Source organism: Magnolia sinica, chromosome 2 (genome assembly GCF_029962835.1).
Source record: "Magnolia sinica isolate HGM2019 chromosome 2, MsV1, whole genome shotgun sequence".
Taxonomy (NCBI): Eukaryota; Viridiplantae; Streptophyta; class Magnoliopsida; order Magnoliales; family Magnoliaceae; genus Magnolia; species Magnolia sinica.
The window spans coordinates 5,425,658-5,541,719 of NC_080574.1; the positions used below are offsets into that span (position 1 = coordinate 5,425,658).

At 40.6% G+C, this 116,062-nt stretch overlaps 4 protein-coding genes across 8 annotated transcripts; 3 read left to right on the forward strand and 1 right to left on the reverse strand.

The window, feature by feature from the left end:
* The first annotated feature begins 8,398 nt into the window (after positions 1-8,398).
* LOC131232672 (protein CELLULOSE SYNTHASE INTERACTIVE 1-like) lies at positions 8,399-32,109 on the forward strand. Of its 2 annotated transcripts, none has more exons than XM_058229084.1 (8): positions 8,399-8,691; positions 9,222-9,346; positions 12,253-12,326; positions 17,984-21,038; positions 21,279-23,823; positions 24,307-24,761; positions 31,491-31,607; positions 31,700-32,109. In XM_058229084.1, exons 3-8 carry the CDS (start codon positions 12,310-12,312, stop codon positions 31,856-31,858), a joined length of 6,348 nt encoding a protein of 2,115 aa, XP_058085067.1. In that variant the 5' UTR covers positions 8,399-8,691; positions 9,222-9,346; positions 12,253-12,309; the 3' UTR covers positions 31,859-32,109. The 2 variants fall into 2 exon arrangements, with proteins under 2 accessions (XP_058085067.1, XP_058085058.1); XM_058229075.1 differs by having other exon boundaries at positions 8,399-8,580.
* A 19,399-nt stretch (positions 32,110-51,508) lies between these two features.
* On the forward strand, positions 51,509-76,591 carry LOC131232684 (aspartic proteinase-like protein 1). 2 transcript variants are annotated; one of them, XM_058229095.1, is made up of 10 exons: positions 51,512-52,246; positions 59,220-59,355; positions 63,696-63,937; positions 64,078-64,311; positions 65,660-65,798; positions 65,891-65,961; positions 66,057-66,156; positions 69,827-69,893; positions 69,988-70,059; positions 76,204-76,591. In XM_058229095.1, the coding sequence occupies exons 1-10, from the start codon at positions 51,948-51,950 to the stop codon at positions 76,440-76,442; spliced, it is 1,599 nt and encodes a 532-aa protein (XP_058085078.1). In that variant the 5' UTR covers positions 51,512-51,947; the 3' UTR covers positions 76,443-76,591. The 2 variants fall into 2 exon arrangements, with proteins under 2 accessions (XP_058085087.1, XP_058085078.1); XM_058229104.1 differs by lacking the exon at positions 59,220-59,355 and having other exon boundaries at positions 51,509-52,246; positions 63,662-63,937.
* Positions 76,592-92,280: 15,689 nt separating this feature from the next.
* On the forward strand, positions 92,281-93,642 carry LOC131232710 (heavy metal-associated isoprenylated plant protein 23-like). Its single transcript, XM_058229138.1, has 2 exons — positions 92,281-92,746; positions 92,891-93,642. Exons 1-2 carry the CDS (start codon positions 92,578-92,580, stop codon positions 93,187-93,189), a joined length of 468 nt encoding a protein of 155 aa, XP_058085121.1. The 5' UTR covers positions 92,281-92,577; the 3' UTR covers positions 93,190-93,642.
* Positions 93,643-95,430: 1,788 nt separating this feature from the next.
* Positions 95,431-104,323, reverse strand: LOC131232694 (photosynthetic NDH subunit of lumenal location 4, chloroplastic). 3 transcript variants are annotated; one of them, XR_009164915.1, is made up of 6 exons: positions 103,873-104,320; positions 99,852-99,946; positions 99,493-99,551; positions 99,303-99,371; positions 95,901-96,034; positions 95,431-95,781 (listed from the first exon to the last, which is right to left on the reverse strand). XR_009164915.1 is itself a non-coding variant. In XM_058229117.1 (5 exons), the coding sequence occupies exons 1-5, from the start codon at positions 104,236-104,238 to the stop codon at positions 95,967-95,969; spliced, it is 657 nt and encodes a 218-aa protein (XP_058085100.1). In that variant the 5' UTR covers positions 104,239-104,320; the 3' UTR covers positions 95,431-95,966. The 3 variants fall into 3 exon arrangements, 2 of the variants coding, with proteins under 2 accessions (XP_058085100.1, XP_058085110.1); XM_058229117.1 differs by having other exon boundaries at positions 95,431-96,034; XM_058229127.1 differs by lacking the exons at positions 95,431-95,781; positions 95,901-96,034 and adding an exon at positions 98,709-98,944 and having other exon boundaries at positions 103,873-104,323.
* Between the last annotated feature and the right edge of the window lie 11,739 nt (positions 104,324-116,062).

Here is a 116,062-nt window from a genome sequence, read left to right on the forward strand (position 1 = left end):
AATGCCTCGAAACGACCGTGAATCAACACGAAATAGTTTGGGATGACCGTGAAATGCATGGAATTGTCCGTGAAGTGGAGGGAATTGACGGTGAAATGCATGGAAATGACCACGAACTGATTGAAATTGACCAAAAAGTGAATGAAATGGATTTTCAACCATCGACCTGATGGAATCTTAGAAAATAACTAGGTTAGTTGGCTAAAGTATCTTCTCCTACCCCAAAATCATATAGGGTACATCAAGTAACTAATTTTGGTTTATAAGATATTCTTGTTGAATGAATAGAGAAATAAATGAAAAAAAGAGAGAATTTTTTTTTTATATGCTTATATATACATATTTATATAAATATGTATTAGAGAAAATTGTAGGTAGAATAAAGTTCTCCATGTAAAAAATTAAAAATTAAAAATTAAAATATTAAAAAAATTTGCATAGACTTTTACGGACTACGGTTATGGCTACAGCTATAATCTGTAGCTATATCTTCGATACATATCGAATACACTTCGATTAATCAAAAATTGCAGGATTTTTTATGCAAAGTTGCTGGACAGTTTTGGACCTTTTCCGATTAATCGAAAGACATTCGATATATCGAAGTATATATCGAAAGACCTTCGATGTATAGTAGAGGACATATTGAAAAAGCATTGGCTGCGGTTATCGCTACGGTTATAATCCGTAGCCAAAGATACCAGCTCTTTTTTTTCCCTGTTGTAATCCCCACCGCCTTTGTGGGTCCTTTTATGAGGTATGTGTTATATCCAAACCGTCCATCCATTTGGCGAACTCGTACTAACGCTTGGGAAGAAAAATAAGACAGATTTAGCTATCAAGTGGACCACACTGTAAAAGGCAGTGGAAGATTGAACGTCTACCATTGAAACCCTTTTAGGGTCCGAGAAGTTTTGGACCATTACAAAATTTGTTTTTCCTCTTCATCCAGGTCTTTGTGACATTATGAATATATTGGATGGAAAATAAATATTATGGTGGGCCCTACAAAATTTTTAACGGTTAAAATCAATTTTCCCGTTGCTCTTCGTGGTGTGGTCCAGTTGATCTTTGGATAGGATTTTTTTTTTATATAATGCTCCAAAATGATCTCGAACTATGGATGAACGTTGTGGATATAATAAATACGTAACTGTGGGGCCCATGTAACTCTGATATCTTTTGAACAGGAATGGATTGGCTACTCCCCCTGACACCAGCCCCGTGGCTGGTGGTCGGTGCTCTGTGGGCCCCACCATGATGTATGTGTTTCATCCTTTCCGTTCATCCATTTTTGCAGATCATTTTATGGCTTGATCCCAAAAATGAGAGGTGTATAAATCTCAGGTGGACCACACCACATGAAAACAATATTGATTGGACATCCATTATTAAAATCCTCCTAAGGCCCACTGTATTGTTTATTTGACATCCAATTGGTTGATTAGGTCATACAGCCCCAGATGAAGTGAAAAAACAAAAATCAGCTTGATCCAAAACTTTTATGGCCCCAAAATATTTTTTATAGGTGGACGCTCATTCAACACTGTTTCCTGTAATGTGGTCTACTTAAGATTGGGATATAACTCATTTTTGTTCTCAGATCGTAAAATGATCTGTTAAAATAGATGGACGGCATGGATGAAGCACATACAACATGGTGGGTCCCACGGAGCACCGACCACCAGCCAATGGCTGGTGTCAGGGGGAGTAGCCAATCCGTTTCCCTTTTGGACCGTTCGTACAACTCGGAGTTCGAGGAGTGTCAGCGCTTGTCTTCGAGCGCCACGTATCCGCTTGAAGGAACAAGCAGGGGCATTTTCGACCTTTGGCAAGCCTTCTGTATAGCTCGGGCGTATTCTTGCAAAGGAAAATGAGGTGGGCGTAGTTCCCTAAATGGGCTATAAATGGGTCGTACAGTCGCAAATTTCTCATTTATTTTTCCTCTTCATCCATGTTTTTATGACATTATCAACAGGTTGGATGGCAAATAAACGTTATCTAAACATTACGGTGGGCCTTAGGAAGTTTTTAATGGTGGAACATTCAATAACTACTGTTTCCTATAATATGATCCATCTGAGATTTGGATATTGTTTATTTTTGTACTAATTACCTAAAATTATCTGAAAAAACGAATGAACGGCGTAGATTTTGAATAAATATACAAGGTAGGCCCCACGATAAGGGCTGCACCGTCTTGGGTAAGGCCGGGGCCGCACCTAATCCGCTCTCTTCATACATGCGCACAGGGTTTTGGGATTTATTTGCAAGCGCCTTTTATAGCCGTGAGATCTTGACATTGGGACCATCACCTTAAACTGATCAAGGTGGACACACAACATGGGATGTTGTATTCCCGGGAGTTTGAACAGTCCTTTCATAGAGGCCGTTTCCCCTACAAAGTTGGAGAACAAGCTTATTCTACAACTGCGTGTCTGTGGCCCACCCCAACCATCATGTGCGCCCCATCGTATTGTCCATGGAGTCCAAAGAAGAGGCTAATACAAAACTCAGATGGGCCGCAGCATATAAAAGGAGGCTTAAAATCATGCCGTATGACCCACCCGTGTTTTCAAATGACCTGTTTTTCTGAGTGCCCATCAATCCTGTTGGGGCGCATCTCATGAATGGATTGGATGGCATGTACACGGTGGCCCCACAAAATTTTGAAAATTTTAGATTGTGTGCATCGCCGACCGATCACTATTTTTCATCTCAACCGTTAAATATCCACTAATTCGATTGTTTAATTGGTATTTTTTTGTTTTATGGTTCATCTAAAGTGGGGTTCACCACTTGGACCACGTTACAAATTCTCCTGTATATCAACCATCACACTGTGCCGGAGTACTGAAAATTCTCGTTTATTAGATCGGGGGATTGATACTCTGATGGAGCGTGGTTTGTAGGAAGAGGGAGCGGATAGATGTTGCCCGTCACCCTGACATTGTGGATCTCACTTTGATAAATTGTTTGTATATCCATGCCGTTGACACGTTTTTGAAGCTCATTTTAGGACTTCAACCAAAAAATTAAGAATATCCGAATCTCAGGTAACCACACCATTGGAAATAGTAATGAATGGCCGTTAAAAGCTTTTGGAGGGCCACAAAAGTTTTGGATCAAGATGATATTTATATTTTTCCTTCATCCAGTTCTTTTTTACCTTATCAATGGGTTGCATGAAAAAGAAACATTAAGATGGGCATTATTGTGAGCCATAGGAATTTTTTAAGAATGTTTTAACTGTGAGTGTTCAATCACCAGTGTTTCTCATACTGTGATCCACCTAAGATTTATGTCTACTTAATTTTTCGGACCATACACTAAAATGGACTGAAAAACCGGATGGACGGAGTAGATATGCAACACATAATTGAGGTGAGCCCAACGGTAGGATGGTACCCGGATAACGCAAATCCGTCCCCCTTGGTAGGAAGATATGGCAGGGCGTCTATCAGTGGATGCAGTGCGCGAGGTTCCTATGATAGTTTTTACCACCGTATTAAAATTACTGGTGGCATCTTTTCACACGTGTCATTTACGTACGGCTGTCCAGACCACCTAAAGCGTTCATGATGAACCATGTCTCTAAGATCACAGTGATAAAGCAGTCTAACCATCGAATCGATGGCCATCATAGGTATGATTACTAGTAAAATGGTGTGCGGTCCTAATACCACGAGCAAAATTAGAGTGTCACTATCATCGCGTGATTTTAGCTTATGCTGCATGCACAACTAGGTCTTTGATTTGAGCCGTCTGGATGGCTGTAGAACTACACCATGTGTAAATTTTAAAATGGTGGTGAACAATTAAAATGTCTAATACAAAGGATGTCATATTACCGTAGGATTAAGTGCGCCCTGGCCTCACCCAAGACGGTGCGGGCCTGACCGTTGGCCCACCTTGATGTATGTGTTGTATACCCGATGTATGTGTTGTATACCCACCGTTCATCCATTTTGCCCGCTCATTTTCCGTGAGCTAAAAAATAAAGCAAATCCATATCTCAGGTGAAAATAGCCTTGAACTATAAAAGTTTTGGATAAAACTGATATTTGATTATTATTTTTTCCTTTGTCTATCTAGGTTGAGTGGACCTTATCAACAGGTTGGATGTCAAATAGACATTAGGCCGGATCTTAGGAAGTATTTGACGGGCGATTGTTCAATCACCACTGTTTCCTGTAGTGTGGTCTATCTGATAATTGGATCAGCTTCATTTTTTGGACTCAATAAGATGGACGGCGTGGATATACTATACATACATCAAGGAGGGCCTCACGGTCAGGACTGTACTCTGTGGGGTGATGTCGGGTCGCACCTAATCTTCTGCCCTGTATTGTACGCGAGCGTGCTAGATTTCGTAGTGAAACGGACAGCACCGACGCAAGATTTTCGAAATACCATGGACGGTTAAAAAGAAAACTAGAGAGCAACTGAACTGAACACACAAATTCAGATTAATCGGAAGTAAGAATAAGTTAAAAAATTTATTTTTGAGATCATAAACTATCTACACTAGGTCCCACTAATTGGACGGTTGAATCTTAGTTACATATATGCTAAGTGTAAAAATTTTAACTGCAAGTGTACAGTTTCAATTGTCTACCAGCGAAGCAAATACTCCTACTCAGAGAGAGTATCAAATTAGCAAAGCTCAGCTAAAGCCTAAAGGCTCGTAACTTCCCGGGGAAGGGAAATCTAATGTGAGTGTGCACCTTTTAATTCCCTGGTTCACTGCGCTGCACTTTAATTGGGTACATGGCATAACTGTCCGTGATCGTTCGTTAGGTGTGTCCCACCCTCTATGGATTCGTATCCACAAATATCAATGTTAGGATGCCGTAGGTAGATTTCTCTTTCAATCCTGACAGTTGTCAATATTCTTTCCTACGCTCCATGCACAGGTCGCTGTTTAGATGGTTAAGATCTTCCTGTCTGTGTGATTTTTCCATCGTAGCTCATCAGTAGAAGGATTTACTGATGAACGGCCGGGATCGTGGATCTCTATTCCACGTGTCAATTAGAATGGAACACCCCACCTAAGGTATCAACTCATACTCAAGATGTTCTCCACACGGTTAGATCTCAGTGGCCCATCCTCACCACACGTGTCAGTGCGTAGAGCCATCCAGACCTTCCAATCTGTGGGGAACATTGTGGATGGAACATAACTCTGAAATCACACTGATCAAGAAATCCTAGCCATCCAACTGCTGGCTGTGAAAAAATGGATGTTTAGAAGTAAAGTGGCGGGCCATCCAAAATCCTAGGGCAAAATCGGGTGGTCACTATAATATTCTTATGTGTAATTTTTGGATTAGGTCCGTCAACAACAGGGTCACCTAATTACTTTCGTAGGTCCATTGCGACGGATCATCCTCACGCGGCCCCCCTTCAGAGTATATCCGGCACGTGTGCTTCATGGTGCGCGTGCCTGAGCCATTGAATGGGAAAAGGCTCCTTGCTCCAGCCGCAAAGGTGTCTCGACTCCCAATCCAGTTCGACAGCTCAACGGAAGACTGGTTTAGTATCACCGTCACCTCAAATGGGATCTCGTCCGTTGCCACCATACACGTGACCTCACGATCTAATGATCTGAGCCGTCTGGAGCGATGGTGCAAGAATCGGTAGCTCGTTGGGCCCAGTAAGCGTTCCTCGGCCCAAAAATTCAGGCTAGCCTACCTATCACAACGGCCGTACGAGCATCATAAAATCAGGCAGCTGGAAGAAAAGGACTCCTGGCCAACGTTCAGCGTACCCATGTGACTCAGCTGATGAGTAGACCGTCTAACTTTTGGGCCAGGCATGTTCATTAGTGGACCCAACCTCGTGAATGACCCTGATCTTGCACGTGTGTACTGAGTTGGCACAAGTGCCGCATTAACAGTGGACCGCTAGTCCACAACTGGCCATGATCTCGCCACGACTGCCACGTCAACAGCTAGCCGCAGCCTGCGCTTGTGTTGGGTGCTTCAAGATGTACTGGGGTCGGGTAGTGACCCCTCCTGTGCTGGAAAAGCTTGCGGACACACCATGGTGCATGTGTTTTATCCATGCGGTCCATCCATTTTGTCAACTCATTTCACGTATGAGCCAAATTAAAGGGATCCAAATCTCACGTGGATCATACTACAGGAAACAATAGTGATTGGATGCTTGGCATCCAAAACTTCTTGGAGTCCATGAAATTTCTTAATCAAGTTGATATTTGTGTTTTCCCATCAACAAGTTGGGATGGCAAATAAACATTACAGTGAGCTTTTAGAAAGTTTTTAATGGCAGAACATATGTGTGATAACCCTGTTTTCTATGTTGTTAATCTACCTTAACTTTGGGTTCAAGCAGTAAAATAAACTTAGGAAAAAGAAGGCACGGATAAAATACATACATTATTGTGATTCTTTAGAGTTTTCCAGCACCCACAACGTCCTGGAAGGGTACATTACCGAAAGATGGCAGCGGATTGCCTATGAAACCGGGCACAGAGAGTGCGGATTAGCTGTTACCTAGCAAACAGTTTAGTTGGTGTTATCCTTATCATATGGGGCTCATCTCCGTGAAGTCTTTTTTAATTTTTTTAATTTTTAATTTTATTTTTTATTTTGTTTTTCAGCTCATGTAAGGCGCTGTCCAAACAAATTTAAAAAGATCCAAATCTCCGTTGGATTACACCGAATGACTATTAAAAGATTTATTTTAGGCTATGAAAGTTTTGAATCAAGCTAATCTTAGCATTTTGGCCTTTCCTTTTCTGTAGACTTTATCAACTATGCCAAATAAACATTATGGATTTACTTATGGTGGGCCTATGCCAAATAAACATTATGGATTTACTTATGGTAGGCCATGGGAAGTTTTTGATGGTGAGCATTCAACCATCACTTCTTGTGGTGTGGTTCACCTGAGATTTGGATATGATTAATAAAATGGGCTGTAAAAACGGATGGACGGAGTGAATATACAACGTATGATCAAGGTGGGCCCTTCGGTAAGGATAACACTCGCTAAGCCTACGCTGTCACCCGGGCAACACCTAATTTACTCCCGGGCTGTGTGGAGCCCGCAGAGATGTGTTAACAAATCCAATCTATCCATCTAAAGATCAGCAAGATCCAATACTCATGTGGGCCACACCACACGAAAGTGTGGGGATTGAATGCCTAGGGTGACAGAAGTTTTATATCAAGGTGATATTTGTGCCCAGAGTTTATCTAAGTAGTAATAACCGTGAGAACGGTTTAGATGGCATATAAACATCATGGTCAGCTCCAGGAAGGTTTCAATGGTGGACACTTCTCTTCCCACTGTTTCGCTTGGTGTGGCCCACCTAAGTTTTGGATCTTTCTGATTCTTTAACTCTTATCCAATTGCAATATTTCAAAACAGATGGACGGAGATTGCAGGCGCTGCCAACCCCAGCATCACAGCCAATCCGCTCCCCTTGAAGACGGGAGATAATACAGTAGAGCCGCAAGGGCACGGTAGAGCCATCTCTTTACAGTGCACTTGTAAGACAGGTATACAGATCGGGACTGTCCATCCAGTGGGCTCCATCAAGGATGACATGGCAGTGCATTTCACCCAAATAGATGACCAACTATGGATTGGGCATCACCAAAAAGTCACGCCGACGAGATGATATCACCATTTATTTTTCCCCTTCGAATCAAACATTTTACTTTGAACCATCCATTTCATAGTTATTAATTGGATGGTTAGAATTGATTGATTAGTGTGATTTTAGTGACATCACCCATCTACAGTGCTACCTAAAATTCAGATGGTCTGGATAGCTGTAAATCGAGGAGGATGCACACAAAATTCCATGGCATGCCTCATCCCATTTTGCACACAACATTCCATGCCAACTTTCATGCAACTCTCTTATCTTCCAACGTATCACTTTTGTGGAACATCCGACCCGTGCAGAAGGTGGGCCGCACCATGGAAACCACATGAGGCGAAAATAAGGGCCATCCACTCGTTATCTTGGCCGACCATCAGCTGTCCATTAATTTTGACCATGTCGCCCACCTGATAAGTGGACCATCCTGCTTCTCATCGCAGATGAGCTTTGAGAAGTGACCCAAAATTTTCACTTCCCGGTTGTTCTAAGAAGAGATACATGGACGGGACGAGAAAATCTTCCATGTTTGTGTTTTTTTTTTTTTGTTAAATTTTAATTTAAAATTTTTTTTTTGTGTAAGTAAATAAACGTCCACTTAACATGATACAACGATTGCATGTGATTACCGTGCATCTCTCTTCTTTGTGGAATGTGGCTTCGACTCGCTGCTGCCCAGCCGAAGCCGAGCCGTAAGCCGCCCATTTAATTGTCGGCGAGCAGCTGATAAAAAGTGCCAAGAGAGCTCCGATCAGTGGTGGTAGATTCCAGAGTATAAATTGAAGACAAGAAACTCGAAACTCTACAGAGAGAGAGAGAGAGAGAGAGAGAGATATCAGGCATTTGCAGTCCCTGTCCGAGAAATCTCCGCATCGCAACTTCTATCTCTCATCGCCTCACAAATCCCTCCTCTGCAAAATCTCAGATCAAATCTAGCTTTGAAGGTTAAAAAAAACATACTCCAATGCTTCTGGCATTTTCCCTCTGCCTGCATTGATTACAGCGAGAATTTCTTGGATTTCGCTCTGTTCTCTGAAATCTCTGAAAGATGTCGCGTATGGATCGGATGATCTGGTTTTTACGACGTTTCTGTCTCAAATGCGCTTGATTTTCTCTGAATTTTTTTTCCAGTTGGTTTTCAGTTGAAATGTTGAGATATTTGAGTTGAACTTGCGAAGTTCATCAGATTTGACGGAATTCGGTTGAAGAATCTGTCTTTGATGGCTCAGATTTGGTTTCGTTTCTGAGAATTATGAATCGAGCAATTGTTCAGTAAATTGGAGGAAATGCTGGCATTAACAGCTCTAGATCTGAGTTTTCTCCCGATGACTTCTTGTTTCAATTCCAAAATGCATTTTCTTTTGGGCGTAGTTTAGAGATTCTTCATCTTTGTTAATCTTTAATATACGAGATTTGTCTGAGATTTGGTTCGTTGGTTTTCATTTAGGTTAGTGTTAACATTTCTAGCTAGATTCTTGTCACGTTAACGCATGCATCTGCAATTGCATGTTTGTTTTGAGTTCCGAATCTTGCTCTCTTGGTGGTTTGTGATGTTCTTTCTTGTTCAATGATTTTGATGGAGCAGATCTGGGTAGGACAGGCGATCTAGATCGGTATTATTACAGGAAGTGAAATTCAGAAAAGCTGGCGGCGACACTATCTTGGAGATATTCGAGCGGCAATGGCAGCAGCCATGGAACTAATGATCTGGTATAGTTTCATTTGATTATTTTCATCCTCCAGTAGATTTAGAGCCTGCATGAATTTCACCAAGCAGCGCGGAATGGATGCTTTTACATCCAAGTAAATATCCAATGCATTTCAGGAGTGACCTGAAAACATATTTCTTTGGGGCATAAAAATGAAGGATATGAATTCCTTCATACTGCAGTTCCGTTTTGGCAAATGGCTCCTTCCAGATCCAGATTTACACTTCTCTGAACACTACAGCAGAGTATATTTGCTTATTGTTGTTTAATATGCTGTTGTTGTTGATTGAATTTGTTGGTTAAGAAAATATGTGGAATTTATATTAGCGCTATGAAGCCTTTGTTAAATATAATTCAGTATGATTTTGAGAAAATCCGAATTTGTAATTTCTCTTATGATGCTTGCTGCCGTTATGCTTTGATCTCTACTTATTGCTTCTCCGGTGTCTGATCTTTGGTTGCTGGTTCTTTAGGGGGGTTGTTTGATAATTTGGCTGCGTATGATGCTTGAATCTTGATACACAGGCAGTCAGAAATGGGACACACGTTATATATTAACTCAAATTAAACCAACCAAATTGCGGAAGCCACTCTTGCTAAGTTACAGTCTAAAAATCACATTGGTTTAACAATGTTAACCTCTGATTCACGGATACTTGATTTTTGAAATATGGACGTCGGATAATTTCCATTTTAACCATCCAATAAATGTCCTGAAATCTAATATTTGGATAATCAAATAAGAGTGATTTTGGTTATGATGCATCTAAAATGGTACACATAATTTAGATGCTCCATTTTGAAGGACTTGCATGCCGTGTATGCAATTTCTCAATAATTTCTAACTGCCTGCAAATCATCCATCACACTCCGCCAGCTGTCATAGTATTTCTCTAAGAAGGTGCTGTTCTTACATGTGATTGCCCTTAAAGAGTTCAAAATCATCAGTAGATGTTCATTAGAGACGGCTGTTTTGACTGAAATGTGCTTTATCCCACTATTCGACATTTTCATTACTGAACTTTTGTCTTCAAAGAAGAAATCAGCAGCATGTAGCAATTCTTTTATCCAGCCCATTGTTTTGACTTTTAACTCACTACTATAAGCTGTTTCATCAGTATTGTTTTGGCGGAAACCATTGTGGCTTCTACCCTGTCAAAATCCATTGCTTTTATCTTGTTGAGAATGGACCATTTAATTGTTACCAAACGGGATACTCCATGTGTCCCCACTGTCAATGTTGACCCGTCACACTCCCTCATCTTACTATTTTGCAATATTCTCTTTTCTACTTCAGGCACTCTTGTTAGCATTTCAAAGAAGGGTAGCTTTTTAATCCACATTTGATGAATTCTAGCATTTCAAAAGTTTTTGCAATGTGGAATTAATTTATGCATCTTTACAAAACAAACCTGCTTGTGTTTGACCTATGCTAATATCCAAGTCATCATGGACTGTACAAAAATCATTAAGTGCACAAATCAAATGTCTTGAAGGCTTGCGATGACGACTTAGATGCAATAGTCGTAGGTTTTCCCTGTCAAGCTGGAATTTGTAAATTCAATGTTGGGCTTTGTTATAGTCCTAGCCCTTGAAATTCATCAACCTTTGTTGAATGTCATCATAGACTTAAAGCTTGCTTTGTATGATTACCTCTGCTTTCTATAATCTTCAGAGATAAAACAACTCACTGATAGAAACAACAACAAACACCCACAGCCCTTGATTGTTGTTTCTTTTCTTTTCTTTTTCTGTTCTGTTTGTTTCCTTTCGGCTGTTTAGCCCTTAATAAGATGCATTATCTTTCAAGAAAGAAAAAAAAACAATTCACTGATAGATTCATGTCCTATCTCTTTCAACACCAATAACACATGCGTCCGTGCACATTTGCACATGCTGATGCCCCGCCTTTGGGGGGATGTTGGCAAATTTCCCAAAGCTTTCAATTGTCATGTGGGAAGGCCAATCATTGATCTAGACTACATTCATTTGTGCCACTAGAGCAAGCCAGTGAAAAAGTTCACACCAATCAAGTGATCCTGACCCTTTGAATGTGGGCCATAAGATATTTGAGGTAGCATTTCAGTGGGCGGCGACCGGAAGAGAACTTTGATTTCGAGCTGCCTTCATCAGCCGATCAGACATAATTGAATGCCTCTAAGCAGACCTCCCTAAATACTTCATACCTGGGTCAATAATCGTTCCGGAGAAAGCAAGAAATCCTCCATTTCTGGCATAAGATCCGGGAAGTTTTGTTACAACAGTCCATTTTTTTAATCTAGACTGGATGGTTAGCATCATCCAACCGAAGTGGTTTTTTTTCTTTTCATAAGCACTCCATGATGGGGCCCATTGCATAGATTCTTAAAGATGTTGATTGGATCTATTCTGTTTCTGTTTGAGCTTGTCTGTCCATTTTTCATGCTCCCAGTTGGATGGTTAGGATCATCTGATCAGAGTGATGTGCGTGCATGGCTTGCCGCTAGTAGCATGAATGAATGGACTGTCCAAGTCAATTATTGGCCATGCCACGTGTCATTTAAAAGCTTTGGGGACGTTGATAACCTCCACATGAAGGTGGGAAAGGGATTAGAATTTTCATATTGGGTAAATAATCTATTTTCCAATATACTGAAGCATTCATGGGGCACTTTTCACATATTACCAGAATGCCACTATTAAGCGAGATAAGTGGTCAAGAGTATTACAGATTCGCAGAATACAAAAATACAAAAGGAGTATGGTATACTCATTAAAAAAAAAGAAGAAGAAAAAGAAAAAGATGTAAGGTGTTTCTTCCCTTAATAATATCTTCCTGTCCATTATAGGATGTGAAATGAATTTTTATTGCTATTTGTATCCTCTTTTTTTGTGTCCAATGCTATTTCCATTTTTTAATTATCACAGGAAAGAAATGTGGAGTCAAAACTTCAAGATCTCGAGCCTCCAACTCCGCACTCTGTCATGAAGATGAGTTTGAGGTGAGCTTAAAACATTACCTCTTTGAAAACTAACATTAATTTTTTGTCAGTGCTTGCTTTATTTGATAACCAGCAAGGACAAAGGAGGGTATATTAGTCACTTGCATTATATATTTGGAGTGTGTGCATGTATATGGTTTGGGTGGATGAGATGACATTCTTGTATATTTGGAGTGTGTGCATGTGTGGTTTGGGTGAATCAGATGACATTCTTGTATCTTTGGGGTGTGTGCATGTGTGGTTTGGGTGGACCAGATGACATTCTTGCAACAGTGTGCGCGCGCGCATGTGTGCGTGTCTGTTGGGTGGATCAGATCACATATTCTTGCATCCAACCCATCTCTTTCTGTCAATTCCCCATCAGATTCAAATTTGGGGAGATCTTTCCTATTCATTTAGGCGAGTCCGTCTACCTCTTATATCCACAACCCTCTTCATTCAGGCATCTTTCTGTACTAGCCACCCTGTGGAGTCCAGTGGAGAAGGCATAACTGGACAGCCCTCAATACATGAAACCTGATGGCTTGTTGGCAATCTGGTTTCATGATTTGTTTGAGGTTGGAGACATTCAATCTAGGTTTTACTAATTTTGATGGTTCCGAAGCATTGGATATTCAAACCTCCTTTGTAAGTGCAAAAGTTTCACCACTGCTTTCTCTAACTGCCTCTCGAATCATATCTATTGGACAGTTGAAGGGCAATTCTTTCCGAATGAAGTGGTTAGGTACCCTATGAGAAAGCGGAGATAGGTGTGAAAAGAGCTAGATAATACACACACACACACACACACACATATCTGGAAATGGTACTATGAGATCGACCTCATGGGAGCTTCCCATGAGGTCAACCTCTGTGAGCCCCACCGTGATGTGTGATGAACATCCACACCATGCATTTGGTAGCCCCCCTACAGTTTATGGGATGAGCCAAAAATCAGCCGTATCCGAACTCAAGTGGGCCACACCATCTGAAACCATGGGAAATTATACCTAAAACATCTAAAAGCACTTGGTGGGGCCCACCTGATATTTGGAATGGCCTGAATTTTCTGTGACCCCTCATCTGAAACCATATCTCACTGAGCCCTATGTACAATCAGGAAGGTTTTAATGAGTGGGCATCCATTCTCAACTGTTGCCTGTGGTGTGGCCCACCTAGTCATGGATTGGCCTGATTTTTAGGCCCATGGCTCACCATTTAAGGGTGCATCTGATTGCTGGGATGGATGCCTGTCACGCATCACGGTGGGGCTCATAGAGCTTGGCCTCATTATATGTATACAGTACAATGTGACGCGCGCTCGCACATATCTACGGGCATATTGAATGGCATAATTGGCATTATTATTATTATTTTTTTAAACATGCACTCACACCATAGTGGAATTTCACCACAATGGGTAAACCACAATGGCATTATTCATTGTACATCTATCTCACAATAGTTTCCTGCTTCACATGGTACTAGAGTGCAAAAAATAAAGAGATTTACATCCATAGACCTTAACAAATCAATTGCGGTGCCCTTGTTGATACAATATCTTCACTCCCATGGAAGAAAGAAAATCCTTTGCATGGACCTGAAACTTTTCCTTCACAGATCATAAAACCCTGAGTTCTGCCATCCCTTGTTATCGTACTCCTCATGTTAGTCCAAACTCCTCTTGATGCAGATCCCAAAACCTTAAACCCATTACAACTCCACCGCTTCACACGCGCATGTGCACACAATGAAAGCTTCAATCTGCATGAGTCCATGAGCCTAAGCACCATAACCTCCTAAAGCAGCCACAATCCTAAAAAATTCTATCCAGAAAACAAGTTATAGATCTCACTCCACATAAAACATCTACTCTTAAGCCTTAGAAAACCATTTCTTCTCTAATATGAGCTAAGCCGTATACTTATCTAGTTCATCATGTAAACCTTTTCATTGATTTCTTCTATATCTGGTTACAGTCAAACCACTTAAAAGATGCTCTATGAGTTTTTTAACTCTCTAAAGGGGAATTTTTCCCGATTATGGGTATTACATAACAGTATTGGCCGGCAATGGCTGATACGGAATGGGTCATATTAGCCGATACGGCCCTGTAACAGCCGAAATTTTTTTTCTTTGCAAAGTATCTAAAAAAATATTGGTAAAATTCTTTTAAAAATGTGAGGATCCCAAATATGTATTCACTTTTGGTTTTTGACATGTATTTGATGGTGTAATAACCCATTCTTTGCTAAGAATATGTCTGTCAGGTAGTTTCAGCTTGACTTGCCGAAAGTCGACCAAATAGGCCCTTATCAAATGCAAATTAAGCATTATTTGGTGATTAGGACCCGCTACATATGAATGTAACAAAAAAGGGATGGAAAAATGAAAAAAGTGATGGTTCACCCCTTCTTCCGATATTTCCAAAAATGGTCTACTCCGCTTCAGTTCATCAAATCCCATTGAAAAAAAGAGAAATTTTTGAATAAAAACTTACATTAGAAAACGATAGTCTTATCAGCCAATAATGGTTGTATCGGTCCTGTAAAAGTGCTGATATGGGGTGTATCAGCCGACACTCCTGTATTGTGTAATAGGGGTGACTGTTTCCTTGACATAATGGCCGAGACTGCCATAATGTACCATGAATTGTAGCTAGAAAAGCACCTTGAAGGGATATCCATTCCTCTTATAGGATTTCTATATGGAGGAAACATGGCCTGTTGATCATTGCCAGGAAGTTCTCTTTGCTCCCATTTACACTTGACCAAGGCATTTATCTTCTAGTATCATGGGGACTGCATAACGCCCATGCTTATGAATCTCAAAGCTTATCTAATGAAACTTCACTAGACCTAACTACAAGCAAGAATATATTCCAGAGCTAGTTATTTACGTTGAAAGGTGACTGTCTGATTATACTGCAAAAATTTATCAACAATGTCCGACACTGTGGGTATGGGGTCAGTATGCCCCTGAGGGTCTTGGTTGCAAGTACAATATTTTCGTTGCCTCTTACACAACTGATGCCCAAAATTTTCCATCTTGAGTCTATTTTGTCCTTTGATATGACTTGATCTTTTGTCTCCCAATGAGTAATCATAACATAATGATGTGGTTAATGTTATGATCTCAACTATATTAAGGTACAGTTTGTGAATATAGTCCCAGACATAATGCTTGTAAGTACAATGTCAGCAGTTAATTGGTTAAACCTACTAGACAATAGCCAGGAAGAGGTCGAAGTTGTACTGAGCTAGCCACTCCTGCAATGCAAAATAGCCGACCTACATCAACAATTCTGAAGTTATCTGCTAGGTTTTTGGATGTACTAATCACATGGCTTTTGGCTATTACAACAAATTTGATCCCAATTATCAATGTGGGACCAACCCCAAAATGTGAATCTTGTGACCTCTGTTCTGGATATACTTTGTGATCTTGTTCCATGTACAAGTCACTGTATGATATTTACCGGAGTATACAATACTTGGTGTGTTCCAATACTTTTGTAATTTGTAAAAGTTTCCTAACTTGAAGATAAAGAACTTCTATAGTGGTGTGTCTTTTTTCATTGGAAGTAGTTCACAAATTTCTCAATGCCAATGGAATTCCATGGTAATTCATGTTGGATATACCAGCATATGTTATCCATCAACTTCACCCACGTAATTTGGAAATATCAGCAGACCAAAATGTTTGTTGTGATATACTTTATTTATTAAGTAATTACCTACAAAAAGGCTTCAAGTTGTATGTCCTTCTTGGACACTATTTTGGTGGTATGTCATTACTCCCATCATAATATTTTGGTTGTGCTAGTGTAGTACATATTCATAAACCCACTGAAAGAAGAATTCGTAACGTTCTTGGGGGACTATAGTGACAAAGATAAGACACATTGATGTTCCACTATTAACAGAACACACAATATCTTTGTATGACATTTGATGAAACCTCTTTTTCTTGACTTCCACCGGACCATCAGGGAAGAGTCAGCAATGGTAGTCCTTAGACTCTCTACATTGTCATTCTAGCCCACACCATTCTTGGTTTCAAATTCATCTATAAGAGAAAACTTTTTGTTGTAAATGAGGGATTACTGATGAAACTTTGGAAGAAATGGTGCCTCATCAAGGCCCATCCTAGACAAATGCATTTGAAGGAAGCCATATATTGGTCGAAGCAAGCACCTGTAGCCTAATTTGATAGCTCGTGCCATCATGCAGCTTGGCGAAGACTTATTCATAGTGTGGCCGATCACTCTCTTTGTAAAAGAGAAAATGTAGATCAATTGTCATACTTTTATATGTTAATGATGTTGTTATCTTGTGAAGTAATGACCAATTGATCAAAGAACCAAAGAAATGTTGAGAGGAAGAAAGAAAGAAAGATCTTGGTCCACTTAGATATTTACTTGAATTGGAAACCACGAATACTAAAGATGGGCTTGGATTAATGTATTCCAAAATTGTTACGTAATGGCGGTTACCAAAAAATGGCCCAAACATATTTTTTTTTCAAAGAAAAAAAAAAGAAAGAGAAAAAAGAATAAAGGTCGTAACAGCCATTAGTGGTGGCCGTTACATCCACAGTTGCCGTTATGGAATACCTTGGTTTGGATAGCAGTTTCATGCAAGGGATTTCATAATGGTAATGGTGGCCGTAACGGTGGTTACCTTTATGATATGGGTCGTAACAGCTGTTACGGCCCCTGTAACATTGAAAAAAAAAAACCTGAATAAACTGTATCTGCCCTGTAACAAACCATTATCGAGTTGTTATGGCCTTTACAGGGGGCGTAATGGGCTGTTAATGGCGGTTACAGGTCATATTTTTTATAACAGTTGTCACTGCCATTATAACCCGGTAACGTGTAGCGGTTGCCACCATTACGTTTACGTAACAGCCTTTACGGCACACCATGATTTCATGTCATATATATGCACTTGATCTTCTTATTGTGCAACATAGAAAACAAGCCCATCTTTACACCTGCAAAAATGATCAGTGAGTTGAATGGTGATGGAAGCAATTTGATCAAAAATGTCATTTGATATAATAGTAGGACCATATCATTAACTGTGACCTCACATGACATGTGAAGCAAATGTGGCTTTTCGGTTTAGAAAGAAAACATGAGAAATCCACAGCCGTAAAGAAAGTCCTTAGATAAACTAAGAGAGAAATTACCTTTCAAAAAAAGAAAAAAAAAAGAAAAAAAAAAAAACATTGAGAGAGAAATTAGGTGACTCTAGCTTTCAGGCACATGTAGAAACTATGCAATTTGAAATAAAGATCAAGTAACAAGAGTTCACACAAGTAGACACATAGCATGCAACAAGGTGTACATTATGTGTCATATTTTGCAGATTATTTTTTTATCTCGTATTTCATTATCAGCTTGTGAGCATTATGAACGCGTCATGTGCAACAAGGAAATGATTACTGAGGTTATCTAGCTCCTCCACATTATGGTATAAAATGATAAAGTCTAGTGCTTGTTGAGTATGGAATTGTTGCAGAAACAAAATAATCTGCCCATCCTTCTTATTGAGCTCTAATGTGACACTTCTTAAAAAAAAAATTCCTCGTAAGTTCTAAGACATTGCAAGCGTGAGTGCTCATGTATAACTGTAGCTTCATGATGCAACTCATACAAGTTCTTCCTGCAGGGACCGTGGTAATATGGAGGATGCAGATGGGACACTGGCAAGTGTCGCCCAATGCATTGAGCAGTTGCGTCGGAGTTCTTCATCAGTGCAAGAAAAAGAGAACTCTTTGAAGCAGTTGCTTGACCTTATTAACAGCCGTGATAATGCTTTCAGTGCGGTTGGATCTCACTCTCAAGCAGTTCCAATACTCGTTTCTCTTCTCAGATCAGGATCACTTGGAGTAAAGATACAGGCTGCAACTGTCTTAGGGTCTTTATGTAGGGAGGATGAACTAAGGGTAAAAGTATTGCTTGGGGGTTGCATCCCAACATTGCTTGCCCTCCTCAAGTCCAGCTCAACGGAAGCTCAAATTGCAGCTGCAAAGGCTATTTATGCTGTTTCTCAAGGTGGGGCAAAGGATCATGTTGGATCAAAGATCTTTTCAACTGAAAGAGTTGTTCCTGTGCTGTGGGAGCAACTACAAGATGGGCTCAAGGTTGAAAACTTGGTTGGTAACCTATTAACAGGAGCTTTGAGAAACCTGTCCAGCAGCACTGAGGGATTTTGGCCTGCAACAATAGAAGCAGGAGGAGTGGATATACTTGTGAAGTTGCTTGCATCTGGAGAGTCGAGCACCAAAGCAAATGTTTGCTTTCTTCTTGCATGTGTGATGATGGAAGATGCATTTGTTTGTTCTAAGGTCTTATCTGCAGGAGCTACCAAACAACTCCTCAAGTTACTGGTAACTGGTAATGAAGCTTCTGTTAGAGCAGAAGCTGCAGGAGCTCTAAGATCTCTTTCTGCTCAGTGTAAAGAAGCAAGGCGGGAGATAGCTAGTTCTAATGGGATCCCTGCTCTGATCAATGCTACTATAGCTCCATCAAAAGAATTCATGCAAGGTGAGCATGCTCAAGCACTTCAGGAAAATGCAATGTGTGCTCTGGCGAATATCTCAGGTGGTCTATCGTATGTCATCTCAAGCCTTGGTGAAAGCCTCAACTCGTGCACATCACATGCGCAGATTGCTGACACATTAGGGGCTTTAGCTTCAGCCCTTATGATATATGACAGCAAAGCAGAATCTATTAGACCATCAGACCCTTCCATTATTGAGCAGATTCTGGTTAAGCAGTTTAAACCAAGGTTACCGTTTCTTGTACAGGAGCGTACAATAGAAGCCCTAGCCAGCTTATATGGGAATGCTATACTCTCAAGGAAACTTACTAGTCCTGATGCAAAGCTCTTGCTTGTTGGGTTGATCACCATGGCCACTGATGAGGTTCAGGTGGAGCTGATGAGATCCCTGCTCATACTTTGCAACAGTGAAGGCAGTCTTTGGCGTGCACTTCAAGGTCGTGAAGGGGTTCAACTGCTAATCTCTCTTCTTGGCCTTTCATCAGAGCAGCAGCAGGAATGTGCAGTTGCACTGCTTTGCCTTTTATGTAATGAAAATGATGAAAGTAAATGGGCTATTACGGCAGCTGGGGGTATACCTCCACTCGTTCAAATTTTGGAAACAGGATCTGCAAAAGCAAAGGAAGATTCTGCAATAATTCTTGGAAATCTCTGTAACCACAGTGAAGATATACGAGCATGTGTTGAAAGTGCTGATGCTGTTCCTGCTTTATTATGGCTTCTTAAAAATGGAAGCGTGAACGGTAAAGAGATTGCAGCAAAGACACTGAATCATCTCATCCATAAGTCCGATACAGGGACCATCAGCCAACTCACTGCTTTGCTAACCAGTGATCTACCTGAGTCTAAAGTTTATATTTTGGATGCACTGAGAAGTCTGCTTGCTGTTGCTCCCATTAGTGATATATTGCATGAAGGAAGCGCCGCCAATGATGCCTTTGAAACAATGATAAAAATTTTGAGCTCTACAAAGGAAGAGACACAAGCTAAGTCAGCGTCAGCTCTTGCAGGACTGTTTGCTTGCCGGAAAGACTTACGAGAAAGCAGCATTTCTGCTAAAGCTCTTTTGCCAGCCATAAAGCTGCTGAATGTGGATTCTGAAATGATCTTAACTGAATCTTCACGCTGTCTTGCTGCTATTTTCCTTTCAATTAAGGAAAATCGGGAAGTAGCCTCTATTGCTGGTGATGCATATTCTGCATTAGTTGTTCTTTCCAACTCAGTTTTAGAAGTTGCAGAACAGGCAACACGGGCTTTGGCTAATCTTCTTTTGGATGGTGAAATCTCAGAGCGAGCTGTTCCTGAAGAGATCATTTTGCCTGTTACAAGGGTGCTGCGTGATGGTACAATTGATGGGAGGACCCATGCTGCAGCAGCAATTGCTCGCATTCTTCATTGTCGCTCTGTTGATCATGCACTCTCTGACACTGTAAATCATGCTGGAACTGTGCTTGCACTAATTTCTCTTCTAGAATCTGCTAGTGTTGAAACTGCTGCCACATCAGAAGCACTTGATGCGCTTGTTCAGTTGTCGAGATCAAAAGGAACTAATGGGCATGTCAAACCGGCATGGGCAGTCCTTGCTGAATACCCCCACACCATACTTCCATTAGTTTCATGTGTAGCTTCTGCAACACCCTTGCTGCAGGACAAAGCTATAGAAATTTTGTCAAGACTCTGCCAAGATCAGTCTGTTGCTCTCGGGAATACTATAGCTAGCACCTCTGGATGTATGTCATCAATCACAAGAAGAGTGATTAGCTCCAAGCATATGAAAGTCAAAGTTGGAGGTGCTGCACTTCTTATTTGTGCTGGGAAAGAGCATCACCAAAAAGTAGTAGAAGAGCTGAATGTATCTAACATGAGCTTCCATCTCATTCAATCTCTTGTTGAAATGCTTGCTTCGACACATTCTCATTTCCGTGGAGAGCATGGGGACAATGCTAACAAGGAAATAAGCATTTACAGGCACCCTGCTGAGAAAGATGAAAATGGTGAAACTGAAAGTGCTACATCAGTGATTCGAAGCAACACTGTGGCAATTTGGCTACTCTCTATGCTTGCACGTCACGATAGCAGAAGTAAAGTTGCTATCATGGAGGCTGGAGCAATTGAAGTTCTCACAGACAAGATTGCACAGTATACATCCCGAGCTACACAGGTATTTCACATCATATGTATAATAACTTCTATCAATGTAAGAGCATGGTAACTTTTTTTCTGGAAGACATGGCAAACTGTGATCCCCAGCAGATAAGCGCATCTACCATCATTTACATTTTTTTATGTGCCCTTCATGCTCTCCCTCCCTCCCTCCCTCTCTCTCTGGAGTAGATACTCCATGATGCAACAAGTGTTAGTAAAAGGCTTCTTTTCACTTGTGTGCATATAAATTTTGCAGGGTGATTCTGAAGAAGATAGCAGTATATGGGTTTATGCTCTACTTCTCGCTGTTATGTTTCAAGACAGAGATATCATTCGGGCACACGCAACCATGCGTACCATTCCTGTACTTGCAAACATGTTGAAGTCAGAGGAATCAGCGGCTAGATATTTTGCAGCACAAGCAGTAGCCAGTCTGGTCTGTAATGGTAGCCGAGGGACTCTGCTGGCTGTTGCCAATTCAGGGGCAGCCGGTGGGCTCATATCTTTACTTGGCTGTGCTGATGCTGATATATCTAATCTTCTGGAACTGTCAGAGGAGTTTGCATTGGCGCGTTATCCAGAGCAAGTCGCTTTGGAGAGGCTCTTCAGAGTTGAGGACATCAGAGCTGGTGCGACTGCTCGGAAAGCAATACCTGCCCTTGTAGATTTACTCAAACCAATTCCAGATCGACCTGGTGCACCTCTTCTGGCACTAGGGCTCCTGACTCAGCTTGCAAAAGATAGCTCCCCAAACAAGCTTGTAATGGTAGAAGCTGGGGCTCTAGAGGCACTAACCAAGTATCTCTCACTTGGACCGCAAGATACGACAGAAGAAGCAGCCACAGATTTATTAGGGATTCTGTTTAGCAGTGCTGAAATACGGCGACATGAGTCCGCATATGGTGCAGTGAATCAACTTGTGGCAGTTCTACGTCTAGGTGGAAGGAACTCGAGGTACAGCGCAGCTAAAGCATTGGAGAGCTTGTTTTCATCTGACCATATCAGGAATGGAGAAACAGCTCGGCAAGCTATTCAACCACTTGTGGAGATTCTTAACACCGGCTTGGAGAGAGAGCAACATGCTGCTATTGCTGCATTGGTTAGGTTATTGCATGAAAATCCATCAAGAGCCCTTTCTGTTGCAGATGTTGAGATGAATGCAGTGGATGTCCTCTGTCGCATTCTTTCCTCAAATTGTTCAATGGAGCTGAAGGGTGATGCGGCGGAGTTATGTTGTGTCCTTTTCGGGAATACAGGAATTCGCTCTACAATGGCTGCCGCTCATTGTGTGGAGCCTCTGGTGTCTCTACTTGTAAGCGAGTTCAGTCCTGCTCAGCATTCAGTGGTCCGGGCCCTGGATAAGCTATTGGATGATGAGCAATTAGCAGAACTAGTTGCTGCACATGGTGCTGTCATTCCTCTAGGCGGTCTTTTGTTTGATAGAAATTACACACTTCATGAATCTGTTACAAGAGCTCTGGTGAAGTTAGGAAAAGATCGGCCAGCTTGTAAGATGGACATGGTAAAAGCAGGAGTCATTGAAAGCATACTTGAAATTCTCCATGAAGCACCCAATTTTCTCTGTGCCGCGTTCGCAGAATTGCTTCGGATCTTGACCAACAATGCTAGCATAGCTAAGAGTTCGTCTGCAGCTAAAGTGGTAGATCCCCTTTTCCTGCTCTTAACAAGGCCAGAGTTTGGTCCCGACGGACAGCACAGTGCTTTACAAGTTCTTGTTAATATTTTTGAACTTCCACAGTGTCGTGCAGAACATAGCTTAACACCTCAACAGGCTATCGAACCACTTATTGCATTACTGGATTCACCAACTCAAGCAGTGCAGCAGTTGGCAGCTGAACTTCTTTCGCATCTGCTCATGGAAGATCATCTACAGAAGCATGCAATAACACAGCAAGCAATTGGTCCACTGATTCATGTAATTGGATCTGGCAACCACATTCTTCAGCAGAGAGCTATAAAAGCTATGGTGAGCATCGCATTAGCTTGGCCCAGTGCAATCGCAAAACAGGGCGGCGTCTATGAGCTGTCCAAAGTGATATTGCAAACAGACCCTCCATTGCCTCATGCCTTGTGGGAATCTGCTGCATCTGTTTTATCCAGTATTCTGCAGTTTAGTTCCGAATATCATTTGGAGGTTCCAGTTGCAGTACTGGTAAGGTTGCTTCGTTCTGGAACAGAAAGTACAGTTGTTGGTTCATTAAATGCCCTGCTTGTGTTGGAAAGTGATGATGCCACCAGTGCAGAAGCAATGGCTGAGAGTGGTGCTATAGAGGCTCTTTTGGAACTACTCAAGTGTCATCAGTGCGAGGAAACTGCAGCAAGATTGCTAGAAGCATTGCTAAACAATGTGAAGATCAGAGAAACAAAAGCTGCTAAATCTGTGATTTCACCACTATCCCAGTACCTTCTGGATCCTCAGACTCAAGCTCAGCAACCGAGGTTGCTAGCAACTCTTGCTCTTGGCGATCTATTCCAGAATGAGGGACTTGCTCGGTCTACTGATGCCGTTTCAGCATGTCGAGCGCTGGTCAATGTGCTTGAGGATCAACCGACGGAAGAAATGAAAGTTGTTGCAATTTGTGCCTTGCAAAACCTCGTGATGTATAGTCGGTCGAATAGAAGGGCAGTTGCGGAAGCTGGTGGTGTTCAGGTTGTACTGGACCTCATTGGTTCTAGCGATCCTGATACATCAATTCAGTCTACAATGTTTGTTAAGCTTCTCTTCTCTAACAATACCATTCAAGAGTACGCTTCTAGCGAAACAGTGAGAGCTATAACTGGTATGTTTTTCCTTCTCTTTTTTCATTTTGCCCTCTCAGTATATTACTTCTTATGGAGTGCCCAGCCTGCTTTAGTCTTTTTATTTGGGAGGCATTTCTATCCATTATTATTGTGATGGATACCTGGTATCTTCAAATGCAACTAGTCTTTCTACTTTTGTTGCTTGGTCAACTTTCTTGCCTGTGCGCTGGATGGACAGGGCCCCAAAATCTCCCCAATCAGGCATCCTAACTTTCTGATTGGTTGATGGTTAAAACCAATGGCCCACATTTAATGGGACAATAAATTGGAGATCTGGATTGTCTGATGGAGAGATAATGGGCGGGAGGGCCCCACCGTACAGTTTCTGGGCCAAGTGAAATAATGCTGTGTTCTATTCGATATGTCAGTGTTTTGGTCTATAACACGTGATAGTTTTTTTTCCTGCATGTTTATTTTTTTCATGCATGCAAATCTAATCTGTTTATATCTTGATTTTGCAGCTGCTATTGAGAAGGATTTATGGGCCACAGGAACTGTGAATGAAGAGTACCTGAAAGCTCTAAATGCATTATTTAGCAATTTCCCGCGTTTGAGAGCTGCGGAGCCAGCCACACTCAGTATTCCCCATCTGGTCACGTCACTTAAAACTGGCACCGAGGCAACACAAGAAGCTGCATTAGATTCACTTTACCTTCTAAGGCAAGCATGGTCAGCATGCCCGGCTGAAGTCTCTAAAGCTCAGTCTGTTGCTGCAGCAGATGCAATCCCTTTGCTGCAGTACTTGATTCAATCTGGACCACCTCGCTTTCAGGAGAAGGCAGAACACCTTTTGCAGTGTTTGCCAGGGACACTGATGGTGATAATAAAGCGCGGCAACAATTTGAAGCAATCAGTAGGAAACCCAAGTGTCTACTGCAAGCTCACACTTGGCAGCACTCCACCCCGGCAGACTAAGGTAAGAGAAAGTGGCCAAGGTATTTGGTGATGGTAACGGCCGGCTTAACGGCTGGCTGTGTGATCATTATGACCATAATGTTCAGAAGAAAAAATAATAATGAAAAAATAATTAAAATTTAAAAATTCAGAAAATGTGAGGATTATAGCCCGTAATGTTCAATAATGAAAAATATAAAACAATAATAAAAAATTCAGAAAAATGTGAGGATTCTAGATATGTATTATTTTCTTGTTGTAAACATGTATTTGATGGTGTAATGGGCCATTCTTTGGTAAGAATATTGTCTCGGGCTGCTTGATACTTAACATGAGACCAACTCTAACAGAAAAAATCCTATATTTAGACTTCTAAATATCTACTATCAATAAATAATTAAGATAAATAGTCTACATTTGAGTAATGATGAGTTAATGACACAATTATAGGTTTTCGTGTAATCACTATTTTTAGGATTCGAACACAAGTCAAGCATGATTTGGTGGATTAGGACCTGTTACACATCATCATCATCATCATTATCTAAACCTTATCCCAATTAATTGTGGTCGACTATATGAATCCTTTTCTGCTATTTCATCATATCAAGATCCCGTTTTATACGAGTATAACAAAACAAAGATGGAAAAATGTGGTAGTTTACCCCTCTCAATATTTCTCAACATGGTCCACTCTGCGTTGATTCATTGAATCCCACTCAGTTTTGCGTTTTGATCCTCAAAATATCTTATATCTAATTTAAACTTAGTTTGTAAGCTTCCTTCATGGTTAAAATGAATAAAGAAGTGGAAAAATACGGAAAAAATAAAAATAAAAACAAAGATTTTCAAAATGGGCCTTTATGATCATATTGGCCTATGACTGTGTATCAGCCCTATAATTGTGTGATACAAGGTGTATTGGCCCGTATCAGCCATTACAGCCCCTCTTTTCAACAACGGACTGATTCGCCCCGACTTGTATTGCTTAACCGGTGGTGATTGTTTCCTTTACATAACGGTCTTTGTGGTTGTAACATAACCGTTTTTCAATACCATGATTATGACAGGCCATTTGCTTCCTTTTCTCAATATTGCCTGCCATTTTTGGAACAGGCTTGTACTATCATTTAGTCGTAGTCATGAAATCTAAAGAAACTAACAACCCTATTAAAGTATATCAGCTAGGGTTAATTTGGCCAGAGAGAATACAAAATATAGTAATGGAAAACCCCTAAGGAATCCTTAGGAATGGAGGACTACAGAAGCCAATAGTAATTCTTGTTGTGTAGGATGCCTTAGATTCTGCCAGTCTGAGAGTCGAAGCAGGGCTCTGTCGGTCTGACTGACAGAGTGTAGGTTCTCTTGGATGGAGCAGGAAGTAGGACATTGTCGGTCAGACCGACAGTCTGAAGAAAAACACCACGTTGACTTGTATTCTGCCAAGTCACCCTGAAAATCTTATGGGCAACCTTCACCTTGAGCGTAGACTGCTCCTTGCATTCTCCACCTGGAACAGCCTCATCCGCACCCTTGTGCAACGGTGCCCAATCTCATCAATGGCTAGTGAGATTAATAAAGCCCAAGCAATGCTTAAACATGTCCATGACATTCTTGTCTGTGTGAATCTTCTGAAAATGAATCTCTCCTAAAGAAATGAGTTCTTGTATCTTATGGAACCTCATGTCGATGTACTTGGTTCTCGCATGATACACCTAATTCAACGATAGATGAATGTTTCTCTAACTATCACAATGCAACCGAATTGCTTCCTACTTCAACCCAAGTTCTCCTATCAAACCCTTCAACCATAATGCATCATTTGACGCCTCTGTCGCAACCATGTATTCCGCCTCAATTGTAGACAACGCTATTGTAGATTGTAGTGTAGATCTTCATTATATTGATCGGCCTGCTAATGTGAAAACATATCCCGTAGTAGACATCATGTTGTCTAGATCTCCTGCATAATCTGAATCCACATAGCCTACAACTCCACCTGAAGCTCCATGTCCCCCGAACATAATCTCAATGTCGACTATGCCCTTAAGATACTTGAGAATCTACTTAACGGCATTCCAATGCTCATTTCCTGGATTCATCATATATCTATTGACCATGCTAACTGTTTGTGAGATATCCAACCTCGTGTAATTCATCGCATACATAAGACTCCCAACTGCACTCGTGTACGACACCTGTGATATGTCTGAAATCTCATCTTTTGTGCTTGGACACAACTTTGCTGACAACTTAAACCGACCTGCTAGAGGCGTGCTAACTAGCTTAGTACCTTTCATGTGGAACCTCTCTAGCATCTTTTGTACATATCCCCTCTAAGAAAGCCATAGCTTCCTAGTCTGTCTCTGTGAATCTCCATGCTTGGGATATTCTTAGCAATGCCCAGATTCTTCATGTCAAACTCCTTGCTTAAAAGAGACTTAAGCAAGGGTATCTCCTTCTTGTCCTTTACATCAATCAGCATATTATCAATAGAACATAGGACCTGTCCTCAAGCACCTTGTAATATACGCAGCAATCATACTCACACCTGATATGCCCAATCTCCATCATGCAGGAATCGAACCACTGCCTCGGAGACTACTTAAACCCATGCAGTAACTTCTTCAGCCTACACACGTGATGTTCCTCACCAAGCTCCTTGAATCCTTGTGGCTGGTTCATGTAAATAACTTCCTCCAAGTTCCTATGAAGGAATGCCGTCTTCACATCAAGTTGCTATAATTCTAAATTGGATTCCACTACCATAGTCAGTAGCACTTTGATTGACGTATGTTTCACAACTTGAGAGAAAACTTCATTGTAGTCTACTCCTTCCCTCTTTGAGTACTCATTTGCTACAAGTTGTGCCTTGAATTTTTCGTCATCTTTCTCTGTTAATGCTTCCTTCTAAACACTCATTTACACCATATAACCCTTTGACCTTTTAGGAGTTTCACCAACTCCCATGTTTGATTCCTGCATATCGATTTCATCTCTTCCATCATGGCTGACATCCACTTGTCGCCATCCTTTCTAAACTTAGCCTCTTGAAAGGTGAAGGGATCTTCACTCCCTGTGAACAATGCGAAAGAAACCATGTCCTCAAACCCGTATCAAATCGGGGCCTAAGGTTCTTCTCTCCTTATTCCTGGCTATACTTTCCTGAGTCTCCTACTAATTGTTTTGACTGGTATCTTGCTCTTGTGGAATTTTACCTTCAGTAACCGGCTCAACTGGCTCCACCTGCACCGACAATCTCTCTGCATCACCATGTGTTTCTGACTTCCCTACAGTGTGCTTGTTGGTCTTCAACATCAATACCTCATCGAAGATAACATCTCTGCTAATGACCACCTTCTGAGAAACTGTATCTCAAAGCTTTTAACCCTTAACACCTTTCTCATATCCGATAAAGATGTACTTTCTAGATTTGAGATCCAACTTCGTCCTTTGTCTACTCTGCACGTGAACATATACTGGATACCCAAAGATCCTCAATCATGGGTAATCGACGTCCTTGCATGTCCAGACTTCTTCTGCAACCTTGAAGTCTAGTGTTGTAGATGGTGACCCATTTACAATATAACATGTCATGTTCACCGCTTCTACCCAAAAGCTTTTAGGCAATCCCGCATGCAACCGCGTATGTCTCGCCCTCTCCAATAGAGTTTTGTTCATATTTTCTAACACCTCGTTCTGCCGTGGGGTCTCTGGAGTTGAGAAATGCCTTGTGATGTTATGTTCCTGCAGAATTTTACGAATTCTACCTCTCTGTACCCTATATCTGACCCAAGACACTTAACCTATCTCCCAGTTTGCTTCTCTACTTCTGTCTTCCATTCCTTAAACTTGGTAAACACCTCAGACTTGTGCTTTAAAAAGTAGACTTGAACCTTCATTGAGTAATCGTCTATGAAGTTCACGAAGTACCATGCTCCTCCCTTAGATGGTACTCTCACTGGCCCTAGACATCAGAATGTAAGTAATCAAGCACCTCGCTGTTAGTATGTGTAGCAGTCTTGAACCTTACCCTGCACTGCTTCTCATAGATGCAATGCTCATAGAAATTCACCTTACATGCCTTAACTCCCTTCAACAGTTTCTGTTTATGGAGTTCCATCATACATATCTTGCTTGTATGCCCTAACCGCATATGTCACAGATTAGTGTCATTTGCATCGGATTCTACATGTGAGGTGGTAGCAGCCTCACCTATAATCGTGCTCCCAATGAACTTGTATAGGTTTCCCGTCTTATGCCCCTTCATTAATACCATTGCACCTCTAATGACCTTGATTATGCCACCAGATGCGGCGAACGTGCACCCGTATCTAAGACCCCAAGGATATCAAAATTGTCTTCAGATTTGGGACATGCCTGACATCACCTAGAGTTCGTATAACTCTATCAAACATCTTTACCTTGATGGCTCTTATTCCGTTGGCCTTGCATGTTTCATCATTCCTCATAAGAATATTTTCTCCATTATAGGACTTGTAGGAATCGAACCAACTCCTATCTGGGCACATATGACACGAACATCCTGAATCAAGTATCCGAGTATCTAAAAGATTTTTCGTACCTGAGAAGACCGAGAGGAGATCCCCTTCTAAGCTCCCTTCTGCTACGCTAGTCAATTCACTCGTGTTCCTTTTACCCTTGCTTTCTAGGCAATTCTTTCTTTTTTGGCACTCTCTTGAAGTGCCCATTTACGCCACAATAGAAGCATCCATCCTTAGCCTTTGATTTTGATTTAAACTTTTTCTTCATGTCAAACCGAGATCGCTCTACGAATTGCAGAGTAATAACGAGATGGTCGTATAATGTGGGAAGCAATGCTAAAAGTAGCACCACTTTATCTTCATCATCGATCGTCACTTCGAGCCTTAACAACTCGTTATATATCCCCGTAAACGAGTTCATGTACTCCAAGAGATCAAACACTTCCTTCTTTGGTAGCCCGAAAAGTTGTTTATTCACAAACAACTTATTTGTGAGGGACTTCACCATTTATAGATTTTCTAGTTTCTTTTGCATCTCCGGAGGCGATTCCTCATCCAGAACGTTGTACATGACTTCATCCAATAGGCATAAACAAATGGTGCTCATAGCCTTCTCCCCGAGTTCGCTCCAGTCATCATCCGACATCTTCTCCTATTTAGTCTCCAACAATGCCTCGCTAAACCCTTGTGATACTAGAATATCCTTAACCTTCCTCTGCCACAAACCAGAATTGTTCTTCCCGTCGAATTCTTCATTGAATTCATGAACGTCCTTAAACTCGACGCTCCGATACCACTTTGTTGTAATAAACCAAGCTCAACTCCGATACGACTTTGTTGTAATCCCGAAACCCAACAAACCCATATCAACCCTAAGTATTGGAAATTCGGATCTAATACCATCGACAATCCATGCACTTTGAGGAAACAGGTACAACGAAGATAGAACAATCACAATGAATAGAATGACCAAAACAATCAAGCAAACAAACACACAACATATCGATTTTACGTGAAAAACCCTTGCCTTTAGAGAGAAAACACTCGTAATTCCAAGCCCTAATCACAATTGGGCTTAAATACCCTGATTTCCACAAAATCGCGTAACTAAACCGAAGTCCATCGATCAGACCAACACACCCTTGTCGGTCGGACCGACTTGTACCGACACAACCCTGTTGCACGTTGTCAATTAGACCAACAATGTCCTACTTCCTGCTCCATTCGAGAGAACCGATAGAGCCCTGCTCTAACTCTCAGATTAGCATAATCCAAGGCATCCCGCACACCAATTCTATTATTTGGTTGTGAGTACTGTTATTCGTGGAAATGCTAAAAGGTAGAGATGACCAAATAGTGAGACTTGTCTCTCGTAACTATGGAAATCTACATTTAATAGGGGTGAATAGTTTTACTATTTTTTTGTTTTCGTTCTTTCTTTTTTTTTTCTAGGGTTGTTTGGATTGTAAGAAAAGAAAAGAAAATGGATGACTTTTCCCATGACGGGATGGTCACCATATTTGGATAGCAAAAGAAAATTTAGATATCAAAATACAATCATTAACCGAACACCACACTCAAATTCTTATGAACGAAATACAAGGTGACCTTTTTAAGGGGTTTTTTAAATTTTTTAATTTTTGGATTTCCACTTGTTATCCAAACAAGACCTGCAGAATGGGTTTTCTTTGCTTTGCTTTTCTTTTCTTTTCTTTTCTTTTTTCACCATCCAAACAGGCCGGAAAAGCTAGGAAAAGGAATTAGTGTTTCCCTCTTTTCTGGTTCCTCAACTAGGGGAATTCATTTTCTTTTGCACTGCTTTCCACGTAAACAAACAGGTCCAGATCATGGAGAAATTTGGGCTTTACCAAATTTCAATTTACAAGCTTTGTGAAGGAAAAAGTTAAATTTAGCTGCATTTTTAGTCATTGACCAAGGGCGGGGCACTTGTATCATTCTCTCGAGTATGCGGTTTCAAGGTGTTCACTCTTTAGCATGCACTTTATATGCCTGTAATGGGTCTCTAGATCATTACTGAGAGAGCCTATACGATCAGTTAGTCTGATCAGTAGACACAAGTCTGCTCTGTGGAGAAAACCAATCTCAAGCAAAATACAGTAGATGTTTTTTCCTCTTCTTTTCAACATGGGCACATAATTCTTTTAGTTAATGGTATTGCCCGTATCTCTGCAGTTCCACTTCCAACTGATGATATTTATACCAGTATCTATTGATTTATTCCTTAGATTGTGTCTACGGGTCCTACTCCTGAATGGGATGAAAGCTTTGCGTGGGAATTTGACAGCCCTCCAAAGGGCCAGAAGCTTCACATCTCCTGCAAGAACAAGAGCAAAATCGGAAAGGTGGTGAATATTCATGGCATCTTCATAGGCTCTTTGTGCCTTTGTTTTCTTTTATTGATAATTTACCTTTATTCCTTTTCACCTGACTACAGAGCAAGTTCGGTAAAGTGACAATTCAGATCGACCGTGTGGTTATGCTGGGAGCAGTTGCCGGAGAGTACACGCTGCTGCCCCAAAGCAAGAGCGGGCCACCTCGTAACCTGGAAATTGAATTCCAATGGTCGAAAAAAGCAAATAACAACCTCCAATGAGGTAAGCAGGTCGTCTCCCTCGTTGTAATTGTAACATTGAGAGAAAAAAAAATGCATTTCTTCCTCTCTTATTTGTATGTTGATGTATATAGTCTGCAGATGAGCTTGTTTTCTGCAGAGCATTGAGACTCTGATGTTGTGTCCCTTTTTTTTTCTGCTTGCTTGTTTTTGAAATATTCTTCATTGATTTGTTCTTTGAGAGTTGTGGGTGATCAGTATGGCAAAAGAAATGTAGCATGTTGTCATTTTGATTTTGTGGGGTTTGTGATTAGCAGGAAAAAAAAAAAGAAAAAGAAGGGCACTTCTAATTTAATGCTTCTGGTTTCTTTCAGAGCTTTTGTGTGCGCGCCCGCTAGCAATGTTACAAGCTAATACAACCAGGGTTTGAACCCTGGATCACTCACACACGCTATAGTGACTCTGCCAGCTCAATTAACGAGCTGGAGACTTTCAGAGCTTTTTCTTCCTACTGTTTTTATATTCGGCTTGGAAATTCACCATTATGGTGCATTGCTGTGAAATTACTACTGTTAGCTAGAGTGATTAGTACTTTATTTTTTTAATGCTCCTGATAGAATCCAGATCCTCTGCTGCTTGGGAACAGGGAGTTCCTATTTCCTGCATTCTCATTGGGCCATGTCACCACTGATGACATCATTGCATTGCAATGATGTCATCAGTGGTGACAGCGCCCAATGAAAATGCAGGGAATGGAAAATCCCTGATTCCCAGCAACAGAGGATCCGGACTCCGATATCCGTCTGCCCAATCATCCAACCCGACAAAATTAGATACGGGTATGGGGATCTTTTACCTGATTCAGAATTTTCTATCCAATTACCGGACGCCTAATCGCTTCGGATACGGATATTACCATATTTCTATCCAATCACCCGATTACCTGAGGGCATTTTGATAATTTACCCAACTGGTATTTTTGAAACATTAATTACTCATATGTGATAAGCCATAGGGAATTTTACTAAAAATTACCTAATAAATATGGAATTTACATTCTAGTACCTTGTTCAAAAAGGTTTTCAACAATCGTTTCTGTGGCTCGGGTGGGCCCAACTGTGATATTTATGAAAAATCCACCCCGACCATCAGCTGGGTCACCACTTCTTATGCCGAGGGGCCAAAAATCAGCTCTATCTTTGATTCAGGATGAGACCACATTATTGGAAACCGTGTACAGGGCAACGTTCGCCCCTAAACTGTTTTCATTGGTTTGGCCCACGTGAATTACAGATGGGTATGAATTTTGGGCCACATGCCTAAATTTATGTCTGGAGTCTAATGGTTGGAGTGGATTTAATATAATTATCATGGAAGATCCTGCAAAAAAACAAAGGTGGATGTCTCTATCCCAACTGTTGCCTTTGTTGTGGTCCACTAGAATTACAGGTCAGCCTATTGTTTTGCCCCTGGGCCTAATATGGGACTAAATATCTAATGGTCTGAGTGGATATTACATAAACATCACAGCTGGCCCATCAGCATCAAGAGGGGCGTCCATATAAATATGTTTTTGTTAAGTAATCATTTTATATTATACGGTTGGAGAGTGATACATGCACTTGATATTTTGAGAACTCATCATACGTGATGTAAGCCCCAAATCTGAACGGTCCACGTGATGGAGCACCCCATGAAACCCATGGGGCCCAACTTATTCTTTAATCCAAATCCTAGCGGGCCATGGAAAAAGAAAACGGTTTCCTCCCTTGATTTGCATCTCTCTTTGCTATTGCCCGCCAGAGTTTTAGATCAGTGTGAAAATTGGTCTTGTGGGGTTTCATGGGATGTCGCATCATATGGACCGTCCGGATTAGATGCACCATTCCATGGTGGGCCACGGGCTTAAAAATCAAGTTAATCCATGACTTGGGTGGGCCACACCACGTAAAACAGTTGAGAGAGGTTATCCTCCCATAAAAACTGATCATTTATTGGGTAGACTGAGATGTCGTTCATAAATCCAGCTCATCCATTGTTTGTCCCACTTAGATGAGGGGTCAGACCAAGTTTGAGCGGCATCCAAAACTTAGGTAGACCCCATCAAGTGCTTTTATATATTTTAGGCATGTCTTCGCATGGTTTTAGATGTTATAGCCCACCTGATTTCCATGTACAGCTGATTTTTAGGATATCACATAACCTAAAAGGGACCCATCAGATGCAACGGTGTTGATGTCTAACACACATCATGGTGGGGCCCACACAACTCGACCTCATGGGAAGTTCCCGTGAGGTCAACCTTATAGTATCATTTTGTGCGTGTGTGTATATGAAAAATAAAAATTGGGCGGACTTGTGATTGGCCAAAGAAAAAGAAAAAAAACTAAATTGTTGGAAGAAAGATGTGTACCCTTGACTTTTACAAGCTCACCGTAATGATGATGTGAAATCTACTCCAACTATTAGATGCTATACCAAACTTGGGCCTAGGGCCTTGAAATCACGCCCATCCTGATTCAAGTAGGCCATATCAAGTTAAACAGTTTGTAGGACTATTAATGCACTATTTCCAATCATGTAGTCCACCATTTAGGTGGGGTGATTTTTGGACCCTTGGACTAACATGAGTGACTCACCTATTGGTTGGGGTGGATTGTAAACAAACATCATGTTCGGCCCACCCAAGCATTCGGCCCATTTACTGTCACACCCACTTAACCGTTGGTTGACGGTGTGTAACAGAAGTCAGTGAAATGATAATTATATTAATTAATACGGAATGTAAATTTCATAAGATATTTTTCTATAAAATTCTCTATATTATGTTCTAGGGGTTGGTCAATGTTCACGTTCACATGGATGATGATATTGAAATGGGTCATGTATGGTCGCCATTGTTGTAAATTGCCTTTTTGTCAAAGCATAACAATTTTTGTTTAAACGCTTTAGACCTAAATTGGATGATGTCATAGTATATTCAAGTTTTCATTTGGTCCAAGTTGGGCTTTTAGTGATCTAGACCGTTGCTCTTTTGGTCTTTGCAATGAATGGACCATACAGAAGTATCTTCCCAAGAGGACAATCCAAAACTTCTAACTTGTGGCTTGCAGGTAGATGGTTAAAAGAAGATATTCAGCAACATTGCAAGTTCAACTTAAATAAAGGCCTTAAGATTGATGGCTGGGATCGTCCAATTAGAGATTTATTGGGAATGCCCCACCATGGATCGAGGGCCTATGTGAAAAGAATGAGCAAATTCTTTATGGGTTCCTTCCGAAAATATCAAAAGGGATGTTTTTGATGTTTATGTGAGCAGGAGATGTCCAAGCTCCTGCCGTTTTTTATCTGCAGCCGTAAAAAGTACTGGAGATTTCACATTGGGGCCAACTAACCAATAGTCTGCATCAAAGGACCAAGAATCCCAAAATTAGATTGGTTGGACAGTCCTGATCTATAATTCATAGACACTTGTTTGTTGAAATGGAACCATTGGATATTTTTCATTTTTAACTTTGCAAGAGATGTCCACTGGTTCTAGAGTAAGATGATGCAATAAGCGTAATTTTTCATTCATGATACATGTAAATTGGGACCATGATTTGAACGGTTTGATTTAAATAATTTCTTTTCGCAATTTATAAGTAATCCATAAGTGCCTGCACATCCATCATAACTCTGCTTGCGTACGAAAGATTCTCTCCCCGATGTCCATTATTTCTTTTAATAATGTTGGCTCATTCGTTGTCGGGAACGGATTGGCTACTCCCCCTGACACAGCTACTGGCTTGTGGTCGGTGCTATGTGGGCTCCAACATGTTGTATGTGTTTCATCCATGCCGTCCATATATTTTTACGGATAATTTTACCTTATGAGACCAAAAATGAGATATATTACAATCTCAAGTGGACCACATTACTGGAAACAGTGTTGAATGAGTGTTAACCATTAAAAACATTTTGGTGGCCATAAAAGTTTTGGATCAAGCTGATTTTTGTTTTTTACCTTCATCTGGGCCTGTATGACCAAATCAACAGATTAGATGTCAAAAAAACAGTACAGTAGACCTTAGGAGGATTTTAATAGTGGATATCCAATCACTATTGTTTTCATGTGGTGTGGACTAAATGAGATTTATATCCCTATAAGTTTTGGGATAAATCCCTAAAATGATATTTAAAAATGGATGAACGGAATGGATGAAATACATACATTATGGTAAGGCCCACGGAGCACCGACCACCAACCACGGGGCTGGTGGGTGGTGGCAGGGGGAGTAGCGAACCCGTTTCCTCCGTCGTACTATACACGTGGTATACATGTACCTGAATCCAGATTAATCGTGGTCCCATTGTGAATGAAGCATTGCCCAAGTTCAATTTAGACCGTTGATTATTTCCTATTTAAGCACCTAATTTATGCCATTGAATTTGGATGATTGGCCATTCCCTATTTAACCATCCATTTGATGGGCACCAATTGGATGGTTGGTAGCATTTGATAATCACCAACGAGCAAGGACCCATCATTTGGACGGTCATGATTGTGAAAACGGCTATGCCAGGATCCAGCACAGGTGTGCTTGCCTGTGGATGGCAGGGCTCCGGCGTGCGGACGGTGGTCTAAAAGCTCGCGGGCCTACCAGGACTGCGTATGAAATCAATCTGTCCATCATTTTCGCCTTAAAGTAAGGGACCCAAAAATCATATACAAAACCCAAGTGAGCCACATAACTGAGAAAATTGGGATGGGAAACTCACCATTGAAACCCTCGTGGGGCCTGCCGTGATGTTGACATGCCATCCAACCTCTTCATAAGGTGAGTCCACCCAGGACATGAGATGGTTCGAATGTGATGGAGTGGATGTCACAGGACTTTGGAATACCCTACAGCACCTGTTTTGCGCAGCTGCATGGCTGTCGCACCATGTTTTATATTTAAATCCATGTCGTCCATCAGGGGAGAACCCTCATTTGAACCGTATAAACAAAATGTCAGTTGGATAAAAAAGACTCCGAAGGTCAAATAGCTCCTAAAATCTATTGAGTTCACATGGTGTGGCCCGCTTTATTTTTGGTCAGGCTTATTTTGTTTTATTTACGTCATCCTGGTTGGTTACACCTGGTTGACGGGTTTGATGAAAGATGCATATCTTGGTGGCCACACAAACCTTTGTTTGGTATTTCATCCCCGCTATTCCCATGGTGTGTCCCAACTGAGCTGTGAATCTGGCGGATACTTTGCCTCAGTTTCTTGAATGGAGAATAAAACATTTGGACGGGTAGATTCTATATGTAAAATTGTTGGGTCCCACATAACTTATGTATCTTGGTCGGATGTAACATAGATGGGTAGAGATTTTTGTGGTGTGGGTGAGCATTGCTCGATATTTCGGTATAATCACATCCATTTACGGTTCCCAGAGTTGTGAATTTGTGGGATGAGGAAGAGTGAATTTATGCGCATGCGCTTCAAAATGATAAACGTGGCCAAAATATGGGGCCCATAGGGCATAAATCGTGAGCATTAAATCAAATTGATTGCACCATCTTATCATATGGTTAGTGGACACTTGATTGTTGAATCCCACTTGCTATTCTTTATCTTTACCTACTGTTATTAGGAAAATACGTCGACCTACCGTCAAGTAATTGGCCAAGTCAAGCACTCTAACAGCAAAAGGTTCGACCCAACAGTCTAACACTCACCTCGTGACCAACAAGGAAGAAAGCTCCATCTCTTGGCTTCAGGCTGAGCCTGACCTCAGCAAGTCAAAGCCTGACTGAGGAGCTCGATCCCTCAACATCGGGCTGAATTCGACTCCAACGTTTGGCCGAGGTCAACCTCAGTGTATAGGTCATATCCGACTCCAATGGATAAGCCATGCTCAACCCCAATGTTAGCCCGAGCTCGACCTAATTGATACCTAGTCGGCTTGCAATCCGTGTCGAAGATCACAGAAACTATCTCCTCCACGGATTTCCTTGCCGAAGATTTAGAAGGACCCCCACCGCACGTAAACTTAAAATCCTACTAGGATTCTGCCCCTGCCAAAAAAAAGGATGATTGCACCCTACTTCATCGCCTCTTCTCACCTATAAATAAGATAATTCCCAGGAAGAAGAGGTACACACAATCTCTAGCCTTAACCCTTTAACATTCAATTAAACTCATATTTCTGACTTTGACATTGGAAGGTTCCCAGCATTGAGCTAGAGTCTCCTTTCTTTATTATTCATGTAGGTTCATAAGCTAAGGAGGCTAGAATAGATTTCTGCACCAACACCTACCAAACGAAAGTGTATCGTGTACTATTTTATTTTTTTTTTAGGTGGGGGGGGGGGGGGGGTGTGGTTGGCTTGTTAGTACACACCCATATCAATACACACACTCCATGTTGGAAAGGGATTGGCTACTCCCCCTGACATTAGCCAATGGCTGGTGGTCAGTTATCTATGGGCCCCACCATGATGTATGTCTTTCATCCATGCTGTCCATTTATTTTCACAGATCATTTTATGGTATGAGACCAAAAATGAGATATATTCCAATCTCAAGTGGACCACATTACAGGAAACAGTGTTGAATGAGCGTCGACCATTAAAAACATTTTGGGGCCATAAAAGATTTGGAGCAAGTTGATTTTTGTTTTTTCTCTTTATCTGGGCCAGTATGACCTAATCACCAGATTGAATGTCAAATAAACTATACAGTGCGCCTTAGGAGGATTTTAATGGTGGATATCTAATCACTATTGTTTTCATGTGGTGTGGACCACCTAAGATTTAGGTACCTATAATTTTTAGTATCAAGCCCTAAAATGATCTTTAAAAATAGATGAACGGAAACACATGCATCATGGTAGGGGCCACAGAGCACTGGCCACCAGCCACGGGGCTGGTGGCAGGGGGAGTAGCCAATCCGTTTCCCTCCATGTTAGCCACCCCCACTAGGGATCGTTACCAAGACCTCAAGTGTTGAAACTGGGTATCTCCACTCAGTCTGCCAGTAAAGGCATTGTGCACTTAGTCACTCCTTTGTAGGCGTCACCTTAACATGTGTCTCCAACAGCGTCCAAACAGTTCACTTGATCATTGCAGGGCATGAGCTTAAAATTGAAGTATATCCAAAGTTCAATTGAAACACACCACGGAAAACGGTGGGGATTAACAAGCGTTCAGTGTCTACTGTTACGAGGGAAGCTCAGCTTTGGATATGCCTCAATTGTGTGGTCATGCAGTAAAATGTATGGAGGCGTGGATTGGACACAAATGGTGGGACCCAAATAATTTACTCAGCACGCAATTCCCTTCCCTCGCAAACGGACACCTCACGGTGGAGCCCACAACTCCGACGGTCTCGATCATCCGATGAAGTGGCACGTGGTGGTAGGCACGTCGAGATCAGTGCAGCCAGTCACGTGACTTTTTTCCTCGGGAGGGAATCTGAGAGGCGCCTAAAAAACAACCCTTCCTCATCCCAAAAAGCGAAACAAAGAGCCGAAAGTGCGCGCATTTCTGTCAGAGGCGACGTCTCACCAATCCAACCGACGTTATCACCTGACACGTTGACAGTATATCGTACACAAGGCAACGCCTATGAAGGCGTTATCATTGCATCTTTCCTGTAATCTCGATACCACTTGGGTACCTCGCGCTGGATACCTACGGGGTTTCTTTCACTTTCGTCCGAGAAACGAAGTAGTGTCTATGATATCCATGCCATCCATCACGTACACCACACCTTCTTTCGCATGAATCTCTCCTCTCCAGTGGGTCATTCTAAAGAATTATATCTGAAACCTCTAAATTCACATCGTATGGGTCCTTTTTTAAATGAATGGAATCAATGGCATATAAGCACCACGCTTGATCCTACACAAAACAAAATGTGCTCGTTCTATACAAAAGTATTGTATTATCATGAAATTTAACTTCAATGGTTAAAAAGGGGTTTTGTACCTGATGGACGGATTGGATCTCGTGAAAATTCTATCTTCATGGCTCTAGTTTTGTGAAAGAAACCTGGATAGTCATCTCACGCGAATTACCCTAGCGGCTCGGCATTAGATTATAGAGGCGACACGTTACCTTGCTTGTGATATAAGTGGATTGGCTGATGTACCACACACCACCAATCTAGCTGGTGTGTTGACGTCACTAAGTTCTCTGGGTCCCATCATAAGGTATGTGTTATATCCAAACCGTCCATCAATTTAAAAAGCTAGTCGTAAGGTTTAAACTGAAAAATGAGACAGATCCAAAATTAAGTAGACCACACCGTCAACCGTAGTGGGGGATTGAACGTCTACCAATGAAACCCTTTTGCGGTCAATATAAGTTTTGGATAATATGATATTTTTTTCCTCTTCGTACAGGTATGTGTGGCCTTATTAACATATTGGATGGAAAATAAACGTTATGGTGGGTCCTACGAATGTTTTAACGGTGAGAATCATTGTCCCACTTCTATTTGCAGTGTGGTACTTGGGATTTTTGGTATGATGCTCTAAAATAATCTTGGAAAATGGATGGACGGTGTGGATATGATAAATACCTCATTGTGGGGCCCGTGTTACATTGATCTCCTTTGTACCGTTCATACAACTGGGAGCGCGAGGAGCGTCAGCGCGAGTCTTCGCACGACGCGTAACCAATATCGAAAGTCATCGGTGCTGTGAGAACTGCAGACACCACGGTGAAGGTGACTTCGCGCAAAAATCAGGCTGGGTCTCATATCGGATGGGCCACAAAATTGGAATCGGTGGACAACCGACGATCTGATTCAATTTGCATGTGTGGCCCACCTATGATAGGATCGGCCTAAGTTTAAGAAAGATTGATCTTTATGATGGGATTAATCATTTTCACAGTGATGATTCACTGCGCAAGTAGCATGTTGGAAGAAAATTCCATACAATACGAGAAAATGGACACGAATTTCCTTGCGATACCCAACTAGCAGGACTCCCTGTATTGTAAGTGGAAAACCTGTGGGCCTGACCCGGATTGCCTACTGACACTGACAGTAGTAAGTCGCCGCTGGACGGTTATACGCGGGCATTGTATATGTTTTATGTTGTCCATCAATTTTCCCCGCTCAATTTAAAGAGGAGAATAAAAAAAAATGAGGTAGATACACATTGCAGGTGGATCACACCCTAGGAAGTAGTTTTCAATTACTATTGTTTTTCAGTGGTATGATCTACGTAAGATTTGGATCTGCTTCATTTTGAGGCTCCTGTCTTAAAATGAGCTATCATAACATACGGACGATGGGTAAAACGCGTACCTAATGATGGGGCCACCGAGTATGGTCGGGTAGCCACATCATTACTGACAGTATCAAGAGGCAATCGGCATCCCTGTGGGCCCATGTCAATGGTAGGTGCCACCATTACTGTGGGGCTCTCCCTGGTGTATGCATTTTTTACCCATCCAAAAGTGACACAAAAGTGACACAGGGAAGGACAATAGGTCGAGCACTGTACTCCTCAGGGAGGATAACTGATCCGAATCTACGAAACTTCTCCAGGCTCCTTACTAAGAAATCTTAAATTCACAAGTAAAAGAAAATAGAAATAATTTTAAAATATGTAAAAAAATTTTATTGATGATAAAAAATGAGTTTACAACTTTTTAAATAAGGCTACAAACTCTAGTGAAAAGTTTCAGAATCATATTATAACTAAAACTCTTAGAAATCGTGACTTACTATAAATAGTAAATTATTATTATTCGACGGTCATGATTTCCACACAACCTCATCATTTTCGGCCAAAAATTGTAAGCGTCTTATTTGGCTCAATAATGTTATTCCCTTAATTATTCTAAACATTTTTCATGTAGCGTAACGGATGAAGAGTTATACTCAAACTAAAACTTATTATAAATAGTAAAAATGAAATTAAAATAGGAATTCAATCATTGATCTGATGGTATTTCTCAAATTCCACATGGGCTAAAGCAGCTCGTCCTACCCCAAAATCATATATGGTACGTTTGATAACTCATTTCGGTTTGCGAGCTACGTTCGTTTTAAGTTCTGACGGTCTGAATCACTTTTGTCGTTGACCGGACCTTTTCTACTCCGTCTTGGCTATAAAAGTACTCGCAACCCACTCCACATCAAGAAATGAAATAGATCATACTATAGGAAAGTGTGGTGATTGAACTCCTCACTATCAAGAACTTCTTAAGATTCATCATAATGTTTATATGTAATGTTTATTTGTCATCCAGCTTGTTAATAATGTCACTGGAATCTACACACACACACACAATGCGCTCGACCTCACGAGTTCGTCCCATGAGGTCGAGCTGTGTGGGCCCCACCGCGATACGTTTCGAACATCTAACCCATCAGTCAGATGCACCATTCCATCGTGGGCCTAGTTCTCAAAAATCAAGTCATCCATGACTTTTGTGGGCCACACCACATACAGAAGTGGGGAGGGGCCGTACACCATTAAAACATTCATAATCAGTTTTTTGAGCCCACAAGGATGTGGTTTGAAAATCTAGCCCATCCATTATGTGTGTCCCACTTGCATGAGGGTTCAGACCAAGTTTCAGCAGCATTCAAAACTCAGGTGGGCCCCACCAAGTGCTTTTATATGTTTTAACAGTGTTTTACATGATTTTAGATGGTATGGCCCACCTAAGTTACGTATACGGCTGATTTTTGGGATATCCCATAATTTAGAGGGTACCCATCAAATACACGGTGTTGATGGTCGACACGCATCACGGTGGGGCCCACATAGCTCGACCTCACGGGAGCTAATCGTGAGGTCGAGCGCATAGTACCTTTTCCCATATCTTTATATATATATATCAATTTGATCCAAAACTTTTAGAACTACGGTAAGTTTTAATGGTCAATCACTATTGTTTTTTTTATAGTATAATCTACTTGAGATTTGGATATATTTCAGTTTTGACCTCATTCCCTAAAATAATCTAGCAAGATATATGGACAGTGTGGATATGAAAAACATATATCAATGCAGACCCCGTGCAAGGACTACACTGTCTTGGGTGAGGCTCACCTGGTGGGCTCTCCCATGTAACACTGATTATGTCAATCAGCTTTCCATGTGTGAGCTAAAAAATAAGATAGTTCCAATTATGAGTGGGATTGAATGTTTGCCACCTGAGATTTGGATAGGCTGATATTTGGTATTCGTGTCTCCATTTATCTGGTGCAAATAACATTCCAAAAGTTTTGGATAGCATATAAATATTATGTTTCTCAGGAAGGTTTCAACAATTGTCATATATGTTTCTATTGTTTTGTTTCATATGCCTCAATAAAGTTTTATTTATATCTCTCTCATTTTTTGGTTCACGTCTTAACATGAGCAAGTGTATCCAAAGGATAAAAAGGTCCCAATGGAAATCGCATTGGATCTTGCGGAGCTCCCACTAGAGTAAGGATATTCATAAAAAATCATATTTTTATTTTTTTTCTTGCCGTATTATTGGATAAACCTTGATGGAAATGAAATGTTGAAACATATTTATCCTAAATGAATAAATAATTTTAAAATATTAAATGTACAAGAATAAAATGGATTAATTTCATGTCTAGATAATTTTTAAATTAGAAAATAAAATAAAAAAATCAAAATGATCAATATTTTGAAAATCTCATAATAATATTGTTGGAATAATATTATTTGATAATCTTCTTCGAAAATATCACAAGATTTTATTCAAGCCTTTCGCAGGCTAAATTCATATTTTAGCAAATCCCACATGAGCTATTATGAATCCCTCCATGCTATTTGCCACGATGCTAGTAAGGGAGAGTTAAACACCTCTATCCTTGTTGTAACTTACTACCATGGTACCGAATTTTATGCCAACATGTCGCTTGGATATAACATTTGTCCCATGCGAAATGGAGATTGCATGGCACGAAATTTAAGTCATTTTTCACATGACAAAAAAATTAGGCCATTAATCGTATCATGTTGTGCCACATTTGGACTTAATATTCATCATATGCCTTAGTTTGGCTTAGATGGCACACATTTCACAAATGAAACTATTTTAAAGATATATATGACGAATGACTTGGATCTCACACATTGTGCCATAAATAGCACATGGGTGGTGTGTTGATGGGATCCTTTGCACACCACTTTGCATGAGTGAATACAACCAATGAAACCTTGCCTTTGTTGCGAGCATATAACCTTGATACGAAATATATACCATGCAGATGTTAGACCTATGTTGAAAATCACTTGTATTGTGAATGAGGTTGATCTAACCATCAAGTTGATTCCAAATGTTAGGGGGTAGTTTGGATGGTGGTAAAATCCTTTAGTCCTATGGGATTTACAAGTAAATGCATAATAGGGTTGTTTGGTAGCTACCTATAAGCATTTTGTAGCTTAAAGCTAAACAAAATGGATTGTAAACCTTTTACACAAGTATTTACAACATAATATTTTGCAGGCATTCGACTGACCTCTTAGTTTTTTCATTAGGTTCAAATGTGTAGATTGCTTGATGTGTTTATTAGCTTGATTTTATATAGTCTTGTTTGCATTGTAGGGCCTATGAATTCGACAGTATTGATGTCTTGGCAATGTGATATGATTTTATAGAAAATGGCATTATACGAAAAGTTAATATACAACTAAGTTGTTGGTTTTTAGGGGTTTTTTTTTCTCTTAAAATAAGATCCTATGCATGTTGCTTTCAACTAGTGAAAGTTAGCCTGTCAAGCCTTAAATCCAAATTCCGACACTCAATTGTCATAACCCGAATCTGGAGTTGATAGCCTCTGTAGTAGTACCCCAATTTCAATTCATAACTCTCATATGCCAAATTCTGAAAGTAGTATCTCACAAGAAGGAATTAGGAAAAACTAAGATGAGAACTCCACAAGCAACATATGTAATGACCATGAATTTTCAAACCATATGATAACCGGAATAATTAAATTTAATAATTTAATTGTATGGTTATTAACAAAACCAAGCACTTAACTTAAATGATAGAGGTACTCTCGGTGGAATGATAGGTTAATGGATTGATTTTTAACATTGTAGTAATTAACTTTTTAGAAAAATTTACAAAACCTGAAGGAATTTTCTATGTCCAAGGCTCTTCCTCCATTTAAACGTGGAAATTCTTGTAGAAACCCTAAAACCTAACAGCAGTTTGGGGGGTGGGGAAGGCTTGCGAAGGAGAAGCTTTTACCAGTAAGATTTCTATTACTTTCCTTTTTAATTTTTTGATTTTTCATCTAAAAACTTATATCTAAACAATGAACGAGGTGGATCAACCTTTTGTTTTGATTTATAGTGAGGTTTTGAAGATAGAAAAATGACTTTGTTTGAGATCTCATATTGAAGGAGGTCGGCTTTGAGAAAATCCAACTACATTAGTCTATAACAATTCGAATTAAAGGATCTTAAGGCTAAATCGTGTCAGGGCCTCAAATCCCATAGTGATTTGACTTGTAGATTTCGCACAATGATCCATGAATAGTATGGATAATGAGAGATGATGCTATAAAACAGTTTTTACCAATTGTAGACCCTAATAATATAGATCCTAGGCGATCCTTTGGTTTCTCTAGACTCTAAGAGGGAAATAGTCATTGGATAGTTTAGACCTAACCATTGGATTAATGGCATCCATGTAATTTAAAGAGAAAATGAAAAACTCTAAACTTTTGGGAAATTGAATTATGTAACAGAACTTAGCCAGCTTCGGTCCATAAATTGAAGTTAGTGTTCGATCGATCAAGGGTACCGATTGAGAATAGCAAAATATGTGTAACAGGCAAATTGAATTAAATTTGACATATTTCGATCGATCAATGGGTAATTTCAATCAATCGAAGGTGATCAAATTTGTTCGGAATCTTGAGACGTTAAAATTCAAATTTTATCGATCTATAGTCGATTAAACAGAAGATCGATCAAGGGTCCTTAAGTTGGCTCAATTGATTGACTGCAATGATCGATAATCCCCTGTTGATTTTCAAAATTGAGTGATGGATTAATAGGTCTAGTGGGACATATTGGGTTGATCAAAGGTGGACCACACTTAATGAAGTTGCTTAATTAAATTCATAATGCATTGAAACATCTTAATAGGGATTTAGATTCTAGATTCCAAAGCGGACGACTATTCGGTAGATTAGACTCTACTAAGAACATGTGAGTGAATCCCAATGTGTCTCATACTCATACAGTTAAAATATATTATATGGTTGTTATGGTTGCTATGATTGGCAGTTAACATGTTAAGAATATGATTCCTGATGTATTGATTCATGCTTTGCCAATTATTGATGTAAATTGAGCATGCGAACATGTAAATCATTACAGTAGTAAATCTATTGTTTCCTGTCACACCGAGAGATTAATTGTGTACGACGATGCATAGACATTGAGCATGCATTACATGTATCTATAGCGTTCCTGTGTTGATTCCTAAAGGCACGCTCTATATGACCGCGTGCACGCCTTATGCCTCAGTTCCCGGAGAAATCTCCTTGCATAATTTACCTAGTAGGTTTGTTACCAGATCCCCACATTAGTGGAAGCCTACTCAAGTAGATGTGGTACTTGCCTATGCCTACTTTCGGTGGAAGCCTGGCAAGTGCATATGCAGATTTACAAATATCTAACCCAAGCAAGTAGATGATCATCCCACTTGACATGCATTTCATGACATTTCAACATATATACCCATACCCGCACATATATATATATATATATATATATATATATATATATATATATATATATATATATATATATATATATATATATACACACACACACACTATGATACATACATGCATGAATAATCAATTTTATATCGGCTGTGTATGAACCCATGCTGGGTTCACTCACTAGCATGGCTAGTTAGCATTGTGGATTGACATCCACACGGAGGCGAATGAAATGGGAAACAAATCAAGTGACATAGAATGAGGTCGGATTGGCAGATGAAACACAATGCTAGTGGCTACATCTGGTGGAAGATGAACTCATTGCATTGGATGAATGATTTATTTATATAGCTGTTTGATTGAAAATTTACTTTCCATTTTTTATAACTAATGATGTTCTGGTTTACTTTGAAGTTTATTTATAACCATGACTCCGTTGGACGGTATCCAATATTCTAATTGAATAGAGTCCCAAATGGGTAGACATAGTTTAGTTTCATAATTTCATTATATAGTTGTGAATGTGATGAGATTGGTATGGAATAAACATGCGATTATGTGGATGTGTGGATGTTAACAGGGTGAAAACTTGGAATACATTGAATTTTACCTCATAGTAGTCATATGATGAGTAGAATCATGTGCACTTGATGTACGAGTCACGGACTGTAACTTGGGTCTGAGGGTACACACTATGTATCTGAATTAAAAAGCGTGACCAATGTTCGAAATATCAGTATCATGTTACGTATCTCATCCTTGGGATACAAATACGTATCAGTTATCACATGGGATATATCATTTGTATCAGAGAATTAATTACACTTTTTTGAAACACATAGGGATACATTGAGAAAATATTTGATTTTTCAATGAAACTTCAGAGATTATTAGAAAAAAGACCTTAATACATATTTTTAAATCATAACATCTAAAAAAATAAGTGCACATAATACGTTTTATTTGTATAGGGTCCTAAGCAACGTGTTGTGCTGGGTGAATGAATGCAACTATATTTAAATCAAATGTATAACATTTAGAGTATATGTGATGGTTACTTCATTAAACACTCATAAATACTTCAAAATTAGTCTCAATTGACCGTTGGTTAAATAAAATTTTCAAAAAATATATATACAATATTTTAATAATTTTTTAATTAAATTTTAATTTAAAATAAATTTTATTTTCTGAATATTGACAAGGACTTAATAAATTAGTGGATCAGTCATCATAATGCTTGATTGCATGTTTAGAGTGCAACATTATAAGCAATTTGTGAGAATTTAGGTAAATTTCGTATTTTTTCAAAATCGGACCACCTACACTTAAATTTCAAAATTAGAGTGTTTGTGATAATCGTTTCATCGAGTACTCTTAAATACTTCGAAATTAGTCTCAATTAACAACTAGTTGAAGAAAATTTTCAAAAAAATAAATAAAATGAAAAGTATGAAAAACAAATGAATATCAAGATTAAAGCTTCAACTCCATAATCATTCATGCGAAACATAAATAACCAATGGAATTGTGACCATTTGACACTAATTTAACACAAATTCAATAAAAAAGGGATCGTAAATTGAAAATAGTTACTAGATTGAGCATGTGGGATATTTCAGCACTACTTATGTGTTTCATATCGCACAGGTGTGATACAATATATATTGTGCGATATATAGGCTGATATCGTCGATATTTAAAATAATGGGGGTGACAACATACATTTCAACTAAATAACAGTCTAAGGTACAATGCTGACAAAGTAAATAAGAAAAAAAAGGACAACCAACGGCAATTTATTCATAGTAAGACAGTTGTCAGGAACGACTGCCTGTTCATGGCAAGAAGATCGTTAGGCATGAGAGCTGGATCACGTGCCTAGCTGGCTTTGTAGCTGAACGATCGTTTGAAATAATAATCCCGTCGTCACGAGCTAGACCTCGTTATATGAGACACTTGTAGTTTGTGGGAGGGGTGGATGTTCGTTTATCCATTGGCTTCATGTTGGATGTTCGTTAGAAAGAACAATCCATTTGTCATGCAATGCCGGATTTTGTAGCAAGATGATGATAGTGGGTGGATCTTTGACAGTTTGTTCGTCGTATGGTGAGGTTTCGTGACAAGACTTTCGTCAGAAACAATGGTCCCTTTGCTATTCCATGCGGCTAAGTTCGTGCGTGAGTTAGTCATTGGTTAGATGATCGATCATTTAACACCCAACCACATTATATTGTGGCGGGAAGGTTAACGGAGGTGACAACTTGTTGTCACTTTATCTTCACTTTGCGAGGAAACCGTCATGAGAACAATTATTTATTTGTTGTTTGGATCTAGACTCATAGGGCGAGGCTATCGCAGGATGATTACTTGTTCGTCACTTAACTGGGCTCCATAGTGAGGTAACTGTAATTAAATGACAACTTATTCGTGAGATGGTCGAGCAACATATCTAGGCATGTAGCAAGATGGGCCCGCTGGGCATTTGCTTGAGACATAGAGATCTTTCCAGGCCGAGCAACGTAGTCGTAGACATAAGGTGCTTAACTAACTTATTCTAACTTTTTTGATTCGGGCCGATTATGTAGCATAGTGTTGGCTTTGGTAGTGAATGCATTAAATTAAAGAATAGTAATAATAATTATAATAAATGTTCATGGCCGATGAAAGATAGGCTATAAATAACTAAAAAGTAGTATTGTGTTAAGTTGGAATAGCGTGGAGCCCTGAACACTCCATTCTCTACTAAATTAATAGATGTGTATAGTGGTCTTGTTGGAGACATATATTGGAATCGACCTCTTGAATATTCTCTTGATTGATTAGTCAATTAGTAAATGTGATCGATTATACTTATAAATTAATATGAGTATGTGAGATTTTCTTCCAATTGACTCGTCGTTAGGCAAATGTAGTTGGAGACCTTTATAACTAAAGAGATGCTATCGTGATTTTTGATAATAAACCTACTTTCAAATGTGCCCACTTAATCATATTGTGTCGTATGCCTTTGTTAATCACAACATTAGCAAATCATATCTATTATATCTCTCTGCTCGCGGTTTCACATATGTGGAACCACTCATCTTTTGCAATATATCATGAGAAACACTACCATCAGCTAAACGCAATAGCTACGACTTATGTTGTAAGCCACTACATAATGTATGACCTTTCTTGTGTTATTACGTGCTTTGAAACAATTTTATTTAAACTGCAGTGACATATGTCCAATGACAATACTTTCTTGTACTTCATGATCTCTTCTTCAATCAAATCAGTTGTGAGGATTTCGTCTTAATTTTTAAACGATGACATAATTATGTGTAAGCTTACTAGTTGTTGGATTATTATTATTATTATTATTTTACATAAACTAGGTCGTCTAATAAGACAAGCGAATTAATTGTTGTTGTTGTTGTTGCTCTCGTTGTTGTTATCATCATTTATCATTAAAATAAGCACATGAATCAATAGTAATAGTGATATACATTTTTACCCTATGATTTTTTATCTTCTCAACATCTACAATACTAGTTGTTCGATTTGACATAGTCTAATCAACTGTAAAACACATTATATTATGATTTTATCTTTAGAACATAAACTATCTGTCTTGATGCTAGTAAATGGGTGGATAATAACGATAGGAAGCAGATTGCGTGGTGTGCCACACACCGTCGTCTCGATGGTGTGTTAACATGACAAAGTTTTGTGGGCTCCTCCAAGATGCATGTGTTATATCTACACCGTCCATCTATTTGTAGTATTGTTTTAAGGCATGAATGAGGTAGACTCAAACCTCAAATGGACCAAAAAAGCAACGGGGACAATGACGCCCACCATGATGTTTATTTGCCATCCAACCTAGCATGATGAAGGGAAAACTCAAATATTAGCTCGATCCAAAACTTCTTCCGTGGCCCCTGAGAAGTTTTATATGGTAGATGCTAATTTAAACTTCTGTGGCCCCCAACAAATTTTAAATGGTAGATGTTGACCTCAATTGCTATGTGTGGTGTGGTCCATTGAGGCTTGGATTTGCATTATTTTTGTGCTCATGTCATAAAATGATATCGCAAAATGGATGGACAGTTTAGATATAATACATACGTGTAGGTAGGTTCACAGAACTTTGCCATGTCAACACACCACAAAGGTTGGTGGTGTATGGACACAATCCGTTTTCACCCTGCCACATGTCATGTTGAGAGATGGAGTGAATTAGGTGCTGCCTTGGCCTCGTCTAAGATGGTGTGACCCTTACCGTGGAGTGCATATATTCTATATTGAGGCTGTCCATCCATTCTTCAAAGATTGCTTTAGAGCACATGCCTAAAAATGAAGTATATCCCATTCTGAGGTGGACCATACCATATGCGTATGGCAATAGTGGTGATTGACCATTAGCGGGCCTATAGGTTTTGAATCAAAATGATATTTGTTTTTTTTTATTTCCTTTGTACGGGTTTATGTGCCCATATCAATAAGTTTAATGGCAAATAAACATGTCCAGGTTTATGAGGCTGTATCAATAAGTTTAATGGTAAATAAACATGACAAAAACATTACAATGAGCCATAAGAAGTTTCTAATAGTAGGGCATCCAATCACCAACGTTTCCTATAGAAAGTATACTTTAGAATTAGATATGCTTCATTTTTGAGCTTATATTCTTAAAAAAATTTGGAAAAACAGAGAGATTGGGTGGATATAGAATATATGAATTTGGATCCTGTCATTACAATTAAGTTTTTTCTGTTTTTTAGATTGTGCTTGGTCCACATTATTAATAACGTTGCCAGCACATCTGCATTAAATATAGTATATTTTGATCTGGCCCAATCACATCGCAACAAATAATTTTTTCTCAGGAGAATCCAGATTCAGAATATATATCCGTAAATGGGCCCATTGTAAGGGCCGCATCTAATCCGCCGGCCCCTGGTGAGGGCCGCACCCAATCCCGCTCTCATGGAGAGATGGCTCCCCCGCATCACGGTTCTTCCGGCTCCCCGTATCATCTCCCTTGCGCGCATTACCTGTCCAACGTGTGATGCTACGCGCGGGCTCAAAAGGAGGCGGTGCGTAGAGACACCTAGTGCGCAAGATAGGCATCCCAGTGTCACTCCCTCGGAACTGAGCTTTCAAAAACCCTGAGAAATTTCTCTTTTATATCCATTCCCTTTACACAGAGAGAGAGAGAGAGAGGGAGGGAGAAGAAATTTAATGAAAAACCAAATGAAACTCTAGATCTCTCTCCCTCTTGCAAAAACCCCAAATCTCTCTCTGTGATTCTATACAATTCCTGACGATCTCCCATACACTAGATTCCAGCTCCCTCCTGCCTTTTCCTCCATCCGAGAAACCCTAGATCCGTGCATTTTATCCGTTCAGGACCTCCCGAATCGTTCCGAGTCGCCATGGCAGCTCGCTCCATTGTTTCTCTCTTACTGACTTTCATCCTCATCGGAAATGCTCGTTCTCTCACCTTCTCTTCTAAACTCATCCACCGATTGTCCGACGAAGCAAAAGCCATAAGGGTTTCTAGGAATGGAGGGATTTTGGCCGGTTCTTGGCCGATGCGCAGGAGCATGGAATACTACCAGATTCTCGTTCGCAGCGATTTGGAAAGGACGAAGTTGAAGCTCAACCCCAAGTATCAGTCTCTCTTTCCTTCGGAGGGGAGTGAGACGGTCTCGTTCGGAAACGACTTCGGATGGTGAGATAAATCGAGCATTTTTTTTTTCTTCATCTCTCATTTATCCATTTATTTTAAGCTTGGATTTATGGAGTTATTGACAATGGCTAAGGTGAACTCTATCTAATAACCGAGATTTGACCGGAGGTTCGATTTGTACTTGGCAAAATCGGCACGTGTGTGGGATCCGGGTCACTCGGTGGATGGGTTCCACCTTACACATTCACTTGCCATGTTGGTTCATCTCATCATGTGGTCCACACGCATATGGTGAATGCAGTAGGGAACTCATCTGAGGGCTCATTCGGCAGCGTGGATTTTAGTTGGAAGTTCAAAAATAGCTCCTTTGGGGGTTTTGGATTCTTCTCAAATTTAAATCCCTCCAATGCCTTGCTACTGAACGACCAAAAAACAGCAAATCCCCATGAATCCCTCCGAATCCGCGCTGCCAAATGAGCCCTTAGGTTTTATAATCTTACATTTATGTCACACACTTGTGGTCCACCTGGGTAGTTGATCAGCCTGATTTTTCGAAAGCTCCTGTTTTTGGTGGGACCTGCCCCCACGTATGCACTGCACACGTGCAAAACCACCTCTTCAATCTTAATCTGCACTCTGAAACGCCTTGATCATCATCACCATAGCCAAATCACAGATATTTGGGGGTCAGCTTTCTGAATCCTTTTTTTTTTGGATTGGTCAGCTTTATGAATCCTGCTACGCCTAAAATTCCTATTTGAAAGGTCCCACGTTATGTAAGTGAAGAAATGTACATATCCATTCTCATGAGCAATGTCTAAGTCCATTTAGGTCTTCTTCTCATCTTCCTTTCGGGCCCTTCAACTCTAAGGGCCTGTTTGGATGCCTGTAACTTTTTTAAGTGGTAAGAAAGTTACATGTAACTTACTTATAGGTGAAAGAAAGTAACAGGTAATCTTGTTTGGATGTAAGTTGTAACTTACTTGCTGGTAACTTTGTTTTTGTGTTTGGATAATCTGTAACTTTGTTACACGTAATAAGTTGTATATTTACCCTAATCAGAGCTTGAAATATGGAATCGTTGAAAAATCAGATTGACACATAAAAAAACTTGGATAAAATTATTATATTTTATTAAGCCCATGTAAATGAATAGTTTAGTCGATTCTTAAGCTAAACTAATCAACAGGTGAGCCATTGGGCCCACATTTTCAAAATGATTGTAATGTGGGGAAAAAAAACTTTGAGGTAACACATAAATCATGGTATGGCCCACATAGCACCATCAGTAGTAGCCAATTTTAGCTGACTACGATGGTTTGGCTGCTGACATGTTATGTGGGCCCCACTATGTTGTATTTGTTTCATCCACACCATCTATCCATTATTTCAGATCATTTTAAGTCATCAGCCCAAAAATGAGGTACATCCAAATCTCAAGTGGAACACATCACTAAAAACAGTGTTGATTGAATGCCCACCATTAAAAACTTCTGGTGGGCCACCAATGTTTTGGATCAAACTGATATTTGTTTTTTTCTCTTCATCCAGGTCTTTATGACCTAATCAATAGGTTGGATGTCAAATAAACATTACAGTGGGCCCTGGGAGTTTTTTTAATGGTGGACTTTTAATTATTACCGTTTTCTGTGGTGTGGTCCATCTGAGATTTAGATATGCCTCATTTTAGAATCAAGCCCTAAAACGATCCAAAAGAATAGATGAACGGCATGGATAAAACAAATACAAGATGGTGGGCCTCATAGACCACCAACCATTACCCACACATCCTAGCCAAACCGCCTCTCTAAAACCTGACGCAAAAAGAAAGGGGAAAACAGAAAAAAAGAAGGAAAGGGTTTTCTAACCTTGCTGGAGCTCAACGGGAGAGGGAGAGGGAGACTAGGAGAGGGAAACGAAAACTGATAGAGAGGGAGAAGGAGACTGAGAGAGAGGGAGATGGAGACATTGGAGGGGGATAAGGTGTTTATATAACAAATGGGCTACCAACCGGCTTCAATACATAGATGCAAGTTGCAAGCTGCGATTCTCCTCATAAATTTTGTAGGTAGGCCTCTTTAATGCAAGCTGCGATTCTTCCCATAAATTTTTATTTCAAAAATTCCAGCGTTACCTGTATCCCTGTATCAAAGATACAGGTAACTTATCCTTCAAAAATAAAAAATAAAAAAATCAAAGATACAGGTAACTTGAAAAGTGTTTGTATCATTTTCACCTCTTTCTCCTGTAAGAAAGTCACAGGTTGAGAGGAAGTTACCTGTGACTTTCCTCCCCCAAATGCCAACTATAACAATCTCACCTGTAACTTTGTTTCATTTAAAAAATGTTATGGGCATCCAAACAGGCCCTAATTGAAGTTCCCTTCCTTACCTAAGTTGTCTCCAGTTTTCTTAGCACATAACCACACCATCTCAATTGGCTTTGAGTGACCTGCACTGACTTTTTGAATACGCAAATTAACTTAAAAAAATAAAATAAAATAAAATAGTGTAATTGCTCTGAAGAAAGAAGCAAGAAATGTGGATGGATGTTTCAGTTTTCTGAGGTGAAATGGGTACCCTGGCCTGGTTACCATGGTCTGGAGCCAAATTGATTGCCTTTTTGGGTGTAGAACGAAATGTGGGAAGCAGGATGCCTGCCGGGGCCATTTGGCTGGCCCTGCATGACACAGGTGGCAGGATGTGTTAATTCTTATATTAGAAACAATGGGCCCTAGCCTTTCCAAAAAAAAGAAAAAGAAAAAGAAGGCAAAGAAACAGAAAAAGAAAAAAGAAAAAAACAGAAGAGAAAAAGAAACAATGGGCCCTAGAATGAGGTGTGATGGAAATGTATCCAAGTAGTTTTCACTGCATTCCCATTTTGGTTGTTTTAGGGTACATCCAAACAGGCCACGAGCTTTCTATTCCACAGGAAAACCCCTTTTCATCAGCCACGAAGTTTGAACTAAAGTTAACTCATGAAATCTATTTGTCTAACTAGCCTTGGGAGCTTAGAGTCGATACATGTCCTCATCCCTACAGCTTTCGGTTCTTTGGTAGACAGATTCATCTTCGGTGTTAATTGATTCAGTAATCTGATTTTTCGAAGTCGCGGATAATTCTAGCATGGACAGCATCATGAATTCTTGTGTTAGATTTGCGGATCTCACTCATGAGCATTTTGGCAATGTGTTGAGTTTTAAATAATTCTTGGTGCTTGTTGGTTTTATGGACAATAGGTGAACATGCTAGCTACTAGGTCATTGTTAATGGCTTATTTCTTTTTGTGGTTTGATATAAAGGAGAAATGGGCAGTGGTTGAAATCCTAATGCATCATATGATAATTCCTGATTATGAAAACCATTCCAATGGTTAATACACCAAACTTCTGTACAATCAATTAACAAATACTCAGAAATAAGTCATTCTCAACTGTCTTGGCATTAATGTGGATATTAAAATTGATAGTGAAGCAAGAAGAACAAGTTGGGGTGGACTTATTGGGCCATTGATAGGGACTGTTAGGGCAGAAGATAGGGTTAAGAGATGCTGGTTTGTAGATCAGTTTAAGGCTGGAAGAGAGTGAGTTTAGCTTGTAGGCTAAGGGTTAATTGAGAGAGAAATAAATAAAAAATAGTATAACAGTAGTCAGAAAGGTCTAGAGAGGAGTTGGAGTGCAGACTAGTGTTTCAAAAGGTTAAAGTAAGGGCCAATGATAGGGACTGTTAGGGCGGAAGATAGGGTTTAAGAGCTTTGGGTTTATTGGTCTGGTTTGTCAATGTCAAAAAGAAGGGAATAAAAAAAAAAACTACCTACTTGTTATAGGATTTAGATTCATGTACCTTTTTCAAAAAGGTTTTAATAAGTTACCCCATTTATTTAGTTAATTATCATGAGTAGCTTCTATTAGATTTCTTAGGGGCGACTCAGGTTGGCTGTGCGAGCAAAGGGGTTGGCTACTTAGGTGGGCCCCACCATGATGTTTATGTGAAATCCTCCCTGAGCACTAGGTGCATCACCCCATGTTTGGCCCAGTGCTAAAAAATCAGCCCCATCTGTGATTCGAGTGGACCACATGATTGGAAAATGTATGGGAAAACACTCACCCTCTAAATTGTTTCCCTTGGTTTGGCCCACCTGAATCACAAATGGGCCTGAGTTTTGGGCCTTATGCCTAAGTTTTTGGCGTGTAATCTAATGGTTGGAGTGGATTTTATATAAGCATTGCAGTGGTCCTTGTGAAAATCAAGGGTGGACACCTCTCTCCTAACTTTCTCCTTCTCTCCCAACTATTTCCTTTGGTGCGGCCCACTTGAATCGCAAGTTGGCCTGATTTTTTGGCCCTGGGCCTAACATGGAATTACACATCTAATGCTAAGAATGGATCTCTCACATACGCGTCATGGTGGGCCTCAAAAGAAAATAAGGGGGGAGGGGGTGACACAAAATTTCCTTTTTCTAATATATCAGCAACAAATTTTTAGGGAACAGTTGGGAGAGGGTGCCTGCCCTTGATTTTTTATGGGGCTCATCATGATGTGTATGTGAAATCTACTATGACCATTAGATGTGTAATCCCATATATTCCCATATGTTAGGCCCAGGGCTAAAAAATTTAAGGTGACATCACAAGTGATTCAAGTGGGCTACACCAAAGGAATCAGTTGGGAGAGAGATGTTCGCCCTTGATTTTTACAAGGCCCACTGTGATGATTATATGAAATCCACTCCAAATTTTAGATGCCGTTCCAAAATATACGCTTGGGGCCTAGAAATTAGGCCATCCATGATTCATGTAGGTCACATGAACAGAAGCAATTTGGAGGGTGAGCGTTTCCCCATACATTGTTTCCAATTGTGTGGTCCACCAAAATTATGGATGGGGTTGATTTTGGGCCCTGGGCCTAATACGGGGTGACACACTTGGTGGTTGGGGTGGAATTCACATAAACATCACTGTAGGGCCCACTTGAGCCGCCGACCCATTTGCTTGCATGACCAACCTGAGCCGCTGTTAAGGTACTCTAATGATAATTACGTAAATTAATGGGTAGCTTATTGATAACGTTTTTGAAAAAAGTACCGGAATGTAAATTCTATAGTTGGTGGTTATTATTTTATTTTTTTAAATTTTTTTTTGTAAAATTCCCTAAAAAGACATTTGTCTAGAGAGGGGTTGGTGTAAGTACGGTTTCAAAAGGTTAAACTAGGGGCTATTGATAGGGACTGTTAGGGCAGAAGATAGGATTGAGAATTGCTGGTTGATGGACTGTTTTAAGGCTGGAAAGAGTGAGTTTAGGCCTGCAGGCTAAGGGTTAATTAGGGGAGATATCAGGCAAAAAAAAAAAAAACCATAATAAGTTAAGTCAAGGTGTCAAGGTAGGTCTAGAGAGTTGGAGTGTAAACTAGGGTTTCAAAAGGTTAAAATGAGGGCTATTGATGGGGATTGTTAGAGCAGAAGATAGGGTTAGGAGTTGCTGGTCTGTGGACTGGTTTAAGGCTGCAAGAGAGCAAGTTTAGGCATGTTGTCTAAGTTTTAACTAAGGGAGACATCAAGAATTTTTTTGCGTATAAGCCGCCAGGAAGATGGAGATATGGACTTCTATTAAGATACATGAAAGGAGTCACATCAATCGAGCACTGCCAATAATGGAGTTGCTTCAAGTGAACTTTTGCTTGCCTTTAAAAAGAGAGCATTAAATGATTTTTAGGACAAAAGAAGCTTGCTCAAGAAGTTAACTCGAAAAAGAAGCTGCAACTTGGTAAATGAGAAAGAGGTTATGGGCTCTAAGCATTTTGATTGTCAATCAAAATATGTGGGCATGGTGCTAATTTCTTGGGCCTGGCATTATAGACTCTGTGGGCCTCAGACTCATTGCCATTTTCTCCCCCTGGCTTATGCAACTCAGCTCTGTCAAGTTCAATGTTTACCCCTGTTAAAGGTCTGGGTTAAGTTGCTGGAAATCAACTGGTGGAATCCATATGGAGTTGGACAATTTCCTGCTCCCCCCCTTGACCAAGTATTGCCAATACTTACCTTGTCTTGTGAAAACCATCTGATTGTCAAGCACATTGTCATTTTCTTCTTCACTTTGCTTGGGCATTTAAGTTGTATGACATGCTCTCCTGTATTTCATTTGTATGACATCAATGTAAGAAGTGAGATCATCGACATTTAAGATGCACTAAAATGGGCCTCTGGCAGAAGCTTGAGCAAGTAGGCGTTATCCCCTAGATCTTCGACATTCAAAGCTCGATGTGGTCCAACATTCTTGCAATAGATCATGTTATCCCCTAGATCTTGTGATAGGTACCTTGTTCTTATGTTTTCTGCTTCTCATGAGAAGTGATAAAAAATCTATCATTGTACTGTAAGCTCTGTTATATAATGGTTAATTTATATAGGCTTCTATTCCTATAAATCTTAAAAGCTGCTTGCATAATCTAATATGCTTCTATTCCTCTAACATCTATCTGCACTATAACAGCTAAATTAGGATCCTGCCCATGGTGTTTTCTGATGCGTCTATGTTATGAGTTTTGGTTCAAAATTCCGAAGTGCAATTTTCTGCCTCTGATCTTCCTTAATTATTGCTTTTGGCAAGAATTATAGGTTCCTACAGTTGATTGTGACATGATAACACGATTGACTTGATAATTCGCCCTTTTCTAAAGATGTCTATGTAGTTAGTTACATGAAGCGTGTATAATGTTTCTATTTATGTGTAAATTGTTTTCTTTATGGTTGAAATATACTTCTCAAAATAAAAAAGGTAAAATATGTTCCCTTTATCATTAATCCTCACTCATGTTCTATTCTATACCTAGCGTTATTTTTCTTTATGGTTGAAATTATGCTTCTCAAAAAAAGAAAAAAAAGAGGCCAAAATCTTCCCTTCTGAGAAAAAAAACTTATGGCTAAAATCTTCCCTTTACGATAATTCTTACTTATGTTCTATTCTATACCAAGCATTTGAGAATTGTCAATTGAGATGCTCTACTGTTTGATGGGCAGGTTACATTACACGTGGGTTGATATTGGAACCCCTAATGTTTCGTTTCTGGTTGCATTGGATGCTGGAAGTGATTTATTTTGGGTTCCATGTGATTGCATACAATGTGCTCCCGTGTCTGCCAGTTACTATCGTCTGGTAGGCCAACAGCCCTAATTCAGCAATTGTCATTATTCAGACTGAAAATTACTAACAGCATGTTTCCCTTTTTTTTTTCTTTCAAATTTTTTATTATTTTAATCTTTGTTCCGAGTGACTTCGTTTTAATTTGTCTCAGATCCTTTTTGCATAACTCCGCGCTTCTTGCTTTGTTAATTCTGGTATATATGAAATCACCTATTAATATTGGAATTGTGTTATGGAGACAAAACTGAGTTACCACCTCTCTTGCTTGGTCTTGAGATTCTTTAAGCTTTTCAACACATTGTAGAAATCACCTCTTGATGGTATTCGTATAACAATAAATTGGGATTTAGAGGATCGGCAGCTATACCCAAGCCTTGCTGTACTCGGTGCTCATATCCATTTTTGAGTAGCCCAGCAACAGAATGGAGATTTCGATGATTACAATTATGTATGTTGCGTTGCCTGGATTAGTTAATGTGCTGTTGTGGAAACTGCCAGTGTATATAACGATTGTGGTAGTTTGTAATTAAAAGTTTGCCTGGTAGCTGCCGCTCCGCGACCCTGCTTTGCTTGTTCACCCTTTAGGACTGTGTGTGTAATAGTTTGGCTGGGGGTCAATACTGGATGGGACCATACTAGCATGTGATTGGTGTTGCCATGGCGGCTTCCAAGATCCTGGTTAAGAGAGAGGTTGATGTTTGGTGAACATCTGATTCTAAATCTTTATGCATCTACCGTTTAAAAGCCAGCCCCAAATTGATGATGATGAGTTATAATTAATTATTGATTGAAAAACGATGCTAACTTGTTGCTTGATGAGTAACCAATTGCTTCTTTTCAAGGTTGACAAACTTGGGACTTGGACTTGACTTGGTCTGCAGGTCATGGTTTGACAGAATTGGGGCCCATTTTCCTTTTCCAGTTACCCATACCGCTGATATGATTTGGCCATTGGCATTGATTTCGTCCAGATGATGGGCATCATTGCAACTTGCAATAGCCATACAAATACCCTAGGTTAAAACATCTTGTAGATCATAAATTTTTTATTTATTTATAAACATTAAAGGATTATATGTGAATCATTCAAATTAGGCTGTGCAAATCTTTGCTCCACATTCGATGAAATTAGCATTGACAGTGATCTATTTTTTAACAACTGATTGTGGATGTTAAATGGCCGATTGAAATGGCAAATAGTTGATAGCCCAAATTATGTCCATTAATAAAATATTAAAATGATTCAATAAATCTGACAAGAAATCCTAACCACTTAATTGATGGGATATCAAATGGATGGTTAGAAGTAAAGTGGTGAATGGTACAAATTACTAGGGAAAAATGAATTTCTTACTTTCATCTTCTCGTTCTTATTATTTTGTTGTGCTCCTCCATCCACAATTGGTTCCACAATTTGGGCGGTTTGGATTGCCTAGCAATTATGCCATGTGTAATATCGAAGAGTCACCATTATTTTAAATGGTGGTAGAGTCTAATCCACAAGTTAAAATCCTCCATATAAGAATTAGGAGTTAATAGATAGTCTAGTGGAGTATAATGGTTGATACTCAGGCTCTTAGAAATTGTACACGTGCCATACGTTGACTCAAAAGTAAACCATCCAAAATTTGGTGACCAATGATGTGTTGATCATCTTCCAAAAATCAGATTGGTTGAATAATCCTAATCTCTGATTAGTGGAGACTTGTTTGTTGTAATCAGGCCATTGGACATTGTTATTTTCAGCCACCCATTAAATTCCAACAATCTAGTAAAATCATAGCAAGTATTATTTTATAGTCTGAGTTGTGTATCACAATTCGGACTGTTTGATTTGAGTCACTTGTGTGCCATGTGCATGATTTCGTAGTGCATGCATATCAACCATTGTAGTCTGCCAAAGGATTGGCTTTTTTCCTCTCTTGTTTTTGGGGTTGAATGGGAACCATATGAAATGAGAGTAGTCGCCATAGCACTGAAGGTAGAAGAGAAGACGGAGAAAGATTGTAGTTGCCGCGGCACTGAAGGCAAAGGAGGAGAAGCAGAAGAAGGAAGAAGAGGAGGAGAAGCGTTTTTGATGCGCCTGAGTTTAGCGTGTTATCAGAGTGACTGAGTCATGTGAGAGCTCGCCCGCTTCATGTCTTATTTCGACTCCAACTGAGTTGGCCCCTTTTTTTTTTGACTCAGTGGGGAATACAAATCGGGTTGACTAGGGTGAGACCCAAGTCAACTCACCGAGTCGGCCAACCTTGCTTCTTTGTAGTGTTGTTTTCATAAGAGCTTTGATATTGCACGAAGTGTTGCAAAATCAGAAGGCATATTTTTGTCATTGGAGGACTTTTTCTTGCTGCAGGAAGACATGCAGTTGAGGCACTTGATGGGTGAATAAACATTCTGTGAAATAGTTTATGAGTTTGTAGATTTGCTCTGCCACAACCGAGCTGCTGTTACCACTATTGATGGGCCTGTAAATTTCTCTCGAGGAAGAGAAGCTACAGTTTCTTGTCTTTCACTGAACAAAAGATGGCCAATCCATTTCTCAAACAGATTGGGAAGGGAAAGGATGTAAACATAGCGACACTGGGATCTAGGTTACCAATAAAAAGCAAAAAGAATGGGATTTGTGTTCGTATGATGCTCCTGCCTTTAGGTTGTGTGGAGATGTTGGGAATTCTGATCGTACAAGCCATATCTCTTAGTAATAGTTACTCGTGCTCATAGCGTTAGGAAAATTATGAACTGCAACTAATGATTGTTGGGTATTCTTTTTTGCTATTTATATTGTTGTTGTTAGATTTTATATGTGGAGTAAAATTGAGGCTAACCTCTACCTGGGCAACAATGAAGCGGTTGATCTCTCTAGTAGGTAATAATGCAAAATAAAACTGTTTTTATATTCCTTTCTCATTTGAAAACTAATCAAGAAATTATTTTTACTTTTCATTCGTTGTATTTTCTTTCTTCTGTTATTGTTTTTGTTTTTTTCCAAAAGACAGAGACGCGGTGTATTAAGAAAGTTACAAATTGGGAAGTGATGTTGGCGAGGTGGCATTTTGATGTTGGACATCTAGCCCAAAGTTTTTCAATTGCATTCTGACTGTTTTTTCTTAAACGAGAATGCATAAGCTGAAGGAAATCAGCTGTGAAGTTGAGCTACAATCTTGGTGTGGAAGAGTTGCATCTAAGTTGGGAATATCATCATGCAAGGACTTGTGGCTCCAAGCATTTTCAGTGGAGGTAGTAGGTCAAGGAGAGTTTGAAGGAAATTTGGATGCCCACATTCTAAAAGTCTGCGTTCCATTGCCATCTTACAACGTATTTTCCTACTACATTGGGTTTTTATCTTCTTCTTCTTCTTCTTCTTCTCCTTTTTTTTTTTTTTTGTTTTTTTAATTTATAATTTTTTATTTGCTTTTGATAGGTGACAAAATTACCATCCAAGAAAAGATAAACAACAAATATTAATAAAGGTTAGGGAGAACTAAATCCATCAAGATAGGGGATAAGAGCCAACAATTAGAGATACATGATATTCCCTTACTTAGCTAGGGAATCCTTTCACTCATTGGCATCTTGTGATACATTTCAGAAAGAAACATTTAAGGATGACTTGGAGGATTTCTTTTATGATGGAAAACCCATGGTTTCGAAGATGCCATGAAGCTTTGATGATAGCATTTTAGGCATCCCGTTCTACTATTAATGACATGGAAAAAGATATTTTGAAGAGATTCTCAAATTTCCACATCTTTTTATACATATTGGGCTTTATGATTTATCTATCCTACCTAAGCACGGGTAATTCGTATACTGTTTTTCAGAATTTTTTGATGGATCATTGAGCCATCATGTCCAGTTCCAATCAGAAAGCTTTCTATATTTTCTCACTGAATTCTAAATAAAAAATCTTATAGTGTTTCCCATTGGTGAGGGATCGGTTATGAGGCTAGATTTGGAGTGGAGCTAAATCGTGTAGGGAGACGCAGTTGAAAGTTGCTTGATTATTCTGCACAAAGATAGCTCACATAACTGCATCACTGAATTTGCTTCTCATTTATGTGCGTTACAAGTTGATCTGTACACTGCCTGCATAAGTTGGTGGCTATTTACTCTCCTTTGTGTTTTCTGTGGAGTTTTCTTTCATTTTGTGGATCTTATTTTTAACGCAATGATGAAAGAATAGTCGTTAGTGCTTTCTAATAGATGCAGTGAAGCAGCATTTCTTCCACAGTTCTGTGAATGGAATTGTCAAGTTCTGAGAAGTATCGCTAATACTTGGTAACAGGTTTAGCACTTATTTCCAATGATTGATTGGCAGGTGCTCCCTGGTATTTGGGGCATCTATTATGCAGGATAGAGATCTAAGCGTGTATAGTCCATCTGGATCCAGCACCAGCAAACACCTATCTTGCAGCCACGAGCTTTGTTCTTTGGGACCTAAGTGCAAAAGCCCAAAGCAGCCCTGTCCGTACAATGTTGATTACTACTCAGAAAATACATCAAGTTCTGGATTGTTGGTTGAGGACACATTATATTTGGCTTCCAGCGGTGACCATGCATCTACAAGCACAGCGAAGACTCCAGTAATTATAGGGTGTGCTCAATTTGTTTGAATTTGCGTCTGTTCATTTTCTGACTCGTCACTTCTATCATTTTCCTACCTGCTGTTTGTCTCTGATGATGCCTGATTCTCGATAAACGTTCTGATTTTCTTTTGTCCTTTCCTCAATGCAGCTGTGGTATGACACAAAGTGGTGGGTATTTGGACGGTATTGCTCCTGATGGTCTTCTTGGTCTGGGATTTGGGGATGTCTCAGTTCCAAGTTTCCTTGCAAAAGCTGGATTAGTGAGGAATTCTTTCTCATTGTGTTTTGATGATGATGATGGTGATTCTGGGAGGATTTTCTTTGGGGACCAAGGATCATCTGCTCAACAATCGACTCCATTCTTGGAATGGGAAGGGAAATAGTAAGGCGCCTCAAAATTTCATGTCATTTTAGTTTCAAGTTTTTGGCTGAGCTTCTCTTGAAATTCTGGGGATGATTTTGACATTTAAAACGCACCCATTTGGAAAGCAAACAACAACAACAACAACAACAACAACAACAATAATACTAATATTATTATTAAATTTCCTTGTGTGTGTAGTCTGGCTATCAAGTCCAGTTCTTCATTTGTGGATCCCAGAATTGTAGTTGATCATTCTACAATGGTGTTCATCTGCGGGTTGTCTTGGAACTTCAAAATATTTTGGTACACATGTGATAGATCACTATGGGGCCATTTGGATGGGAGTAAATGGACGTAAATGGGGTATAGCGAGTGCATGGCATTTGAGGTGTGTTTGGATGGGAGTAAATGCATGGAAATGAAATGAAATGGGAGTAAATGGTCCTGAAAATGAACTCCTCCCTTTGAGAGAGGATTTGGAAGTAAATGGGGCGAAATGCCTTTTTGAGCTCCCTTGGAGAGTCGCACAAGTAAACAAAGGTCCCGCTACGCACATGTCTGCCATACACGTGGCACACTAATGATACTCCGAAACAATACAATTATCGGCTACATCACTAAAATCACACCAATAGAATGATCCCAAACTGTCCAAAGGTTGGCCATCTAAATGGATGGTTAAAAAACGTTGGCAAGTTGCTTGTTTGTGGGGTCTTGATGCATGGCTCAGTGGTAGATGCTCTGCATTTCAACACTGAAGTCCTGGGTTCAAGTGCCCATGTGGGGTGTGCGCGTGGGTGGGTGTGTAAAAAAAGAAGCTATGTTTAAATAAAAAAATTGCTTGTTTGTGATCATTACATTTGTGGCCCACCCGAGGCTCAAGATTTTCTCAATTTTGGCAAAAGTATATATTTCAATGGGCTTATTACAATCATTCTGTTAAATATCACATATGTATACTAATTTGGGATATTAAAGCTGATTTGGTATGTCACATGTGTTCCCGTGAATATATTGAAAAATTCCAATGCATTTCAATTCCTTGCATTTATTCCCATCCAAATAGAATATTTGCATTTCAAATGCATTTCATTTACTCCCTCTCAATTCATTTACCTCCAATTCTATTTCCCATTTAACCCCATTTACAAGCTTCCAAACAAGCCCTGTAGGAAGGTCTTCACCTTTTTCTTTGTTCATTACAAAATTTTAGGGAATGTAACTCCATGCTTTATATGCATAACTTTGATCACTATAGGAAGGCCTTTACCTGGTTTTTGTTTGTTCATTACAAATTAGGGTATGCAATGCTTTACACGCTTTCGTACTTGTGTGCATTTTATAATTAGTTTGGGATTTGGTTCAGCCTTCATTACATCATTGGAGTAGATGGCTTTTGCATCGGGCCTGCATGCCTGAAACAAACTGGCTTCCAGGCAATGGTTGATAGTGGGTCATCGTTCACGTTTCTTCCTGATGATGTGTATGATACAGTTGCTGTGGAGGTATTTCCTTTCTCCTGTGACTTCAACAAAAATTTTTTGTTTATATATATTTTTATTTTCTTGTTGCCTAAGATGGTACTTTTACATGATAGTTTGACAGACAAATGAACACTTCAAGGTTCCGCTATGAAGGATCTCCATGGGAGTATTGTTATAAGGCCAGGTATATTTGCAAGGTTTGATTGGGTGAAACTTCACAATTGTTTTGCAAGTTTGGTTGCATCTTTTGTTACTGATAGCTGCTGCTTTTGAGAACAGTTCACTGGATCTGCCCAAGATTCCTACTGTCACTCTAAGGTTTTCAGGGAACAACAGCTTTGAGGTTCATAATCCCATTTTTCCGTATTATGGAAAAGAGGTATGTAGCTTGATTATATGTTTGGACTTCTCGTTAACTACAAGTACCAAACAATACAAGAATTAGCTACTTCTGTTTTCCGCTGGTATCTGTTTTATGCTTTATAATGCATGCAGATAATTAGTGTCAGTATTGATTTAACTGATTTTTTTTTTTTGGAAATGCATGTATTGATTTAACTGATATTTGCAATCTTTATCTAGTAGCATTATATGAATATGGAATTAATGGTGTTTAGAAGTAATCATTTTGGGCAACAAAATAGGAGTTTTATTGAGACTATAAGGGAATCATTTCTAACATAATTACAGTGGTCCTTTATCATGCCATATCAGGGTGATTTTTTTATTTTTTTTGTACATGAGCATAACTACAAGTGTACCAAAACTTTTAAAAAAAAAACATCATCACATTTCCACTATAATATCTGTTCGAGTACAGTGCCGGAAGGGAAATACATAATATAACAGAGGTCCAAAAGACCAGGCACATGCTCCTACCTCAATGCTGCCGCGGTCTAGCATAACTTGCACGTAAACAGCATGCGTAAACTTACTACGAAGCTTAGAGTGCGTGTGTGCGCGCGCAATGCATGTGTCAAGCATATAAATGTCAGATTAAGCGGAAATGATGGATGGCTAAACTGACAGGTCCATAAATGCTATCAGCCATATCCAAGCTATGCAATGCAAGAGCCTACATGGCCAAATATCGTATGCTAGTGATCCAATTGAGAACTATTATGATATGTGGACCAGTGGAGGATTGACATTACTCGGGATTTTTTCTTTCCCTCGAGATAGCCCAATCAATCCATCCATCACATCCCATCCCCATCAATCCATCACACTCTCTCAACCCTCAAACTCAAAGGCTACACCCCTACTCTACCAAAACTAATCATTTCTCCCATTTTTTCTTCACATTTCTACCATTCTTCCTTTCTATTTCTAATGCAGGGGCATTTTCACACCGGCTCGAGTGGGGTTGCCTGTGAGATGCAGGGGCGCACGCTCGGGGTGGGCGGCCCGTGTGAGGCGGGTGGCTCGCGAGATGTGGGCCCCACCCGCGTGATTCGGGTGGCTCGTGTGAGGCGGTACCCATGTAATTTGGGGCTCACGAGGGAGGTTCGACCAAGGTTCTAACCCATGAGATGTGGGGCTTGGGCTATGAGATAAAAAGATTTATTCGCCATGCTCTAACAGTTCGAGCTTTTAGAGCAATTGGTTAATTGTCTTGCATCAATTACCCTCTCTACCCAAAATACCCAATAATAAAACCCCACCATGTACGGAATTCTTTTTTTTAGGAGAGACCTGAAGGACGATGAGACAGAGAGCTTAGCTATTCTTTTGTTGCAATTGCAGGTCATCTTCCTCTCTTGAGACCAAAATGACACGATGATCTAGATGATAAATGCCTATGGGCTTTTCTCGGCTCGATCCTTTTGTAGAACTCTTTCAGAGGCTGAATCCCAACACGCTAGTGGCTGCTTGACGAGTTCAATATGGTCCTACGTGGCCCCACCCAAAGTGGTGGCTTTTGCGTGGCTTGCAAGGAGGAGGATTCTAACAGTAGACAACATGTGAAAGAGGGGGTTGATTCTTCCCAATGTCTGCTTACTGTGCTATTTAGACGCTGAATCTGTGGACCATTTATTTCTGCATTATTCCTTCTCCATTGTCTGAGCTGGGATCCTTTCTTGTGCCATTGTCCTTTGAGTGATGTCCTCTTCGATTGGAGACCTCCTATCCTCGTGGCATGAGACGGATGGGGGAGAACGGGAAGGAAAAGATGGAGGTTGGCTTTGTTGGCTACGGTTTGGGAAATCTGGAGGGAAATAAATGAATTGCTTCTGAAACAAAAACATCAGAATGGCTGGGGTCTTGAATAGAGTCTTTCTTTTGTTTGGGGTCCGGGCACCTTAATTTTTCGCGGGTTTAGTGGGTATTCTTAGTTTCTCTTTAGGTCCTGTAGGTTCTATTTAGGTTTCTTTTGTTTTTTTTTTGTTTGTTTCCTTTTTTCCTTTTCTCTTTCGTGTTTTCGGTTCTTGTGGTTGTCTTTTTTGTTAAAAAAAGAACTCAGGTGGGCCCTGCTAAGTGGTCTTAGATGCTTTAGGCATAATTTCACATGGCATGCCCCACATGAATTCCGGATACGGCTGTTTTTAGGGATATACCATAACCTAGAGTGGACCCACCAAATGCATGGTGTGGATGTTTGACATAGATTGCGGTGGGGCCCACGGGGAGCTCGATCTCATGGAAAGCTCCCACGAGGTTGACCTCATAGTAAATGGTACCATGAAGTCGAGCTCCGTTGTCCCCACCATGATGTGTGACAGACATCCATCCCATTAATAAGATGCACCATTCCATGGTGAGCCATGGGCCTACAAATCAGGCCAATCCATGACTTAGGTGGGGCACACCACTGACAACAGTTGAGTGGGTGCCCACCCAACAAAACCTTCTTGATTGTATAAAGGGGGCCCAGTGAGATGTGGTTCAGACATCCAGCCCATCCGTTGTGTGTCTCACTTGGATTAGGGGCCACACCAAATTTTAGGCCATTCCAAAACGTAGGTGGGCCCCACCAAGTGCTTTAAGATGTTTTAGGCATGATTTCCTGTTTCTTTAGATGGTGTGGCGCACATGAGTTCCTGATACGGCTGATTTTTGGCACATCCCATGACCTAGAGGGGACCTACCAAATGCACGGCATGGATGTCCATCACACATCACATCTCATGGGAAGCTCCTATGAGGTCGACCTTATAGTACCATTTCCCTATATATATATATATATATATATATATATATATCCTTTTGTATAATATCCTTATGCTCTTAGAGGGGTCGTAATTTAGTAGGTTTTGGAAATAGCTTCTACACCATTCATTTAATCACATTGGCTTTAACCAATACACTTTGGTCATTGCTCTTAATGCATCCAACTAATAGTTCAGGAACCCGGAAACTTGACTCGACTTGATGTCCAACTGGGTCAAGTCAACTCTAAGACTTGAACGAGTCATTTCTTGACTCTACACGTTATATCAATAATTAAAATAAAATATATAGTTTGGTGGTTAATGTGAAACTTGCTGGATACATCAAATAAACAGTATCACCATTATAAAACGTGAGGGCCAGGCGCTTGGTTTGGTGGTAGCGGGCTTTTATCATCTGTAACTGGCCATAGGTTCTTGTTCACTCATGCACACTTTTCAATTTTACAAAGAAACTGGTTGATCCCGGGCGAGTGACTTGTTGAGTCAGGAAGAATCATACCGAGTCGACCGAGTTTATGAGTTGACTCATCGAGTCTTATCAAGACTCAATCAATTCAAACTCATCAGCAAGTTTCCAAGAGACTCAGCTCGAAATCTGGTTGAGTCGGATGTTGACTTGGTCTGAGTTTCGAGTCGAGCCACCGAGTTTCGGTATTTTGCATCTAAAAAAAACATGATCTAGGTCCCTATCCTTCTTGAATATCAATGGCCCCTTTTATTAAGTACTAGAAACACTGCTGATTAACAACATGGTGCATGGATGGAAACAAATTAGGGGCCTGGAAAATGTGTAGTCCAACTGCCTGAATCGCATGCAATTTAGTTTGTCTAATTAGAGAGGCACTCAGAAATAGTATTCCTGGTCATAAATTGCAGGGAGAGTTGGCCGGGTTTTGTTTAGCTCTACAGTCAGCAGGAGAAGATGCACTTGGGACAATTGGACGTGAGTATTCCCTTTCAGCTCTTTCCATGCATTTCCCCCCTTCTTTCATTTTTTCCTTTCTCTTGCTTTCTGAGCAAGGGATCTGATTATGCAGAGAATTTGATGATGGGATACCGCATAGTGTTTGATCGGGAGAAATTGAAGCTGGGATGGTCACGTTCTAAGTGTGAGTTATCATCCTTGCTTTCATAACTCCTATTATTGTTTTATGTTTCAGTTATTGCCCTTGCTTTCATAACTCCTCAGTATCGTTTATTTCCACGTTCCACTTTCCACTTGTTGAGCTGACCATGCTTAAGAAAATGTTACAAGCTTGCGCGCCTTTTCATTCAACTGGCTTTGCCACTTAGCTTGGGCATCACAAGTCTTTGGGTTTAAAGCTCCATTAGTGGGCCACATTGTACAACTATTAATGGGTTGGGTAGTGGTGCATCTGTATCTGGACCCAACTAAGGGAATCGGATTTGGCTTGTGTCAGGTTTGGATATGTGCACCATTTAATGCACTGGATCCAAATTGAATTGGATTTTCATGCCTTGTCTATTCTTGTTGGGTCTAGTTTCAAGCACAAATTAGAACTCCAAATGGGGTTTGGGTCCAGAATCAGGTCTAGATGCTTGATCCAGATCTGGATTTGGATTCGGGTTGATTCTGGAAACATGTGTTTTGTTTGGTTTTTAATTAATAACTATAAACAAGTAAAGGGTAAAACTTTAAAAAATATCATTTGTGGGTAACTCACTAGTCACTGAGTCAGGACCTAACCCAACCTATTTTCTAATCGGCTCCCATCCGTGGAATGAACCTGATCCGGTTATTAATTGGCCTGAGATTTGGATCCAGATCTGATTAAATCAGCTGTTGGAACATTGGATACCTTGGGTTCCCACGGATTCAGGTACCCCATCAACAGCCCCAGCCATACTTGTGTTTGTGTATGACGCATGGCACTGGCTTTAGGGGATATGGTCTTATTAAGTTGCGTGGGGAGCATATGTCAACATGAGGCTGCAAAGTCCATGTATAGATGTGGTCTTCCCCTCCCATGCTAGTAGTTGTGCAAACATAACATGTGAGGTCTGTGCCTTGCAATCAGGAGGGGCCATTAGGGGTGGCAACCCGAGCCCAATCTGTTTTTAAAATGGGCCAAACAATCTGTCTGAACCCAACCCGCAATCCACTGCCCTATGGCTTGACCCGACCCACTTGAAATTCGTCAAGCCCAAGCCCTACCCCACCCGACCCATCCCATTTAATTGTAATAATGTTGGGCTCAACTGAGGGTGACAATGGGCCAGGTAGCTCACCCGACCTCACTTTGGCCGGGCTAGGACCTACTACCTTGGTCTATGGGACGGGCTTCAGCGTCCTTGCATGATGGCCTGATCAATTTTTGGGTCTGGCTTGGGCTCAAGTCATTTTAGCGCAACCTGACCCAACTTTACATGTACATGTGTTATATCCTACAAATACACTATTCTAATCCTTACTTATGCAACCGTCTATCTTGAATGCGGAACATTGGTTTCAATCCTCTAAAATGTGTGTTTCTTTGTGTATGTGTGGCCCACGTGATAAATAGATAGATTAAGAGAATTCAAGGGGGAAAGTAAGGATTTTATTAATTTTAAGTCTGGGTCGGGCCTAGGGCCTTTTTTTTTTTTTTTGGGGTCAGTCTTGGGCTGGGCACAGTCCTTGGGTCTAGTGTTGGAAAGTAGGGATTTTATTAATTTCAGGTCTGGGTCGGGCTTGGGGCTTTTTTTTTTTTTTGGGGGGGTCAGTCTTGGGCTGGGCATGGGCCTTGGGTCTATTGTTGGGTTGGGCCTGGGCATGACATGGCTTGGTACGCCTAGCCCGTTGCCTCCCTTGGGCGGCAATGGGTTGGGTTTGGGCTAGGCTAGGCTAGGCCCGGCCTTGATCCGACACCTAAAACCCGAGGCTCGGGCACAATGCAACCCAAGCCTGACTCGAGGACATTTTTTTTTGGTTGGGCCTGGCAGAACCCAAAATTGACAAATCTCTATTTCACCCTTGAATTGAGGATTCGAGGAATTCGGCCATGAGCTCTTCTTACGACCCATCCCTTATCGCTGGATAGTTGATGGAATCGCTCATATGCTCATATTTGTTAACTCACAAAATGATGCAATGCACATTAATTAGGACATGTATTGAATATTCAAAAAACAGAAACAAACACCAAAACACCCTTAATGAATTAGAATAACGATAAGTTACTTGTAACGCATCCGCATATGCTGTATGAAGCGGGGTAGTCACCCTTTATTGCAGTATTAGCCCTGTCTTTCAACTGTTGATACCCCACGGTGTTTTAAATATCGACGATATCAGCCGATATATCTTGTTTCCCACCTATGCGATACGAAACACATAAGTAGTGCCGATATATCCCACCTATTCAATCCAGTGAGCATTTTCAATTTCCGATCCATGTTTTTGTTGTGAATCACGTTAAACCAGTGCCAAATTGTTACAAATCTATGATTCTTTATGTTTTCCATGAAAAATTATGGATTTGGAACTTCGATTTCAAGATTTGGGGGAGATGGGTCAAGTTGCGAAAAATTGAGAAAAAATAAAATTTCTCAATTTCTCACAAATTAGTTGCAATCTTTGTATCCAAACACAAAATTAAACATGTATGTAACCTGATCTAGTGATTCTTCTTTTGCTTTTAAATGTATTGCTTGTGTTTTCATACATGTTTTCTTCTTACGTTTATAAATTATATGAATAGACTATGAATATACTTCCATCAGTTCAGTTGGAATGCACGTTTATTAGGACCCCATACAAAGGAAGCCCCTATTATGTGCACTTTTTTTTTTTGGTAACGTTTTGATTTCTAAGTGTGTATTGATGTCCTTTTCAACAATCCTTGAAGTTTCATTAAAACATTCGTCCAATTTCCCAATGTCCCCATGTTTCCCAACAACAGTGATACATTACGCGATACAACCGATATATCCCATGCGATAACTGATATTAATCCGCATCCCAAGGGTGCGATACATTATGCGATAATGATATTTAAAACATTGGTACCCCATTGTGCCCTAGGGGTACCAATTCAATGTACTTATTTACACAACTATTCTTAGTTGGAGATGCAACTACCAGATTCTTGATGCAAATTAAAATCGATAACTTCACTGCATCCTCGTGTTTCTTTTTTCCGCGTAGTGAGAGAAAAGCTTCTTTCAAATGCTCCTTCACAGATGCTTTTCGCAAATAAGTCTCTCTAATTCCCTTTCTTTTCTCTCCTCCTGTTCCTTAATCTACTTGAGACTCCTTTGACCTATATGGTTCACGCCTCAGTCCCATAATGAGGGCAAAGTCGATCTCGGTGAATTTCATGATGGTGCCTTGAACATCGAAAGTCAGTTCACCAATATGCCTCTTCATAAGACAATGGATTATTTGACCGTGGGCCATCTACCGGGAAATCTAGCAGATATCCGAAGCAAGTCTTCCTAAACATCTCTTTTCTAATAGGATGTGGCAAAACATGTAACATGTAGTCCTTAAAAAAGTGAGAAAAACACTTCGGGGAAACTGCCGCGTTCTCAGGACCTACATTACATTGGTCCAAGCAATCATGGTTGTCAACTAGTTAGGATGGGTTGAGGTTGTCATCAATTATGGCTCGAGGTTGACAATCAGTTAGAATGGGTTGAGGTTATCATCCATTAAGGGTCGAGGTTGACAATCGGTCAATATGGGTCGAGGTTGACAATCAGTTAGTATGGGTCGAGGTTATCATCCATTAAGGGTCGAGGTTGTCAACTAGACAGATTGATAACCTCGACCTTTACACCTGCAACTATTGCTGTTTACAGTGCATGATAACCTTGGCCCTTAATGGATGAAGGTCGAGATTTCCACGTGTTAATGGTCGAGGTTGTCATGTATTATCGGTCGAGGTTGACAAAGCTCTTCAACATGACAACCACGACCGTCTATCTCCTTCACCCTTCAACGTGACAACCAAGCCAGTCCATTCAACAACCACAAATCTACCTCCTCCATCATTGTCTTCCACATGACATCCACGGTCGTCAAACTGAACTTCAAAACCCTTATCGAAATCACTTCTTCCCATGACAGCAACCTTGATCACCACCCACAACCATAACATTATCCTTTCGGAAAACAAAAAAAAAGAAATATAAGAAAACCATTTAAGAAATGATCCACTTGCAAGGCAATTGTCTGAAGAATGAGCCAGATCTGCTGATCAGGTGGACCCCACCATAACGAAACACGAATTGGATGGCCAACGTTCTGAGTTTTTGATTGTTGTGGGCCACATAGAGGTCATAACAGGGTGAAGTTAATGTCTTCTCAGAGAAATTGTGGGCCACAAACAACAACAACAACGGATTGGATCTGCTTTCCAATGGGCCCCATGATCATGCAATCCAATGTGATGCATTGGGATCCGCTTTGAACGAGGCTTCTCCCGGACGGAAGAGGATTGCATACTGAGATACTCAGTATGCTTAAGCATACTGAGTAAAGTCCGTGGGGCCCACCATAGATGTATGTCTGATCCACTTCATTAATCTGTTTTGAAGGATCATTTTAGGGTGTGATCCCAAAATTGAATCATATTGAAAGATCAAGTGGACCACACCACATGAAATGGTGGAAATAATGATGTTCATTGTCAAAACCTTACAAGGCCTACAATGATGTTTATATGTCATCCAACCTTTTCATAAGGTCACAAAGAGGTCAGATTATGGGAAAACACAAATATTAGCTTCATCCAAAACTTCTTTGGCCACCCAAGAAGTTTTCAATGTTAGGCACACAATTCACACTTTTTCCTGTGTTGTGGTCCACTTGAGCTCTGGATATGCTTCAATTTTCAGCTCATGCATTAAAATGAGCTATGGAAGTAGATGGACAGTGTGGATTGAAGACATCATTCATGGTGGGCCTCACATAGTTTACTCAGTATGCTTCACCGTAATAAGTATACTGTACGCAAAACAAATCCCTCCCATCATCATGCCTTGATGGGCGCTGGGCTCGACTTAAAGGGCAATTTTGTCCCTTTGAAAATTTGAAAAGGCTCTCACAGCCAAAGAAAGAAAAAATTTGAAAAAGATGGCTATTGACTACGTTTAACCATACCACGAGGCTATTTTGGTCAAAATCCCTGGAATTGAAGTAGGAGCATTTTCATCCCAAATTTTGCAACTTTTCTGTCAGAGGGCATAAAAAGTTATCTTTTGTAATGGGATTCCCTTTGCTGCGTTTGGCAATACCATGAGGCCATTTTGGTCAAAATCCCTTTTCCTAATCTATCCGTTTATCAAGTATGCCACAAATACAAATACAAAAAAAAAGAGAGAAAAAAAGAAGAAAACATATTAGATGAAGCCAACGGTCTGCATTCAAGATGGTGGTTGCCTAACTAAAGATTAGAATGACATATTTGTAGGATATTAGCATGTATGTATAAAGTCGGGTTGGGCTGATGAACTGGGTCAGATTGTGCTTACAATGACTTGAGCCCAAGCCCAACCTGAAAATTGATTGGGTCATGCATGCGAGGCCCAAGCCTAGCCCATGGACCAAGCTAGTAGGTCTAAGCCGGGCCTAAAGCTGGTTATGCCCAGCCAGACCCAATAAGTAAATGCATGCATGCATAAATGATCATATGCATGCATTCCCGCTTTTCCATGAATTTGTTTTGGGGCCCACTGGCCCAGCCTATTGATAACATTTATAGGTGGGTCGGGTTGGGTAGGGTTCAACCTATGCCCAATCCATTACTTCAATATATTTCTAGCCAAGCCCGACCTCCTCCCCATTCAGCTAGCATGGCCTGAACCTGCCTTGGAAGCGGGTCAAGCCAGTTGACCTGTGGGTCAACCCCCTTTGCTAAAAAATCAGGCTGGTTCATCAGGCGGGGCTGGCCATGCATGTTCTCTGATACAAAATCAGGCAGGCTTCTCAGTAGGTGGGCCAGATTGCAGAACATTTTAACTGGTAAAAAAGAGTTGATCGTCAGTCCATATTCAACATGCACATGACCTAGCTGAATGACTGGCCTGATTGTGTTGATGGCGCATTAGGATTGGGCTCACTTGGGCATGTTGGATCTTATGCATTTATGCCAGATTGGCATGTGTGGAGGATCTACACGAGTGGAACGAGCTATTTGCTTTTATATATTGTTTCATTACGAGCACATATTAGAATCCAGCAAACAAATAGCTATTTTTTTCTACACCAGGTGATTCACTGGAAATAAACTCAGATGTTTCATGGGCAGGTCGAGATCTTGATGACGGTACCAGAGTATCTTTAACTCCGCCCCCACATGATAGGCCAGAAAATCCACTACCAACGAATGAGCAGCAGAGCAACCCTGGGGGCCGTGCGGTATCTCCGGCTGTTGCTGGGAGGACTCCCCACAATCCCTCGGCTGCCACACCCCTGGTTTTGTCCTGGCAGACCCCTTTTTTGAGGTTACTACTACTGTTTCTTGCAATTCTCATCTTGTCTAATTAAGATGTAATAGTGTTTTTTCCCCCTCTTTAATCTAATAGATCTTTATATTAGCCATCATGAAAAAATGCAGTCTCTAGCAGGGGCCTTCTTTTTATCCAATGTTTTTTTCAGGTCATTGGATTGATCGAAGCTGTTGTTGGTAGGTAGAATCTCTCATCTTTTGTTTGTTTCTATTTATTCTCTGGTTCCCTTTCATATACAGCAAGGAGTTGCTGTTTTTCTTTTGTTCACATTGGCTGATTTCTAAGTAAAATTTTAAAAGTTACTACACTAGCCTAGTAGCCTTACCCTGGTACTGGCCAGTTGTAAGGTCCAAAGATGTGTTCTCAGAGTCCAACCTGTCCATCAGATTTGTCAACTAAAAGAACATCAGCACCCCAAAATCAGCCCGATCAAAAACTTAGGTGGGCCATAGCACATTGAACATATTGAAAGGGAATGCTCTCGGTTGATTAGGGTGGGGGGCCCTACCCTTTTGTTTATATAGAATCCAGTCTGGTCAGACCATTTAGGCTAGATGAAAGTTGAGGCAAAAAATTAGTCTGTTTTACAACTCAGATATGCCCATGTGAAAATTAAGGGTGGGCGTTCCTGCAGCGTTTTTCCTTTGCTACATCAATGGGCCCCACATCTGGCTGGGTACCGCAGTGAGGTTAGGGCAGTATCAGTGGTACACCCCATGTTCATCCCTTGTTATTTTAATTTCCGACCAAAGACAGTTGCATCTGTTTCAAGTTGGAAGTGTAATCGGAGAGCCAAGGGCTTTAAAATATTTGCAGATAAAAGACATGGAAGCCTCGTTCAATCAAATGATCGTCTTTGGCTGCCAGTCTGAGTGGTTGATGATTTTTTCCTCATCCACCTCTTTATATGCCGTGTGTTTTTGTTGGGATCCGAGGTGAGGCCCACCTGCATTGTTCTGTGGTCTGCTCATATAGTGTCAGCTTGTTTTTTTGATGGGGCCGCCAACTTTATAGTATGGTGCTGATGTGAGGGTGGTATGTTGTCCCGTATTTCATTGTCAATCCTGTACTGTCTCGTTTCGTTTTTTTTTTGTTAGATGCGGCCCAGCTGCATTTATTATTTTGCTTCTTCTATAGTTTGGTGAATGAGGGTGATGGTGGGCTATATAAGGATGGCCTCATGTTGGATCTGCACGGCGTTTTGCCATGGGGAATATAAGCGGTTGATGTCACACTAACGAAGCAGTGCCTGTCGTCTATATTTGTGGTCTCAATCTCTCTGCTGACAAGGTAAAGAAAAGAAAGAGAAGTAGCAGCTAACTATTCAGTTCTGCCATTTTCCTTTTCCTCCGGAAATAATTACCGAAGTTGATAGGTTATGTCGTTTGGGAAGGGCCATTAATAGATGGGCTCTACTTAGGATGGTCCATATTCAACGTTGGTTTAGATGGGCTCTACTTAGGATGGACCATATTCCAACATTGGTTGCCCTTTCCGAATAGGGTGTGGCTTCGGTGGATCCCTCACCGTGCAGCCCACAATCATGCGTCATCAGTTTTGACAGCTCATTTTAGGGCATTATCCCCATAATGAAGTAGATCCAAATTTCATGTGGACCACACCACAGGAAACAGTGGTGATTGAATACCCACCATTAAAAACTTATTGGGGACCACCGGATTGTTTATTTGCCATCCAACTTGTTAAGGTTACAAAGACCTGGATGAAGGGATCACACAACTATCAGCTTCATCCAAGACTCTTATTTGCCCTCCAACGGTTGATAAGGTCACAAATGGAGCAGTACATGAACTGAGTTAGCTTTGTTAACTCGCTTGACTCCACTTGAAAAAGCTTGATTCGACTTGGTTCGAAACTGAGTTCGAGCTGAGTTGAGCTGATTTTTTGAGCTCGAAACTTCGAGCTTGCCTGAGCTCGACTCGACTCAGATCGAGCTTCAACTCGAATCGACTTGGATTGAATGGGCTCGCTGACTCGGTTATTTTGATATTCATGTTGCTGGCCAAATGTTTGATGAAATGACTTAATAAGTGCCGTTTTGGGTGTATACATTCTCAGTGGGATCGGCTAGTGTCGAGAAAGGAATAGATATGAAGCGAATCACTAAAAAAAATCTTCACATTATAAAACTGCCTTCCATTCACGATTTTGATGTTGCCCATAGTGTTTGATGAAATACTTTGATGTTATTGTTTTGCATTTGTGAAATATTGAAGGTGTGCTCTGTGTTTGAGAAAATGTTGCATAGGCTTGGAGTCAGCTTGAACTTGGCTCGAACTGGCCCGAGCTGCTGACTGAACTGAGCCAAGCTGGCCAGTCAGGCTCGAGGACGGGCCCGAGTTCAAGTTGGGGTTAGATACTGGCTGAGTCAAGGTGAGCTGTGCCAAGCTCGACTTGGTTCAACTCGTGTACAGCTCTAGTCACAAAGATGCGGATGAGGGGACCACAAATATCAGCTTGATCCAAAACTCTTGCGGCCCACAAGAAGTTTTTAATGGTGGGTATTCAATCACCATTATTTCTTGTGGTATTGTCCACCTAAGATTTGGATCTGCTTCATTTTTGGGATCATAACCTAAACTGAGCTGTCCAAGCGGATGGAGGGTGTGGTTGTAAGGCAAATACATCAAGGTGGGCCCCTCAGTGAGGGATCCACCGAAGCCGTGCCCTTCCGACTACAGGCTTTTCTGAAAGTCCAGCATGAAAAGATGGAGGAGATGCAAGTTCCCCCATGGGCATACTATCCCTCGGCCAGCTCATACCAAATTTCCATAAAAAATGTGAGTCATCAGTTGGATGGGCCATGGTTGGAACATAAAATGGTCAAAATTTTAGCCACATGATGGTGCCTGCAAATGGTCTTCAAAATTTTTAAGAAGAGGGATGGTTAGGATTGAAATGGTAAAACTCACAATAAAAAAAGTAATGTCTCCCAATTACCAGGAGCTTTGGGCTACATGGCCTAGTCTGATGACCCATGGCATGCAGATACGATGTGGGCATCTCTTCGTTGACTTCCCTGATCCTTGCATCATATGTGTATATCCGTGCGCACACACAAAATATCCTTTGTCATGTCATATGTGCGACTGCACATTCACATGTGTGCATAGTGCAGGGAAAATTGCGTATGCAATTGTGGTACATGTGATCTTTGCACATATATGATCGCATATTGTAATGTGCGACCATATCTGATTGTACATATATGACCTGAATTTACTTGACCCGAACCCAAACGGATTTCAGATTGGGTTGGAGTTTTCCAACCCTAACCTAACCGGACCACCCTAACCTGACCCAACCCGGCTCCCATTTCCATCCAAACCAGGGTCCACTGTTCTAGATATTTCTACGGGAGTGGGAAGAAGAGTAAAAAAAAGAATAATTAGGTTGCTGCATGATTGGCGTGAGTGGGGCCCACCACGTCCCACACGTTGAAAAAAGCACATCTTTTTAGATTTAGTCTCTCTCTCTCTCTCTCTCTCTCTCTCTCTCTCTCTCTCTCTCTCTCTTCCTTTAATGCAAAGACGCAGTGGAGAAGTCCCTTTAATCTTATAGGGGAATGCAAGGCCATATGCTCTGAACTTTCGTCTCTCCCGCCATCATCTGAAATGGGAAAAGGTGGCAGGTTTCTAAAAGAAGTGGTGGGACCGCTCCTGCTTTCTGGTTAGAAGGAAACGGGGATTTGTTACATCGAATTTGAGGGGGGCCCACACCACCCCACCACTTTATTTCCCCGATCAGGGAGTCAGTGCATACATATCTTTTCTATATATAAACCACCCTTGCCTGCCAATGCACTCAATAATTATATATTGCCAATGTTGGGTGTATGTCCCTTGCTTGTTGCTACCACTTAGGTGCTTTCCTCTACTCATAGCCTGCCTTTCTTTTCCCTTCTTTTCTTTTCGTTGGTTATGTTAGATGTCAATACGGGCTAAGATAATCGTTTCATTCCTCTTTTCCGTTGGAGTGGGGCCCACTTAATGAACGGTCAGGCGTGCATTATGTGCGCTGAAACTGAAACTAGTGCAGGTCATATCTGGCCTCTTTAACTTGGCACCGTCCGTACTGACAATCTGACATGCTTCAGTACATGCTATTATTATTATTTTTTTAACACACGCACACACGTCACCACACACTCACGCCGTAGTGGGATTCACCACCCATGGTTACTCGAACCCTCAAGAGGTGTTGAAACTCGAGAGTCGACCACTGGAGTAAGAGCAAGACCCTGTAATGTCTGTGTGACATTCACTCCATCCATCATTTGCGCCGCGTCACCCTAGGCATCGACCAGGCCGATCCAGCACTCGAGTGGGCTGCACCACAGGAAAAATGGAGATGGAGGCGTCTACCATTGAAACCTTATCGGGCCCACCGAAATTTCGGAATCCCCCCGTGAATGGGTTGGATGGCATATGAACATCACAGTGCGCCCCAGGATGATTTCAATGGTGGCGTCTCCTTCAAAGCTGTTTCCTGTGGTGTGGCCCAATTGAGCTTCAGTTTAACCTGATTTTTGGTATCACAAGCTAACATGAACTTGCGAAAATGATGGACGGTGTAGATGTCATACAAACATATCTGTGGGCCCCACAGGGCTTATTGTTGCATGGGCTACCTAACCTGCTGTAGGAAATTCGGGCGCGCCTGATTTGGTGGTACGAAGAAACTTCCGGAAGTTCGTACCCACCACTCTTTCGGCATCTTCGGGACGGCCTGTGTTTAATTTTAATTTCAACCATCTATTTGTAGGACACTAATTGAATACATAGGGTTTTTCGTGGATCCCGCCTTGAGCAAGGGGACCTATAAAATCAACGGTCTGGATCATTGATCCATAGGCCCCACATAACAAATGGGCACACGGTTCGCATGCTGACGCTACAGGATCCGATGATGATCCTTTCGTACATACGTGCACGATGCATAACGTACGCGCATGTGGTTGTTGTGTTTTGATGATAATGGAATGACTGCATGTATGGTCATTCGAGATTTCGTTACGGTTGATGAGATACTGTCCGTTGACACGGCCGTACAGCTGGGATCGCCTTCGTGTGGAAAAAGCGCAGGACGCGGATTGCGTGGTGACCCTGCCACGACCGACCTCCGTGATGGCAGGATTTTTTGTGGCCCACCGTGATATATTTGTTTTATCCACTCCGTCCATCTGTTTTCCAGCTCATTTTAGGCCATGAGTTCAAAATCGAAGCATATCCAAAGCTCAAGTGGGCCCTAGGAACTTTTCAACGGTGAAAGGTATTATTTCCACTGTTTCCTGTGGCGTTAGTCTATTAGAGATTTGGATTACTTAAATTTTGGTCTCATGCTATAAAATGATCTAGAAAAACGGATGGACGGAGTAGATAGAACACATGCATCACGTTAGACCCCACATAGTCCTGCCACCAGGGTTACCATGCAATTCGCGTCCGAAAGGGTACACGCATCGTCCGCCCAACCGAAAGCTGTACACGACGGCTTCTTTTCTATACTCTGGTACAGTGTGATAGATGATACACATATAATTAGAAATAGCATCCGTGGCCTGTAAGTCATCAAATTAAAGCGCTCAAATTATAGTACTCAGTGTAGATATGTCATGAAAAAACAAATAGAACTTATTTTATCATCCGAGTATAAGATGGGTGGATATTTGTTAGACATGTAAAAATGAAAAATATCCAACCGTCCTATTTCCACGAGCAAGTGTCCACAAATAAGAGGCTTAGAATTGTTAAACTAATACGGTGTGGGGATTGTGAATTTTACGATAGTGGACTGTACAATTTAGTCGATTTAATTTGAATTAATATCTGAATCGTTTACAATTTCCGAGTGCCTGCGTATCAAGCGTCATATGCGGTCTGAGTACCATATAACTCCTCTGAATTCAATTCAAATATATAAAAGCAAAAGGCAAAAAGGCCAAGAGCTTACATGCATCCATGCATGTAGCTTCTCGTCGACCGGTTGTATATGTTGGGTGACCGTATTTTAATTTTTTACATATGACAACTCATCAACTAACAGGGTGGCATGAGGGTGACAACGTGGATGAGATCCACCCTCCATCAACTGCGGTGCCTCATGTTCACCTTGTAACCCAAAGATCAGGCAGGTCCAAAAAACAGGTGGACCACACCTTAGGGAAGAGGTGGGATGGTACGCACACGCTTTTTTAAGCGTGGTGTCACCGGGGTTTATATACGCCATCCAATCCATTCATCTGATTCGAATCACTAGGATCAAGGAACGTTCGAAAAATTATGATGTATTTTTTTGAACTCAGGTGGCCCACATCTGTTTTAGGCAGATTTAAATGTTTCTAATGTTGAAGACTACCTGAGTTTTGATCAGTGAGAAGTTCTGTATCAAACAAGAGTTTATTTTGGCGCACCTGATGGACGGTGTGGATGTCATTCAGATGAAGTCTGTTGTCCCACAGAAGCGGTAGACAGTATCGCCAATGTTTTCCTCACCAATCTGGATTATCCCAACACCCTTTGATATGTCATCTCGATTCTCGAGTGTATTATCCCAACCGTCTAATGAAACACCCTGTAATATCTACGACACTTTGATCTTTAACTCTTTCCCTTTGAATATGGACCGTTTGTTTCATGGGCCATTCATCGAAAGTTCACTATCTTCTGATCCTCAAGATTTTAGAGATGGGCACCTTCGTTTGTGTATCTCATCAAATCAACCGTTTGGATCACTGAACATGACGGTAGATCCATCCTGGCACATGTGCCTGACATCTAGCCGTCCATCATTCGATGTCACTACTCATAAGGGTGCACATTTAACCGGTAGAACCATGGAACTGGACTGAAACCGACCAAACGGTCCGGTTTGGTCCGGTTCTAAAGTGCACCGGTTACGGTTCCGGTTCCAAAAATTAAAGAACCGGTGACAACGGTTCGGTTCTCGGTTTGGGGGTATGTAGAACCGAACCGAACCGTGAACCGATCCGTAGAGCCAAACCGTGGATCCGATCCTTAGAACCGAACCGTGGAACCGAACCATGGAACCAAACCAATATATTTTAGCACACCCTATAATTATTTTCTTTAGAATAATTATTTTCGTAAATGTATTTTTGCACACCTTATACAATATCTAAACTATTCATCAAATGGACCACAACATGGATAGACATGGGCTTGCAATTGGGCTGGATTATAAAAAGTCCAGAACCGTGGAACTGATCCGAAACCGAACCGGTTTTAACGGTTCGGTTCCGGTTCGGTTCTAGGGTGCCAATGGTTCGGTTTCGGTTCCGAATTTCCTAGAACCGTTAGGAACGGTTCGGTTCCAGTTTCACCCCAGAACCGGACCAAACCGAACCGTGTGCACCCCTAACTACTCAGCCGTAAAAACATACGACTCAGGTAGGCCGCGCATAAATGGAAACATAATTGTTCAGAAAAGCCTGCTATATAAAAACATGGACAGCCTCATGGTCCCGGAGACGGATTGGCTACTCCCCTTGACACCAGCCCCGTGGCTGGTGGTCGGTGCTCTGTGGGCCCCACCGTGATGTATGTATTTCATCCATTCCGTTCATCCATTTTTACAGATCATTTCCAGGATTGATAGAAAAAATAATAGGGATATAAATCTTAGGTGGACCACACCACAGGAAAACAATAATAATTGGATATCCACCATTAAAATCTTCCTAAGGCCCATTGTAACTTTTATTTGACATCCAATCTGTTGATTAGGTCATAAAGACCCAGATGAAGGGAAAAAATAAATATCAGCATATCCAAAACTTTTATGGCCCCCAAAACATTTTTAATGGTCAATGTTCATTCAACACTGTTTCCTGTAATGTGGTCCATTCGAGGTTGAGATATACCTCGATTTTTCTTTCATACCATAAAATGATTTATAAAAATAGATGGACGGCATGGATGAGACACATACATCATGGTGGAGCCCAGAGAGCACCGACCATCAGCCAATGGCTGATGGCAGTGGGAGTAGCCAATCCGTTTCCCATGGTCCCACCTCCTTACTAGGGTAAGATTGTATGTCCTACCGAAATGCAGGTTGGCACATGTGGCAAGCCTTTTGCCACCTGTCAAAGCCGCGAACCCAAGTCAGTGGGCTGTCTTCTTTCTACACGCCTATCGCCTAGTCTCCTCTTATCCCTCAATCAGACAGCTATCAGTAGACGGCAACCACTTTCTACTTATATCCTGCAAGAGTATGGACTTTTATGCTCACCCACACACCAGCTATACAGGTGGCCTGCTTTTCTTCGATCCAAACCTCCCAAATGTGGCTTCCATTAAATCCCAATGAATGGATGTAACCATCTTTGGATGGCCCATCATTTAGATGGTCTAAAAGGGGATATTTAAATGTTTCAAACTATCAAAGTAAATATCCCGATTTAAATCTGACTTTTGGGTTCTGCAAAGTGCAACATGACCCATGATGATGAAAGTTGTAGGTTAGTCCACATGCACGTCACGTGTATGATAATACGTACTCACGCAGTGTAGGATTGCGGCTCCTGTGGCCCAAACCTCTGTGGGGCCACTGTTAGTATGTGTTATATCCACGCCGTCCATTTATTTCTCTATTTCATTTTTTATAACAGCCTAAATATGCCAGATGGGCCACACGAAAGTAGGGAGTGGAGATAAAAGATAACCACCGTTGAAAACTTTCCAGGCGGAAATTTCGGTTCAAGTTGATATTTGTGTTTCCCTTCATCTAAGATGGGAGTAAATTTATGAACGGCCCTGCAGCCTTATGCCCTGCAGGCCCACCGTTACGTATGTGTTATATTTACTCCGTCTATCCATTTAGCCATTTCATTTTGTGGACATCAACCCAAATATGAAACAAGGTCGAAGATCAAACGGGCCACACCACAGCAAACAAATGAGGAGAGAAACGACCACCGTTGAAAACTTTCCGTGGCCACAAAAATTTCAGTTCAAGTTGATATTTGTGTTTCACTTGTCCACGGTGGAGTCACTTCATGAGCAGGCCTGCAGTCCTAAATTTGTGTTTCCCTAAGTCTACGGTGGAGTCAGTTCATGAACAGGTCTGTAGCCCTAAAATCTGTAAGGCTCACCGTCATGTATGTGTTATATCTACTCCGTTCATCCGTTTCCTCATTTAACCTTTTGACGTCATTCCAAATATGAAACAAATCAGGAGTTCAGACATCTCAGTAAAAAGTGAGGATGAAGACTACCACCGTTGAAATCTTCACGCGGCGACGGAAGATTCGACTCAAGTTGATATTTGTGTTTAACGTCATTTACGTTAGGAGTCACTTTACGAACGGGTTAGATGGGATATAAACAGCCGGTGGGAAATACGGAGATACGAAGTGTGGGCACTGGGAAGGTTTCTTCAGGTATCGTTCACTTCAGATTTGGATCTGTTCATATCTTGGCTCATGTCCGAGCTGGTGAAACGGACGGTGAGAATAGATATAAAACATATATACTGTTTCCGGTGGTGTGGTCCACAGGAGGCTTGGATTTGTCTTATGTTTGGATATTTGTCCCAAAATGATCTGGCCAAACGAATGAACGGACTTAGATATAGAACATAAATTACAGTGTCCCCACAGAGCACGGGTTACACGCAGCCAAAAGCTGCGTGAATCCTCTGCAGGTGGCCATCCACGTTCCATAGGCCAGGGCCAGGTGAGCTTCATCGCAACTACTGCAGTCTTTTCTCGACGCGGATTGCGTGCAGCGACTTGCTGTATGAAGTCGGTGCAGCACATAAAACTCTGTGGGGCCTACCGTGACATCCCTAAAAATCCACTCCATCAATTTCTCCATTTCATGGTAGTGTGTAATGCCATAAAAAAAAGGATCCAACTCATGTAGGCTACAACTAAAGAAAAGGTGAGGATTGAACCCCACCACTGAAACGTTTTGGGGCCTACCTTGATGTTTATATACCATCCGACTCGCTCATAAGGTGATTCCCACCTCGATGAAGGGAAACGAAGCATATTAGCCAGATCGAAAACTCCTGGGGTCCCCAAGCGTTCAATACCCACAGTTTCTAGCCCAGCTGAGTTTTGGATCTACCTATTTTTAAGGATCACAACCGAGTACCATACAACTCCTCTAAATTCAATTCAAATATATAAAAGCAAAAGGCAAAAAGGCCAAAAGCTTACATGCATCCATGCATGTAGATACTCGTCTACTGGATGTACATGCTGGATGACCGTATTTTAATTTTTTAAATATGACAACTCATCAACTAACAGAGTGGCATGAGGGTGACAACGTGCATGAGATCCACCCCGTCCATCAACTGCAGTGCCTCATGTTCACCTTGGAACCCAAAGATCAGGCAGGTCCAAAACTCAGCTGGACCACACCTTAGGGAAGAGGTGGGATCGTACGCACATGATTCGTTGAGTGTGGGGTCACCGAGGTTTATATACGCCATCCAATCCATTCATCTGATTCGAATCACTAGGATTAAGGAACGTTCAAAAAATTATGATATATTTTTTTGAACTCAGGTGGCCCACACCTGGTTTTAAGCAGATTTAGATGTTTCTGATGATGAAGACTACCTGAGTTTTGTTCAGTGAGAAGTTCTGGATCAAAGAAGAGTTTATTTTGGCGCACCTGATGGACGGCGTGGATCGCATTCAGATGAAGTCTGTTGTCCCACAGAAGAGGTAGATAGTCTCGCCAGTATTTTCCTCACCAATCTGGATTATCCCAACGCCCTTTGATGTGTCATATCGATTCTCGAGAGTGTATATCCCAACCGTCTAATGAAACACCCTGTAATATCTAAGGCACTTTGACCTTTAACTCTTTCCCTTTGAATATGGACCGTTTGTTTCATGAGCCATTGATCGAAAGTTCACTATCTTCCGATCCTCAAGATTTTAGAGACGGGCACCTTCATTTGGGTATCTTATCAAATCAACCGTTTGGATCACCGAACATGACGGTAGATCCATCCTGGCACATGTGCCTGACATCTAGCCGTCCATCAGTCGATGTCACTACTCAGCCGGAAAAACATACGGCTCAGGTAGGCCACACACAAATGGAGACATGACTGTTGAGAAAAGCTTGCTTTGTAAAAACAGGAACAGCCTGTGGTTCCAATATCAGCACAAGGTGGGTCCCACCTGCTTATTAGGATAAGATTGCATGTCCTCCCGAAATGCCAGGTTGGCACATGTGGCCAGCCTTTTGCCACCTGTCAAAGCCGCAAACCCAAGTCAGTGGGTTCTCTTCGTTTCACACGCCGACTGCCTATTGAATTGCTGATGAGTCTCCTTATCCCTCAGTCAGACAGCTATCAACAGACGACAGCTACTTTCTACTTATATCCTGCGGGAGTATAAATTTTTATGCACAGGCACACACCGTCTGTACAGGTGCCCCGCACTTCTTCTATCCAAACCTCCCAAATGTGGCTTCCATATGGAGTGTGATGAGAAAATCCCAGTGAATGGATGGATTGACGGACGTAACCATCTTTGGGTGGCCCTCATTTAGATGGTTAAAAAGGAGATATTTAAATGTTTCAATCCACCAAAACAAATATCCCCATTTAAATCTGACTTTTGCATACTGCACAGTGCACCGTAGACCCGTGATAACGAAAGTTGTAGGTTGGTCCACATGCCTGCAACGTACATGGTAATACGTACTCACGCAGTGTCGGACGCATATTGCGGCTCCTGCAGCTCAAACCTCAGTGGGCCACTGTTACTTATATGTTATATCCACTCCGTTCATCTATTTCTCTATTTCATTTTTTTATAACAGCCCAAAAATGAGACATATATGAATCTCATATGGGCCACACCACGGTAAAAAGTAGGGATAAAAATATTTCGGTTCAAGTTGATATTTGTGTTTCCCTTCAACTACGATGGATGGAGTAACTTTATGAAGGGCCCTGTAGCCTTGTGCCCTGTGAGCCCATCATTACGTACGTGTTATATCTACTCCTTCCATTTATTTAGCTATTTTATTTTGTGGGCATCAACCCAAATATGAGACAAGGTAGAAGGTTAAACGGGCCACACCACAGCAAACAAATGGGGAGAAAGACTACCACCATCGAAAACTTTCTATGGCCGCGAAAGTTTCGGCTCAAGTTGATATTTGTGTTTCACTTCGTCTACGGTGGAGTCACTTCATAAACGGGCCTACAGCCCTATGCCCTGCGGGGCCCACTATTATTGATGTGTTATATCTACTCCGTCCATCTATTTTGCCATTTCATTTTGTGACATCAAACCAAATATAAGACAAGGTAAAGATCAAACGGGCGACACCACAGCAAACAAACGAGGTTAGAGACGACCACCGTTGAAAACTTTCTGCGGCTAAGAAAGTTTCGGTACAAGTTGATATTTGTGTTTGCCTCCGTGTACGTTGTAGTCACTTCATGAACAGGCCAGCAGCCCGTGTTTCCCTTTACGGTGGAGTCACTCCATGATCAGGCATGAAGCCCTAAAATCTGTGGGGTTCACCGTTATGCATGTGTTATATCTACTCCGTCCATCCATTTCGCCATTTCACTTTTTGACATTATGCAAAATATGAGACAAATCAGGAGATCAGATGGGCCACGTCACAGTAAAAAAAGGGGATAAAGACAACCATCGTTGAAATCTTCATGTGGCCACGGAAGATTCGATTCAAGTTGATATTTGTGTTTTCCTTCATTTACGTTAGGAGTCACTCTATTAACGGGTGGGATGGGATATAAACATCGTGGTGGGAAGTTCGAAGATATCAAGTGTGGGCGCTAGGAAGGTTTCTTCAGGTATGGTTCACTTGAGATTTGGATCTGATCCTATTTTGGGTCACGTACGAGCTGGCGAAACGGATGGTGGGAATAGATATAAAACATATATATTGTTTCCTGTAATGTGGTCCACTGGAGTCTTGGTTATATCTCATGTTTTGATATGTGTCCTAAAATGAGCTTGCCAAACGAATGGACGGAGTGGATATAGAATATACATTACAGTTTCTCGACAGAGAGCGGGTCCCACGCACCTTAGAGGCGCGCGAATCCTGCAGTTGGCAAAACGCGTTCCATAGGCCAGGGTCAGGTGAGCTTCATCTCACACCAGCCGTTTTTTCCGGAGGCGGATTGCGTGCAGCGACTTGCTGCATGAAGTGGGTGCAGCATATAAAACTCTGTGGGGCCTACTGTTACATCCCTAAAAATCCACTCCGTCCATCAATTTCTCCATTTCATGATAGTATGTAATCGAAAAATTGATAGAGACCTGAAACTCATGTATGCTACAACTTTAGAAAAGGTGAGGATTGAACCCACCACTGAAACGTTATTGGGCCTATCGTGTTGTTTATTTGCCATCCGACTCGTTCATAAGGTTATTACCACCTCGATAAAGGGAAACCAAGCATATTAGCCAGATCGAAAACTCCTGGGTCCCCAAGCGTTCAATACCCATGGTTTCTCGTGGTGTAGCCCACCTGAGTTTTGGATCTACCTATTTTTAGGATCAAAACCTAAAGTGAGCTGGAGAAACTGATGAACGGAGTTGATTTCACACGGACATATCGATGGACCCCACAAAGTTTTATGCTGCGTGGGCTCGTGCAGCAGGGCGCTGTGCGCAATCCGCGTCTTTTTTTTTTTTCTCCTCTATTTTAACCTACCGTGGCATCAAGTCGTGGGCGAAACCTTGCAGCTACGGATGCTGTCAAAATCCAGCACAACTCACCGCCTTCCTTCGTAGATATTTTAGAGGGACCACTTTCCGAGCTGCTTTTGCTCCTTTTCCTTGTCTTTTTCACAGCATGCTCAATTTCACTGTTTCAAAACAGCTTTCCTGCACTGTGTCCGGCGCATGGTATTATTAGGTGGGATGGGATTCAGCAAACATAATTATTACAGAGGACAGAAAAGTCTCTGTTCCCATGTGATAAACTTAATTCCCTTTGCAATACAATGGTATATTCAATGGATATACCTACCATCATTTGGAATGATTGAAAATGATAAGTATGTGTTACATTCAAACCTTTAATCTATTTTTAACCTCATTTTATGGCATGAGCCTAAAAATGATAGAGATTCAAAACTTATGTGGTATTAAAGAAGTTTTTAACAGTGGATATTTAATCCTTGCTGCTTTCTATGGTGGGTCCTATTGAGCTTTAGATCTACTAATTTTTTAACCCATGTTCTAAAATGATCTCAAAAAATGAGTGGATGGTGTGGATATAGCCCACACATCATGTTGAGACTTACACAACTTACAAGTATCGAGTGAATTGGCACGGGACTCAACGCAATTCCATCTAATCTAATTCCAAGCTTTTCCTGTCTTCCCAAACATTAAATAAAATTAACACGGACCAAATGCAATTCAATCCAATCTAATCCCATCTAATACCACGCGCCAAACGACCTCTCATCATCAAATGTAAAGGGGCGCGTTGAGGGGGATCGATGGACCGACAAGTGTGGGTTCCCGACTGTGGGGCCTACCTTCATGTATTTAACTTACATCAACACCATTCATCTGTTTTGAAAGCTAATTTTATACTATAATACCAAAAATGAATCATATCCGAATCTAAAATTAACTACATCATGGGAAACAGTGGTGATTGACCATTAAAAGCTTCTCGTGGGTTACGAAAGTTTGGATTAAGCTGATATCTGTATCGTCCCTTCATCCAGGTCTACGTGACATTATCAACAGGTTGGATGGCAAATAAACATTCAGGTAGCACCCAAATAAGTTTTTAATGGTGGGTATTCAATCATCACTATTTATTGTGGCGTGTATGAATCAAAGGATGAGATCGTTCAATCAATCTGACATTGGAGTCGATCTACGGTGGATACTATTATTTAGACGTCTATTAATTTGATTAGAATGGAGGACACGTTTACAATTGATGACGACTGCATGCAAATGGTTCGAATTTCTGCTATTATCAGAAAATTCCTTAACACACCAGAATTTATGAAAAAAAAAACCGCCTTGATAGTTTAAATATTCCAAAAAACCCAGTAACCTAGATGCATGGCACAATGACCAAAATACCTTCTGACCGACATGGTTTGTGAATGACATCCAAACCGTCCAAAAGGTGCACAACCCATCATAATGATCAAATGCCTTAATAATTTACTGATCTTATTATCAGGTCGGTCACACGTGGGTTGGAGATTTGTGGCAGATGTATATTGATTTCTATTATGTGGCCCACCTGATGATCGAATCTGCCCAATTTTTTTTTAAGGTTTAATTTTTTTTTGGAAGGTGGATTGGCCTGATTTTTCGGTTGTATGATAATCATGAAGGGGTCCACCTGTTTGAGGGTTGGATGTCGAAACACGTGTGCCCTGCTGCTTGGCTCTACGACTTTTCTTAAAAAAATAAAAATAAGCGAAGGACATTTTGGGGAATTTGCGATCCGTAGGTATGCGTTTGAAGATTCAAATGTGTCAAGGTCTATTTTATAAATTCAAGTTTTGAAGGGTTTTCTCATAAAGCCCTCTGATTAATGGAAAATGAGATTTGTCCCAATGTTTTTGTAGCATACACCCCTCATTTGTCTACTTTCGGTTTAAGAGCAGTACCACCTACTGTACCGAAGGTAGGAATGAGTGGTGCATGCGTCCATAAGAGAGGGTGTAAATGTCACTTTTTCATTGATGTTAAAACACAAACCACACCAACTTATCTTAATTAGTCTTGCAAGCCCTTTTTTGTATTTTCCCCTCTTTTGGCTGTTTCCAATACCTTTCCTTGAGTAATGGGAAAACCTTTTGTGGCTGCTGAAATGTCTATATAAGGAGGTTTAAGGCCTGACATTACAGAGCAGTGTAAGCCTTTTCCTTCTAGCCTTGTTTTCCTAGAGCTTCTAGGATCAACCCACAGCAGGATTTTTCTTTGAATTCCCTCATATTTCCACGAGCACTCTCCTCTTTCTTTCCCAAACTCTTCTACAATCCTCTCCTCCCGCCTTCCAACCCACAGCAGGATTTTTTTTTTAAACCTAAGATCTTCCTGTTATAGCCCAAGAATCAAAATCCATCAAGTTTCAAGCTTTTATTGAAGCAGCAAGTTGTTATATTTCTCCAAAACTTAAAACACAAAAATGGGTGTTGGAGGTACCTTGCAATACTTCTCTGGCTTGTTGGGCAATGGCAACAGGCACCACGGGCGAATCCATAAAAGGAAACAGCGGCAGACTGTGGAGCTCAAGGTCAGGATGGACTGTGAAGGCTGTGAGCTCAGAGTGAAAAAGGCTCTTTCTTCAATGAGTGGTATTTTCCTTCTCTATCTACCAATCTATCTTTATTTATGTACATGTATTTAATTGTGATATGTCTATAAGGGTTATGTGGGTGATGGGTGTTGTAGTTTTTGTGATGATATCTGATGTGATTGAGTCATGTTTGGATTTGCAGGAGTCGAATCTGTGGACATAAATATGAAACAACAGAAGGTGACTGTGATTGGCTATGTGGAGCCAAACAAGGTACTGAAGAAGGTCCAAGACACAGGCAAAAGGGCTGAGATTTGGCCTTATGTTGCTTACAACCTTGTGTCACAACCCTACGGTACGCAGGCCTATGACAAGAAGGCCCCTCCTGGTTTTGTTAGGATAGTGGAGACTTCTGCCCAGAACAGCGCTGTAGCAGCTAGGCGAGATGATCAGTACAACATGTTCAGTGATGATAACCCAAATGCATGTTCCATCATGTAGAAGTTTTTCGATGAGAGAAGATGGAAGCCATGGTCTACAACCCCTCCATCTTTTAATGCATGTCATCCCTTTTGGTTTTTCTACTTCTGGTACTAAAAATGGTTCTTGTACTATTCCAATACCAAAAAGTAGGTGGAAGGAGTTTATCTATAAAAAAAAATGGGGTCTAAATATCATTTTCTTAGGAAAAGAAAATCATGGGTTTTTCTCTTCAGCTACATCTGATCAGTTCCCCATCCCACCACTGTAAAAAAATCAAATGTACTTTTGTTGGTTTTTGATAATAGAAGCAGAGAGATTTGAATGAGTTGCTTTGATCACGAGTTCTGTTTTTTATTTTTAATTTTCTTATTGGAGAGCTGGTGGTTTATGATTCACAGATCTAGAAATGTATTGATGTACTGTTTGAAAATTAGTGTGGGTTGTTATGGGACAGCTACTTTTTTTTTTTTTTCTTACTTTATTCTGCTGTCTTTGGATGCCGTTGTTTCTGTTTATGATTGGTTATTCAATTGCTTGTCTTACTGTTCCTAGGTATCTGTACGCTTCTTGCATGCATGATTCTTCTTGTACAAGGCCACATGGAAAATCTATAAAGAAAAATTGGCCAAGGGACCTGATTCAAGCTTTCGGGTCATGGTCTTAAGAAGAAAAGATGCACACGAGAAAGTGCTTGATGGAAGAATATCTTTAGACCTTTTTCTTTTCTGATTCTGTGTGGCAGATGGTTGAAATTCAGAGGGAACTTCGCTCTTTTATACAATTATTTAGATGATACTGTAGTAACTTTAGGTAAAAAAAAATTGTAATTTCAGCAGTTGATTACAACCCAGAAGAGTTCCACTTGCACATCAACATGGAGCCAATGTAAATTGCGCTGAAGAGTCCTATTGCCGTACGCGTGGGGCCACATTCTCACTCAGACTGTTGATTTGATGGCTCCGCTTTGGGTGTGGGTGATGGCTTAAAAATATCCCTGATTGGAAGATCCTAAACCTTCAACCAGTGGCCAACTAATTAATAGGCAGTTACAAGAAAAAATTAGTGGTCCACATGAAGGGAAAGAATGAATATCAAAGCGTTAGATCTTCCAATCTGAGATGTTTACTGGGCAAACCTCCATCCCTTATGGGGCCCATCAAATTAATTAGCAACCTAAAATTGTTGCTTGTTTCACACAAGTGTGGATCTTGTACTGGGAAACATCAGGCTTGTTATACATAATGCTGGATTAAAGATGGAAATGCTTGGGTTAAATTAATCTTATTCACAAGACTCAGATCATGTTAGCAAAAGCAATCTCAATTCAAGTTCTTAGGGTTTGTTTGGCACCATGGATTTGGGGCGATTTCAAATCCCTTGTCTTGTGCGTCTATTTGGCACCATAAAGTAATTGGGGATTTCAAATCCCCTAGGTGGAAGCCAAGATTTCATCTAAAATCTACCCATGAGTCGCATGTGTAGCATGTGTGCCACTAGGCTACTAATCTATTGGACATGTGACCCACTGATGATATTCCAAAATAATCAGATTATCAACCACATCGCTAACATTACTTAGATGATTTGTGCAATCCAAACATTGTCCATGTAAATCAATGGTTAAAAATCTCAGCTGTGATCCTATGCTTGTAGCCCTTCTTAGACTTGGAATTTCATCATTTTCAGCCAAAGTATGTATTTCAATAGGCTTATTACAATCATTGTGTCAAACATTACACATGTACACTAATTAAAGAAAGTTAATTAGTAATTAAATTCAAACCCCATATACATGGGATTTTGAATCCATGGTGCCAAACACAACCAGAGGATTACAAATCCAAGGTATTTCAAATCCACGGTGCCAAACAAGGCCTTATGTTCTGGCCATGTTAACAAATTAGGATGTGTTTGGATGCGTTTGACTCAAAAGATGAGGTTTGCTTGGGTTCGGGATTGACAGTCTCTCACACACCTGTTCATACATGCCACATGTAAAAAATCTAAACTGTTCATCAAATCCAGCATTAAGGAAAACCTATGCTGCTGAAAATTCGGGCCTATTTTGGACACCTGAGTGAGGCCACAATCCTAAGCTCAAATCCAACTGTTGGAATGCACTAGGAAGAAAAAAATTGTTGAAACTCAATTCTCAGTGGCACCCAAACAATCCCTAAGCCTTGCATAAAAAACAATCTGCAGATTAGGAAGGTCAGGTGTTCCAATTTTAAATACACTACCTTGGCGTCTTTCGAGTAATTGTCAGAAACAGACCAAAAGAATTTTATACCAATAGCATTCTGCAATACATTTTATATGTGGTTTCAACACCTACATGGTGCATGAATTATGCAAAACAACAACCATCGTCGGATTTGAAGTGATCAGGATCGAGGTCTCTGAGATCGACACTGATCCAGACCGCAACCCACTGAGCTTGTTGGCACCTGATATCTCTCTATGCGTCGGTTGCACGGCTGTTCATCTAATTGAATTGAGCACAACATTGTGAAATTCCATACTACAAATTGATCCACCAATCTCAAGCACCAGATGTTCAACTGCTATTTCATAGGTCCATGATCAATCTTCATTCCTTCTACTCTAAACCTTTACCATTGGCATCATATATCAGGTCAGATTAATGCTTCTTAGTACCCCACACCGTTAACGAAATAGAGGGTAAAGTTGAATTTCAAGATAAAAGAACCACAGCAAAAGAAGCTTACCATCACACCTAAGTGGCCTTCTCATCTCACCCAATGCCGTAAATTCTCTCCCATCTTGTTGGATCTTCACTTGTAAATTCCAACGAAAAGAATGTCATAGAGGAGAGTTGCATTAGCGGGTATGTTGCAGTCACCTGCACAAAAGATGTTCTTGTGGTTAGTCTCTGATCATGCACAAAGAAAATCACATTTTATCTCCTCATCCAACACAGGCGAAAAAACAAGCAATCATTTCAGGTAATTTTCTAACAGCAGCAGATTACAAGCGCAATGTCAGAGCATCAACAATGATTTTGCTCCATACATCTTAACTTGACAAAAGTTCCATGGATTTCTGTAATTTGTTTTTTGGTTTTCCCAAAATTCCCTTAATCATGACTAGAAGTTTGCCAGCCCACACACAACATTGGTGGGGGATTGCACAAGGTGGCACTCTTCAGGTGGGCTGTCCCTATATGAAAAGATTGGACAGTTTAAAGAACTTGCCAACGGTCCACATTCGTTGTACACTTGTAGCCTGCCTGATGAGTGGACTGTTCTATTTTTGTGTATGGTGTTGGGGCCACCTTATGCACCACTTAGATGTCCCACAAACTTGCCAGGTTGGCATGTGTGCTGCATTTGGGGCTAGCAAACCTCATCATGGCTATTTTTCTTGCTGTATTTATTTATACTGAACTGGAGTTGTCACAATGTCGGTTACGTATGTACTTTTGTATGTGTTTTCAATGAAATTCGTACTGAGAAGGCACTTGAGCACGAGTATAGCTACATCAGTTCCCGTTGAAAATCTGATGGGAGCAGAAAAATAAAAAGAAATCTTCATAAAAAATGAGTGTATAGCGAAGTGAAGCCATTTTAACCCAACACCCATGTTTCCATCCAAAGAAATTCTTATGCAATACCAGTTACAGTGTGTAAAAACACACATCTTTAGATATAGTATTTCTGGGTATTATAAGAAGATAAAATCATCAATCCAGTTTCTTCATCCCACTACTTAACAGTTTTAACTCCATATTAAAAATCTGAACTTAGAATGAGTCCTCTTTACATTCTTCTGGTAGATAAGGTTCGGGGATTTGTTGAGATCGGGGCTGTCAATGGGCTAAAGCTGATTTTGTTGGGCTTTTAGGCCTGGACCGGTCCAGACCAAGATTGCGCTGGGTCCTGTTTAGGGTTCAAGGGCATTTTTGTCATATATCAAGCACAATGGTGCACAACTAATGAACAGCCCAGACTTGCACAAAAGTGGGTGGACAAGCTCAGGCTCAGGCTCGGGGCATGCATAATCATCAAAGGCTGGGATTAGGCCTAGGTTTACCATGGGGACCAGGCATGGACAGAACTCAGCTTGGCCTGTTGACAGTTGAGACACTCAGTTTAACACAACTGCAATAGAAGTAACATGCAGTGTCTAATGCAGTCCAATTCGAGGTTGCAAAGGCATATAATTGATCCATCTTTCCAGAAAAGAACGCACACAGGACCGTTAAAACTTGCAAGCCCTAGGATTTATGGGTTATTTAAGTTCAAGAAAGCACAAAATTCCCTCCATGGGGGACATGGTTCGGTGATCTAGACCGCGGGACTGATGAGCCCCATAGTGGATAGGGGATGCCCCCAAAACCCTTCAATCTTTCACCTATTTTCCATTGAATACAGGCCGTTGCCGCGTGTGGCTGTGTACACAGGTTTGAAGATCCTAACCTTCAATCTTTAGGTCATTTTCCATTGAATACAGGCTGTTGCCAATATACCAAAGAAAAAGAAACAATAAGATTCTGGGTGCTGAGAAGTACATAGTCACTATAGTGTTTTTTTCTCCTTGGACTGTGGACCTTGGGCCCTCCACTTTATTTATGGAATACCAAAAGTCACCATAAGATGGTGTGCACGTGCTAAAAGATACCACCGAAGGATGCCCGACGGAAAGAAAACCTTTCAACGCGAACTGGTCACCTATGGCTACAATGCATATAATGGCCTAAAGAAGCTCCATTTGACGCAACAGCTATGGATGACCAAAAGCTAAATATTTTCGTTTTAAAATTTTGAATACCTCACGAGATTCTCATGAGTCCAAACCATCATTTCTTTTCTTTTCTTTTTTTTCTTTCTCTTTCTTTTTCTCTACTACATATAACGTGATCTCAGCAAATTTTCGGTGAAACCGAATGTGTGCTAATGGCTTACGGCCGGATTTTGCCAGCTCCCCAAGAAAACAAAAGGGTGGGATTTTTCCTGCATCACTTAAAAAACTGAATGCTCTATTATAATAAAACTCGTAGAAAGTGGGAATACAACACCAAAGCTTTGTTGAGCTCACCATGTTGTTTATTTGAAATTCACTCCATCTATCAGATGCAGCTCCTCATCCTCACCGTACATCCCAAACTAAGACTAATCTAAAGCTCCTGAGTACAAAGAATAATGTCAAGTTACGACTAAAGCCTCTCAGTTCATGTATTGTTGCCCACTTGAGTTTTGGATCGATCTGATTTTTGGGATCTCTTCACCCAAACTATTAGCATAAGAAATGGGTTCATTGGAAAAAGACACAAGACTGTAGATCCTGCACACAAACCTATGGTTGGCGTCCCATGACCATTTTTCACTGTGGTGTGGCCCATCTGAGTTGTGAATGTGGCAGATACTTTTACACAAGGCCTAACATCGTGGGGTACACCTGATGGGTGGAGTGGATGTCACATGCATGCAAAAAAAATAATTGGCCCACATAGCTTGGGTGTTGTGCCCTTGTTGTACAACAGGTACATGAGAAAATCTCAGAGTTACAACTGTTCACCTTCCTTTTCTCGCACGTTATGCATGCCACTCCCTCTCTCTAGTGCGTTGAATATGCTATACCCTTATTATTATATAATATATATTATTATTTACATATTGGGTCTCAAAAAGAGTTTATATATTAGTATTTTCCCATTCTTTCTCTAGCCTATACCTCCATCAGCTTTTCTCAACACTAGCAATTTGGAACTCTCTTTTTCACTACCAAACATAGGTTTCAAATTTGCTTTTGCCTACAAAAAGCAACCTTTATAAAAGTTACTTATAAAATGAGTTTTATAGTTGTTAACAATTAAGAAAAATTTCCCCACATTGGACGGTGATATTCTTATGTGGGAGATATTTGAGGAGTCACATATTCGCTTTAGGATCCATCAGCTCAATTGTGTCAATATTTTTGAATGATGACCCCATGTGTGTAGAATTTTGTGCCTCAACAAGCTATACGTTTGTTTAGGCTCAGGACTCTCTAGTCCCCATCTGCACTTTAGGTGAAGTGTATGCCTAAGTGATGAGAAATTAAGTTTAGGATCTCAATTCTATTTTGAAATGTTCAAGAAAAGATCAGATCATGTCAGTTTCGAGCTTTACCTGAAAAGCATCCTGCTGGTTCAGGCCCGTATGCTAACTCTGGAGGTATATGAAGTTTACGTTTTCCACCTGCAAAAGATTTGAGGCATAAAGATAAAGGGCTGGGAGTGACGTACTGACCCAGGGAACAAAAAAAAAAGCCATAAAAAAATAATAATGAGAGGAAGTGTAAAATTCATCGGATTTTTACCAACGAGCATTGGTGGTACACCACCACCACCGAAAATCCCCTGATCCAGTCCTCTTATGACTTGCACTAAAATAAATAAAATGAGCAATGGATGTAAAGCAAGAATTCATGGCCTCACACTCCATAATACCAATAACTAAGGAAAAGGATAAAAATCTTAGTTTTCTCCTAATTGGTGATAGAAAAGAACCAACTAGAAGAGCATTTTAATGATTGGAAATATAAAATCCTACTGCCCACTTAACAAAATGTGGGTAACTAAGTCCCCGATGTCCTTTAAGGTATAAACGAGGACTTCGGGCATGATAGACGAGAGATGGAACTTATGTATTAGTTTTCCATCCAAAACCATCTTAGATACCTTGCCAACGCCAATACGCATAGTGAGTGGTCTTGCACGTTTATAGCTGCTGTCAAAGACTGTTCCATCAGCAAACCTTGCAGTGTAGTGAATCTGTTTCAAAAAAAAGAATGGACTTTATGAAGAATGTATGGTCATGATTAAAGAACTAATGGACCATTCCAATATAATTTGGTGAAGATTAAGTGTTTGAAGAATGCTAGACCCAAATCTAAGGTCACGCAGCAAAGCATTCATCTTCTACAAGAAAGAGAAGACTCATCATTAGTCATGGAATCCATTTCCTCTTAAAAGCTAACATGTTGGGCAGTTTCCATTGGCCATCAAGAAGTTCTATTGTAGTTTTTCCCCCGGCTTTACTTCTCTTTATCAATCTAGGGAGGCCAACCATGGTTGCATTGGAACCCCCACATTGATCATGTGACAAGAACACAAGTTTAACAAGATGGTTTGACGAGTTGGTTGGAGACTCAGCTATGAGTTGATCCAACAGATGTAAACAACTGTATAGTTGTTTCTTACTGAATCAACAACAATTTATCTCAACAATGAACTGAAACTTTGCAAATTGAAAAAAATAAAAATAAAATCTAGGGCCTGTTTGGATTCGTGGTTAGGGGTGTATTGCATTGTATTAACGGGTCTGATGTGACATTAGCAATGTTTGGTTAAGAGTAGCCGACCTTGGTATACGAAGCGCGCGAATACATGGCGGAGCCAGAATTTCTGACTGCCGGTATTGTACTGTCAGTGCTGTCTGCTGCCATTTGTACAACGTCTTCATTGCGTTGTAAATGCAGACGACTTTCAAACAGGCCCTTACATTGCATACTTCTGGGGGAAGAGGGTGGGGAAGGGGAAGGATGGGCCAGGGATGATGAACGGTGATGTAGATGGTTCTGTTGTGCTGTCCTCATCTCCATCGTCATCTTCTTCTTTTGGTGAGAGATATGAGAATCCAAAGGTGAAGATCACGAGGTTTAGAAGGAACGGGAGCTTGTTGAATGTTTCCAGCCCCACCACTCACTTTTGGGTAAGTCAGATGCACCTATCTTCCAGTTTGTACCAGTAGGGGCCCATTTTTCAATGATCCAAACCGTCGATCTGATTGGCCTCAACACGGATTATGTGTACACTAATTTCTCTCAGATTGGGCAATTCTAGATTTTCATGATGGGCATAGGCCTTCTATCGGTTGAATCTATACAGTGGATTATTTTTCAGCCATCCATGTAGGACCGACATTTTGAGGGGTTTACCTTCTCGAGGATTTTATCCTTTGAACGGTTTGGATCACTGGATGATGGCTCCACTCGTATGAACTGGAAACCTGGACGATATTCTACTAACTTCACAGAGGTTTGCTAATGCCACACGGCTGGGGATGCTGCCCACATACCTTATACACGAAGGAACACGTGCTAATATGGAACGCGTGTTTACGATCAGAGCTTTTCATCGGCAGGCTGCTTTATTCCTCAGATGGGTCACACTGGACAGTAAACGGACGGTTACAACATATTCCAGCCGTCCATTTGCTGTGTGTGATATCAGATATGGCACGCCTGAGGTGTGAAATGGCCAGAAAATCTAAACCGTGTAGTGTAGACCACGTGATGGAAAGATCTGATTCTGATCTGGCGTACATGTTCTATGGTGGCACGTGCGTGTGGATGGTCAGGGCTGCCGCACGCTTTTGAAATTAGCATTCTCTTTACGTTTTACATCATCATTATCACTCGTATCATATCAATATATCATGGATAAGCTGTAGTTGACAATACGCCCTCATATCCAAACATTGATCTGTATAAGATATTGTATACTTGCCCGCACAATACCTCCTATCCAAACATTGAATAATGGCATGGTGATAAGGATGTATTCTGACAACCGTCCAATGTATACATGAACAGTACCCAAATACAATACAATACACGAATCCAAACAGGCCCCTAACAACAGTGATGCATTATGACAAACAAAAACAGGAATTCAAAATCTAGAATAAGAAATTGATTGAATATGACCATTTACTGTCAAATATCACCGAATCAACCAAACACAACAAAAGAAGGACAAAAAAATAAAAATAAAAACCCAAATTTGTAAATCACTTAAAGTCTCTACATATCCATAAGCCAAATTGCCGATCCATTCAGATCTTAACCTATCAACATCATAATCATATCCCCAATGTATTTGAAACATGAACTCATACAAGCTAAATGTATTAACCACCCATGATTTAATTAGACGAAATAATTCATCAAAAACTCAAACATCAAATCTTAAAAGTTCAAACCACATTAATAAATGGCCCAGCAACATTGCTCTAATCGCAATAACAGTCATGAAGTTAAAATTCCAAAGTGGTGTCCATTGCGCAACTCAATCCTAGCAGCTGTTTGTTGGCCATCAAATGGACAGTTGAAAGGAAAATGGTCCTTGGGAAAAATCCAGCAATAATTGTATGATTAGTATGATGTTTAGGCCACACAGAACCACAACAGGACACATGATTTGGCTAGTATGGAGTTCAATAGATGCACATCACTTGTATAGTGGTTGAATGCACTAGTATGTACCACAGTCAGCTTGAGGAAGGTATTATTCCTAACAAATGAACATAGTCAATTACACTGTTAAGTTCAAACCTAACAGAAAGGGCAACAAAAAAATACAAAAAATAAAAAATAAAACATCAAGCATTAAAATAAGACATTAATTGAAACCTCAAATGCTGTTGTCTAATCATTGAATCAAATCCAATGTTTGAAGCGAAATGCTGCGATACAGATTCTGCATAGAATTTCAATGCAACTTCCTCATGGTTCATGTGGCAAATATCTGCAGTGATGGGAACTATTGACCTGGTGGAACACAACATTGATAGGCCATATCCCCTGAGCAAAGTGGTCGAACTTTCGTAGCCATCCAAATTGGTGGCCTGATAGGAATAGTTAGCCCAGAACAGAGCAAGGGTCCGCATACGACCAACAAAACTGACAAAAATTGGAAAGTCAGAGTTGTCCAGTCGCTGAGACATCCATGTGATGGTCCACCAGATCCAGTTCTGATTACCAGATATGTTTGGGATCTGTATTCTAAGGGAGCTGCACAGTAGCATTTCTTATCTAGTAGCTCAGTTAATCAAAACCTTATATCAAACAAATAGAAACTACCCGCATTCAACTATTAAAATGAGGAATTATAGAACAATCAGCCAGAGGTTTTGGGTTTGTGCAAGTGGGTCCATGGGTCAGTGACCCAAGCTATCGACGTGATAGTCTGCATCCCCAGAATAGAAAATCCTGGCCATTGAATCTTTGGCCTTCCTTTGGATGAATGTGTGCATTGCTGCACTTTCTTCCTCAACCATCCATTCGAAGGCTTAGGATTTCCTTATATGGGATATTTTGGGTGCATTGGCCATTCATTTGGATGCCTGTAAATTGGGCGAGTGGTAAATGAATTGCAGATAAATGATTTATATGGAGCGTTTGGATGCAGAAAAGCAATTACATCTTTTAGCTGTAAATGGAAACCATCTGAAAAGCTCTGATTTCATTTACCTGCAAATGAAATTCAACCTAACGGCTAGAATTTTGAAATTTGGCTATAAACAGATAACAGCTTAAACAATTTACTGGTTAACAGATTACTGCTTAAATCCAATTAGGACAGACTGTAAACAATTTACCACTTATAAGATTACAGACATCCAAACGACCCCTAAAAGTACCACTAATTACAAGTTTGGATCACTGAAGCATGGCAACCATTTCTACAAACTAAAAACCTGAATGGACAAATCGCTGAAACCCTCCAGCAGAGAATTGTATGATACTACCTCTGGAAAAAAGAAAATCCAAATTCAAAATCAAAGCAATGCATAAAAACGCAATTCTCAAAATTCAGTGAGAATCCCAACTCATATCAGAGATTTAATAATGATAATAATTAAAAAACTGAAATTCGGTCCGGTGATGGTGAAACCGGCAAAAAACCGAACTTACATTGATGAGCTCTCCGAAGGGCGGCTCGACGCCAGTCCCGACTGCAACGTCGCAGTAACCGAGCCCCGAGCGGATGAAATTGAGGTCGCAAGAAGGCTCTCCAACAGTTGCGTAGTACTCGATTCTCGTAGCGTTAGCATCCAAAGGGGCTGAAACCAGCACTGAAGCAGCGAAAATGCGAACACCCAATTCGAAAAGTCTCCTTTTGGTTACAGAAATCGATTCGAGCGGTGCCTTGGAGTCTGTATTAGAAGAAGAAGAAGAAAGAGATGCATTTGCTTTGAAGGTGCGGAGATAGAGAGGTTTTTGAAGGATCTGAGAGGGTTTTGTTACTGCTACTACAGCTACAATGGGGAGTGTTGCCATATCTCTCTCTCTGGTTCTTCTATCTCATCTGGAGTTTGTGGGCTGTGTAGATTTTGAAATGAGAAAGTCATCGCATCCTCGGTCGCCAGTATACTCGAGTTTTCAGTTATGAGAAGTGGGGCCCATGGTTAGGTTATCCAGTCCATTGTTCTGTTGAGGAATACCATGGATTGGACATGTCCTAAAAGTTTCTACGTGAGAAGATCGTGGAACTGGGTCTTCAGCCTTTTCTCAGTTGATTGTGGACCGTTGCTGAATTTCTCTTTTTAGCTGTTTATTTGCAGGTTATATATCTAAGGGATATGATCATTCTATCACGACTATTTTAGGGCGATTATCCATCTTCAGTGGGACCCAGAATACCAATGGTCTGGATCACTGAAAGATAGGTTGTAAAGGCCAGAAATAAAAACCCGGGCACATAGTGTCCTGTGCCTAGGATCGTATAATTCAATGTGTAAGATCAAAGCAAAAGGAAACGGATTGGCTACTCCCCCTGACACCAGCCAATGGCTGGTGGTCGGTGCTCTGTGGGGCCCACCATGATGTATATGTTCCATCCATGCCGTCCATCTATTTTTACAGATAATTTTAAGATATGAGACCAAAAATGAGATATATCCCAATCTCAATTGGACCACATTACAGGAAAAAGTGTTTAATGAGCGTCGACCATTAAAAACATTTGGGGGGCATAAAAGTTTTGGATCAAGCTTATTTTTGTTTTTTTCTTTCATCTGGGCCTGTATGACCTAATCAACAGATTGGATGTCAAATAAAAAGTACAGTGGGCCTTAGGAGGATATTAATGGTGGATATCCAATCACTATTGTTTTCATGTGGTGTGGTCCACCTGAGGTTTATATATCTCTCATTTTTTAGATCAAGCCTAAGATGATCTTTAAAAATGGATGAACAGAATGGATGAAACACACACATCATTGTGGGGCCCACAGAGCACCGACCATCAGCCCCGGGGCTGGTGTCAGGGGGAGTAGCCAATCCGTTTCCAAAGCGAAATCCGGGCGCCGATTGGGTTTGGATACTACTGTCTGGGGATCTTTGCGGCCCACGATGTTGTATATGTTTTATCCACGCCGTCCATTCATTTTTACATATCATTTTGGTGCATGATCCGAAAACGTAGGAAGATTGAAGGCTCAAGTGGGCCACACCACATGAAGCAATGGGTATTGAATTCCTACCGTTGAAAACATAAATATTAGGTTGATCCAAAACTTCTATGCCCCCTTAGAAGTTTTCAACGGTAAGATTTCAATCCCCACTGATTCCTGTGGTGTGGTACACTTATCCTTTAATGTAAATTTTTTTTGGCACGTGCCCTAAAATGATATGTAAAAATGGATGGAAGAAAATATAAACATCACTAAGGGCCCCACAGAGCCCCTAACAGTACTGTCCATCCCTATCTAGGTCCTGGTGGGTGTGGTACCCAATCCGCGCTTGCAAAATCCAAACGTAGGAGGTGGGCCACAGGGGACCTTTTTAAAATTTTTTTTTTTTTTTTTTTTTTTAAATTTTAACGCACGCACACACACCTGGAGGTGCACGTGGGCTGAACAAAGCTAAAAGGGAGGCCTGCTCATCCTTGCATTGGTCCAGATCATTTATCTGGAAGGCATGAAAAATAGCCCCGGGCCCAAATCGTGGTTCCGAAAATCAGAGGCTAAACACATCCGGGCCTTCCCACCTACCTTGGGCCCATGAACGTGTGCCTCTCAACTGCATTTTTGTTTTTATTTGACATCCATAGGCAATGTGCAATCCTAGCCGTAGGGTCCCCATCTGCGCAGATACCAAGTGGACCATCAATGCATATTCATGTGTGGACCACATAACGTATGCATGCCCCATGTTCATCGGGCAACTGATTCTACTGCTGTGGTACGTGCGTATCGGGCCCACCTGATGAAGAGCCATATCCCCACGCAGGTGTCTCATGATGCCAGAAGAATATCTCGAAAAATTCTTTAGCATCTGTCCATCTTCTTTCACCATCACAAATGGTCGATAATGAGCAGAGCAACATAAAGAAGTGTTCATTTGAAACGTCAAAAGGTACCGTGGGGCCCACCTAGCGTAACCTAAGGCGTTTATGTGCCGGACCATGCCCTAATACCTCCATCGGGGCCATCTGCTGAAATGGACAACAGCCATCCACACATAGCAGTGGTCAAATTAGACAGGATCATAGTACGATGGAGATTCGTGGGATATCTTCCATCCACCATTACAGCCTACTAAAAGGTGGGCCCCGCATGTATAGTTTGTTAGGCTTGCGTGATCTAAGGTTCATATATATATTTCCTCTAAAAAGAAAATGGTAACGATAATGGCCTTCGACTTGCTAAACATGTTTAAGGAGAGTTCCCAAGGATTTATTCAGCCAATTGCTCTGTGGGACCCATCATGATGTATGTATTACATCCACTCCGTCCGTCCGTTTCTCCCTCTCAGTTTAGTACATGAACCTAAGAATGAGGCAGATCCAAAGGTCAGGTGGATCACATCAAAGGTATCCAAAACCTTCAATCCAGAAATTTTATTAATTAATAATTATCACTTTTGGTTACATTACTTGTAAAGAAAAATAAACTCTAATTAGGAGTCATAATGTGATTAAATTAAAACTTACTCAAAGTTAAAAAAATTAATTTAATTTAAAATAAAAAACGAAGAAGATATATTCAACATAAAATTTACTATTTTTTCTGCAAAATGAAATAATGTGATAGTCTGCTTCCATTAAACTTTATAGGTTGTGGGTCCAGTAATGATTTAAGGATGAAAAGTTATTACTGATTTAATGTTTACTGAACGGTGATTTTGAAATGATTTTTTTTGATCCCAACGCGCTTGAGCTCCATTACACCGTGTGTTATGTAGGACCGGGTTTGAATACGATGGATTAGGTCCGTTTACATTCGAGGTTCTTTCAGTCCTTCTGTTTCAATAATAAATTACGATGGATTAGGTCCGTTTTCATTCGAGCTTCTTTCGGTCCTTCTGTTCCAATAATAAAGTTGGGGCTCGCTCTACATCAGATTGTAGCATGGCCCAAACATGAAGGGTACCTTTTCCTCAATTCGTGCGTGTAAGATCGTCCAACGGGCCTGATTTTTGGCCTATCCAACAAATATTGTAGGGCCCCCGTGATGAATGTTCCAGATTTATACGCGCGTGTATGTTTGCGATCCACCGTATTCTGTAATTACGAAACATTAGGTGCTCCGGCTTCAATGCAACACGTGTCAATGGCTTAGTATCAACCCGAAGACAGTCCCTGTAGAGAGCCCATGCACGCAGCTCTGTGACCCACCATTATCTCTATGTGATATCCACTCCGTGTATCAATCACGCTGGATCATATCAGTACTTTGAGGTTAAAAATAGGCGAATTTAAAACTCAAGCGGGCCACACGCTCACCGTTGAGAGATTCCTTAGATCTACCTGGATTTTCATATGCTATCAAATCCGCTCATCAAGTGAAGGTTGAAAACGAATATCATTCTGATTCAAAACTTCGGTGGTCTCACACATGGAGTGGATTTCACACGGATAATTTTTACTAAAGACGTGACTTTCCTTTCACCTCCAATTTTAGAACTGAACAAAGCCTACTTACCAAGACCTCTGTCTTTGCGAGCAATCCAATAAAAATAAGTAACTATATTTTTATCTAAAATTCTCTTTTCATATTTCAGAAACCTAATGTTAGTTTTCGGCCGTTATATTCTTTTCATATCTGAAAAATCCAACATAAGTTTTCGGCCATTATTTTCTTTCCATATCTAAAAAACCTACTTTCATAATATAAGTTTTTAACGTTTAAAAAATAAAAAAAAATAAAAGGTAAGCATCCGTATTATTAATTTTTTCATTTCACATGCAGAAGATGGTGGGCCACACTGAAGGCCGGGATGTTTTCCGGGCGGCTTATGTTGCAGAAAGTCATGTCAGGCCTAGGCACGTAGACAATGAGTAAAAGGCTAAGTCCAAGATGGTGGGCCACACTGAGAGCTGAGACGTTTTCGGGCGGCTTATGCTGCAGAAAGTCATGTCAGGGCCAAGGCACGAAGACAACGAGTAAAAGACTTAGTCCAGCTGTACCGGACCCACCGTTGGGCCTTTATTAAGCAATCTAACCATCCAGTTCTTGTAGTGGAAAATGCATGGATATAAAATGAAGGTCAATGTCGCATAGGATTCTCTATTCAAGCATGTGGATTTTGTGTGATGCCCCAGTGATAGACCAAACGGACCGCCCGGATGGATTGATTGGACTGTCAATCAGGTGTCCAAATGCAGTTAGGAGTACTGTAACTGATTGCTGTGAGAGCACTGGATCATTTTCTGCACGCCTAGAATAATCAACTGCCCAGATCGACGTCAGTGTATGCACACACGTGGTGGATTCCGTCCATAATGAGCATGCAAACAATTTTAGGGAGATGATACGGTAGGGTCGGGAGAACCGGAGCATGGTAGAGCCAACTTTTCATAGAACAAGTGGTAGGGTACTGAATCAATCAGGTCCGTCCATCTATTTCTCCTACTTTGCATGGATAGTTTAACAAGTATCTGATTATCATGTACATTTGAAAGATGGTTTTTAAAGAGAGGGTGTGTGATGAAAATAGTTGATTGCCAAACACTCATCAAGGGAAGTTGGAGAAATACGATGGACAGGATTGTCTAATTGGTGTGATTTTAAAACATGAGTCATCTATGATATATCACACTAGATAGATGGCCCAGATCGATACATCTCCCTGCCACACGTGCCTTGGAAAGATGGCTCGATCTTGTTCGGGCGCACGGGCGCAGATGATGTTACCCGGCAAACAGCTTAGCGGGTGTTACCCTTGCGGTAGGGCCCCCCCTTTATCATATGTTGTATATCCACTCCGTAAATATGGTTTTAAATCTAGTTTTAAGACACTAGAAAAAATTAAGCATATAAAAATCTCAGGTGGATTACACCACAACGAACATTGATGATTGACCGCTCACCATTAAAAACTTCCCAAGGCCTGCCGTAAAAAGATGTTTATTTTCCATCCAACCCGTTGATAATGTCAACTATAACTGGATGAAGGGAAAATACAAATATTAGATTGATCCAAAACTTTTATGGCCTACAAAAACTTTTTAATGGTCATTCACCGCTTTCTTCAGTGGTGTGGTTCAAAAGAGATTTGGATCTGATCAATTTTTGGTGTAAAATCCTTAATTGAGTTGATAAAAACAGATGGACGGCGTGGATATGAAACATAATCATGAACGTGGCTGCACACGGTAAGAGTAAAACCTACAAAGCTGTAACCCGGGTAACAGCTAGTCCGCTCCTTATTCCGTTTCTTTCTATTTCAAAAGGCCGACCCTGGTTCTTCGCGCGATTAAAAAAACCTGGTTCGCCCCCAGCCCTATACGGTATACGTTGCTTTAAGGTTGGTGCAATCCAGATCGTCCAGTGGACTACCAGGGATGAGTGAGATCAGGACAACAGCAACCAACATGCAATTCCAGCTCTGCAATATGTTGCCTTCAAAGAGATTGCGAAAATCAAACGATTCAATGAATCACTTTCAAAAGAGAAAAGTCCATTGATCTAAAGGCTAGAATTAGAACTTTCATTTTTGTAAGGGAGATCATCCACATGATGGACGGTCCAAATGCGTTATCCTTACATCCACATATATATGGAGGACTAGCAACGAATATAGAGTATTCTTTCACACGCGCAAAGAAGCTCAGAGCTCCCATTTGTACTCCGATAAGCCGCACAAAGTATATATGTGGTCCACCTGGAGAACGGCCAGAAACGAATGATGGACGGCCATATCCAACCATACATGTGGTCCACCTGGAGAGTTAAGAGGCCTGACCTTGTGCAAGGGAATCTACAAAGGTAATCCTCCTGATGAGCGGCTTGATTACATACACGTAGCCCACTTTTGCACGTGTGTTCCTCTCGTCACTCGAAAAATTCACACTCACAAGTGCACTTGGTATTTCTCCTCGCAATCATCGCTTTCAGAAGGTGTCCACACAGGGCCACACGGGTGAGCGACGGTCATATTCCAGTGATCTCCTACGTGTCAGGATGCAACGCAATGGAGAAGGACACGGGCTATCGTCAGCATCTTCCAGAATTATCGCCTACGTCTCCTCTCGGTAACGGAAAAAAACTGATTGTTAGAGAATCAAAATCCAAATGTAAATACGCAATTACTGCGTGTTTAGCTGCACAACTGCAGCATTAGACATTTACGAAGCCGTTGCAGTTGCATGTGGGCATATGAGGGAGATTACTGAACAGAAGGTGGGCCCCACTTTAGATGGGCCATAAACCGAAAATTACACTGAACTAATGTGTTATCTGGCTGATCGGTGGACATCTATTGAACGGTCGAGGTAAAAGTAGTTAACAGTGCGAATTCAACAAGCAAATTTATACTCATCAGGGTTTAGGATAATCCAGTCAACTTAATTTTTGGGTAATGATCTATATTAGGTTGGTCCCACGATTTGAACGGCTCAAGTCAGTTTAACTTTAGGCAAATGTGCAATTTCAACAGGATGCGTTTGAGCCGTCGCGCTTTGCAAGTGTATCGAACAACTCCGCACCATAGGCACGCGGATTTCCTGCTAAAGCCTTCCGCATGAAGTTCCTTCGCTGGGAAGGTTGATGGGCCATCGTGATGTTCATGAGAAATCCACTCCATCCACTCATTTTTCGAGCTCATTTTAGGATATAAGTTGGGAAATGTGCTGGATAAAAAGCTCAAGTGAGACACACAAGAGGAAACAGTAGATAATGAACGACAACTGTTGAAACTTTCCAATGAATCATTTTTTATTTTTTTATATCAGGTTAATTTTTTTGTGCCTTCGGTTCATCCCAGTGGGAATGATTTTATAAATGATTTGGATGGCATATAAATACCAAAATGTAGCTGAAGAAGGTTTCAAGTACTGTAGTAATTTCTTTACCTAGTTTTGGGTTCTTTTCACTGTACACACAGCCTTTTACCTATTTCACCTGCCTGGACTTACCACAAAACTTATGTACCAAAGTAGACCCTTGTTTGTACGGACAACCTATTTTGGATGAAACTAATCCTCTTTTTTCACCTGCTTCTTACCTGAACCCTTGGGTAACCAAGGGGTATTTTCGTCCGTCCGTACCCTAAAAATCTACTTTCGTCCGTCCGTTCGGCAGCGAGAAAAATAATTACCCTAAAAAATAGGGTCTACAATCATAATTTTTTCCCTAGTTTTCCCTCTTGCGTGGATCACCTAAGTTTCTGTTGGAAATTATACAGAATAATAATATTTCTGTAAAATATGGAACCCGAAAAATTAAGATGAATTGCACAAAGGACAGGCTGAAGCACGTCTGAGACGCTGTCCTTAAAGCGTTATTTATCTCTACTCAAAAAATTGAGTATGCTGATAGGTTACAAGCAAACCACTTCTAGGACATGACGAGCCTGGTATGGGTCTGCGTTCAGCAAATACGAAGGCCCACCAAATGAAACTCTGTCACACACTATCTGACAGAATTACAATAAAGAAACATCCCAAAAGAGAAAAGAGAAGAGGATAATATGTGATTTTAGACCACTGCACTAGTCAGTTCTTCAGCCACTGGTTCAATTGAACCGTTTTAGACCACACTTGGTCTGTTTGTCAAGCAATGACTCTGATTGGCCTTACTATATTGCTGATATTTTGGTTTGTAGGAGAGGAGATGCTTTGATTCGTATTGGTATTGCTGGAGTTTTGCAAGATGGTTTGGAAACCCACCCAGGCTTTGTTTATATAGATTGTGGTGGCTGGGGGTTATGGTCCATGGAAATAAATCCCATGACCATTTTCTAGCTGTTGGAGAAAACTAGCCGTTTTATAGCTGTTTTCTGACTGTTGTGCATGAGCTATTAAGCTGCTACATGCTGACTGTTGTGAGACAGTACTTAACCGTTTTCTACCTGTTGGGCTAGCCATGCAGCAGTTATAGTTGAACCCTGTACTAATTGTACAGCTATTACAGATCTGCTACAATAGCTCTTTTTTTAGCTCTCTATATATTGAGATGGACTCTCATTCAGTTCTCTAGATTTCGTCCAGCCAACCATTCGCCTTAGCCATTTAGTCGCACCGCGACTCGCATACGTCTTACTACGGTTCGCTCAAGGTCGCGAAAGAGCGACCCTCTGCGACACGATGCGGACTTTGATTGACCTTGCTATATTCCCAAAATCCACGAAAGGTGTTTTTCAAACACTTTTTATATATGATATTATTTTTATTTTAAAAAATATATTTATAAAATCAACATTTTTGCAACAGTTTCTAGTTTTAAATTCTAAATTGATGTCACAAAAAGGATGGGCGCTGTGGATTTCTCACAAGAAGTACGGTGCTCTCCACATAACTTACCAGGACAGTAATTTCATGCAAAAGGCCTTCGACTGGAAATCCACCCAAGTGGATTTTGAAGCGTAGGGTTTTATATATTCTATCCACTCCATCCATTCATTTTAATAGATAAATTTATGGCTTGAGCCCAAAAATGAAGTATATCCAAAGTGCAAGTGGACCACACCACAAGAAATAGTGTGAATTAAACTTCTACCATTGAAAATTTCTTAGGAACAACAAAAGTTTTCAATCAAGCTGATATTTGTGTTTTCCCTTCAGCCATGTCTATGTGATCTTATTAACAGGTGGGATGACACTGTGGCCCTACCAAGGTTTCAACCGTGGAAATTACTATTCCCACCGTTTCTTGTGGTTTGGCCCACTTCAGCTTTGTATATGCTTCAATATTGGGCTCAACCCCCACGCAATCCGATTTTGAAATCCACGTTCGCACCAAGGACTAAAAGCCCAGTCGGGACCGTAGAAAGAAAGACCCACCAGTCAATAAGAAATAACAGTTGATAATAATTCAGACGCGGTCATATTTACAAAATGGTGGCCAACTTATTTCGTCCTTACAACCTTAATATTTGATGGGTTCTCTTAGCATTATTTCTAGCTACCTTTGACAATTTTATCCCTACAATTAATTTAATTTAAGAGACACCTTAATTTAGTTTCAAGAGTACATGAGAAGGGGATCTAAAATAAAGCCCGTCTAAAACATGATTTTATGGACGGGCCATTCTATTGTTATGATTGTTGTCTGTTAAACATTCCTGATAGGGATGAATGTACAAACACATATATATGGCTTTTCTAAACATTAAACATGTTGGCACATGTGGATATATGGGGCACTTGTCTCTTTAAAGATGCAGTGTCGCACTTGAGTTTGGAGATGTATAATAACACATACATATGGGCATTGGCACATGTAGGGTGCTTTAAACTTAGATGTGTCATATGTGGGTGTTTTAAGATGGGTGACTTTATTCATGATACATAAGAATTTAGGTGTATATGCAGTATATGTATTAAAAATAAATTAATATTCAACTGTGTACCTTATGGAATATTAGTTACTTTTTATTAGAATTGCTTAATAATTACTTCCTTTTTTTTTTGGATAACTGTCTTTTTATTTGTTTATTTATTTTTCGTTGGAATTGGTGGACATTGCTTAAGCATTTGAGAGGGCATTGCCCAAGATGTTAACATATGATCAAACAACACAACTACTATGAGGCAAATAGTTGTAAGGTTTTAGGTTACACGCATGCAATCATAAGGAGATACTTTCCTATTAGGGGAATGATTAGGCTTCAGGCTCAAATAAGTTCCTAAAAAACCCATATGGCTCAGCTTGTATTTGGAATGCATAAGATTTCAAATCACATATTAAGTTGATTCTAAATCTTTTGTTGTATTTGACAACTTGTAACTTAATAAAAGAACAAAAAAGCATTAAAGTTTTGTAGCATATTTATAAGAATTTAAATTTAATTACTAAATCAATTTTAATATCCTTAATTATGTATGTAATATTTAACATAATGATTGTAATAAGCCTATTAAAATATATACTTTGACAAAAATGATAAAATTTCAAGCCTGAGGTCACAAGCATAGGATGACAAATGAGTAACTCGACAACCTTTTTTAACCATCGATTTACATGGCTAATGTTTGGACTATTCGAATCATTCTATTGATATAATTTTAGTGATGTAGTCGATAATTTAATTATTTTGAGATATCATTAGTGTATCATGTGTATAATAGATTAGTATCTTAGCTACAACCTTTTTGAACATGTGATCTCGTACCTTTAAAATTGAGTTAAAAAAGGCTTGCTATTTTGAATCACAACAAAAATGAGAGATTTTAAAGCATAATAAAATTATGTATTTTTAATACCTCCAATTCTAAATACATCTCAATCCATGTTGCCATACAATTTTTGAATTCTTAACATACTAAAATACACTAAATCCATGATGCCAAACAAACCTTTAGAGGTGAATCCTCTATGTATTTAAAAATTAAAAAAAGAAAAAGGACAACACAAAGCAAGGTGACTCGTAGCACCTCTTAATCAAAATCTCAAATCCAAGGGTGGTCGATCGGTGGAGACTATTGCCTATATAAATTGGGAGCATTCACTCTCGTCCACTACTTACCACCACTTGTCTTTACTCCTTGCTCGTTATTAACACAAGTCATCATTAAAAGGATCTAAATTTTAGAGGAATGTTTGAGTGATTGGCCTTTGATGTACTTTTGCACAGGTTGCGCGCCCTCCTCAACTACCTTCAGCTGAAAAAAAAAAAAAAGGATGACACAAAGAAAGGTGATGCGTAGCACCTCTTAATTAAAGTCTCAAATTTAAGCGCGGTCGACCAACAGAGACGATCGCCTATAAATTGGTAGCATCTACTCCCCTCCACTACTTACCACCACTTGTCTTTACTCATTTGTTATTAATCATGTAAGAGGACTCAAAGCGGGGAATGTTTGAGTGATTGGCCTTTGACGTACTTTTTCACAGGTTGCCCTCCTCAACTACCTTCAACTGAAAAAAAAAGGATGATGAAAGCAACGTGATGCGTAGCACCTCTTAGTCAAAGTCTCAAATCCAAGGGCGTTCGATGGTAGAGACTATCTATAGCCTATAAATTGGGAGTATCTACTCCCCTTTACTACTTACCACCACTTGTCTTTACTCCTTGTCCATTATTAACATTAGTCATCGTTAAGAGGACTCAAAGCTTAGAGGAATGTTTGAGTGATTGGCCTTTGACGCACTCTTGGTCAAGTTGCCCTCCTCAACTACCTTTAGTCTGCTCCGTTATCCATAATGGTTATTAATTATACAAGTTATTATTAAGAAGATGCAAGTCTTTTGCCCAAATGGCTTACATGGCACCGATTATGATTAGAGTTAAGGCTTTGCCTTTGACGCCATAAGCTTAGCTTAAGTAGCAGAAATAGTGGAATCCATAGCATGTATAAAAAGGTAACTATCTCGCTAGGGTGTATGATTATGGGTAGTTAACTACCATAGATCGACTGATCCTTGATAGAGCGAATGCATGATAATTACAAGCGTGTAACTTGAGACTAGAGCGAGGCTTTGCCTTTCAGGCTATAAGCTAAGCTTGAGTAGTGAAAATGGCATACGCCTTCGTTTGTATTAAAGGTAATTATCTGGTATGAGTGTTTGGTTATGGGTAGTTAACTATACATAATTCAATGGCTCAATGTAGCAAAGGCATGATAATTACAAGCGTGCATATTTATTAGTGGTATAATCATAAAAAATAAATAAATGGTTGCTATGATTAATTCGATAGATGCATTGAAGATTAAGCA

Excerpts from the sequence above, each read along its gene's own strand:
- LOC131232684 (XM_058229095.1), top strand. The coding sequence starts at position 51,948 with ATGGCAGCTCGCTCCATTGTTTCTCTCTTACTGACTTTCATCCTCATC. Across the intron at positions 64,312-65,659 it reads TTGGAATGGGAAGGGAAATA|CCTTCATTACATCATTGGAG; the intron begins GTAAGGCGCCTC and ends GATTTGGTTCAG. Across the intron at positions 65,799-65,890 it reads ATGATACAGTTGCTGTGGAG|TTTGACAGACAAATGAACAC; the intron begins GTATTTCCTTTC and ends TTTACATGATAG.
- LOC131232672 (XM_058229084.1), top strand. Across the intron at positions 23,824-24,306 it reads AACAGTGAGAGCTATAACTG|CTGCTATTGAGAAGGATTTA; the intron begins GTATGTTTTTCC and ends TTGATTTTGCAG. Across the intron at positions 31,608-31,699 it reads ACAAGAGCAAAATCGGAAAG|AGCAAGTTCGGTAAAGTGAC; the intron begins GTGGTGAATATT and ends ACCTGACTACAG.
- LOC131232694 (XM_058229117.1), bottom strand. The coding sequence starts at position 104,238 with ATGGCAACACTCCCCATTGTAGCTGTAGTAGCAGTAACAAAACCCTCT. Across the intron at positions 99,947-103,872 it reads CCTTCGGAGAGCTCATCAAT|ATTCACTACACTGCAAGGTT; the intron begins GTAAGTTCGGTT and ends TTTTTGAAACAG. Across the intron at positions 99,552-99,851 it reads CGTATTGGCGTTGGCAAGGT|CATAAGAGGACTGGATCAGG; the intron begins ATCTAAGATGGT and ends TTTAGTGCAAGT.
- LOC131232710 (XM_058229138.1), top strand. The coding sequence starts at position 92,578 with ATGGGTGTTGGAGGTACCTTGCAATACTTCTCTGGCTTGTTGGGCAAT. Across the intron at positions 92,747-92,890 it reads GGCTCTTTCTTCAATGAGTG|GAGTCGAATCTGTGGACATA; the intron begins GTATTTTCCTTC and ends TTGGATTTGCAG.